Below are 107,404 nucleotides of genomic sequence, written 5' to 3' on the forward strand. Positions count from 1 at the left end.
TAAGATTATCCCATTCTGAGCACTAGATAAAGATCTTGCTCCTGCTACTTCAAGCTTCTCATGAAGTGAGGGTTCAAATATCCCATCATAACCATGTGGAGTAAGATCAGCTTGCAATGATGTTAACTTCCCCTGTGCGTGTACCTCACTCAGAGGGGGTAGTGTCACTGTTCCTATCAAAGATACATTACAATGTAGGGGAGCTTGATGTTGACGATAATCAGCAAGGGGTATCTGAAGTCCAGGCATACTGAAGGAGGAAGTTGCTACAGATACCGTTGCCTCATGTCGAAGGAAAAAGTCCCAGCCGAGAATAAGGGGATGTGAAACATTCCGGGCAATGTAGAACTTGTGTTGAAGAGCCTTGTTACCCAGATGCAGGGAGGAGCAAACAGAACCTGTTATGTCCAGTGAATTCTCTGTAACAGAAGTAGCAGAAATTACTCCTTTCTGAATAGGACTTCTGTGAGGTGGAGGAATTGAATTAAAGAAGTCAGTACTCATTAACGATATGAATGACCCTGTATCTAGGTAGGCTAGAATATATGTCTTGTCAACAAGGACAGGGATATAAGGAGATGGATGGTTGATTTTGGGGCCTGTTGTTGTAGTCTGAGCTGACGACTGACCCTCATCATCAGCTAATGAAAGTTTTCCGATTGCCGGGAGAAGTGGACTCGACGAGGACTCTCGTCATGACGATAGGAAGTACGTTGCCCTGGATGTGTCTGCTCATACTTGTACCTCGAGTCATCATATCTAGAACGCCTGCCACTCTGGTCTCGAGGGCGTGTCTCATCATACATATATCTCGAGTCATCATAGTCAGGATGCCTTCCATTCCGATTTTGAGGGTATGTTTCCTCGTATCGGTACCTCGATTCACCATATCTCGAAGTAGGACGCCTTCCTGGGCTCGGCGAGCGTCGGCCAAAATCCCTTCTTGAAGGACGATAAGAACTCCCAGGACTTGGAGAACGATGGGTATATGGGCTTGGAGAACGACGGGTATATGGGCTTGATGAACGATGGGGATATGGGCTTGAAGAACGATGGGGATATGGGCTTGAAGAACGACGTCCCCCAAAAGTAGATCTAGGCCTGTATCTATCTGGCATACCACCATCCCGACTATTCTTTAGTTCCTTGACCTGCAAATCTATCCTGTCTATCTTTTCCATTAATTTGTCCAATAAGGCATCATGGTCTACACTGGCGACTTGCGGTTTGAAAGGAGCTTCAGTCGATGGAGGATGCTGCATAGGGCTTTGGTGCAATGCTCTTTCCATCCTTACTGCAATCTGTAACGCCTCCTCTATTGTCTTTGCACCATGCTCTCGAACCTTCAACTGAAGAAATGGGTCAAGACCTGCAATGAAGCGTCTTAGATTCTCTCCATTTCTTGCTCTCTCTTCATAATCCGGAAACGCCTCTAATACAAGTTTCTGAACAATTGCAGCATAAACTTCTAAGGGCTCCTCAGTTGCTCTGGGTCTAGCTGCTGCATTTGTCCTAAAAATGTCTAGAAAACCTTTTCTGGAGAAGACTTGAGATAGTCTTGATTTTGCTGCATCATAGTTATTTTTCACATCTGTGGGCATACCATCCCACAATGAGAATGCTGCGCCACCTAAACGGGTTGGGAGAAACACTTCTTTCTTCAGGCCAGAAGTCGACCCCGACGCATCTAAAGCGACTTCAAATCTCTTTACCCACTGTTGAAAATCAGCTTCATGTTCTCCTGTAAAAACTTCAGGGAGCTGCAGGCGAAACATCATGAAATAGTAACAGCGAGATTATAAGTAAAAGTAAAAGTCTCACCAGAGTAGATGACAATTAGTGTGAAGACATAAATCCTATTCCTATCTCTGCAGAAAATACAATGTTCCAGAGTAGAGGGATCCAATAAGTTTTCACAATGATGGAGTAAATCTACTAATCACTGTAAAAGTATCCACTGAAGTATATGCACAGTCACGGAGTATCCAATGATGCACGAAGTAGAGTGATTCCACAAAGTATCCAAAGTGATGAAGGGAGACAGCTACTAAAACATCCAAAATAATCACGATGAAGGGAGAAAATTATAAATGACCAGCAAGAAAACACTGTAGAACACTGTAGAACACCGCTGCTACCAGATGTAGGGTGGCTACTGGAGTTATAGAGTTAGGGTTCACTACACAGGTGTTAATGTTATATAAAACACAGAGAAGTCTCTCTATTCAAGGCTAGGGTGGAACTGCCCAAGAGCACGTGGCTCACTTTATTTCTGTCTCCTCTCCAAAATCATAGACATCGAATTAACATAATAATTAACCAATCAGCAATCAGTGTGTAGGCCCTATACTGTATAGTCAATGTGTGTGTAACAGAACATACAGAGAATCAATGAATTGAAGCATGTACCGGTAATCCAGGTCAACTCCATGTCTTAACAAAGAAGTGAAATTCACAAAGACTGAGCAGATGCATCTAACATTCCAACTTGTTTATAAAGAAAGTTCTCTGACCTATAGAATACTGAACTGCATCTATAACCTGTACATGAAAATATAAAGTTCTCTGAACTATGGAAATAAGGCTCTACACAAAGCATTGATTAGACCTCACTTGGAGTATGCTCATGCAGTATGGAGTCCATACTTAAAGAAACATATTCAAGCAATAGAAAATGTACAAAGAAGGGCCACTAAGTTGGTACCTGAAGTAAAGAACCTTCCATACGAACAAAGATTGATTCAACTAAAACTTCCTACATTAGCATATCGCCGTGCGCGAGGAGATATGATCGAAACATACAAGTTATTTCACAGGTATGACCAAGAGGTAGTGCCAGATTTGGGCCAGGTGCATGGGCCTACCAGAGGTCATGATAAGAAATTGTACATTCCGAGGTCAGTAACTGAGAAACGTAAGAATTCTTTTTACATAAGAATGAGGAAACCTTGGAATAGCCTAAGTAATGAATTAGTAAATGCACCCAGTGTCCACAGCTTCGAGAATGGACTGGATAAGTATTGGAAATGTGAACCTGTGAAGTACAAGTTTGACGCTGACCCACCAGGACATGATCCGGCCAACCTAAAGAGGAGACAGAATTTGGAACTGAATATAGAGTCTAATTAGACTGCGTTCAGAAGCATCCATAAGTAAGTATCCATAAGTAGTAAGTATCAGTTTCAATATTTTTTAAGGAAAGAAAGATAAGAAAACATTTCTTCCCTCATCCCATGCCTGAACGTACATCTGTATTTACTGGCAAGAAAAATGAGATAGAGAAAGGGTATCAAAGACACCGATTTAAAAAAGGGGGTAGTTTTGAAAGACTGGTCAATGATCAATCGCAGGGTCAAACATATTTAGGGTATATTTTTTTTAAGACAAGCCAAACGTGTTTAGGGTTGGTTTTTTCCCCAAGCTTTTGGCGGGGTCATATATGGCGACAACTTGTTTATGGACCAAAATGTGTAAATAAAGCCCGCGAAAAACTTGTTCAGTTAGTTATTTTGCACACAGAGAAAAACTCATTTAGGGGTGTTTGGAAATAATTTGGCCACGCGTGTGTACAGCAATACATTTGACTGCCACCCCCCCCCCGGGGGGTGCGTGTCCGGTGCGTGAAGCCGAATTAACGGAGACTGCGAATGTCAAATTGAAGAAAATGACCCGGAAAAATAAAATCTGCCCTTTGCTTATCCTTTAACTTCTCTTTCCTTTCCATTTTTTGAGTGTTTTTTGGGGGGGCGATCGATTGTCAGTTTTGTCACTACCTCTCCAGCCCAGCACCCCGCCTCCCCCCCCCCCCCCATAATTCTTCGATCGCTAGCTCATTACGCATGCGTGGTTTGTTCCAGAAGTTGTTTTGAATTTACTGCTGCCGCTGTAAAATCCGTCATAATTTATTTATATTGTGGACTTGATTGCAGAATATATCCATTAGTTGACATGTAGAGCAATATGTAAGTGATACTAGTCTTAAATGAGTTCTTCAAATCATGTTTTACCCCGAATCAATCGTCAATTTCAGGGATTAATTTGTCCGAAATCGCCGAGCGAGTGTGAGGCCACTGGCATCGGACGAAAAGGTCCAAGTTCCCCGGCCCAGCCACCGGTCGGATCGTAGTCGGTAGGGTACCGGTAGCCAGGCGGCTTCTAGAGAGTAAAAATCATTTACTAACGTAAGGTTACTCTCATACGAAGCCAGGGCTTCTATCTCATAGACCCACACAAAGCCAAAGGAAGCCAAAACCTGAAACTTTCACCCCCGAGATTTCTACTTTCCTTCTAAAAGATCTAGACCTAATATTAATAAATCAATGATGTATGTAGGCCTACATCACATGGGATAAAAGTAAAACTTCATTTCCGACATTTCTACGTTCTCGTTGTTATTTTTAAACAGGAATTCATCAAAAAAAATTAAAAAATATTGTGAAAAGACGGAAGAGACTTGCCCGATGTTTACGCCGCCATCTTGTTTCTTATTGTACTTCCCCAACGTTACGCGACGCTCGCGTTGGCTCCACTCACCAATGTTGGCCCGTACTGGCCGTACATATATAGCCAACGAACGTATTAGCAGTAACGTTAGATCTAAGTACATTCGGCGGTTAATACAATGATTTTATTGTCAAATCCATCATAAGAATGCTTATTCCACATTGAAGCTCTGTGATCTAATGAACCCCTCTTTCATGTCTTTGTGACAAAATAACGCAGCATTGTCGCCATTTACATAATTTAAATTGACTGCCAAATTCGATATTGTAAGCATAATTCATTAATATAGAAAACAAAGAATAAATCATACTCCCCTGGGCTGGGGCAATGGTTTTAATTCTTCTTTTTTTCTGACAAAAATATATGTAAATATTTTTTCTTTACGATATCAGCTTCAAGTCGGAGTCTGTCGGACCCTTCTTCGCATGTGAAATATTTTGGTCACTTGCAAATGGTATCGTATTACCGAATGCGTTTTCTGTGGGAAAAGTTGGGGAAACATCTAAATCACTGACAAGCTATTTTTTACAATAGTTTTTTTTATTTTTAGAATATAAAGATTTTGAAAATGTATTTTTGGCAACTTTTATCATCTTTTTATTCAAGTTACTTTCGGAAGGATGTGGCAGATTTTGAGCATATGACATTATTTTCTGACGCAAAATAATGTGTGTGATCGGTAATGCAAGGCCGGTCAGGTATACAACCACTCACGATATGCATGCCTTGGTGTGTATGATGGGAACCGGCCTAGTCCGAGTTGACCTGTCAAATAAGTCCAATAATTATGATTAACAGTTACCTCCACCATTACTGTGCATCTTTGTACTTCATTGTATTTGTATGCAAACTTTATTAGTTGAATAAAGAAGACAGAACTCAGAAGCTCAATTTTGGTACATTCTGGGAGAGGGACCTTATAATCAAATTCAAATTATGCATGACGCCACCTCAAATCAATTCTCTACATCCTTAGACTCTACTTCATGCTCAGGGAGACTATTCTATATTTACAGATTATTCTTCTTCTTCTTCTTCTTCTCTATAAGTACAGGCCACCGTCTGGCGTATTGTCGTACTGTGCGTATTGTCGTACTGTTCTCAAAGTAAAATAGTTCTTACGTGTATTCTAATTAGCACTAATCTTGAAGAAGATCTTAAAGAAGAACAACTTAAAACTTAAAGCTATACACTTTTTAACTGTGCCAAAAGCATGCTTTTAGTTGGATTTTCTTTAGTTTACCCAATAAAATAAAAACAAAATTATGTACATAAATCTGCATAATCCATGGCTTTGTACATGGTACAATTAAAACCTCTTTCAAAAATATGGGCCTTTGAGTTCCTTAGAAAAAAACTCCAGGCATTGAAGTGAGATTTTATTTTGTTAACTAATTTAACCAAGCTTCTCCTACAAACTCTTATATTATAGCACCATGGCTTTCCCCGGAGGCTCCTCTTTTGGACTTGGCTTCACAGGTCCTTCTTCAAACGGACTTCCCCTTCTCACTTCCACCGAGACCATGGGACAGCCTACAACTAGCCTAGGCCTTGGCCTGGACCAGAGACCCATCACGAATCTCAATCAGGAAACAGAACTGCAGAAGATGTTGACCGATGAAAGGATGAGAGGAGAGATGCACAAGACAAATTACCAGATGCTCAAGGCTGAACACACAAAGTGAGAGAATTATAATACAATTATGGGCCCGTCTTACAAAGAGTTGCGATTGATCCGATCAATCCCAACTATGGACGGCCAGCAACTCCAACATCTAAAATGCACCAATGTTCAAAATGCTTTCTAGATGTGACGTAAATTACATGAATTCATTGTTTTCTTGACAATTTGGTGTGTTCGCCTTTGTTTACAAAGGACATTTTGCAAATTTCCTGTAGAAAAAATTATGACACTGATGGATTTCCATAGAGTTACAATTGATTGGATCAATTATAACTCTTTGTAAGACAGGACCCTGATCTCACTTGTCTAGTTACAATTCATACTGTAGTAAGATATGAATTCTTTGGGTCTTTGCGGAAAAAAATTGCAATTAAAGTAACTCTTTTTGCAGTGGTCGCCAGCAGCTCCCCTTTCTCATAGAGCATCTCTGAAAAATATATATTGCACATAATTTAATGAATAACAATAATAAGTAGTGACTACGTATTTTACGTACACACAGAAAATCCAAGGAGATATATATTTCACAACAGATAGACCCCTTGACCATATTAATTCTCCTAGAAATTATCTATCTGGCCATATCATTATATGTACAAATTGAAAGTCGTTTTGTGGCCAGATAATCAAGTTACGAGTGATATCACATTTTTATCTTTGAATTTGAATAATATCTTAATGTGAATTTCAAATACGTCAGATTACATGATGATAATAGCCGGTTACAGAGGGAACTTGATCAGTTTACATCAGATTGTCAGATCATGGAGGAGAGACTTCAGGATGCAGTGAACAGAACTAACAGGGAGCTGGCAATCAAATGCGCTGAACTGGATGAATTCAGGGCTCAGGTATGGTTTGAAAGAATCTATTGGCTCGCTTTGATGTCTTTTAAATCATGAAGTTGCTAATCTAAAAGAAATGTCATATTATGAGAATTAGTGTTGTCTTTTTCATAAAAGAATAAAATATTTTGTTATTTCCCACTTCTGTATTTAGGTTAAATTTATGACTAGCATTAATGAAAATCATATCTAGAATTGATGAAGCAAGGTTATTCATTTATAAAGTCTTGTATAGTCAGTATTTGCTACAGATTAATTTATTCAAATGCTAAATCTGCTCAATTCAATATTTGGGGAAAAATTTATTGTAAACTGTGGCATTTAATATGTTCAATATTGTGTGATAAAAAAACAGTTGAATATAATTAATTGCATCAGTTTATAAAGAATGTTACTTGTTAGTACTATTGCTGACTACCTTGGGTGATTTCAAGTATGATGTTGAAATCTGGTGTTTGTGTTGCAAAAACGAAAGCCACAACAGTATAATTGAAATGAGGCTGGTGTTGGGATTGACCTCAAAAGATATGACGTATTTCCAGCAGTTCTTGTTGAGCGCTGGTGTTGATGATCTACATGTGAATTTCCCAATCACCAACTCCAAAAACAGGTTCCAGATCGTGAAGACCGCCTCTCCTGCCCTATTTTTACATTTGATACTGACTTTAACCAGGCTAACCTGGTTAGGTGGTCTGGCATTTAAGAAATGCAAACTATATTCTGTTTTTGTATTTTTTCTCTCTCTTTTTACTATAGGCTCTTACACCAGACAAGTTGGAGCTGATCAAACTGAAAGTAGCCGAAGATCTTGAGCAACCGTTCCGAGAACGTTTCACCGAGCTGGAGCAAGATGTTGAGCATTACAGGAGTGAATTCAACAAGCTGCGTTATGAACATTCGTTCTTGAAGTCAGAGTATGAACATGAACAAGCAGAGCAAAAGAGAGTGGTAGAAGAAATTAAGATGCAGTATGAAACAGAGGTATGTTTGGATCAATGCAACAGTTCAAATTCAAAATTCAAATTCAAATTTATTTATTCAAATTCAAATTTATTTATTTCACTTCCATCAAACAAAAACAAATTGAATACCATATATAAACATAAATATTTGTATCCGTTGCAAACAAAATTAATGATACATATGTTGTGAAAAAACACTTAGACAATTTCGGCAACACATTGTAGGTTTTAAATATGTATACTAATTTTTCAATTAAATTAAGATGGAAATGGGGGGACCCACTAAAAAGCAATGCTTGTACAATGTGGGCCCCTCAAAAAATAGATAACACAACAAAAAACAAAATAACAAAGTATAAATACAGATAATCAAATGAGAAAAAAATAAATACATGAGGGAAATACAAAATAAATACAAAGTTATCAGAAATATATAGTTTGATAAAGGACAAAACAACCCATCCTATAAATATCCACCCTTCCCCACCCCACCCCCCCCCCAAAAAAAAAAAGAGAAGAGAAAAGGGGAGAATGCCCTGAGAAGATGGATGGGTGCTGCTGTACGTAGATAGAACACATGCCGTCGTGGACTCAAGCAAACTGGATTCAATGATGTGTATAAAAGGAGAAAAATATAAAATAACCTGAAAAGAATATAATGCACGAAGAATGTGATTGATGCCGAAAACAAATAACCGGTTGGAAGGCGGATAAGCGGACAGGAGAGGAGAGGAGAAAATAGAGAGGATAGACACAATGTATGAGGTTCAATAATGAGCACATCTGAGAAGGACTTGTGTCAGATTTTTATTTATTTTTTATAAAAAAAGGATAACAATTATTTTATGTTTTAATTGTATTCTTTAAAGTAATAATGATGACTTGACAGAGATGATGAATTAAACTTAACTTGGGAGTATATTATAAGGTTTTAATAGAGAAAATTTTAATTTAGTCTTAAAAGAGTTCAAAGATTTTGCATTTGTTATATCATTATGAAGTGAGTTCCATAACTTCGGTCCATCATATATAAATGTGTTCTGAGCCCGCAAAGTTCTTAAAAGTGGTAAATGAAATTCACCCAATCGCCTTGTTGGATAGTTGTGAATGGATTGATTTTTTGGAAACATTGAATTAAATACATTTGGGAGGTTGTTGTTGTTATAGTTATACATAACCTGACCGAGATTAAACAAATATAAGTCTTTAATTTTCAATATTTTATGTTTAAAAAATAATGGGTCAGTATGAGACAAATATGCCGTGTGACATATAATACGTAGAGACTTCTTTTGTAATAGGAGTAATTTGTCTAAGAGTGTTTGTTGTGTATTACCCCACGCTAAAATTCCATAATTTAAATAAGGCAATATAAGGGATGAATATAATGTAAGCAGGGACGATAATGGTAAACAAAATTTAAGCTTGTTAATTATACCAATGTTGTGTGAAATAGTTTTACATATGTTATCTATGTGAAATTTCCATGAGAGCTTATTATCGACTGTTATTCCAAGAAACTTAATATGGGATACATTTTCCAAGGGAGTTCCATCTAAAATAATATCAACAGGAAGTGTATTTATAGAGTTGCTAAACAACATATATTTTGTTTTTTGAAGATTTAGTGACAATTTATTTGCTCTTAGCCATTCAGTGCAGTTCCATTGCACAAGTGGATTGTGCTATGGGGATGGGGTAAATTGCCAGTGCATCTACTGTCAACTCGTCCACTCACCACATGGTCTACTTTCATTTAGTCTAATGCCAGTTTCGTCTAACAACCATTTGGTCCGATCATCATTTCATTTAATCACTATTTTGTCTGTGACCATTTCGTCTCATAACCAGTTGGTCTAATATCCATTTCATTTTCATTCATTTTGCACAATTAAACACTTAGTCCAATTAGACCAAATGGTATATGAATTTAACGGCTATTGGACCAACTGGTTATTAGATGGAATGGCATTAGACTAAATGAAGGTAGACCATGTGGTGAGTGGACAAACTGATGGTAGACCAAATGATAGTAGACGAGTTGGCAATTGGACGATTGGCATTAGACGAATTGGAAATAAACCTGGGGTGGTATATGGAAATATTACATTTTCCCTCATGGAAATAAGCTACTTTAGAAATTTGTACTGGAAAATTTTCTCAATGTAGCTCTGAAACGAGATCAAGGAAGTTTAATTCCAGGCATTTTTATGTGGTAATGGCAATTAATTCTAAAAGTATTCAAATTGCTTTAATGAAACAAGAGATTTAGAATAGGAGAAGGAAGTAATAGATATTGATATCACATTTTTTAATGTTAGCATATAGATTTTTTTTGCATTGTTTAGCCAAAGGTTTATGATATGTTAACATATATGAACATTCATCTCATAAGAACAAGTAGAGTATAAGAGACTAATAGATGAAATGAAAATGCAATTTGATACAGTTATGTTTGTATTTTTTCAATACAATATGAAAACATGTATTATAAATGTATATCGGAATATGCCATGTGGACTATGTATAGTGAACTAGCGTAATATCTTATCTTTCCCTAAATGAAATAAGAGGGGTTTATTTTTTGGGGGTAAATATTAATGTGGAGTCCTCCTAGTCTTGAAACTGAACAAGCAAGTTCAATCCCCACAGTTCAATAATAACAGTTAGAAATGAAAATTCATTATTCTTTGTAATCTTGTTTGTTCACAATTCTTTCATTACAACTTTGAGCTTGTTGACTGTTGAGCATGCATTTAGAAATTCAGAAGTGATACGATCGAGTGTTATTTTTCTCTTTTCTGTCTTGTGTTCATGTATCCCTGTGTTATCTATAGATAAAGAATCTTCATAGAGACAACGAAGCTATTGTAGCCAAGTACAGCCAGGAGAACTCGCATGACAGCGATAAGGTCAGAACTCTGTACAGGGACAATGCACAACTCAACCTCAAGGTCAAAGGTCAGTATAAACTCAACAATTGTTTTGTGAAACAATTCCTCTTCGATTTTTTATAGAGCTGTTTTAGCTATTTTATTTAATTCTCCTTTGTTGGAAAATTATGAAAATGTAATTTTCATTTCTGATCATCCTGAATTGTGACCAAAAAAAAAGTGGTTACTGAAAAGTGTTGTGGATGATTTTATGCAACAACTTGATCTTTACGATCTCACTTCCTGTGTTTGTTGTAGGTCTCCTCACAGAATTGGATGAGATAAGAGCTCAGAGGGAGCAGTCGGGTCTTCAGTCAGATCATGTATCAAGGTTACAAGCCAGACAACTATCAGAACATGCTACAACTATCAAGGCTCTTCAGGTGAGTGTATGGAGAGGGTATTTCTTAGTAAGGGTCCATTAGATGAGATAAGAGCTCAGGGAGAGCAGTCGGGTCTACAGTCAGATCATGTATCAAGGTTACAAGCCAGACAACTATCAGAACATGCTACAACTATCAAGGCTCTTCAGGTGGGTGTATGGAGAGGGTATTCTTAGTAAGGGTCCATTAGATGAGATAAGAGCTCAGAGAGAGCAGTCAGGTCTACAGTCAGACCATGTATCAAGGTTACAAGCTAGACAATTATCAGAACATGCTACAGCTATCAAGGCTCTTCAGGTGAGTGTATGGAGAGGGTATTCTTAGTAAGGGTCCATTAGATGAGATAAGAGCTCAGAGAGAGCAGTCAGGTCTACAGTCAGACCATGTATCAAGGTTACAAGCTAGACAATTATCAGAACATGCTACAGCTATCAAGGCTCTTCAGGTGAGTGTATGGAGAGGGTATTCTTAGTAAGGGTCCATTAGATGAGATAAGACCTCAGAGAGTGAGCAGTCAGGTCTACAGTCAGACCATGTATCAAGGTTACAAGCCAGACAACTATCAGAACATGCTACAACTATCAAGGCTCTTCAGGTGAGTGTATGGAGAGATTTCTTTCAGTAATGGTTTATGAGATTAGATAAGAGCTCAGAGAGAGCAGTCGGGTCTTCAGTCAGATCATGTATCAAGGTTACAAGGTAGACAACTATCAAGGCTCTTCAGGTGGGTATATGGAGAGATTTCTTTGAGTAATGGTTTATTAGATGAGATAAGAGCTCAGAGAGAGCAGTCAGGTCTACAGTCAGACCTTGTATCAAGGTTACAAGCTAGACAATTATCAGAACATGCTACAACTATCAAGGCTCTTCAGGTGAGTGTATTGAGAGGGTATTCTTAGTAAGGGTCCATTAGATGAGATAAGAGCTCAGAGAGAACAGTCAGGTCTTCAGTCAGATCATGTATCAAGGTTACAAGCCAGACAACTATCAGAACATGCTACAACTATCAAGGCTCTTCAGGTGAGTGTATGGAGAGGGTATTCTTAGTAAGGGTCCATTAGATGAGATAAGAGCTCAGAGAGAGCAGTCAGGTCTACAGTCAGACCATGTATCAAGGTTACAAGCTAGACAATTATCAGAACATGCTACAGCTATCAAGGCTCTTCAGGTGAGTGTATGGAGAGGGTATTCTTAGTAAGGGTCCATTAGATGAGATAAGAGCTCAGAGAGAGCAGTCAGGTCTACAGTCAGACCATGTATCAAGGTTACAAGCTAGACAATTATCAGAACATGCTACAACTATCAAGGCACTTCAGGTGAGTGTATTGAGAGGGTATTCTTAGTAAGGGTCCATTAGATGAGAAAAGAGCTCAGAGAGAGCAGTCGGGTCTTCAGTCAGACCATGTATCAAGGTTCCAAGCCAGACAACTATCAGAACATGCTATAACTATCAAGGCTCTTCAGGTGAGTGTATTGAGAGGGTACTTTTTAGTAAGGGTCCATTAGATGAGATAAGAGATAAGAGATAAGAACATGCTACAACTATCAAGTGTATGGAGAGGGTATTCTTTAATTCAGTGTGTAGTAGATTGGATGCAAACTCAGAAAGATTTGTCGTTATTGGTAGTATTAGTAGTATTATTATTATCTATTTATTCGGTCATAAAAACACATTGATTGTACAATATAAATACAAAAATACAATTTGAATTATTAAACTTATATAAGTAAAATGACAGAAAGAAAAAGAGGGTAAGAAAAGATAGTTTTCCATCGGCCAGGGCTAAAAAAAGTAAGATTCAATTCAGAGGGGGGTATCATTTTTTAATACTAAAAGTTTATTCTTGCTGAAACAAATGAAATTTGTGAATTTTAGTAAAAACAAAAATAAATTGTGCCTTGATATAGATTCACGTTAAACACCCAAGTTGTGTTGCTTGCATTCCAGAGTGAGAAGGAGTCGCTCCAGCTCCACATGGAGCAGCTGACCAAGGAGCTAGGGATCTCTCAGGACACACATCGGAGCCTTACCACCAAGACCCACGATCTGGAGAAACAGACCATGGAGCTGCGGAACCGCATGGAGGAGACCCTACACCGACACAAGATGGAGATGACAGATCTCAAGATGGCTGCCATGAAGACTAAGGGGGAGCTGGAGAGGGAAAAGGATGGACTTGTCAATGAACTGGAAGGCAAGCATCCACTTGCATACAATTTTATAGTTTTGATAAAAATTATTGAGGTCTTATATAAAAAAGTTTGGAATTTGTAGAAATTAGAAGATCTATTTTACTTCTCTTTGTTTTGTTTTTTAATGTGTTTGTCTCCTGAAGGCGGAGGTGCTATCACCTGTGATATGATATTAATCAAGAGGGCATTTCTTGACAGTGCTGTTCATTGTCATTGTATATACTTTCACTCATAGTGAATGATAATTTGAGTAAACTGGCTTGTATGTAACTTGTTTGCTAAAAATAGAATTGTGCACGTTAGTATCAGTTCAGAGGTCCGTTGCAGAAAGAGTTGCGTTTAAACGCAAGTCAGAAAATAAATCGCAAGTTCCAAATGGGCTCTGTTGATTGGTTGAAAATCAAGTTGCGCATAATTTTTAGAGTTGCGATTGATTGCAACTCCTTCTGCAACCGGCCCCAGATCAAAACACAGCATAATTATGGTTTTCTTGCATATAAATTTAGTGATCCATTCAGCTCGAAAAATGAAATTCAACAGTATTTCAAATTTTAACAAATATGAAAAGTTCCTAAGAAGTGTAGGACACTTGTTTATTTGTTTGATCCATTGTTTCACACGACGGGCGCCAGGTTATCAATTCCTAATAAACAAAGTCCAGGTTTTAAAAGGAAATGTATTCGTGTGGAATTTCAGACCTGAGGCAGAGGAAAAAATCCTCAAACATGTATTTAACATCATTGAATGTGTAAATCTCTTTCTGCTTCATTTTGAAGGTCTGAAAGGCAAACATGAGGTACTAGAGAAGTCGCTTGAGGTCCAGACTAACGCCATTGCTGACAAAGAGAGAGAGGTGGCTAGAAAAATACAATCAGTCAGGGAAGAAGAATGGGACAGGATTAACAAACTGGAAGAAGAAAAGTAAGCAACACTTACCAGCTACTCATATGAAACTATTGAAGAAAACATGTTATATTTCTTGTTTATATTGGTATAATTTCTTGTTTATATTGGTGTAATTTCACACGAGCAGCTGCAAGGAAGATTTTTATCAAGTAATTTCAAGACACCATAAGTATGAGAATGGATAAAAGAACAGAAAGTGCATTAAATGCTGTAATAAAGGATTAAGCTTTGATTTATTTTAAATACATTGTACATAATTCTGTTTAATTTATAACTGCCATGTACTTTTAAACAATCATGCCCATCATTGAAGTGAATGCCTTATAAATTAGGTTTGTTGATGTTCCTAATGGCCCATATTCTGAACTCTGGTTTAAAGTAGACCATGGTCTAATTCTGTGCTAAAATGATGGGAAGCCAAACATGTCAAAATTTGTTCACATGGTATGTTTCTTAAGTTTACTGTGCTCTTTCGTAATTCTTTAATGGTGAAGACAATATATCTTATTTAATCTTCCCAGACAATTAACAATAATTTGAGAGTCAAATGAGATGATACTATGACACTCTCTGTTAGAAATTTATGTCACAATTGGCTATCCAAACCACAACTTTAGACCAGAATACTGGCCAATGAAACTTAAAACATTCCTTTATGAATATGCCTTTCATTTCAGGTTAGAATTAGAAGGTCGACTACAGGAAGTTGAGAGATTAAAGATCGATGAAGAATCGCAGAGATATGCAGAGAGAGAAAATGGGCAAGAGAGAATCCGAGAAGCTGAGAAACGATGTGAACAAGCTGAACGAGAACTACAGCTTACAAAGTAAGTAGCCATAATTTTCATAGGCACATAATTCAATTTGGAGAAAAAAAATGTCATTAAATGACTTCTATCAATTTTGCATAAGTAAATCATGAAAACCCAATAAAAACTATAACAAAAAATTGCATAAGTTTCCATCATTTTACACAATTCTAAAAATGAAAGAATGTAAGCTATTGATTCAAATAGTTTGTTATGTAATGCCCTGGTTGACACATATCACTTATTATTGACATGACCTTTTTTTAGGTATTACTCCAATTTTTTATCTCATTTTCTCAATAATCATCATATGAAAACTTCCTTTAAATCAAAGAAAGAACATTGGAATGATATTGTTATTTATTTGTTCCACATTGAGTACGGGGATTGTTACTTGAAAAAAATGGTATTTACAGTCCAATCAATATCTTTAGATGTTGCCTATGACCAAGATAATATTAATTACAATGTAAAACGATTACCAACACAAAGTATAAAGCTCTATATAAATGTAACAATTATAACTATTATTATTAGAAAAAATGAAAATACTGATTCATTGTGTGTATAGTGTAATGAACAATTGCACAGTCACAATACATAATATGTGTGGAGAAAAAAAATTAAGTCGAAATAAAGTATATGAAATTTCACCAAAAAGCAGGGAAAAGAATATTCAATTATCTCGCTCTTTTGTTTGAATTGTAGAACCAAGTTAGAGCATCACAATACAATGATGAAGGACCTTGAGCACGAGCAAACCGTCAGCACACAGATGAGAGAGAAATGTGCAAGGTTAAAGGCTGAATTACAGGACACACAGGCAGCAGAGCAGGACCTCATGATGGAAAATGATAATATCAAAGGTATAAACCAGGGCCACGTCTTACAAAGAGTTGCGATTGATCCGATCAATCACAACTATGGACAGCCAGCAATGTCAACATCTATTATGCATGTTTGTTCAAAATATTTTCTAACTATGATGTATTTTCATGCATTCATTGTTTTCTTGAAAATTCACTGTGCTGCTCTTTGTTTACAAAGGAAATTGTGCAAATTTCCTGAAGAAAAAATTATGACACTGATGGATTTCCATAGAGTTACGATTGATTTGATCAATCGTAACTCTTTGTAAATGGAAATCCATCAGTGTCATAATTTTTTCTACAGGAAATTTGAACAATGTCCTTTGTAAACAAAGAGCAGCACAGTGAATTTTCAAGAAAACAATGAATGCATGAATATACATCATAGTTAGAAAATATTTTGAACAAACATGCATAATAGATGTTGACATTGCTGGCTGTCCATAGTTGTGATTGATTGGATCAATTGCAACTCTTTGTAAGACGGGACCCTGCTCTTTTGTTACATGGTATGAATTGTTAATTAAACAATATATTTTCTTGTTATCAAGCAGTCTGTATTGAAATCAGTATAAGCATGTGTGACTGCCTGTACAAACAATATACTGTTTTAAAAGCTAGTGCTTGTACCAGCTATCAGTGATTACACTTCAGAGCAAATTTTTTGGTATCAAACGTTTGTTTTGTGCACCAAGTAGTATCTTACATTTTTGCTTATAAATCCAAGCAAATTCCTCAGAAAAGTTTAGCTCAAGCAATCTCTTTACTAGTATTTGTATGCATTCAATCCAATATTACTTTGTATTGAGCTATAGCAGATACAGATTACCAAATTGAAAGTGAAAAATGAAAATCCATATTTGATTGTTTGAAATAGAAATATTCTGAAAATTCATTTTGCCCATTTGATCGTGGGCCCGGCAGCCATTTTGCAGTTCCAGATTGATGAGGCTCTATCCCTTAAATGTTGATCGCAAAAAAGGGGAGCAGCAACTCCCATCTTTTTACGTCTTTTAGTCTGACACGGCCGGGGTTTGAACTCCCGACCTCCCGGTTGTGAGACGGACGCTCTACCAACTGAGTCAACACACTGAATCAAAAATCAAGATATTTTGAGAGCCAGTGCTTGTTATTTTCATTTCAGACTTTTTGATATATGTATTCATCTTTTATTTCATAATATTTATGATTTACAGCATCTTTGGAGATGTATCAGAATGAGCTAGTCTTGGCCAAGGCCGCAATAGAAAAAGAGGCAGAGCTGTCCAATCAGAGGCTGTCCCAGCACAAGATGACGTGGCTAGATGAGAAGACACAGCTTGAACGAAGACTAGATGATCTGGAAGGTCAGGCCAGGCAAGCTCAGAAGCAGAGAGATGAAACCACCAATGCCCATGCAAAGGTACGTGAAAATCTCATCCAGAATCCAATGATTTATTTGACGTGATCTGTTTGGGTGATAAAACCTTGTTGATCTAAAAAATGTTGGGGTTTTTTTTGGTATGAGACAACATGTCAGCTGTAACACAGTATTCAATGGGTTATTCTTGAACAATATACAACCTGAGTCTGACATGACATTACTTGATAGATTGTGTAGTCCTTAAAAAAAGAGAATACCGTCCCAAAGATTGAGATACAAGGAAATTCTTTTCATACCAGGGACATATTTCCAGCGTGTTTCTTTTTTCTAGATGTTATATTTTATTTACATTACAACTTATGAAGGTAGTATTTTGAAGTTTACTATTTGAAGGGTAATTTCCTAGGAAGCATTTTTTTTTTTGACTGCCTGTTCTGAGTTTTTTTTTTTTTTTTTAAACAAATGCACACCTAGTTACCAATAATGCATATAGCATTTCCATTTATTTGAAAGCAGGATAAAAGAGCATTGTAGATTAAATGCCTTGCTCACGGGCATAGGTGCCGCGGCCGGGGATCAAACCCGGAACTTTCCATGTATAGCTAGGGGCCTTAGACTACTCGGCCACGGCACCTCTGAGTTACATAGTTGCCTCTTTTCTTTGAAATTCATTAAGACATGAAATTTAAATATACTTGTTAGAGGGGCATCATGCTACCAAGTCTAGAATGTATTATTTGTCCAGTGCAGTTCTGAGGAGTTTTTACATAATTTTATATAGTTGAAGATTAATTATTTGTTTAAATGTGCATGTAACTGGCATTTACTGATATTCGTTGCCAATTTTGTCATACATGCTTGAGAAAACAAACTCTTGGAAAATTTAACTTGTAGAATGCAACCATCAAATTAGATTCTTGTGGTCAAAGTTCACCTAAAAATTTTGAAATATAATGTTTGGCATATGTGTGTACTAGACTGTATAGATATACTGTGTACATTTTTTTAATTGCATGACACAATGATAAAAATGGCATCAAATTATCAACCACAATCAAACGGATTGAAATCTTACTTTTTTATTTGTTATTGCTTGGCAATATGAATCATTTGGAACTTTAAATAGAGGATTTTATGCTATTTAGGATTAATGTGCTTCATCTTTTTATACTATTCTTTTTTTCTTGTTTACTTATAATATATTTGTTACCTTATTATAATTCATTACCATGTAGAGAAAGCAGAAGTATCAGAAAGTCGTCAACAAGCTTCAAGATAAAATGCAACTTCTGGAGGCAAAAAATGAAGAACTGGAATTGGAGAAACAAGCCTTGAAGTAAGAATTTCACATTTCAATTCAGATATATTCCTCTTTGTAAAGTATAAAGACACAATTTTGAATGTCACAAGACAATGAAATCCATAACGATAGAAGCATACAACGTACATTTATATAATATTTATAAACTTTAACCTGATTTTCAAATAAAGAAAGAAAGGTATGTCATTGAATAAAAGCCCTCGTTGAATTAACAAAAGTTTGTTAGTATGCATAGGCCCCATTGCATAAAAGTTACTATCATAAACTGGGTTCCAAAAGAAACATATCAAACTTCACAAGCGCACTACACAAATTACACTCGAGGGCGTAACAGGGATCGGTGGCCAGGGGGGCAAGAGCCGAAATTTCCCGGTCATATCATGGTATGATAATGTAATGATATGGTAATGGCGTAATGAGGCAAAAATCTTGAGGGGGCGAGATTTGGCGTATCGGGCAGATTTTTTTTTTTTTTTAAGTTGCAAGCAAGAAATTTGACATTTTTATTGCAAAAATCAAATTTCTGGAACCAATTGATTTGAGGGGCTACAGCCTCTTTGTTGTTAAATCAATCTCTTAATTATTGACATGTGCTTAGTAAAGATTACTGGAGCTAGCCTATGTCAAAATTTTGTTAATTTTGACTGAGTAGAATTTGTGTAGTGCACTTGCAAAGTTTGATAAGTTTCTTTTGGAACCCAGTTTAGTAATTTTGCCATCCAATGGTGACTACCACTGAAGTAATGCTCAACAACCAATCAACATCAATGATTCCGCGAAAGATACCACCATTGGATGGCAAAATTACCATGATGGTATTCTTTATACAATGGGGCCCTGATTGCATGGTCTATAGTTTCAGTTAACAGCATGAACAATCATTTGTCCAGCTAGTTCGCAAGTATGAAAGGAAAATTTGTTTTCATGCTTCATGAGTTAAAAAATATATTCTAATTGATCCAATCAATCGTAACTCTATGGAAATCTATCAGTGTCATAATTTTTTCTCCAGGAAATTTGCAAAATGTCCTTTGTAAACAAAGGAGACCACACCAAATTGTCAAGAAATCAATTAATTTATGGACATACATTCATATCTAGAAATTTTTTTGAACAAACATGCATTTTATATATTGACTTTGCTGGCTTTCCATAGTTTCGATTGATCGGATCAATCGCAACTCTTTGTAAGACGGGCCCCTGATATCATATGGATCATTACTTTGCATGCCTTATGATGATTGTAATTGTTGATATCGATACAAGCATTCATTTTTTTTATAGAAACACAAAGTTCTATACATGCAAGATATTGCAAGCTCTGAGGTTATGATAAAAATGCAAGTTCCAAAACTGCCGAGACATGAAGCATGAAATACATTGCATTGTATCTCAATAAATTTTAATTGTCAACATGGTTGTCATAAAACTGTATTAGATTTTGGTTTTGTCTACAAAGGGAGAATTGATAAGCTTTTGTGTGGTGAATTATACATATTCCATAACTGAGATTGATTAAGATTAGAATTGCAGGGTGCTACATAAGCACTTGCCCAATTGCCCGGGGCAAGTAAAAGTTAGAGTCGGACAAGTGTTTTGAAGTAAAGACCAAAACTACTTGCCCGAATTGGGCAAGCAAAATTCACACAGAAGAAAGCAAAATTCTCACAGTAGAATGACCAAAAGTAGGGTCGACATGATATGATATTGACCCTAACTTTGGTCATGGCAGGCAAGATAAATCACTTTGGAAAAAGAAATGCAATAACATGGTAGATCAGTTCATGTCAAAAGAGAGAAAAAGGTCAATGGTTTATAAAACCGCCAAACTTTCTTTTGAAGAGGAAAAACTTTATTTTTTCAAGCTTTTTTTTTCGGGCAAGTGAAATAGAATTTTGGGCAAGTATATTCCAACTATTTAAAAATTTACTTGCCCAACCGGGCAAGCGCTTCTAAAAAGTTATGTAACACCCTGGAATTGTAACTCTTTATAGGCAAGAGACCTGGACACCTGGTTAGGTTAAACACATTATCACCCTGGCATCCTGTTGAAATGCATGTATTGGTATTGTTAAAAGCATTCTTTGATTAAATTAACTTGTGAAAGTGTCGAGTATTACGTGGAACACGACAGAATATTCATTCTTTGAGATTTGTTTCCTGTTATGGGTAGGTCAATACATGGTCATGTGTGAATAAAAGTGACATCCAGCCCTTTTAGGCCTTAAATTTACATATTATTAGAGCAAGACCACTTTTCTATAGGTCAGATTATATTACCAGTGTAAATCAGTTCAGTTCAATTCAATTAAATTCATTTATTTCCAATTAAAAATCACAATATAACATTTCATAAAAATACATAACAATTGAGCAAATATAAACCATAGACATGTATTATAAAAGTCTTTCACATAAAATATATATGTATATAATAAGTTTACCATTTTAAACAATAACGGTAATAGGGAAGTTATAAAATCCCAAAAATAGAGCTTGTGAAGATATAATAAAATAATCTAGGATTTGTATAGCGCACCTTGCTAGGTGCTCAAGGCGCTCCTATATTATCCCGGCTAAGCTAGTCTACCGATTCCGATGCGCACAGCTCTTTGAGGAATTACTTCCTGCCAGTACCCATTTACCTCACATGGGTTGAGTGCAGCACAATGTGGGTAAACTTCTTGCTGAAGGAAAACACGCCATGGCTAGGTATCAAACCCAAGTCCTTCAGATTTGAAAGACGAGAGTCTTAAGCACCAGACCACGACGCCCCACGTATATGTCTTCCCCAAAAGCAATTTAACAGAAATATGATAAATGTCAAACAATGAAAAGGACACAAACATATCAAAGGCCAATTGGATAGTCATTGAGGCTATAGACAGCAGGGTAGAGGATTATCCTTTGTTCATGGGGGAGGGGGACATCTATTGTTGTGCCCCCCCCCTCCCCATACAAAAGATAATCCTCCGCTCTGAAGCCCATGATTGAGGCCAATCAAAAGGACATCCAACAACATCCAGTAACATGGCCTTTCTTTGATAGTCTTGGATTGATAATAAGCCCTGCCCATTTTCAAACCATTCCCTTTGACAGTAGGTTATACACAAACTTTATATTCAAGAGTAGTGTGTTCTTGCTTGAAAGACTCTTTTGTTGAAGTATATATAGAAGATGATTCTGTTGATGGCGTTTCTTCCTGGGTGCATGAACATGTATGCGATGACTGGATGACATGGTGGTAGACCTTGAGAGTAATTCGAAATAGAAAGAGGAGAAAGATGAGTCCTAGTGGAATCCACATGTAATTTCTCAGAGGTGTAGGTTTTGTTGTTGGTGTCAAAGTCGGTGTAGATGCGTCCGATTCAGTTTCTAGAGATATGGTGCTCATCATCTGTAATATGAATGGAGAAGAAATAATGTATGTAAGATTGTAAGTGAAGGTTATGTTTAGTCAATATGAAATTTATTATAATAAATAACATTGGCAATAGTCTCTTTTTTTATTGATACAGGCATTTGTAGAATGAGCCAATGGCTTCTTTCATGAATTTATCATCAAGATTAAGTTTATCGACATCCCATACAAACTTACCGTAATTCTGAAACAAGTGGCCTCTTTCATGAAACCATGAGACTAAATTTGTCATTAACATCATGTACAAATAGGTTTCTGTTGGATGTGGAAAGACTTGAGACTAGTATTTTGTGGAACAGGCCCCATGATAATAATGTAATATTTCACTGTCTGTTTGCCAAAGGTTATCCAACCCTTCATTGCTTGTTCTCACTTACTTCAATACTCCAGTAACTGGAGTATTGAAGAGTCCAGTAAGGTACTATAACAGTTTACATACTAACACAGAAAAAAATCCATAATCTTTTACCTGGACTTATTTTCAAGCTCACAAGCCCGATTTTGCTACATTATATTACAGTTTATATGAAGGGAATTTCAGGGGCTCTTAGATTAGTTTTACCAGGGCCCTGTAGGGCATTTGGGGGTGAATTTGCCCCAAGCCCCTGTGTACATTGTTCCCCCCCCCCCCCCATACATATGGTAAGAATTTATATGGACATTAGTCATGTATTGAGATGGGGCAATGTGAATATCTGTAAAACTGGCATACTGGTGAAAGAAATACTTCATGGGAGAGCATATATATAGTCCGCAGCAGTGACACGAGAGGTGGTTAGACTGTGAGGAATATGGACATTGCCCGCAAACAACCCCTTGGTGTGGAAAGTACATTATGTTACAAAGTAAGGTGTTACCTGTCTTGATTGTGTAGTTGCTCCCTGATGATCAACACGAATCTCAGCATAGTCATGAAGAATCTCTACCGTCTGATCTCTAAGAAACACAGAGAGTTTGAATTTTTGATAATCCGCTAATCGAAGGTCATGAATCTTAATTCTTATTGACCCTGTGCCAGAGCTATGGCTAGTGAAGGAAATCTCAATACGCTTATCGATGTCTTCACTGTTCCTATGTCTGTAGGTGAACTTAGTGTCTTCAATGAATGGTATTTCCATGTCTGGGTGCCCAACTGTCCATAGAAACTTGTAATCCAGCATTGATTTGTTTGGAGGGAATACAAAAGATGCAGTTATCGCAGCAGTTTCATGTTCTTGATAAGTAGCTTTGTTGGTTGCGAGGCTTCGTAGTATGGTGCTGCCCTGATGGGTCAAGCATGAGCAGAGCTGTAGCACTGCAGCCGTGATGACGAGAGTGGATGTTGGGCCTACGTTGTGTAGATTCATGATTCATCAGCCCCACAGGCCCAGGGTCTCTGAATACACCTGTAATCCAAGCAAGAAATTAAACCCTGGGTGAAGTTGTTCGCCTCTAATGCTAAAATTGTTGGATTCCAAACATTTCAAGTACTGGTCACTACAGGATCTGTGAAGGGTATGATAGAAGACCAATAGTCTGGCTTTGAGGACTTATTCGTGAGATTATGCCGTTCAAAGGCACTTATCATTCTATTGACATTTTCTGATTTGCTTCAGTAGATACTTTTTGATAGGATTATCTATGGTGTTGTCACTTGGTAGACTCTTTAATCAAGGGGCAAGCCCACCCCCTCAAAAAGTTGATTTGAATGAAAAGAGATTAATCTAACAAGTACTGTGGTGCTTAAAAGTTAGTGAACCGTACCAGAATATGAACATACTGGGTATTCAAGTTCTGCCATGTTTTGAATATTTAATTGTGAAGTCAAGTGATCAAATTGTTTGTTACTCTGGGCTTGCCAAACATTGTATTGTTGTTGTCTACATTTATCACTCAGCGTGAAGGAGTTCATTTTGTGGTGGAGATTCATAACTTTTTAGCACAACTGTATAGCACTGAAAATTTTATCAAAATCAGATGTAAAATAAGAAATTTATGACATTTTAAAGATTTGCTTCATTTCACAAAATAAGTCATATCCACATCCTGGTCAATATGCAAATGAGGGGTCTGATGACATGATATCGCCAACTCACCATTTCTTTTGTATTTTTTATATAAATATGAAATATAAAATATTTTATTTTTCTCTCCATTGTCATTTGAAACAGAAGTTTTATTCTTCCCTGAACATGGGGATTACCATTGTTTTATAATTTTGTGGTTCAGTCAAGGGAAGGGAGTCCTTATTGTCAAATCTGTCAAAACTGAAATATTGTATAATTCAAACAATAAAACAAAAGGAATAGTGAATGAGTGATATTGACTCTCATGTGCATATCACTGAGTTTTGCATATAACTGTTCTGAGAAAAATAAGCAAAACTTTAAATGGTCATAACTTTCTTATTCTACATCCTATGTTGATAACATTTTCAGTGGTATGCTTGTTTGTTTTTTCTCTATTGATTCAAATCAACATTTTCCTGGGAACCTAAATTTTAAAAGCATATCCTGTTCATTTATAGTACTTGATGACATTTCTGGGAGGGTTTTTTTTCTCTCTTAAACCAACCTCAAAACTACAATCTAATCAATCTTACCAAGAGTATCTGAATTAGTCTCCTTACTCAGATGAGATTATCCTTTCACACAATACCTATTGAGGTCAGGGCTATACCAGCATGGCAGACACTTTGAAGTTCAAATTCACAGCTTACTAATTGCCAATAGTACTGCAGTAAGACCAATACATTGTAAAGTAATCAACAAAAGTAAACACCACCAATGTTAGCTTAAAACTCAAGTATTCAAAGATTGCTAATGAAGCTAATGAGTTGATAATAGTAACAAGGTCAGCTATTGAATCCAAACTGTCTTCACTGCTTTGACATGATTATTCATTGGGAGCTCAAAGTACGGAAGGTGACTGTCAAGGAAGGGGGTTTGGCAGAGAATATCGAGGGACTTGATAATTTGCTTTTCCTGTGTGAATCGTGTAAAGATCAGGAACATCTAGGGGCCCCGTTTCATAAAGAGTCAACAACCATGGTAACTTTGCCATTATGAAAACTACCATGGTAACAGGGCTCATCAGCCAATCACGATCAAGGATTACAATAAGGGCAAACTTACAATAGTTGTAAGTCGATATGAAACAGCCCCTTCAACTTGAGTCAGTCAGGATTTACATTTGCTCTTTGTATTCATTGCTCACTTTGAAGGCTGCATTTTAAGATAATAGTACTAAGGAAACTGCTGGACGTGAGGGGGTGGACTTCAGAGGGATATTAGAACTTCTGATATATTTTCTATCGAGGTCAAGTTTAATCTAACATTTTAAAGATTATTTGTGAGAGTACTTCACAAAATTGTCAGATGTGTTTTAGGGTTCTGACTCATTTATATGATTTTACCATCAACATTAAGACATTCTTTTATTGTGTAAATAATCTCACAGTTCAACTACATACCTTTGATTCTCAAATTTTCTTTTTATTTCTTTTTAATAGTTCTTAAAGTTGTCCTTGTGTAGGTAATTTTTGTTCATTTTGTGTCTTTAGTGACAGCACTCATGGTCATATTATGATGACATTGATAATACATATATGATATTATTATTACTATATGAGGATGATAATGGGAATTTATATCATCTAAACAAGATAATCAAGGCACGACAACAAAATCACAACTTGATTTGCTGACCAGTGGATTATAAAATCAGTATATTCATTCTTTGATTATGTTTTGGTTTATGGAATCCCTCTCCCTTCATTAACAAATCAGGGCCCCGTCTTACAAAGAGTTATGATTGATCCAATCAACCGTAACTCTATGGAAATCCATCAGGGTCATAATTTTTTATACAAGAAATTTGCAAAATGTCCTTTGTATACAAAGGAGAACACACCAAATTGTCAAGAAATCAATGAATTTATGGATATACATTCTAATCAGGAAATTTTTTTGAGCAAACATGCATTTTATATGTTGACTTTGCTGGCTTTCCATAGTTGCGATTGATCGGATCAATCGCAACTATTTGTAAGACGGGGGCCCTCATGTTATATTGGTCATTTGGAATTGTCTCAAATAGCCCCTAGGAAGTTACTTGAGGTACATTACATTTGTCAGAGACAACAATAACTGTAACCTTTTTTCCACTTTGTGATTCTATTTCTAATGAATCTTCCAGGAATCAGATACCCAAAGAGACGTACACCAAGGCAGTAAGGAAGTTAAGAGAACTCCAGCGCAGGCACAATGAATTCCGCACCATCCTGAGTTCAGCCAACGTGACTCAGGTACCCGGAGGCGGGATGTCTTTCATGACTGCATCTATGACCCAGCCACTGGATGCATCTAGTCCATATAAAACAACACAGGTTGGTTCTCCAAGCTTTCTCATCATTAGTTGGGTATATTTGAGCAAGAACTTAGCCTAATAGTTTAGATGAAGAAAAACATGAAATTTAATTTGTAAGGAAAAAAACAGCACATGAACAGCAGGACATGAAGAGAAGTGACTTATTATAATCTTTACCTCTACAAAATTAAAATGGGTTGTATTCAGAATTAAAAATCAAATGAGATTCAGTGCATGGAACATTCCGAGAAATACCCATAAGTTATATATTTTGTTTGAAAATTAGCTTGCGTCTCGGCAGTATGTATGTCTTACCCCCTATATGTGTGGCCTTCGTGAAATTATTTCTTTTCTGTTTTCTAGTTCATGTGAAAGATTTTGTTGCTCTGAAATAACCATGGCTTGATCAGTTTATGAAGTGAAGTAAAAATTGAGCAAAATGGTGGTTAGAGAGGTTGATGATATTTTGGAAATGCCCTTCTAGGGTATTTAGCTGCATTAAAAAAAAAGTGTTCTGCATTCAGACGTTAAGAGTTGCTCCTACTTGAGAGAAATATATTGTAAATTAAGGAATTGATGCAAATGACTTTTATGTGATCAACATCTTCTAGTGCTAGTAACCACTTTGTTGTCAGTTTACTATTTGGTCAAGATCATGAGTGATATTATATTGTTATGTTTAGCCGAACCGGTTTAAAATTCCACAAATCCAAATACATCATGCAGTATCAACAGACAAGAAGGGGGTAAAGATTATCATTTATATTTTTTGGGCACCCCTAACCAGTTTGATTGCATTCTGATTTGCATGTTAGAGGTGATGGTTGAATAATACCAATTAGCACAGGCAGGTGCTGTGTTAAAAAATGATGTAATTCCACCACGTTACATGACCATGTTTATTGAAAAGTATTCACCTTGTACACATACTCCTAAAAGTGGTTGTTTAATAATGAACTTACACACAGCATTTATACAAGTTTATTAATTTATACTTTTTCAAGGCATTAAGGCCCTGTCACATTGCTATGTGCAAGCCTTGCAGATATTAATTTTGCTATTTGCAGGTCGCAAGCATTGACAGTATCTCGCACGCATCTCACATGCATTTGCCCGCAGAAGCGCTCGCAAATCTGATTTGCACGCAAAAAAAACTTTTGAACATGCTAAAAACTTTTTTGCGGGTGAGTTGCTGCCAATCACCCGCATTTCATCCGCAAGGCTTGCACAGAAGGATGTGATGGGGTATTTAGGAACTTGTATTCTATATTTATCTTGGGACACTTGTGCATGTGGAACTCCCCCCTCATAACATTTATTCCCTCTCCAGTATTTATTTTTTGCTGTTAATTGCACCATTTAACATATTGCAGATTCCTTGATCGCACACTTTTTTTCCCAGAAATTTCATTCTATTCTTTTTGTGTGTATTCACCTCACTTGATTGCACACAGATGGTAACCTAGATTTACAGCTTTAAAAACTGTTTAACTACAGTTTGGCTTAACTTATTGGTATTTGCGGGTAGTAATGATAATGGATTGTGATAGCATGTATTTTGTATGAGTTTTAATGAAATGTAGAGAAGTACCGGGAAATTCCCAGTGCACATAAAATTCTTTTCATTTAAGATACTGATGTCATGCACTTTTATTTTGGTGTGATTTATGTATGAGATCAAGGTTGATGACTTAAGTAATGCTTGACATAATTTATTACCTCTCTCTCCATACACAAATTGTTATATTATTTCCTAATTCATTGACTCAAACAGAAATATTTTTTTTTTTTGTTCCTTTTTCTATCTGTTAAATGGAGATACAAATGAATAAATTATAAATGTATGAACTTATGGAGCACCAAACTTCAACTACAAGGGAAGGTATTTTCCGCGATATCAATAAGAGTGTTAAACAAAGTCACGTGATAAAAACCAGCTCATTTTTTCTTCAATCATGTCAACTGAAAAGGAGAATCTTTTTTTTTTTTTTTATTCAGTGCAATTTAAATAACCCACTTATTTGTATTTTATTCTATCTTCTTCCTCTGCTGATAGCATCATCAAGATTTAGCGGTGATCCGGAGTCGCCTTGAGGAGCTGAGTGACAACCAGAGGTTACAAATGGATGCCCTACTAGGGGGAGGGGGTGGTGGAGGGGTGGGGAGCGTACCCCTTACAGCTCGGTCAGAGATGGACAAAGAGAATGAAGACCATGTATTATCCCCGGAAGGGAGTGGAATGGACGTTCTGGATCTTTGAAAGCAATTTTGATGGCATCAAGGAGCTTATTGACAATCAGATGTTTTAGATGGATGGCCTGTTAGCGAGACGGGTGTTGGAAGGGTGGAAAGTGTACCCCTTGATATCGTCTGATCCAAGAGGGATAACAAAAATTAGGACCACTTCTTTTCTTCGGAAGGGAGTGGAATGGATGTTCTGGACCTTTAAAAATTATTGTTATATTATCGAGGAGCTTATTAACAATTAGTTGTTTCAAATGGATGGCATGTGAGGAAGACGGTGGTTAGAGAGATGGGAAGTGTATTCCTTACAGCCCGATCAGAGATGGATAACAAAAATGAGGACCATGTGTTATCACCACATGGGAGTGGCATAATTGTCCTTGACGTATAGAAGTATTGTTTGAGTATTGAGGAATTTAGTAACATTCGGGGGTTATGAATGCTTTCCCTGCTGGTGGTGGGAGGGGTTGGTGGAAGGGTGAGAAGTGTGCCCCTTTATACTTACAGCCCATTAGAGGTGGATAACGGAAATGAGGAAAATGGTTTATCACCACTCATGTGGTAATAAAACATTGTGTAGATGCCCTTGTTTGAGCATTGAGGAGCTTCATGTCAATGAGATTACGGGTCTAGTGGTTAGAGCATTGGACTCATAATCGCAAGGTTGTGAGTTCGAATCCCCACTCTGCCATTGTCTCCACTTTGATAAAAACACTCGAGGGTAATGTCTGTCGTCTACAACGTCAGCCACTATGACTGGTTAAACTAAACGTAAAATGGTTCCTAGGTAATTGGTTATATACCAGCTTGGCGTTTACCAGCAAAAAGCTGTCCTGCCAAGTTCCTACGGGAGTTACCATAAACTTACTAAAGGATGAAGGGGTGGGGAGTTGCCATTTACAGCTAAATCAAAGGTGGACAAGCAGAATGATTACCTTGCCTTGTCACAAGTAGCGAGTAGCATGGATGCTGTTGACTTTTAGAAACAATGGTTTGTGATCACAAGAATATGAATAAAATAAAGCAACTGCTGTTTGTGCAGCATTGGCTATCCATTGTTAGACCATTGCTTTAAATTATTGTTCAAAATAATGGTATTTCTACATTTGTTTGAATTTGGAAACTATGATGAAATTATGAAGAGCTTTTGTAAAAACTTCAATAATGCTCACAATTGATCTTGAAAGGGAAAGTTGACCCTGACATTGAGCCGGTTTTCAGGAGAGAAGAAACCAAATTGAAAAGCATATCAATGAAAGTTTGACGAAAATAAGTAGGAATGACAGAGATCTGAATTACAAAAATATACATTTTGTGATGTCACATGCACGTAGCAGTCCCATATGTCATGTTATATAGATTACATAAATTTTCATTCTGATATTTGTGTGTGAAAAAAATAACATCAAAGAAAAGTGAAAAAAATGTGTCTGATGATATATTAGATAGATTTTTTTTATTTTTGATGACATTTTATGGAATTTATATCACAGGACATATAGGAGAGCTGCTCGCATGTCAGGTCACAGAATTAAAAATCTTCAAAACTCCATAAATGTGTAATCCTTTGAATAATTTTTGCCAAAACCTTATTAAAATGCTTTTCATATTTTTGTTTCTGCTTTTATTAAACCAACTTTATCTCAAAGTGAACTTCCCTTTTTAATCCAATCACCTTGATTTATGAACTGAACTTGATTTACATTCCTGAAATTATTTATCTACTTACATGTACGATACATGCTTTGTTGTACTAAATTTATTTTATTGAACTGAATATTTGATAGATAGATATGACGTTTTTAATTTGTACCAAAAATAATCCCTAAATAATTCTACTTAATGCAATTTGTGATGATTCATGAAATCATATACTTTTGCAATGATGCATTTGTTATGAAAATAAGAGAGGACTTGTGGTGATTTACAATATACATGTACCTTATTATACCTTATTTGGCAAGAGATATTCGCAAAGTCTTTCTGATTGATTGATCGATAAAGAATATATTAGTACACATGTAGCCTGGAGAGTGTTGCCAATTTGCCATTCCTCTTGCCACTTGCCAGTGAGCTATAGATTGTGGTAGAATTTGCTCCAGTCTCACTCTGAGAGGTTTACACAAACAAATATATGTAACATCAATACTAGCTTGGTTTAGATTTTTTATATACTCAGATACATCCCCCCCCCCCCCCATTGATTGACAATGTTGAATCATTTAAGTTTTTCCTTCCTTCTTTGGTCTTTTTGTATACCATCGATAATTGCTAGTTTTGTGGTAAAAGTGATACTTACGCTATTCTCAATAAAAACCCAACATCAACATATATGACAAAGATGTTTGAAATGAGGTCCAGTGATTTATTTTTTTCCTTCATTATTTAAAACTTTCACTCCCAGAATTTGGGGTCTCAACAAATATACACCGCTGGTCGTTTTGATATTCATACTCCCCATATGTTTTAAAATAGTGGAGGTTATTTTTTACTACATCATAATTGCTTTACTGTTTGCTGCAGGTTTTACTCCATACAGTATGGAATGGTTCTTTTTAAAGCAGGCTCTTCCTCGGTGCTCTGAACAAACATGTAATGTAAATTGTGTTTTTCTGTTGTGTGTGTGAATTATTATTTATTCTGTATATGAAATGAAATTATATTTTGGAGTGGCAGATTACTACTCATTTTGATATAATTTGTATATAGTCGCAGTAAATAAAACATCGCTTGTGTCAAAAGGACAGTACTTATATGCAACTTTGCAACTAAGCATTTTAACAGTGCAGTTTCCACAAGTTGATCTTCCTTGTATGCATCACCCAAATTGAAGCAAGGTTTCAAATCAGATTTTGCAATGTACATCTCTATTAAGTCATATGTCTCCTCAGTTGAATAAACTTTTTTGGTGCTAAGATAATTCGACTTGGGGAGAGTACCTGGAATTTAAAAAATAAAGACACAGTATAACAAATAAACAAAAATCAGTAAGTAAATTGGTATTTAATTACCTCACATATAATCAACTGATGTTTTCCCTGAATTAATTCATTCATTCAAAGATATTTCTACATTTTGATATTGTTAGCTTTCCAAAGTAAGTAGAGGGTTTGTTTGAATGCATTATTGCTAAACTTCATTTTATCCAATTGAACATTGATAAATTGAATTGAATTGATCTATAACTGATGTGTTGCGTACAGTGCATGAATGAAGGGTCCCCATTCACTTGGTCTACTGGCAGATGGTCCAAGTCTCATTGTGTAACTCCACCATGGCTTAAACCCACTTGGTGCCCACTATCAATATGATCCAATTGCTACATGGTCCAACCATCACCTGGGCCCCATAACACAAATGTTAGCCATTAACCACTGATTTAAAAGAACAATTCTGATTGGTTCCTAGACAGTGTACTGAGCAAAATGCGCATGAAATGATGATCTCGATAGGCCATTTCATTTAGCCATGAATTGTTAACCTTCGTGTTACGGGCACCTGGTGTAACTTTGTCGAATGAAAATTTGGTTCATCTAATCACATAGGCCAAGTGGATATTTGATGACATGGGTATAGTCTAACTAGAAATTTGACAAAATGGTAAATGGACTATGTGGTAAAGAAAGGACAAGTTCACCCCAACAAAAAATTGATTTGAATAAAAAGATAAAAATCCAACAAGCATAACACTGAAAATTTCATGAAAATCGGATGTAAAATAAAAAAGTTGTGACATTTTCAAGTTTTGCTTTATTTTACAAAACAGCTATATGCATATCCTGGTCAATATGCAAGTGAGGAGACTGATGACGTCATCCACTCACTATTCCTTTTGTATTCTATTGTATGAAATATTCTAATTTTCTCCTCATTGTCAAGTGAAACAACTATTATTCCTCCCTGAACATGTGGAATTAGCATTGCTTAATACTATATGGTTCAGTCAAGATTGTCCTAATTGTCAAATGTGTAAAAAATGAAATATTGTATAATTCAAACAATAAAAAAAAGAAATAGTGAGTGAAGGACATCATCGACTCTCTCATTTGCATGTCACTGAAATGTGCATATCACTGTTTTGTTAAAAATAAATGTAACTTCAAAATGTCATAACTTTCTTATTCTACATCCAATTTTGATGAAATTTTCAGCGTTATGCTTATTTGATTTGTCTCTGTTCATTCCAATCAACATTTTTCTGGGGTGGACTTGACCTTTAAAAACTAAACGGTGAACAGACACACTGGTTGTAGGCAAACTAGAATTGGACCATGGGATGAGACCAAATGGAAAGTTGATTTTGGACCAAGTGGCTATTGATCGAATGGAGTATTACTTATGGAAAATGCAACAACAACAAAAAAAGGATTATGCTTGCAATGAATTTCACCTCTGTGATTAACTTTTTAATAATGTACATAGACCTGCAGGGCTTTTTTTATCAAATGTCACAAAGAAAATGTAATAATATTTTGTAATTTTTTTATCAACTGTCGAGAAAAAGCCAATATACCATATACCAAGAAGGAATTGGTTAGATCAGTTATATTTCATTGTTGTCTTTTATAGATGATATTAATTTATTCCTGTCAATATATGCATATTGCGAATGTGAATGGGAGATTGAAAAGGGGAGAGACAGAGGAAGACAGGGAGGGATGGAAGGAGAGAAACACAGAGACATAGAGGTATGGAAGAGAGAGAGAGAGATATATATATAGGGATGGAGGGGGAGGGAGAGAATGAATGCTAGTAATGGTAACAAGTGAGAAGCATTATTTCCTTCTTTTTTTCTTATGCATAGGGCCCTGGGATGGTGCCACAGAAGACAGGGGTGTCCGCCCCATCCTTTATGTTTTTTCAAGTAGTGATGACCCCAAAAACAATTATTTTTAAAAAATGAGAGAGAATAAGAACAAGAAACCTAATATTTCCCTTAAAAACTTGATTAAATATTGTTTTTCATTACCAAGATAGAAAATTTCCCTTACAACGAATTTTCATGCCCTATCTCTCTCCCCGCCATACGAACCAAAACTAAAACGAGGTAGGGAAAGGGGGAGAATTTAAAAGGAAGAAAAATATCAGAATGAGGGATATGGGTCATTGGTCTAATTTGGTACAATTGGTCTAAATTAAGTCGTGTTACCCCCACCCACCCCATACCAGGTGTGTCGCCGCCTCTTTTGCAACACTTTGCTCTCCGGTTGTCTTCTTCCCTATAATTCTTCGTAATTACATCGAATTGGGCTTGATCGAAGAATGCGTATTATGAGAGGGGGAAAAAAGAACGAAAAGGGAGGGGTAAAGAAAAATATCAAAACCTTTATCACAACCAGGGAAGCTACACATAAAAAAAAATGACGAAAGGGTGCGATTTAAACGCCCCGGGTCTGGGACTTTTTTTTCCCTACATACCCAAATGCTTTTTGGAGAAGGGCTCTGTTTTATTAAAATCACACCATCTTCAGATCAGCATGGAGCTATGAGGCGCCGAATGTACCAATATTATATAGAACAATTATTTGTTATATAATCATTATTTATTAAATAATAACTATTATTTATATATAATTTACATTTTATTTGTAAATAACTACTATTATATAAAATATCATTTCTAATTATTTATATATAATTCCAAGTAATACTTCATTATTTGTAAATAATAATAGTTCGACATTCCATTATTTATAAATAATGATTATTTGTTTTTCATTATTTATAAATAATGATTATTTGTTTTTTCATTATTTATAAATAATGATTATTTGTTTTTCATTATTTACAAATAATGATTATTTGTTTTTCATTATTTATAAATAATGATTATTTGTTTTTCATTATTTATAAATAATGATTATTTGTTTTTCATTATTTACAAATAATGATTATTAGTTTTTCATTATTTATAAATAATGATTATTTGTTTTTCATTATTTACAAATAATGATTATTAGTTTTTCATTATTTATAAATAATGATTATTTGTTTTTCATTATTTATAAATAATTTGTTGAGTTTTCCATTATTTATAAATAATGATTATTTGTTAAATAATGAAAACGTCTACTTCATTATTTATAAATAATTTTTTCGAGTGCACCATTATTCTCATTATTTATAAATAATCATTATTTAATGTTCGAGTTTTCCATTATTTATAAATAAAGATTATTTGTTAAATAATGAAATATCTACTTCATTATTTATAAATAATAATTTTGTTTCAATATCCCATTATTTATAAATAATCATTATTTATAAACAATTTTTACAGTTTGCCATTATATATAAATAATCATTATTTATATACATATAACCATTATTTATTAAATAATGCCATTATTTATTAAATAATGCCATTATTTATTAAATAATGGAAAACTCGCTATAACATGCAAATGTGGGACCGCCCATGATATGAATATTCATGATGCGATTTCCTTTTTCGTGATTTTTCTTCACGAATTTTTGTCCATTTCCTCTTCATAATGACATTTCTTGAAGCAATTTTCTAGGGATATGGTCTGATTGTAATATTCTTCATTTTCTATATAACTTCGTCTTCGTAGAAATATCAAAAAGTGTAATTTTATACGATTTTTCCTACAGTTCACAATCCCCATAGGCGCGCGTGTACGGTAGGGACAACCGGTGAATCGACGGAGTGCTCTTCATCGAAATACTACGTTGGTTGGTCCCCGGAAGTGGCGGGCGGAATTTAGCCCGAATCCATATCCTCGATGGAAGTCGATCAAGTGCATATGAGCTGAGAGAGTGAAATATCAGTGTACTTGTACAGGCCCTTTTACTTTTTATAAATATTTCTTGTTGCTTTTTTTGTTAAGTTAATTTTTCCTGGTGTAGAGATAAGTTTCAGTTCTAATAATGCACTTCAAATACATTTTGGAGTGTCTGTTTGAGGCGTTTGGGGCGATTTCACCCTGGCCCCAAAATGCTCGCAACGACAATACGGGGGCATGATGACCCCTACATTTTTAAAAACTTATTTTTCTATTGAAAATTATCACAAAATTCACCAAAAGTGTGCACGAAAGCCTTCGTATTTCACTTTTAAAACTCCAAAAAGTGCCCAAATGACAAGCTTGGTCGCTTCGCTGTCGCTTTCAACTTGAGAACGTTTACGCGTCTGCTTCGATATCCCCCCCCCTCCTTCGAAAGAAATTCTGTATACGGCCATGCTCTAAAGAGCCTGGCACATTGATTTATGTATACTTTCATTTTCATTATTTTTTATCTCATTATCAACATGGCCTTACGCAGAATTTTTTCCAGGGGGGGCGGGGCCGGAGCATGACGCGCGTAAACTTTCTCAAAAAAATCTTGAAAAAGCGAAGCGACCAAGCTTGTCATTTGAGCTTGGTCGCGTCGCTGTCTCGCTTTCAAGATTTTTTTGAGAAACTTTACGCGCGTCCTAGCTGCTCCCCCCCCCCCCCCGGTAAAAATTCTGTGTAAGGCCATGATGATAATGTGATAAAAATACTGAAAATGAAAAGTACAAATAAATCAATGTGCCATATATGCTCTTTTGAGCATGGCCGTTCACAGAATTTCTTTCGGGGGGTGGGGGCAGACGCGCGTAAACGTTCAAGTTGAAAGCGAGACAGCGAAGCGACCAAGCTTGTCATTTGGGCTTGGTCCCGTGGCTGTCTCGCTTTCAAGATTTTTTTGAGAAAGTTTACGCGCGTCATGCTCCGGCCCCGCCCCCCCTGGAAAAAATTCTGCGTAAGGCCATGTTGATAATGAGATAAAAAATAATGAAAATGAAAGTATACATAAATCAATGTGCCAGGCTCTTTAGAGCATGGCCGTATACAGAATTTCTTTCGGAGGAGGGGGGGGGGGGGGATATATCGAAGCAGACGCGTAAACGTTCTCAAGTTGAAAGCGACAGCGAAGCGACCAAGCTTGTCATTTGGGCACTTTTTGGAGTTTTAAAAGTGAAATACGAAGGCTTTCGTGCACACTTTTGGTGAATTTTGTGATAATTTTCAATAGAAAAATAAGTTTTTAAAAATTTAGGGGTCATCATGCCCCCGTATTGTCGTTGCGAGCATTTTGGGGTCAGGGTGAAATCGCCCCAAACGCCTCAAACAGACACTCCAAAATGTATTTGAAGTGCATTATTAGAACTGAAACTTATCTTTACACCAGGAAAAATTAACTTAACAAAAAAAGCAACAAGAAATATTTATAAAAAGTAGAAGGGCCTGTACAAGTACACTGATATTTCACTCTCTCAGCTCATATGCACTTGATCGACTTCCATCGAGGATATGGATTCGGGCTAAATTCCGCCCGCCACTTCCGGGGACCAACCAACGTAGTATTTCGATGAAGAGCACTCCGTCGATTCACCGGTTGTCCCTACCGTACACGCGCGCCTATGGGGATTGTGAACTGTAGGAAAAATCGTATAAAATTACACTTTTTGATATTTCTACGAAGACGAAGTTATATAGAAAATGTAGAATATTACAATCAGACCATATCCCTAGAAAATTGCTTCAAGAAATGTCATTATGAAGAGGAAATGGACAAAAATTCGTGAAGAAAAATCACGAAAAAGGAAATCGCATCATGAATATTCATATCATGGGCGGTCCCACATTTGCATGTTATAGCGAGTTTTCCATTATTTAATAAATAATGGCATTATTTAATAAATAATGGCATTATTTAATAAATAATGGTTATATGTATATAAATAATGATTATTTATATATAATGGCAAACTGTAAAAATTGTTTATAAATAATGATTATTTATAAATAATGGGATATTGAAACAAAATTATTATTTATAAATAATGAAGTAGATATTTCATTATTTAACAAATAATCTTTATTTATAAATAATGGAAAACTCGAACATTAAATAATGATTATTTATAAATAATGAGAATAATGGTGCACTCGAAAAAATTATTTATAAATAATGAAGTAAACGTTTTCATTATTTAACAAATAATCATTATTTATAAATAATGGAAAACTCAACAAATTATTTATAAATAATGAAAAACAAATAATCATTATTTATAAATAATGAAAAACTAATAATCATTATTTGTAAATAATGAAAAACAAATAATCATTATTTATAAATAATGAAAAACTAATAATCATTATTTGTAAATAATGAAAAACAAATAATCATTATTTATAAATAATGAAAAACAAATAATCATTATTTATAAATAATGAAAAACAAATAATCATTATTTGTAAATAATGAAAAACAAATAATCATTATTTATAAATAATGAAAAACAAATAATCATTATTTATAAATAATGAAAAACAAATAATCATTATTTATAAATAATGGAATGTCGAACTATTATTATTTACAAATAATGAAGTATTACTTGGAATTATATATAAATAATTAGAAATGATATTTTATATAATAGTAGTTATTTACAAATAAAATGTAAATTATATATAAATAATAGTTATTATTTAATAAATAATGATTATATAACAAATAATTGTTCTATATAATATTGGTACATTCGGCGCCTCATATGGAGCCAACATAATTATTTCCCATTTGCTGATCGAGTATAATAATACTCTTTACGTCGTTGTGGACTATACTCTTAAAATGTTGGTCAACATACTGTTCACACAACAAATAGTTTTAAAAATTATCCATCTCTGAGTAGTTTTCAAAAAATACTGTGTATTTTTCACCCGAAGCAAGTACACATTATTGGTTTAAAACTACCCAGAATTTGATTAAGTTGATTAACCAATTGTTGTGTGGACAGTATATTGCCCAACATTTTTAAGAGTGTACCTTTTCCCCTCCGTGAGATAAAGTCAGCGCTGATAAAGGTTCAATCATTTCAATTATTTTGATTTATGTTCTAACATCAGAATCTTACAAAATTACAGTAACTGTTACGTAATATTTCAATGATTCTCCGTGACCAAAAAAAAATATTTGAACGTTATTTCGATTTATTATCTCGGTAATAATACTTTTTTTTTTCAATTCAGGTTCTCTGAACAGATTATCTTCTAAATTAAATCATTCAAATCAATAAGTTATATGGGCTGACTGTATCATGAAAAGAATGATCCCATGCTATCTTTTAGGGGCGGTTCACACAAACAAGGGAAAATGCGCACGTAACACTGTCAGGAAACTTTTTAAACCAATCTAAAATGTCATAAAAGTAGGCCTATATTTTGAAGGGCCATTATGTGGGGTACGGTGTGGTAGATTTATATACAGAACTTCCTCTTGATATGCAGCAAGTCTTAAGTAAACTGTATACTAACACTTAATTTGTAACGTCTATCATGATCAGAACATGAGAGGCTTGTTGGTCTAGTGGCATGATTCTCGCTTTGGGTGCGAGAGGCCCCGGGTTCGATTCCCGGATAAGCCCCGCGAGTAATTTTTGTCTTATTCTATCTCGTAACTTGGATTGCTTTTTCTCGTATTTTGGATTTGCCATAAAGATAAAATCATCAATAACCGTATCTGCATAATCACAGTTTAAAGTTCATCGTGCTTTGTCATTATTATAATGAAATTATAGAAACCAACACTCCTTTTCTCGTAATAAGTTATATACATTTTTGTCATAGTTTTCTCGTAATCATTTTGTGTCAGTGATATATTTGAAGTGCCTTATATTTAAGTTTATATAGCTAGATTTAAAGTGTGACATGGTTTAGGGGACTTGTAAAGTCCTCCACTCGTAGGCTTATTCCCATTTTAATAACTTTCTGTTTGAAATTGTGAAGTGCAACCTCTAGAATGCGCAGATAACTCTACTGTGTTTGGATAATTGTGTACAGGACAAGTTCATGTCCAATTATATTATCATATTCATTCCTGTCGTTATATTATGTATAATACATTTATTATATCAAGGACGAGAAAATTGTGGAATTCAACTTATCCTACCCTTATTTGCATTGTATATATCATATTTTGTAATTTTATCCTGATCAAATCGATCAACTGGGGTACATTTAATAACGTGTTACAATTATAATAATTTTGCCATTATGGCAATTGCCATGGCAACATGGCTCAGCAGCCAATCACAATGAAGGGTTCCATGGAAGTTATATGGCAAATTTACAATATTTTATAAGACGGGCCCCATATCTATTATAATATCAGTTGATGGTTAGATCGATGGAAGAGGATGTCCGCAAGTCTTGTCCTAAGAAGCCTATTCGGTGAGGCTAAAAAGTTAGTGAACCCCACCAAAAATTAGCATCTTTAAAGTGTTCAAGTTCTGCCATTTATATAGATATATCATTGTGGAGTCAAGTGATAAAATATTACCTTCAACAAAGTTTGTTTCTCTGGGCTCGCTGAACATTGTATCATGGTATATTAGTGTTGTTTTCTACATTCAACACTCAGCATGAAGGAGTGCATTTTGTGGTGGGGTTCACTAACTTTTGAGCACAACTGTATATTATATGGTTTAAGTCAACCAATTAATGATTTTGTAAATGATCATTGCTTTGTTTTCGAAAACTTGATACAGTGGTGAAATAAAAAATCTTAACAATCCTATCTACTTACAAAAAAAATATCATGAAATCAATTACTTACCGACAGATAAAAAAATAATAATCCGAGATTGGTTAGTAAAGTTAGCGTGATTCTCGCTAGCACTGATGGTTTCGAATCCAAAACAAGTTCTCAGGAAAGTTTCCCTTTTTCCATTGTTTGTTATTACATTATATGTCGTTTGATTAATCAAAATTCACATTAGTTCACTTTCAAACAGAAGTTAATCGATTAATGGAGGAACTCTTATTCCAGATTATTTTGTTCCCCCTTTAATAGAGTCACACAATTTTTATTAACTTTTTTATGCAGTTATGAACTTCATGAAGAGTATTTTGTGACATGGTATCAATGAGAATTGTTCGCCCTGTTGCGAGGCATATCAACCAGAACGGAAAATAAATCAAGTGTACTATTACTTGATTTCACTTGATGACAATATTTTTAACAATGGCTTGTTGGTCTAGTGGCATGATTCTCGCTTAGGGTGCGAGAGGTCCTGGGTTCGACTCCCGGACAAGCCCCATCACTAATATGTAATTTTTTTTAATAGTCTTTATTGATCATTCAGTTAAAAACATATACATAATGCATAATCTGATAGAATATAAAAAAATAACATAACATAATTGCAATTGAGCAAAGGCATAAGTATGATTTACAAATGTTACAGAATATGACATTGAAATAATTTAGAACTAAACAACTTGTAACCTAGTCAAAAAATACAGAATATAACATAAAATAAATTTGCAGCGCTGAGCAATCGAATCAATTAAAACTGAATGAGTATTTTTTTTTTTAATATAGGCTACTTTTGTTTTTCTATTTCCGATCTCACTTGACTTTTTTTATTTGAATCGATCTAAAACATTTAAATTGAAATTCTATCTGCTGTAAAAACAAATACAGGTACATAGGCTGGCGCATTAACACATCTTTATATTCACGTATACTATTTCTCATAATTACGATTATTTTATCTCACATCATGAACATTTCTATTTAGGTATAATACAACACATGAACAACAAAAATCAATCAATAATCATCAAACGAACGAAAATAATATTGTCTTTTGATCACTGCTACAATGTAATCACGCTAATTAAATTTTCTACAACACTCTACTATTTTGAATCTTATCAAGAGTTGTCTTACAAATTAAACAAAAACATAATTCAATAAGAATTAAATATTAAAGACTAAAGAGTGTCGTTTAAGATTTTAAACACTTGTGTAAACTGTTTAAACAACTACTGTAAGGTTGGTAAACAGCTTTGTATAAAAATTTTAAACAATGTTTTTATTTAATGTGTAATCATAAGGACGTTTAGGCTTATATATCAATCGTGTTGACAGTCAATCCAATTTAGACTTGCTGACGTGGCCACATGCTGAATCCTTGTGCACCGTGCAGCGTTATGCGTTGCCAGGGAAATTTGTGTCGACTTCGCAAAATTGTTCGTGAACTCAATCGGATTAGGATGTAATATATCCTTCTCCGCACCAAGTGAGGCTTGTTGGTCTAGTGGCATGATTCTCGCTTTGGGTGCGAGAGGCCCCGGGTTCGATTCCCGGACAAGCCCCGTGGCATTTTTTTTCTTTGGCAGTCCAATCTATTGAGCTCTCTTGACAATTAAATTCATTGATATATTCAGGAATTCCACAACAACTGTAACAATTTCTGCATTTTTCTATTTTGGAAATAGAACTCGGAAATTTTAACTTTTAACATTATTATGGCCTATCATCATGGTTATACTAGGCCAAAATGCAACTTCGACTACCATGATCATCATGAAAAAGTATGAAGACTCTTTATCAATCAATTATCAGTAATAAGGTGTTCCTTTGTACAATCAGGCACAGAAGAAGTGAGAATATATTGGCCAAGTAATTCTTTTGACATAAAATTGGCTCAATAATATTGTAATTCTCCTTTATCTCATCTTTTTGAGCTGGAAAACTTCTTGTTACATGTTTAGAGGCTTTGCCATTCATTTTCTTGTCACAAATGTCTCTATTTTGCCTATTCTCTTATCTTTTATAGCGACGGGTTCTCTCAAGCATAATTAGCCTATTAGGCCTATACTATTTTTTAATGGCGATAACAAATCATAATGTATGTGTTTGTTTTTTTAACAATTATTTTGTTACTGTGGTTTGTTTTAAAATGAAATAAACAAAATTAACAGAGTTTTCTCCCTGAACACCACCTGTCAAAACCGATGCTGCAGCCCTTACCTTCGGAGCTGAGGCTTGTTGGTCTAGTGGCATGATTCTCGCTTAGGGTGCGAGAGGTCCCGGGTTCGACTCCCGGACAAGCCCAATTTCTTCTCGCTCTCTCTTACTTCTCATTTTTTTGTATCCTTTCCTTTGACATCAAGAATTGAATCCAAAGTTTGGATATATGAATTTATGTTCGGCCCACACTGCAGGGGCTTCGCCGCCAGGGTATTTCTTTACCCCTCGTCGGAAATTAGAGAGTTACATGACACAGGCTTCTCGATTTTGATACTCTTCTTTCTTTATTTTTCTTCCTGTTTTTTTTTTGTTGGCAATAATTGAAGATTCATAGGGACGGATCGCCCCTTCCCCCCCCCCTACTCTCGGCCCGTGTCACCGCCCCTGTTCATTATAAGTAGGGGCGCTGGAAGCGGGGCATTTTTTGGTCAGAACAAATAAGAAGGTAAACCATAGAGGTAGATAAAATTGATCCACCTCTCTGAGGTAAACTTAAAGGGGTACTCCGGGCTAAAAATGATTATATCTGATTAAAAAGAGTAAAATTCACTAAGCGAAATGCTGAGTATTTCATCAAAATTGGATAAAAAAATAACAAAGTTATTGAATTTGAAAGTTTAGCAATATTTTTTTAACAGTTATATGCACATCGTCATGAATATTCATTACAGTTGCGTTGGTGATGTCACATCCCCCACTTTCCCTTTTCTTATGTTATTGCATTAAACCATATTTATTTCAATTTTTCATATATGAGAGAATGATATGTCTCCTTTATAATAAAATAAGTTGCAGCAGTGAATATCTAAAATGCATTATATCAGTTGTCATACATTTTTTTAGTTCTTTGAAAAAAAATTGAATAAACATAATTTCATATAATAAAGTACAAAAGAACAAGGGGGATATGACATCCGTTTGCTCATTTAATATTCTTGAAGACATGCACAGAACTGTTTCACTGAAATAATGCAACTCTTTGAAATATCATAGCTTGGCCTTGTTCGAATTTGTTCAAATTTTCAGTACTTTATTCGTCTGATTTTTGTTTGTCTATTCAAATCATAATATTTTCAGCCTGGATTACCCCTTTAATGTCATTATTTTCGTTCTTTTTTTTCTTCAATTCGACACATAGTTCGTCATTTAAGTTTGTTTCAAGTATAACACTTATAATAATGATGACGATAATAACAATAAACATTATAAAAATGATAATCAAATAAAATAATAATGATAATGATTATAATATTAATAATGATAAGAAGAAGATCGAAAAAGAAAAAGAAGAAATATAAACAAGAATAATAACAATAAACAGAAATAATAATGATAATGATAATAATAATAATGGCAGAATTAATGATTTATATTTTAAGTCAAAAGATAAAATAGAACGTCAGATCATTGATAAAATAATTATATGATAGAGTGAATTAGGTTATGATATACACAGTTGTGAAAAAGCAGGACGTATTACTTGAATGTGTTGCGACATCCACAAGCACTGCCTGCATAGCTTGGGGTCTTTTGTTGACATTTGAATAGGATACAGCGCTATTAACACTCATCCGCGGACAGTTAAGGCTTGTTGGTCTAGTGGCATGATTCTCGCTTTGGGTGCGAGAGGCCCCGGGTTCGATTCCCGGACAAGCCCCGTGGAACATTTTTTACCAAATCCCAAATTTGGGATTGTGGTCACACGATTTAGTCAATTCAAATATAATGATGAAAAACATTTTTATTTTAGTGACTTTATTTCCCAAGACCAGAGTGTACATGACTCCTACTGAGTAACCTAGTAGTATATAACCACAGTTATTATTCTATTCATTTTAATACGTCTTTTTTTAAATATACTTAACCCCATGATTCATAAGTATTTGTACGTTATTGCCCTTATTTACAGAATTTCATGTAAATACGGAAGATTACAGGATTATAAGTGTGTACACTGTCTGGTCTTCATGGCTCTTCATTGCATCAAACTTGTGAAACCGGGATATCAATGTGATCAGTGGAGTATGACGTGGCACGTAGCTTTCAACATCCGCTAAAAAAAAAGCACAAACTCTCAATGAAAACATAAAGTTAATGTACCTAATTGAGGCTTGTTGGTCTAGTGGCATGATTCTCGCTTAGGGTGCGAGAGGTCCCGGGTTCGACTCCCGGACAAGCCCTCACATATAGTTTTAGTCGGCCCTACTCCATATTTTACTTTCAGCAACAAAAAAATGAAAGATAAAAATAAAATATCAGGTCACGCATGTATTTGCTTTGGGGGTAAAGGGGAGCGAAAATAATTACAGGTGATGAGGAAAACTTTTCGACGCAGCTGCATTAAAATGAAAATAGCTTTGTCTGGATGGAGACCAAAAAGTATTGAAAATTAATTGTAATCATTGTTTTGAGTAAAAATAAAGGGTATTTTTGTATTGTGTGGAATCGGCTTTTGTATGAGAAGAAAAAATAATTTCAATATTTTATTTGCCATCCGCCTTGCCCAAGTGTTTATTTTATGGAAAAGTGATATCAAACGTTGTTTGCTCTCAATATAGCGATTATGCTTTCTTGGTTTTGTATGCTTTTGATCATAGGTCATGGAAAATACATATTATTGGTCAAGAGTGGATGTAAACCCTTTCAGAATTGAACTAAGCGTGCGATCTTGTTGACGTGGCAACAGATCGGAATACCAGCTAACCCTGCCTACCATTCACAGCGTCGTGTTGCTAAGGAGACTTGTCAAAGTTGTCTACTCTGCAAATTTGTGCCTAGATCGAATGAAACTATCGCGTATAATGACTCTGTCTTTCAACCAAGGCTTGTTGGTCTAGTGGCATGATTCTCGCTTAGGGTGCGAGAGGTCCCGGGTTCGACTCCCGGACAAGCCCCACGTGAAGTTTTTTAAACTTCTTAACCTACTTTTAATCGTCTTCATGAAATTCTTAGTAAGATTAAAGGCATGATATAAGTCACATATCTCGTATAGAACTCTCGTACACCTACACTTTTTTATTTGCACGTTAATGAAAGAAGTAAATCAGAAAAATATAAGTAGGCATATAGAGAAAAAGAAAAATTGTATGTGAGAAAAAGAAAAATTTGTTGCCAGTTGGTCTAATCATCACCCCTTGGTTTCTATGGCCCGTATTCTGAACTTGAGTTTAATTTAAACCCCGGTTTAAAGTTGTAGTTTAACAATGGACAGCAAATTGGGGCACAAACAAATCTCTAGTACAAGTTCAATTTATTAACTCACATGACACTCAAATCATTCATAACTGCTGGGAATGATAACTGAAGTATTTTTTTTCATTATGCAAGCAAATGAAAACAAAATAGTAAACATAAGAAATATATACAATTAATGTAACCAGAATTTTTTACTTTTGGGTTCCCCATAATTGTAGCAGAGTTAGACTGGAGTCTAACCTAACTTAAGTTAAACCTAACTTCAGAATACGGGCCTATTGGGCTAATCATAATTATTGTCTTATCAACAATTGTTCTAAACCAGGCGCGGTAATAAAGTTGTTTTGGGGGAAGGGGCTTCTGCATGGGGCCTTGAAAATTTATGACGTTGGTCATTCCGTTGGTCATTTCTATATGCCGAAAATGGCATATCGTTGGCCACGTATAGGACTGTATAGGGATATTACTGACAGGCAGTCAGGATTTCGTACCAGAAAAAAAAATTGACAAGCAAAAAAAAAAGGTCTTCAAGCTCGTCAGAGGGGGCAATAAAGGTCTTCAAGCTCGTCAGGGGGACAAAAATGTCTTTCAAGCTAGTCAGGGGGGCAGGGATACGTCCTTTGCATGGGTTGTGTCTCGTCAGGGGGGCAGACTGCCCCCCTGCCCCCCCCCCCCCCCCCGTATAGGTACGCTATAGTGCTGACAGGGCATTTGGTATACCCACTCCCTCCCCGATCTGCCCAGGATTAAATCATTTTGACAAAAATATATAAGAACGCAAAGCAACCGAGCGGAAAATTGCATTTGCAAAAAAATGTTTAGGAATATATTCTAAAACAATATGATATAGCCTAGGATTTCATTGCGCAACAAGGGGAACCTTCTTCAAATAAGGGTTTCACATTTTTATACGCAAGAAAGCATATATCAAACAAATGAAATAACTTTCTATTTTCAAGACTGAAATTTAATATTTTCGAGAACTTTGAATATCATTTCAGTAAAAAGGTGTAGCAATTTTATAAGGCAGGTAATTTGAGATTTAACGTTAATAGACCAAACCCCTTCCCGTTAGAAAACTCACTCATTATTTCTTATGTACAAGAGGGAATGTGTTGACCGAGATCTCTAATTGCTCATTATCTTTATTTCCACCTTATTTTTTTTTAATCTGATATGCTATCTATTGAATTCTACTTCCAGTTTGTCTAATCAAAATAGAGATTGACGTAACTGACAACGTAGCAAACAATAGACACGTTAGTATTTAGACGATAATTGGTAATTATAGCGCGTATATAATAAACGCGCTATACTATATACGGTGTGTTGATAACAAAATTCCATCATGCTTTATTACCTTTGACCTCACATGCCATTATAGCTAGGCTGCTATAGTTGCAGGAAACCCCATATGGTATATGGTCCCCCCCCCAAAAAAAAAAAAAATATATATATAATGAATAAATGAATAAATAAATGAATAAATAAATCAATCATAATAATAATAGAGAAGGAGATAGTGACGGGAAAATCACAAATCTTAGGGGAATTATGAGATTTAGCAAGGGTGCTGCCTATACAATACACGCAGCACCCACTTCCCAGGGCCATATAGGATCACAATGTTACACATTTCTATGACCTTCTGCAAATGATCAAGGGTTATACTCAAGAACCAACAAAGACTCGAGTACTCAAATTGGATTACCATGGAGGTATAAATATAGAGCGTTTTGACTCTCATCAACATAAAATAAAAATCACTTAAGTGCACAATAATGAGTCCAAAAATCTTATTTTCAATTCAAAATGAATTCTTATAAATTAACTATTAAAGGCAAAGAAGGAAAATGGCCTTTATATCTATGCATATCAGATGATTTGTTTTGAATATATAAAATAATCTCAACCTTATGACGCTAATCTGGTATACAGATCAGTGGTTGGAGGTCTCACAGTTCCTTGAAGACTGTATAGCATATTAACGAAGATGGCGTTTTATAACCAAGGGAAATGGAACCATCAATTTTTAACTTCGCATAAATACTGTATTTCTTATTTTGTATAATATGGTTTTCTTTTCTAGAATGAAATAAATGCAAATCGAATTTAAATGATTTTTTTCAGTATATTATTTTCTTTTTTATTGAGTTCAGTAAAATGATTCTATGAATTCCCTGCTTATAGGACTGGTCCACATCGTTCACTGATATTACAAGATATAATGCCTATAGCAGTCATGCTACTTTATCATTTTTGTTTTATCCCAATATAATCATTGAGGTATAACAATTTAATACAAACTCTTTCCCCACTGGCTTGTTGCGGCTCTGCCACCCCCATCCCCCCCCAAAAAAAAAAATCCACGATCAAGAAAAAAAAGGAGGAAAAGAAAACAGAGTGATCTGTAATTTTGTTGAATCTAAATGAATGTAATAATCTATCACAAAAATAGGTTTTCACAAAAATGCCCCAAAATTGTGCTCAGACATGCATGCCATAAAAGGCGAATTTGGTATTTTAAAAAAGTTGCGAGAAAGCAAAGTGAACCAGCAAAATCTTGACCTTTTTAATACAAAAATCTTAATTTTGTGATAGATTTTGACATTACTTTATATATATTTTTTTGCACAATTTTTCTTTTACTTTTCTTTGTTTTTGTCTCTCCTTATTTCTTGGTCGTGAAAGCTTTATGTGTCCATGGCCCCCATCTGTACGCCAGTAGGGGATGGGGGTGGTCCTTACACTACCAAGACCATGCCGGCTTGGTTGAGGGGTGGGGCCGGTAAAAAAAATTACACAGAGATAACGCCTATGTAGAAAAACAAACTTGTTTTTTTACATGCTATTCTATTTCATCCTTGTTTTTTTTTCTCCAACCATTTGTTTCTAACCATCAGTTTCTGAAATAAATGATTTCATTCAATAAAAATAAACAAAAGGCAATCAAGAGAAAATAATTTGATGGTCATATAAGCGACAATCATTACTAGGTCTACCAACATCATGGTCAAGATCATCTTGCACTCCCTCATTGTCATCATGATCATACTTGTCATAATTATGATGTTCGACCTTAAATTATTGGGGGATGATACCACAGGCCACCCCCACCATAAATATTGGGGGTCTCTCCCAACATCACCCCCTCCCCCCCATTAACACCCATCATCATGATGGCCACTGGCGGATCTAGGGGAGGGTGGGGGGTGGCAAAGCCTTTTGAGAGGCACAATTGAAATTTTTAATGTAAAAATGCTGTAAAGATAGAAGTGTGCCCCCCCCCCCCTCCATTGGAAGTGAAGACCCTTTTTTTTTTGCTTGTCAAATTCTTTCGTGGACAGAATGTCCTTAATTTTTGGTTAAAAAAACCTTTTTTCTTTTTTTGGCTCGTCAAAATTTTCCTCGGAAAATGTGCATGCCCCCCCCTTTAGAAAATTCTGGATCCGCCCCAGGCCTGATGTGGGCCCTGATGATGGCAAATGGCAAATTTACTATTATAATTATATGCTTTCAAAAATAGTTTCTTCCCTCAAAAGTCAGGTGGTCCAAGGTTACTAGGTCACGAAGTCCAGGCACGAAGTTACAGTTGCACCATATTTTGCAAATTGGATCGTGGTGCTTTAAAAGAACTTTCTTAATCTCAAGATTAGGACCACGACCCCGGCACCACCACGGCACACGCACCACCACCACCATCATCACTACCACTTGACGAGCGTTCAACGGTTTCTTTTGCATTTGATTTTCCGTGACGCCAATTTGCGGTCGTACGTACCGTATACCGGTACCGGTACTGCTTGTACTATACTGTATCGTGCGGAGACTTGTTGCGAAGTTGTGGAGCCTTCTTTCACCGAATTTGGCGTAGAATTTCAATATATGTTGACCTGATGTTGACACACCAAACTAAATTGAAGAGTCTATCAAGAGAGTGAGAGAAATTATTGTCTGCTAACCAGTCTCTGCTGCCTTGCAGTGATCTGATGAAAAGGGGCAAGGCCAAGGTAAGGACAACTTGGCTTTAAAATATCACGAAATTGACCGAGGCCTGAAGAGTGCTTGGCCCGGGTCGATCGGGCGTGGATCCCCATCTGTATGGGTGTGTGCATGAAAATACGGTATATGGCGGCGCCACATTTCAAATTGCCCAGTTCGAAGTCTGCGGACTAACATTAAGTTAACGTAAAATTAACAATGATTTTTTTTTCACAAATATTATCAGTTGATAATGTTCCTCATATGAGTAAGTGTGCCAAAATCTCTCACAAAAATTTGAGAGAAATATACCATACCAGAACTACTGGCAGAACTACTGGCAGTACGATTTTCTTGGAAAAAAAACCGTGACTTGTCTGAGTTGTCATTTTCAGATTGTACTAAAAAATAGTGCCCCATGTCTGCGCACCCATTCCATTCATACACGATTCTGGGATTTTGTTGAAAATTAAGCCATCCCATGAAATGCTTGAAATTCAATATTTTCCCACCAGTTTGAGTAAGATTTTCTAACCAATATACCGGTATTGTCTATTACAGGTGTAAAGCTTTGTGGTCATTGCGTATCTTTAATATTCAATCGTGCAGAAACATGTACATTCGGGTTTGAGCATACTTTGGGTATACTAGTTTTCAGTAATTTCAGTAACCTGTAGCTTCATCAACCATTTATGGCCATGGTGACTGTTGGCAGATTGCGGTGGGCATAATTAACAAATTTGGCTGGTGTAAATACGATGAATGAGATTTTATTATGATTTGATATTTAATACACCTTCATAGCTCGACTTGAATCTTGAAAGTCCCCCATTAATGACCTGTTCTTTCAGAAACTGTGTTTTCTTCACTATGGTCCTATGTCCTTCATCCATATGAAGGACAAAATCTTTACTCAGAAGAAGAAGGTTGATTTTGCAAACTGCATGTATGTACTCTGTGGTAATTTCAGATTTTGTTACATACAGCTGTACGTTATAAGGACAGGATGCGACTTTGTGTAGTTTGCTATTTATATTTCATTACTTTGGTTTGAAATGCACTTGTGTATTTAAAGTGGTCAGTTTATATGTAGCTAGTGCATGTTCTTTTTCGCAAATGATACTATCAGAAAAAATACCTGGATCCCAATATTAATAATACTTGTGTAATTGGGTGATATACATGTAACTAGACTTGAATATGGGCCCTGACACAGTGAGCCAGACTGGTTTGGGTGATTCGCCGTTTTTTCGCCGTTTTTTCTCCCTTTTTTCTCCCTTTTTCCCAACAGGAAACGGCTAGAAAACGGCTAAAAAACGGCGACAAAAAAAGTGTACCGACTATGGAAAGCTAACTGTATGCAACAATGATTTTCATCAGAATAAAATAATGAATACCTCCCTTCGAGAAAACGGCTACAAAACGGCTAATAAAAGGGCGAATACCTCCATTGTGGGAAACGGCTACAAAACGGCTAATAAATGGCGAATACCTTCCTTGTGGAAAACGGCTACAAAACGGCTAATAAAGGGCGAATACCTCCCTTGTGGAAAACGGCTACAAAACGGCTAATATAAGGGTGAATACCCCCATCGGTAAAAAAGCCTTCAAAACTGCTAATAAATGACGAAAGGCACAAAAAAGTAATAAAACTAGTAATAAATAGGACTAAACAAGTACAAATCAGCAAATAATGTTCCCGGGGGGGGGGGGCACTCGACCAAAAAAGTGGTAGGGGTGTGCCGCGGGCGAGACAAAAAACGGGGGCCTTGGAGCGGGCTAAATGTAAAAAGGAGGGTCCTCGGAACGGGAATCGGAACTACAAATGTTTGTGAAAACGGGGGTCCTTGGAACGGGTCGCCTGTGTGCGAGTGCATATGCATCCCTCTGGAACGTACATGCGGCTAGCCCGGCGGCACGACTGACGTGCGCGCTAGCGCAGAGACGATGGTCGGACAGCGAGCTGCGGCCGCTTTTCACCAAAATTGCGACCGGAACGGCGTAACGGAAAATATGCGAAGCCCTGGAGTGGAATTTTTTCTTCTTTTTTTCTCGAGAAGAAGAAACTGCTATGCTCCGGAGCGGCTTTCTTTGTTCTTTTTCTCAATAAGACAAAAATGCTATGCCTCGGAACGGAAATTTGAGTGTAAAAATGGGGGTCCCCTCCGTGGCACATACCCACTATGCATTATATGTTGAGTGCCCCCCCCCCCCCGGGATAATGTTGTACCACACACAAGCGGGTGAGTGCATGTACTTGAGACAACTTGGAATAACATTCATACTACCGTAATGTAAGGTAGTGTATAATACCGAACAATCTTCATTTCTTTCAATCATATCAAACTTTTTCTTAAAATTCATCAAAATTCCACCATAAAGTAATCACAAATACCTACTAAAAATAAGAATTTTAAAATGGCTGAAATCAATCGGCCTCTATCTGAAAATAAAATTCTCAGCTTCCGATTTCGCCCCTCTTCGCGTGTGAAATCTTTTGTCACTTGTGGTTCGTATATTAAACATGTGTTTTCTGCTGTCATAAGAGAATTAACAAAAATCTATAATTAATTCATTTTCACCGTATTTTGTTATGTTTAAAAAATTGATACTTCATAAATATGATTTTTTTTCATCATTTTTCTTTTGGAAAGATGCTGCAATGTGCTAAATGTATTCAATTATACTGTACTGTATTATTTTCTTTATCTTGGGCTTTTTACGATCGTTTGCGTTTGCGAAGTGGGAATGGCCGCACCCTTTCGAGAAAATCAGGATAGCTTTTCTCGAAAGGGTGGGATGAGGGAAGGGAGTCAAATAAACACACCTTCTCGGGACAACCAGGGGAGCTTTTCACGAAAGGCTGTGTTTAATAGTTTTCTGAGCCAGTTGTTTCTATGAAAATTATTCATCAAATAATAACAACAACATAATATTAATATAGGCTATTGGTAGAAATGCACATATGGGGGGGGGGGCTGTTACACCCACAAATGTGATAATCGCTCACAAATGTAATAACACTTTACCCACAAATGTAATAACGCCCAAAAATGTAATAACACTTTACCCACAAATGTAATAATTAAACCCAGAAATGTAATAATGCACTTTACCCACAAATGTAATAAATTTGAAGGGATTTTAGGCGAATCCGTTCTAAACTAAAATCTATAGTAATACGTTGATAAAGCACAAAAGTGCAAAGTCTTTTTCCAGACCCGGTTGTTTCAAAAAGTACAATACAAGTCCAAAGTCTTTTTTCCAGACCCAGTTGTTTCAGAAATTATAATATAAGTCTAGTCTTTTTTCCAGAACCAGGTCTGGAAAAAAGAATTTGTCCTTTTTATATCATAATTCTTAAAAAGAAAATTTCATCCTTTTTTATAAATTTACACACATAATATGTTTATCAAGAAAAAAAATAATTATGTTATCGTCATCATCATCACCGCCATCAAAATCATTACCACCACCATCATTCTCGTCCTCTTCTTCCTCTTTATCCCCCTTCATTATCAACACTATCATTATTTAATTACATCAAAAATACACTATCATCCTCGATTATCATTCCGTTTTCACAAACGCTGACTATTGTAGTAGGTCCGTGATTGGACAATGTGGTTTGGGGGATTCATCCGGGTTGAAGAAACACAACGAGAGATCACAAGTGATCATTGCGTAACTTAAATTGAAACAGATTCTTCCTATTGTTAGGTGTTCACTGCAATCTTCACACCTTCATTCACACCTTCCATTGTTCACAAAACGTGCGAGACGGTGTAATTAATTGACCCCATTGAAGTCGCAACAGCTAGGGCATTCACTCCAAAGCTTCTGTTATACATTTTAAAAGTTAGCTTTCCTATAAAACGAAGTAGCTCAAGTGCATTGGGGTCTTTAACACTATAAAACACAGTTTTGACCAATATATCAACGAGATCGAACCAGCTCATGACATCATGGAGGCTGATGTATGCCTCCCCAAAAATTAAAGTATATCGAAGTGGTTTGTTGGATACTACTTACATGACCAATGGCCCAGTCACATTTCCCTTACGGCGGGTCAACAACATCCGTTAAGACTTTTTTGTACCATCTACACATTAATAAAACGGCTGTTTTCGACTAGCTATAGCCGCGGTAGTGGAAATGTGACTGCAGCATCAGGAACATGAAAAGTGCCTTTCGCATTATCATGCGAGAGTGAAAGCAAGAAAAGAATGAAAGAAAGGAAGAAATATGGAATGACAGAAAGAATGAAAAGAGAAGAGGAGAGGAAGGGAACCCAAAAAAAATAAGGAAAGAAAGAAGAAAGGAAATAAAAGGAAAGTAAGGAAGGAAGGGAAGAAAAAAAATGAACAGAGAGAAAGGATCAGGAAAGAAAGCTAGGAAAGATTTGAAATAAGATAGAACAAAAAAGCAAGCAGGAAGGATAGAAGAAAGGATGAAGAAAAAAGATAGAAAAGAAAGAAAATGAACGAAAGAAAGCAATAAAGAAAGAAATGAAGAAAGAATTAAAGAGGAAACAAAAATTTACCAAAGCTTCAAGCAAACAAAACAAATGTAATCATCATTTGTCTTTTTTATAATATATTTAAAAATTGTTAAAAAACTAAATTTTTTTAGAAACAAATAAAATTTGAGGGTGAAACATTGTCAAACTTTAATCAAATGAACATCGCGGCATCACACCATCTCTATTCCCATTGTCTTGTCTTCTTGTTATCGGTGCGAACACGAGAAGACTCATTTTCACTCAAAACAAAAGCTGAAACAACTAGATTGATCTAGTAATGAAAACTCGATAACTTGCTCCTACGACTCCATCACCAAATCATTAATCTGAGGATCCATATATACGTCATTATAAAAATGTCCTGCCGATTTTGTGATTATTTCGTTGGAAAAACTGTTAATCATGTGAGATTGTTCACTTTGATTCAGAGTTTGCAAATCTCCTCCGATCATGCAAGCCTGCCACACACCACACAGGCAGGCAGTCCAAGCCACGTGCGGCAGCTGGTACATGTACACTGTATGCTAACTTTGCGTGTGTGTGTGTCTGTGTGTAGATCCCAGAAAATCACGGAAAATGGCTTGCAGTTTGAATTGATCTGAGTTATTTTTTAACTTTTTTTTTTTTTCTCTCTCTCTCTTCTGTATTTTTGCTTGTGAAATATGGGAGAACTTTGTAAACTTTAATCTTACACTGAAGCTAGGGCATGACCAGTTTTGAAAAAAGGCACGTCGGCCAGGTAGAAAAAAACTTGATCACTTTTTGTAAAGGCATCACGGCCAGTAAAAGGGGCATCGACGGCCTGCATATTACACGATCGAAATTTTAAGAAAACGTATTTTACAAAGAAAAAAAGTAACGCCGTATTTTGGGTGAAAAAACGTAACAAATACGGCAAAAACGTAACGGCTGGCAGCTCTGTCAGAAGAGTCCCAAACAAATTTAATCGAAAAAATAATGAAAAACAAAAAGTAAAAAACAAAAGAAATACATACGGAATTGCAAAAAACAATAAGACAAAAGAAATTGATCTGATATCACAATTTTGTTCATGTAGACAAAGAGTTCTTATACCAAAAAAAAATAGAACATTCTAAACTTAATAAAGGGAGTTAGAGGAAAAAGTATGATTTAGCATACTAATTACGCATGAATTAGCATAATTACTTAATAGCGATTTGCATGAAACAAATTACGATGCAATTTTGTAGATTACTTCCCTGACAACCTGCGTGCCAATATTCGGCGTGAGAAATTTTGCATTTTTTAGTAAATAGGGCAAATTTAAGCTCTTTAACTACATTCGACTTTGAATGATTTATTGTTCTCCATCATAAAAGACCACAAATAGTAGAGGGGGAAGATATTATGCCCCCCTTTCCAAAAAGTGAGGGACGCGTCCCCCTCGGGTTCCCGCCCATGAAGAAGGGAAAATAAGAGTAAAGAATAAAGTATTCAAAGAAGTTTCAATCCAATTCAATTAAATTTTATTTTCATCTGATTGACATTTTATCAAATTCCACATGAAATATAAAAAATGTTGAAATAAAACAATTAATGTAGTAGGCCTATACAATATGTAAATAAGATTTATGAAAGAAGGCGTAACCCCCCCCCCCCCGAAAGTAAAATAAAAAATTGTTTACATGAATGAAATGAGAATTATTATTAAATATTACCCATGAAAACTAGAGCTTATTTCCAAAAGGAGTTCTTCAGAAAATCTTAAGTTGGCAGAAAAATTGCAAATATATATTCTACGTTTTATAGTCACCTTTTCTCAATGCATATCACACATTTTCACATTTCTTTTTGCCATTTTATGCAATGCACTTCGTACTACCCATTCGCCCTTTTCTTTTTTTTTCTGTTTCATGCTCTCACCTCTTACTACTCATCTGCCCTTTTCTCTCCGTTGTCCCGCCACTTTCTCTCACTTTCATGCAATGCACTCCTTGGGACCCATTCACAATTTTCTCTCCGTTTATGCACTGCACGCCTTATACCCATTCGCCCTTTTGTCTCCGTTTTCTCGCCCTTTTCTCTCCCTTTTATGCAACACACACCTTACTACCCATTCGCCCTTTTGTCTCCGTTTTCTAGCCCTTTTCTCTCCGTTTATTAGCCGTTTTCTCTCAGTATCTTCACTCCTCTAACAGGATCCTTGTCCTTAACATTCGCCGTTTTCTCGTCGTTTTTATGGGGAAATAAATAGCTCCGCTTATATTGAACAATGATGGCACTCCATAATAATTCAATGTTTACATAGGAAACCTAATGTAGCCGTTTTTTTGCCGTTTTTTCTCCAAAAATTCTCCCTTTCTTCGCCCTTTTCTAGCCGTTTTCAAAACGGCGAAAAAACTGCAACTTTGAATTTCCCATAGGTTATAACACACAAAACGGCGAAAAAAGGGCGAAAAAACTGCAGTGGCTCACTGTGTGATAAATATGACTGGTGTGAAGCAGTCCAATGTGTACGCTCTAATAAATTTGACAGAATTACAAAATTCATCACTCAACAAATGAATAAGCCTTCACATTGCAGGTCAATCTGGGCTGCAGGTATGTGAACTAGTGTGTCTATTCTCATTTATTGAAGGAACTGCTTTAATAGTTTTTCAGCTCTGACAGTCAAGCCCCCTTGCATAAAAATTATCATTATCGTAACATTGCCATTTAGTGGTTACTATATGTAACATGGTAATTAATCTTTCTCAACAATCACTTGAAATATGGAATTCCATGTAAATTACCTTTAGATGGCAATGGTGTTAACTTTTATGCTGGGCCAGAAGGCTTTTTGACCAACTGATCTCAATGAAGAATGTATTTAAAATGATCATATTGGGTTTAATACCAGCAGATTATAGTCTACTAGGAATGCAGCAAGAAATAAATAAAAAAGTCAACAATAATTCACGTTTTAAGTTTTGTACTGATTTTACCTTTGATATTATCTTGATTGTGTTGTTTGTGTTTTTCTTATGGGAAGAAGAATGATAAGTGTGCTCAAACAAGCCCCATTTCCTCCCGTTCATACAACACTAATAGATCTACATATATATTTTTCTTCTCTGTGTAAATGGACCTCTATCATTACACCTCTATCAGAGTCAGATTAAACTTTGCTTGTTCCAATATCGATGAAATTAACATTCGAGAATCAAGATAACATCTTACATGTACATGTATGGCCCCCAAACATTGATATGTTCATGTAGACTACACTGTAGCTACTTTTGACAAAGTAACAAATTATCATTTCTAATTTTCAGTTCTGAATTTTGAATAATCAGTTCAGATTGCCATTTGTACATAATATGAATGAGTCTGGATATATTTGATCAACAAGACTACCTACTAGGTACATTCCAATTAATGGGATCTTATCTGTAGACCCCATTCCCACTCCAAGCCCTGTTTATTCTCTTGCTTCAAAGTTTGCGATCTGGTACAGATTAAAGAAGGAAGACAAAGTACATGTACAGTTTACCGAGTGTAGGTACCTCTGGAGTGAGTTCGGTCTCATGGACCGATCCTTTGAGTAATGAGGGTCTTACAGTTCGAGACTTTAGGTACACATATCAATATCAGTTTGGGTGCTGATAAGGATAGGAGGATGATATGACCTCAACTCGGGTCACACTTGCTGCCTTTTTGCTGGGCTGCCTGTAAAGAAGAAGGCATGGAGTCTGTAGAGTTTGGTTGCATCCTGATGACATATTGGGAATGAATGAACTGTCTTTGGTGGCTGCATCATCTTTCATCATTGCCTTGAAAACAAGCGCCCTTGGCATTTTATCATGATGGGAGAGAGAATGATTTAGATCGAGACTAATAAGAGGATTTTTTTTCTCATGCAGGAGAGGATTCTAGAACCTAATGTGATGCTACAGTACATGTAGATATGACTATGAGTATGGAAAAATGTATCGGTTGTTATCTTACAAAGGATGATGTGGTCTATTAAAGTTTGGGTCAAATTTAACATATTTTAAAATAAAAAAAACAACCCAACTCTCATGCTGTAAGGAATCTCTTAATTTCAACCATTTTCAGCATTGAAATTGCCAAATTCCAGTACAGTACAAGAAGGCAAAATTGTGCAGTCTCGCAGGGACTCATGGTACTGCTGCATATATTTTAATCTTTTCCATAAAATGTAATAATCGGTTTCTAAGATATATAGACCTAGTGTGTCTTTTTAATTGTACACTTCTATACACAAAATCTTGTGAATAATATGAAAAGACGGATTGACTACCGGGTATGTCCTGTACATTCTCATATTATACAGGGCAAACAGGTACTCATATTTTCCTTGCTCCTTCAAAGTAGAAATGAAGTTTTAACCCCTCACAGTTACGAGTACTACTCTCTCCAGACTTGTGTAGCCATCCAATCAGTATGCTGTAAATCTGTACACACAAAGAAATGACGGCAATCAAGGGCTCAGCACGGCTGCCCCTCCCATCTGCCCTGTGTTTCTTCTTACTAATGCTCAGCATCAGGCATGCTTTGCATCAAGCTATCATCATCATCAATCGCTGGGAGCTACTTCGTTGCCTCATTGCCCATCACACATATCGTCTTAGCAATGTCAACTCCAGCACTTCATGGGTTATTAATTTTTAGGGAGAAACCTTGATTTTTTATAGAAATGACTAAGTCATCAGTCTACATCTGACTCAGGGTCCATTCATATATTTTCCATATTATTTATTCATACAGTGTTTTTAAGCATTGCTTATAAAAATAAAATAACTTGTGGATTGACTTCTTCTGCAAAACAATTCAGAAAACAATAATCTGATGATATTATAATTTTTGGAGAACTGGATTTCCTGACCAACAGTTTTAAATCAACCGTTTCCCATATGGCAAGCCATTCTTAATGGAAATTCAATTTATACTGTTCAATAAACATGCATAGCTTACTACCCATACTACACGTGCAGTGTATTAGAAAATTAACAAAAAAATCTTATTGTCCATTAAATAGTTGTTTTAAGCAGAAGTACATTTAGGATGCAAATGAGAAGTTTGACGGAATATATACAAATATTTTTATGAAAACTGCATTTGATACCTTTTATGTGATAGAATTCTAAATGACTGCGCACCCTTTTTCCTAGCCCCTGTAGTTATTAGTATGGCAATCACGAGCCTATAGTATCCATACCAGAGAGAGAAATTGAATTTTGCCTCGCTGTAGGCCTACTCGATCGAGTGTCAATTTATCTGCATTGAAAGACATGTATTTGAGGTCATCCGATATTCTGCTCATGATTTCTGAATAATTTTTAATCATTATTTGTGTGCAATTCTACATGCTACCTTGTAGCCTGTAGGTGATTCTGTATTGGACAAGTCCACCCCACCAAAAAGTTAATTTTAATAAAAGGAGAAAAATCCAACAAGCAAAACACTGAAAATTTAATCAAAATCGGATGTAAAATAAGAAAGTTATGACATTTTAAAATTTTGCTTAATTTCACAAAAACAGTTATATACACATCCTGGACGGTATGCAAATTGGCAGACTGATGACGTCACCCACTCCCTATTTCTTTTGTATTTTATTATATGAAATATGAACAATTCTAATTTTCTCCCCATTGTCTTGTGAAACAAGATTTTATTACTCCCTGAACATGTGGAATTACCATTATTTTAACAGTTTATGGTTAAGTCAAGTTGGTCCTTATTGTCAAATCTGTAAAAATTGAAATATTGTATAATTCAAACAATAAAAAACAAAAGAAATAGTGAGTGATGGACATCATCGACTCTCATTTGCATATCGCCGAGTTATGCGTTTAACTGTTTTATGAAAAATAAGCAAAACTTAAAAACGTCATAACTTTCTTATTTTACATCAGATTTTGATGAAATTTGTAGCGTTATGTTTGTTTTATTTTTCTCTATCGATTCAAATCAACAATTTTCTGGGGTGGACTTGGCCTTTAACAATAAACATTGCGACCCTCATGCTCATTTTAATACTTTAAAATGAGTATATGAATCTGAATAGTTGAGTCGGCAAAATGTCATTGAGAGACACATCCACACTAACTTACAATATAGTGAAGAGAGTAGCGCACCGGTGTGTGGAATGACTTTTATTGAAGTTGTTTTAGTTTTGATTTAAATGTCTCCAGGGAAGGGCAATTTACAATCGAGGAGGGAAGGTTAAGAGTACATGTATAAAATTCCATATTATAGTTCTATAGAAGATCTGAGCAATTTCCAATTTTCTGACCACCCTTTCACATGGTTAGAAAAAATCGTGATTTGAATGATGATTCCAGTTAAAAATAAGGCAAATGACGGATATTTAGCATGTGTGAAACCAAACTAGAACATGATTAGAATCATGAATGCTAATTACAGTCATGATTACAATAGCAATCATTACAATGATGATTCAAGATTCACGTGTGAAAAGGCCCTATATTTCCAAGTGTTTAGATTATTTACTAAATTTTATGGGAACATTTCTCTATGAGAGCTACAAGTAGCTTCAATGACAAGCACGTCAATAATGTGAACTACATGTAATGGCTTTATTGATTCCTGTATTACATGATTACATATTACATACAGTGCATGTACGTGTATGAAGGACATTTTAATGTGTATGTGGTCTTTGAGAGTTCATTGCTCTCAGAAGAGTGCTTCTCCTATTGATTTATTTAAAAGTCCCCATTATACAAAAAACAATAAAGCAATCAACGGAGCATTTAGAGGGTTGTTAGCTGTCATCCACCTTCTTCTATTACCCAAATCCCCTGATTTGCATTTTAGATCATGAATATTTAAACAGGCCGATCGAGCTTGACCACCACTCTGACGGAACGCTTTGTTGTATTGATCATATTTGAAAACATTTACATGTACATTGGGATGGATTTACCACGGGTGTTACTAATCAATATACTTAGGGGTTGATGTCAAGTAAGACTAAATACATTTTAAGTGAAACATTATTAGAGGTCACTGCACTCAAAATGACAAATTTGTCATTGGTCAGTATCACTGGGCTAGTATTCAAATATTACCCCCCCCCCACACACACACACATGCTCGCACACCCTATTACATGTATCTGAATTGCAAACAAAAGAAAGATTGACGAATGACTCTTTAGAAATCAAGTTTGAAGATACTTGTTTAAATTGCACTGCATGCAATTTTAAGAGGTTGAGAAATGAATGTCAAGAGTGAATGAGCATATGGCTTTTGTATTCCACACATTTCAGAAATGCAATATTTTGTTTTTGCCATGTCTCATATTGCCCAGCCGTGCATTGCTCGACCAAAAGTCATCCAAATTTGACACTTTGCAAATATTGTGACATGCATTTTGCAGGGCACAGTTGACACAAACTGTCACTAAAAGGGAAATGTTTATATTTGCCCACATGTCAGTTTTGTATGTTCTTCACAGTGCTTAGCAATTATTTTTTTCCCCCAAACCCCAAGAGGTATTCTCTCAATATGGATGGAGATAAATTTGCTTTGTCTGCTGCAATGTACATACATGCTGCTCAGATTTGAATAAATATGCTGAATGTTTCAATATAGGGAAACTTTCATTTTTCATCAAGTTAAAATCTCTTATTGAAAATGATACAAGTAAAGTCCAAGACTTTTGGTGATAGAGCTTTTGGGAAAATGGCACCAAAATTGTGGAACAATCTGCCTCTCAACGTAAGATCAATAACAGATTTCAACAGATTCAAATCTGTGTTAAACACCATATCTTTTTAACAAACACATGTATGTATTTAATAGCCCTATAGAAACAATAATTCCTCTACATGCATAGAGACAATTTATATGGTATTATGCGTCTCTAAGGCTGGGTTCACATATAAGTATACGGTATTCTCTATTCGCTATTCGCTATACGGGCATGGCGGGTCACATAAAGGTAGCACGCGTGTCCTACTTTAATATTCAAAATGGATACTGTAGTTATGTTTCCAAATTTATATTTTAAGATTTCAAACCTGTATCAGCCTAATTGATTTTATCAATCATTCCTATTTTTGCTTTGATGACGTCATTTTTAGGGGGGGGGAGCTTGATTCTACTCCCCCATTCCAGCTCTGTGAAATCATAGCAAAAGTGAAATAATAAATAAATCATTTCATAAACAATATTTTCTTGAATGAAATCTATTTCCACATTATTATCGACTTATTATAAGAATAATTGAGTAATTAATTAAACATGACTCAGCGATACACAACAACATAGCTCAAGTAGCCTTCGCTGTGGACCTTTTTGACCTTGTATCTTCAGTCATTTCAAGGTAAAAAAAAAAGACAGAACGAAAAATGCAGAGCCCACATAAATCATACAGCATGTGCATGAGATAAACTCTGAAGTGCTGGATAACTTAAATATGACGGCATGTGCTAAGAAATTCCAATAAAATGAGTACAGAGAAATCATTTCATTTGAACTTACCTCATTTAACCAACGCACACAGTAAATATTATAGGGAAATTCAGATCACCACATGCCACGTCTGTATACGCTGCACAAAAATCGAACAAGTACGATTCCCAATATACTATACTATACGCAGCTATACGGCATTTTCGTATAGTGCCCTCTCATGTGACCCGGTATTAGGAAATCATATTGTTCGATTCAAGCTATTCGCGTGCCCTCGAAAACGTGCACCGTATACCCGAATAGTATACTTCTATGTGAACCCAGCCTAAGATGCTGTTCTCACTACGTTCCTAAAACTAGTTTAGTGGAAACTAGTTTAACGCGTAGTGAGAACGGTTGAAGCGGTCTTGGAAGCAATCTTCCAAACCAGTTTGGAAAACCACCTCGCGATGTAGTTTTCAAGATCGCTTTGCCTCGTTAAACTGGTTTTAGCGTAAGTGAGGACACATCCGTTCTTCGGGCAGCAATCTTCACACATTTTGAGCGCGCTATTCCACACGACAGGTGTAGAATGCCTATGCTGTGGTTTTAAATTTCGCGCGAAACGTGTCACCCCACTGAGAGCGTTTCCATAGCAACAAGAGCGCTTTACATGAAGTGATTTTGAAAACCACTTTTGTGTGATCAAGTGGGAACGCTAGCACAGCAATCTTCCAAACTGGTTTCCTGAATCGGTTTCCAGTTTCTAGAAAGTTTTAGAAAGCGTAATGAGAACGGCCTCTTAGAACTGCTTACATGTATTATGATCTCAGTTGTTATTGTTAAAAGCATTGGATATCTTTGCAAACTGCCGATTTTAAAAATCGCAAGTGACATGTGCTACCTCTAAATTTTGAGCATTGCCCATTGAAAATACATTTTGATATACTACATGTAGTAGCCAAATCTAAGAAAATTGTAATCTGAGCCCCCCCCCCCCTTATTTACGATATGAAATTTGCTCTTTGTGCCCAGGCCCCCTCTATTTCAAAATCCTGGATCCACCATCGTTTTAAGGGTAGAAAGGGTCAGTGAAGTCCAGAAAAATATTTACCTTTGGCACATGGGACGTTGGAGAGTTGAGCAAACACAAGATGTCCTGGTTGAAAGGCAAGATACACAGAATAGCCATCCAAAACAAGCTTGACAAGATTTGAATCAACTAGAAGATGGAATACATTGTTTATATAGAGTGGCAGGTCCATTTGATAGGATATGCTATGCGCAAATAAAGTATGTTCTGTGCATTTTACACACTGCATGGAAAATTGGAAATCATATCATACTACTTTTGATGGTGTGTGTAAAAAGAATAGTTCAGTTGATTTTCTTGGCTGTTTTTTTTTCTTCTTCTTTTTTTTTGCTAGATGGCATAAGCAAAAAAGATACTGTATATATTCAATTTATCTTTCAATCTCAAACCTTGTGATGAAAAGATACACATGTTTAAATTGAAATATCTTTTGTTTAAAAATAATGGACATTGGATTTGAATTAATACCTTCTTTCATGTACAATCTAGAGAGGCTTGGCGTGTAGGTTATCTGTGACAGTTGCACGTATTGATTGTTTTTTTCTACATTGATTGCGTGACCTTTCTCATCATACACCAATTAAAACATTTGATGAATATTGTCTTTACCACTAAATGCATATTGAAATTTATATCATAATAAAGACTTTAAAGTGCATTGTTGAAAATGAACATTTGATAATCCAAATGATACTACCTAGTCTTATCAAAGTTGAATGAAATCACTTTTATGTATTCAAAACCTTGTGCTTCAGTGGATTTTTTCACCCTCATCCACTTTCTGTATTATGGACCGCATCGTCCTACCGGCATCACATCTTTATTTTGTTCATATCTCATATTGATGGAGAGGTGCTCAGCAGCTTCTCTGGAAGTTTCTGGGCCAGCAATGGTGTGAAAATGGGCCCTTGGGGCATAGCAGCCTGCGTCCTGCATGTGAGTGAATTTATCACAAAATTCAACGACACATCTATCCCTAGCGCTCACTTGGCCGCGCCGTGATGCATGGGTGTGCGTGTGTGCTTTACTGGTTTGATTATAATAATTAATGGTTGTACGCTGAATAGGGTGTGTGTGCTGAACTGACTAGCTAAGAATGGCAAGTCTTTGTTTGCTGATGTTGTTGGGAGTTTGGAGAAAATGATGGTTCTAGGCCTATTCATAATAATTGGATATGACGTGTGTCCGTACATGGTCATTTTGTATGATAAATTTTAGTGTGTTTTTATCAAGTTTCTTAGGCTAGAATTCGAAACAACAATCACAAATAAAAATGCAAGCACAAAACCTGGGTCCTATTGTCAAAGGTTTAATGGTACTATTAACTTTCTCGATTAATTATACATTGTAGTCAATGCAATCAATAGCAAAAAATGTGTTCTTTTGCTATTAAAGCTTTGTGTTACGGGCTCCTGGTTATTAATTAAAATGTTTCCTCATTGACATATGCCAACCCACCATGTACCTATTACAGACAGTGAGTTTGACATTGAAAGTTAGTATTCAGTTTATGAAGAAGGAATGAAAAGCTCAAGTTATCGCCCTCCCCCCCCCCACTCTGGTGATCATCTGTACACATGCACATTCCCAATTTTTCTGGGAATGGGGTATAGGGCTTTCAGTTCAGGGGGAGGGGAATCCTAAGAAATGTCTGATATAGGGGGTGTTTTTTAAGAAATATTTTAAATTGTGGGTAGTTTACATCGGTAGAAATTTTCCACAAACAATCTTGAAATAAGAGGGTAAGGTTTGCTACATTTAACTTTCCTCTGAAAATACCTTTGCAATGGAGTATGGTTTTGATGAGCCCTTCTTTTCCAAATGTCTGAAAATGGCGTTAAAAAAACTTACACTGTATCCACCTCTATTAAAAAGTGTTATCTCTCTATAAGAATCTAGAAAATGCATATAGGCCTATATGCATACGGTTGACCTTTTTTATACAAACTTGGACCATATATTGACCTAGATTTTTTAGATTTGTGGTGATGTGTATTTTGTAACTCATACATTTCAATAACATACATGTACTGTAGCCTACATATTGGTTTGATTGGTTGGGATTTTTTACCTGATTGCTAAGAAAGCATGAATGCTTGTAAGCAAGCAACCAGAGGACCGACGGCTTAAGGTCCTCTTCGAAGGACCTGGTAATAAGGATTAATGCCTTACCAAAGGGCAATAGCGCACCAAGTGTGAATCGAACCCGGGTCACCGGAATACGAATCCCCCGCTCTACCGACTGAGCTATCGCGCCTCATATTGTTATGAAATTGATCCACCCCTGTACTACCCTAAAGCACACTAGGGATGTGATGTGTAGCTATTTTATTCCTTGAACATTGCTATTGCATACAAGTTAGACGGAAATCTGATGTACTGTAAGCTCACTGTATGTATAATGTAATCATTTGATTGAGTTAGTATGCCATCCTCTTGCAGATGCCTGTATTTTTTTAAAATATAAATTGCAATTGTAATGAAATTACAGATAGCAATGAATATTGCCACAGGTACCAGCTTGATGCTCAGTACCATTTTGGTTAGGATAGCCTCAGCCCTCAGGTAATACTGGACTACCCTCATCTGAAGTAGACACAATAGAGCAAAAAACAAAAGTGCATATATTTCTCGTAGGTGGACTAGGAAGCATATCAAGCAAAATGTATAATTAATGTCATTAGTCTCATTAATTTATCCTTCCAATTTTAGTGCTTTCATTTTCTCATCCTTAGAAAGTGATAATTAGATTAGGCCGATGTAAAGGTAGTATCATATACACCGTTCTCACCATGCTCCTAAAACTATTTTTCTGGAAACTAGTTTAGTGGAAACTATTTTAACGCGTAGTGAGAACGGTCGAAGCGGTCTTGGAAGCGATCTTCCAAACCAGTTTGAAAACCACCTCGCTCGCTTTGCCTCGATAAACTGGTTTTAGCGTAAGTGAGGACACAACCGTTCTTCGGGAAACGATCTTCGCACATTTTGAGCGCGCTACTCCACAGTGACAGGTGTAGAATACCTACGCTGCGGTATCGAATTTCGCGCGAAACGTGTCACCCCACTGAGAGCGTTTCCATAGCAACAAGATCGCTTTACGTGAAGTGATTTTGAAAACCACTTTCATGTGATCAAGTGGGAACGCTAGCAAAGCGATCCTCCAAACTGGTTTCCTGAATCGCTTTCCAGTAAACTAGTTTAGAAAGCGTAATGAGAACGGCCTCATACATTAATGTGCAAAGGACGGGGAGTGTGGATGTGCCATCGGTGGTTTCAACTGGGAGGCCTATATATGGAATATATGCATTTGCCTTTTTTCCTCCACACAGACTTTATACTTCAAACTAGATATATGTATATTCAAATGTGTTTCTCAAACTTGCTTATACCCTTTTTACACAGGATTTTCTTAACCCTGGACTGTCGCTAACCCCGTACTATCCTTAACCCCGTACTATTTTTTTTCCTTTTCACACATGCCAAATTGTTATTGCTAACCCCGGATAAGGAATGCTTGCTTTTCACACACGAAACTCGCTAACCCCGGACTAGTGGTAGCTCATGAATATTCACGAGCGCACTGAGGGGTAATTCGGGTCATATCCAAAATCGCGCGCGCTTTAAATACATTTGTCGATCATTCTTTGTACAAGTACTTCACTCTGAATTTCTCATCGCCGTGTTCGCTGTTCATGAATATTCATTATGCTTTATTACCTCTGATTGGACGACAGGACCGGCTCTGTTGCGGGGCATGAATGGGAGCGCTTAGTCCACTTACGTTTTACACTAGCGATCTTAACCCCGTATTATCACTCTTAGCACCGCAATTGCTGGGATAACCCTGCTTTTTTGCAGGGCCAAATAATCCCGTACTAAAGGTGGGGTTAGCCCACTTTGCAAAAATGCTGTTTAAAAAGAAAGTGGGCTAAGCTTAACCCCGTACTATAGGTGGGGCTAAATAGCAATTTAGCCCCACCTATAGTATGGGGTTAAGGAAATTTTAGCGTGTGTAAAAAGGGTATTACACTGGCAGGTTACATCTATTTTGAATTTAAAACTTGGATCATTTTCGTTCATTAAATTCTATTGACTAATCTCAGCAGTATCCAAAAATGTTATTGCTGTATTTGACATAAAAGTTTTTTATAAGTGGTGTGAACAATAGTCACTGGGCATAAAAAATATATATTTTCCACTCATCAGTTCCATGGAAACTTAATTTGATTTGACTGGCTATTGAATGATATTGCCATGGTAATAACATGTCAGTATGTCTTACAAATTCAACATGATAAGTAAATTTCATGAAATGGGAACTGCCATCAAATTCCTTCAAAATATGGTGAAACAGGGTGATTATTTTTTTACTTTGATTTTCAGTATAAAACAAGTAGGTCTATAATTTTAAAGCGTCAGCTGTTCCTTAAATAATAATTGATAACGTGTAGACTGAGATGATATAAATCTATTGCTAAATGAAAGTGACAACTTTGTACAGCAACATGTTAAAACGAAGAACGAGTTTGATTGATTGGATAAACATATGTAGAAACTTGGTATGCTTAATCGCTGTTGGATATGCATTTTAATATCGTGCAGCCTACATACTTCTTCCAGACGATTTTGTTCATGCATTTACAGAAACTTCGCGAAGATTTTTCAATATGTTTTTGCGTATTTCCTGTGTCTGTTCTTTATTGATACATCTATGTTATTCAGGAAGAGTTCAAACAAAATGATGACATTGTTTTCGTTATTAATGACCAATAAAAAGATTGTTACCTTGATACCTTTTTTTTTAAAGAATCGCACCCTCAACTTCTCTGTAAAAATGTGTATGTTATATGTTGGAAACATTCAATGAAGATATTGGCCTTCATTGATGGTGCTTCTTTGTGATAGAGTAAAAATATTGTTTAAAGTGACAGTAGTCCCTGAAGTACTTTTACTTGTAGTGTAAATGTACATGTAGGAGTCCAAAGTTCAAACTCTTTGATGAGTAATAATTTTTTTCCCAGAAGTTACTTTAGACCAGTATGTCGCCAAAACCAAGTGAAGAACAAAGTCAGAGTAATAGTAATTGAAAATTTAGGATGAAAACTGAAAAACCAGCATGAATAAATAATTATTATTAACCTATACACATGCACAAGGCCTAATGCCAGCAAGTGTGAACACGATTAACTTTAGGAATATGTATTATCAAAGAGAATTCTGATTCCACCATGTGAACAAGCCTAATGGTTTTCCTACCAGTGGCACCCCCTTCGCTAATGATTACAAGTATATGAGGCTCTATATGCAGGAAGCTGATTGGAATTCCATGCCCTCATCAACCGGCCGCTCTTGAAATTACTGCTGCTCAGCGCCACGATTGCCAAACCTTCAGACGAATTTAACTGATGAAGAATCAGCAATTTGTCTTTTAATCAGTGGCCCTGCATCTGTGCTCCCACCAAATGGGCTCTCGATCAACTCATGCAAGTTGTGCTATAAATGTAGGCTAGTGTACACCGCAATGGAGAAATGTGTTTGGCTCACGTGGGCTAATTGCAGGGCCTATTGCCAAAAAATATCCAAAAAAAGATCTAGGGTAGTAGGTTTCATGGTACACCATGTATCTTTCTTGGGCAAGTGTTGGTCCTGAGAAGGACCACCCAATCTCGATGTTTTGACAAGTGTGTTCTTGTCGTCCTCAGGAGAATGACCAACACTTGCCCAAGAAAGATACATGGTGTACCGTGAAACCTACTACACTATTCTTCGCCATGGAAACCTTCAGAAGTTACAAAAAAGATTTAATTACTGTTAATCTACCTCCAGCTGTACATGGAGTTCTGTAATTTTCAATGACCCAATAGTCTAATAAAATTAGGATTTTATAATATCCATTCATGCCAGCAAAGTCACCATCAAAAAGCGTTATACAACAGGGCATCGTTGATCTGATAATACGCACCTTATTTTTAGGACAGTAGAAATTGTATGGGTAATCAAAATTATTTGTGTGGTTTATTTCTTATATTATATATTTTTTTCAATGCTTTTTTTCCACAAATAATTTTTTTTCCAACTTACCAATACAGCGTTTATGTACATGTAGCAGGCATAATATGAAAACTACAATGTACAATGTAGTACAAAAGAGGGACTGACAATAAACAATCCTTTGCCACAGACTTTTGCAAACATTAGAAGCATATTTAGTAATTACTCATGGCATGCCTAGAGGTATATGAATTTAGGTTTTAACTTCCTTGTACTCCTATGTAATGTATGTATCATTAATTCATTATTTCAGGTTAGTGCAAAATGTGCACATATTTATGGCATATTCTACAGATCTGCAAAGTTCTGGTTGCTATATCCCAATCCAATAGAAAATCTTTATTCAGTTTTTAACAATAACTGGTGATATTTAGTTACAACAAAATGGGGCTAGTTTCAACGATGGGTCCATTATCGTCAGCGCGGTCAAATTATCCCTCCATTCACACATGTACTGTTGCCTTGAGCAACAAAATTTCCGTGATATGCTACATGTAGCTGTAGAAATAGGAGGTAGATCAACAAGGACACATGACATTTTGTCCTATCTTCACAGAATGCTATGACTAACGCTTCTTCTTTCAGTCTTTATTTCGTAATGAATGCACGGTGACAGAAAGAGTGGTGCGATGGATTTCTACCTTTTTTTTCTGTCTTTCTACCTGAGTGAGTAGATGGTTGTCCATGTAAATACATGTACATGTGTATTGTACATCAGCTGAGTCTTTGTAGAGTCTGGCTGCGGTGTGAATACATGTGTTCAAAGGAATTTCACAGGTGAATGGTCAAATAGTTTCATCATTAGACAGGACCAATGTTGGCATAGAGAAATGTAGAGGCTACACATGTATTAACTCATGTCATGCCTCTGAAAAGAATGGAGTTCAGTAGTTAATCACATTTAGAATATGTGACAGAATTTATTTATTCAATCTTCCCATATAGCTAAATAAATATTTCTGTGAAATGTATGCGTTGATTTTTAATACTCTTAATGGCAAATATCTCTACTTAGGCATACAACGAGCCAAGAGTTAAAAACAAAAGAACATAAATAGTTGAAGTCCATTTCACTTGATTTCATTTCAATAATTTCCACAAAATTTAATGTACAAATATAAAAATATATAGATTTAGAATAGTGTGATGAAAAAAGCCAAAATAGGATGCAGGATAGGGGTTGTAATTTCATACTCAAATGTTTGGTGCATTTCAAACACATAAAAGAACATACATCTTTGGACAACATGTATACTTCAAATATGAAGACCTACATGGCTGCACATAAAGTAGCGTCCCTCGTTTATATCGCTCACAATAGCAGGGGATTATCATTCGCTTTTAGAGACTCCATCAGCTTTCCTAATGGATTCTAGTGGGTAAATTACAGGTCATTTCATTCAAACTTTATCCCTCAACAAGGAAGAAGATGCTTATGTACAACTGCCAGAAATGCACACCTATTGAATAGGTGGTTTCAGACCGCCCCGAAGTTCGTCAGTTCCAGGTATTTTCTGATCGGGAAATTTACCCCGATCAGAAAATACCAGGTAATATTGGCAATGTGAAAGCAAATTACGCGTAATCTCCCCGAAAGAAAATACCCACTATATTGTAGGTACTTGTCAAAGTTATGAGAACTTTCGCGGGGATTTTTCCAAGGTCGCAGGTATTTTGGCAATGTGAAAGCAATTTACAGGAACTTTTAGCCCAGCGTGTAGTTGGGCGCGGGCGCCCTGGGTGGCTGCTGAGCTAGTGGTTTTGAATCTCGCGCCTCGCCTGCTTATCAGACCATACTGCGCATGCTCGTAACTTCAGGAACTTATCCCAAAGGGTATGTTTCGGGGCGGTGTGAATGCAGGAATAATTAATGTGTATTTTTTAGCCTAAAAAGTTCTCGCATTTTAACAGGGATTCTCATGATCGAGGCGGTTTAAAACCACCTACTGAGTGGAGTTTATTTGACTCATATACATTCCAACAGATTTTATGAACCAGTTATTACAAAAGCGAACACTGAAAGGGGCTGCTCTTTTCCGTTGTAAGAAAGCAATGAACCAGAAACTTAACTATCTACAGGGGGGATCAATAACATCTTCTTGTCCTCAATTTAGTGTCCTCAACAGTACTGTATATCTCTTGGTAGTTTATGCAAAACAAATATGAAATGTTACATTTTTGCTGTATTTTCTACTGATTTAGCTTGGAATTCTGGTATGTTTCTTTCATGGACAACTAGAATAATAATAATATGCATTTATAGACATGTAGCGCCATCTATCTAGAAATAATCTATTCCGGGGCGCAGTGTTTTTTATTATTATTATTACCCCGGCTTTAGCTCGAGCTGCCTTTCAACGCTCAGTGCATTCAAGGAATTAATCCTGCTGGGTACCCATTCACCTCACCTGGGTTGAGTGCAGCACAATGTGGATAAATTTCTTGCTGAAGGAAATTACGCTGTGGCTGGGATTCGAACCCACGCCCTCTGTTTCAAAATCAGAAGACTAATCCACTGGGCCACAACGCTCCACAGAATCTACATGTATAAAAGAAGATTCCTTCGTGTACATGTATATGTTACATTTATTTTGTTTGGATATATAGGCCTACTGTATACATTATTATAAATTTGTGATCAGGTGCAAGTCATACCACTAGATTATCTGTTTCTCTCCTGTTCCTGAATCATGTAGAGATTGATTGGTGCAATTAAAATGTCAACTTCAAACGAACGTGAAGTATAGGTCTATATATGACTGCTTGGCAGGTGCATATATCTCTTTATATTATAGGCTAATAATACTAGTTTTTATGCCAATATTTAAACCAAGATGTATTTAAAAAATTTCTGCATTCAAATTTGAATTAGTTCTTTTTTTGAGCAATTGGGTTACTCTTTTAAGAAAATAAAAGCCCTCATGAGTTTTAGTCATAAGCGTGAAAATAACAAATTTAGCTGTAGGGGGGATTGAAAAGGTGCTAAGTTGTTTTCCAAAAGGACATATCTAATCCAGCAAAATTTTGTGACCTATAAATGCATACCGTATATAATAATAAAACTTGTCAAAACATTTATACTTCTACTTTTACCTGTGTTTTTCTTTGATTTTTCTACTTCCAAAGTAGGACACAACAATGGTTGCATTCTACCCCTCAGCAGTACTTAAAGTAATAGGATGTTGTGTTTTGTATCGTTGAGCCGTGCGTATGCCGTGTGTTCATATAACCAGCGAAGTCGGCCAGTAATATGTGCATTGGTAATGGCTCTTTGATATACATGGCCTCCGTCTTCTTCCTCTCAGCCGCTATGCATTTGAACTTAACCTGCATCCTGGCAGGACGCTGCGTGCCATCCTGCATAAATAACATACTGATGATGCTCCGATTTGCGAGCAGCAAGCGAATTGCATCTCTGGAAGCAAATGTAATAAAGATGCTTTCTGTGAGCACTGCGGTATGTGTCTTTTGGTGGGTATATCTGTGGGATAATGACAGTGACATTCGGGGTTCCTGGGGGGACCATATGCCTGTGTGCTCTGTGGGACCGGGTTACGCAGATGTTTACCGAGGCATAATCTGATAGAGATAGTGAATATCATGCTCATCCTGTACAGGTGGGGTCATGGAGTGTATAATCAGAGATATGTAGAGGATCTTTAGTTGAATAGGTAGTCTCTGCGATATATTGAGGAACGAGGATGATTTTATTTTCATCTCATTCAATTTCTCATCGTTACTTGTATTCCTTGGTGAAATTTGGCACTCAAGATATTAGTTGTAGAGATTATTGCATAAAAACTACATATTTAATTAATAAATTGAATTTAATTAATCCATATTGCCAGGGGTGTTTTATAAACTGTAAAATGATGCATCATTTTATGCATGACTCTTTCTTGAGTGGTTTTCAGAGTCTCAATCATCTTTATTCCATCAACTTGGTTGAAAATCCAATCTTTGTAGTTTAAAATTCTTGTTTTAACAAGTATTTTAATGCATGATTTATTCATCAAAATAAATTATTAGGATTACAATAAAACTCCTTCTTTTATTAAACACTTCAGTGAAATTTGTTCACCTCATAAGAACAATAAAAAAGATTACCAGTTGTGCCTAACATAATGTGTAATTTACACAAAGCTTTATGAAATACTCCTTAGAATTCATTAAAATGGATATCAAAACAGTGATTTGATTGTCTTAACAGGATCAATATGGTGTTACTTGTCAATGAATTTAATCTTATAGATTCAGTCCAGGTATTAGAGACCATCATCATCGTGGACTATATTTCATGTAGGAGTGTTTGTAGTTAGTAAATTCCTTTTTATTTATAGTGAAAATTCAGCTGCGGTATCAAAGGCAAGCTCTTTTGAGTCTTATACTCATTTTCTATTAGTTACAGACGAACACTTCTGGAATAATGAGCGTTGAGCAATCTGTGTCTGTGAATCTGTGGTATAGGCTTTTAATGATAAATCATACAGGCACCTTGCACAAGCTGTTAAATGCGTTGATTATTAAATCTCCAAAATCCAATATGTTGGAGTCTCTGGGGCGAAAAATAGTATATTCCATATGGAATATTTTCTCACGTTATGTGTTCATCCAAAATTTAATTTAGGGCCCCTTTGTGTCTCATCAATTTGTGAGCTGGTAATTAAATTATCTTCATGCTCCCATAGAACCACAGCATGTCTTGCAAGATTGGCCTTGAGGTACAAACTGTCTGCTGTTCTTTGGGTGGGATGATACAAGAAGATAAAGGGAAGAGAACAAGGAGAAAATTATATTTATTCATTATTAAAATGGGAACTATTTATAATTTTTTCTAGTTTCATTTTTTTAATTGATGTATAAATGAACTTAGAAATTTACAGGAGCTCTATAGCCTATTAAAGGCTATAAGAGCTCCTGTAAATTTCTAAGTTTATTTATACATCAATATATTAATATATTAATGGTCTTTAGTGCAATTATAGAAAGAGAGAGAGGGGGAGACATGAAAAAAATTGGAAACTGGAATACGTCTATAAAGCCTGTAAAGATAGAGGGAGAGCGAGAGTGTGGCGTAAATGTATTGTAGAGGGGTTTCAAACACATAAAAAAATGAAAATCCTGAATTTAATACATTTGAAAATTTCCCTAATTCATTGAAAATATAATAATAATGGAAAAATTCATGTGCAGTGTACTTCAAGAATGATGAAAATAAACAATATCCTGAACGGGAAACATATATTTGTTAAAAAGCTCAGTGTTAATGAACGGGCCGTCTAGTTTTATGATTGTGTTTTGGAAAATTCATATGGGACCTCCCCTTCATATATTTAATAAATAAATAACGGTATTGATGATTAGGAAGAATTTTGTAGGCTACAATGCATAGTGAAAAATTGTTAAGAATTTTTTTAATCAATGAGAGATCAGAAAGAACATGAAAATCAATACAATGAACCTACTTGAACATTAACAAACAATGCATTCATTAATGTTCATGTGCATGCATATTGAACAGGTGATAATTAGTTTTATCAATGTTTATTTAGAATGATTATGTAATACTTATCACACACACACCATGCACTAGAAAGGCATGATGTACATGTACATGTAATTTGAAGTGATGCAGTTGGCGTGCATCATTACCGATTAGTCACTTGTTAATATTATGAGTGATGCTATTTATCAAACCAAATGTGAGTCATCCTTTTTTACATGTAATTTTAGAGGATTTTTGAATAATTTAGTACCATTCTTCTGAAATGCAACTGATGCTGTTGGTTTTTAGATGTACCTCTCCTTTTGTGAAACATCAATCTGCATGCACTATTTGGGGTTCCCAGCCCATCAGGGGAAATTGTTTTACTTTTTTCCAGTCAGGGAAAAATCAGGGAATTTGATTTAAGAAAAAAACCTAAAATCAGGGGGAAATGCCTTAAATGAGGGAAACATCAGGGAATTCGATCAGCCCAAAAGTTGAAAGCACGGTAGTCAGTCAGACTCTCTTTTATTTTATTTTTGCATATCAAAACAACATCCATTGAATGACTGGTCGTGGTGGTTCTAATTAGTTTTACACTATTGTTTTTATACTGAAAATACATGTGTAATTCACTGCAACAACATAGAAAACATGCAAAACTGGGAATGGGTTTAGATAATTATCAGGGAATTTTCAAACTTCATCAGGGAAAAATCAGGGAATTTTGTTTTCTTGAAAAGCTGGGAACCCTGTCTTTTTCCTGTCATGTACAGGGATCTACATAATATTTCCAGAAGATAAACTGAAGAATTAGGCAATATTAAACCGAAATTGATTCTTATCTTCTCTCGAATCTACCACACCCACGACATGCTTAAAGTGATTTGTTATTTTAAAATGTTTTAGAATTAGAAGCTTGTTGAATAATTATTATTTGACAAATGTTGTTATCACACAGCTATTGTATCAAGGACCTATGAACGATGATCATGATGATTATGTACACTAATTTATGAAGTAACTAACTAGTGTAATCACGGATATCAACACAGAATGTATCCATGGAATGATACGGTTGAAATATTGCATCAGTTTCAACTTCAACTTGCCAAGTCCACCATTGCAAAAAACACCACTTTTGTGATTTATAGGCCTATAAATAATATGCCCCAAAAAACCACTTCTGTAATTTATAGGCCTAAATTGAAATAATACTCCTTTTGCTGCTCATGAAAGTAAAACCAAAGTCAATAAGGTATCTACAAGTAATTGTTCATTATGGGATTTGTGGCTTATGAAAGTGATTTTCTGTGATTTATCAATAATCTGGCTTTGAATTCACATGCATTTTAAATTTCTTTACATTTTTTTTGTTTCTATTTTTTTTTGCATACAGGTAGGCCTCTCACTGCATTTACTCTCTGGATCACATCTTGGATGAATATTCTGTAAGTGTAAAAAAAATTGAGTAATCCCATGAAGATGAATAAAATAGATTTGTAGATGTTATGAATTAACCAGTCCCAAACTGTTCAATTACTATACCTATGGTTTGAAATAAAGTTTACATTTTTTGGTGATATTATCTAAATTTTCATTGACCTCATTGACACTCGACATGCTGTTCATGATTTCACAATTTGTGCATTACTTCATGATAAACGTGGACCTACGAGTTTCCACACTGACACTGAAAAAATATATATACAGATGTCCTAACTTTGTCTTAGAGTAAATAGCATGCTGTGGCCAGTATTAAATATCTTTGAAGTTTATAATTTCTCTCATTGATGTGTCTGTGCACCAAGCTTTGTTTGAAGGCTCAATGTCAGGCCAGCCCTGGGAGAAAGGTTGGCAGAGCGCTATGTAATAAATCTTGAATGGTTTACACTTGAAATAAACATATACCTACTTACACAAACTGATACGACCAGGATAGTCTCCCTTTCCCATCTGCTTCAGACTTCATGATATATCTTCAGGGTACCATAATGTTCCTCGTGCACTAACCGTGCTCTGTCCCGTGGAATGAAAACTTACTGTTATGTTATCGTTGCTAATGTGGTAACTGGAAATCTTGATTTACAGAGTCATGTTACCATATTATAAAGGCAAAGTTTACCATTAGACAACATGGTTCGGGGGGGGGGGGGGCCGTTTCATAAAGCTGTAAGCCTTCATGCACAATATATGGATTTCTTCTTAAAAATTTTTGCCCAAATTTCTGCTTTAGAACTGGGCACCATCTCTTAAGCTTGTCAGCATTGACAGGTTGTCATGTCCTCAACAGTTACCATCATAAAAGTCAGATAACTGTGATTCTCACCCCATCAAAATCAAGGATTTCACCACCAACTTTGTCAGAGCTGATAACTTTGAACAAAACACCCCTCATTTTTATTACAATTTTCGTTATACCCTTCTCCAATCGTATCGCTGAGCGCCTAGCAAGAAGGCAGAAGGTCCCATTTTTATAACTCAGCCAGGGATAAAATCCTCGACCTTCCGTTCACGAGGCAGGTATCTAGTACCACTGAGCCGCCATGCCGTTTCAAAGTATAAGAACGACAATAAAAGACAGAAAGAGCAACAATTGAAAGAAACGAAAGAGCTAAAGCCTTTAATAATGTATTCCCTTGTATCTCCTCTCACCTGCTCAAAGGTCAGATACCTGACCGTCTCTGCTGCATGAAGTGCATGTATGCAGTGATCTGTGATTTATTTATTGAAATGTCTGGAGACTAATGTGATAAAAGCTACCTGTAGCATTGTAACCTTGAAGGATGAGTTGACTTGTGTGGTAGACATGGATGTGGTGACTCACACTGTCTCATCAATCTCACCAATTTATCTCTTCGGTTATGTTAGATTTGTACTTTTTGTTTTTAAAGTCATTAAACTTGTTGCCTGATGTGGAATTCGATTGAGGGTTTTATTCCATTCATCTGTCTCTGAATCTCTGTATTCATTCAAGAATCTTTGACACTTTTTTTGGAGGGGGGGTGGGCAGCATGTCAACACAAAGGAGTTCAACATTAACAAGACTAGTAATGAAGAGACATCGAAATTACAGTTTGATAGTTTGTATGTGATCCTACATGTGATAGGCAATATAACCGTTGATGGGCAATATCGAATTGATATCCAACCTTGCTATTTCTTTCATCCATTAGTTGATTATCAGTGACTAAATGTCCTTGATGGATTTTACGATAAACACCTATGATGCCAATAAAAGACTATAGATCCAGTGCCTGAGCTGAAGTATAATTCTTATACAATACAGTAATATTTGCTGTACATGTAGTTGACATGGTGAATGGCACATGCTTGTCATCTCTCTCCTACTTGCTGTAGATAGCTGATCAACTGTTACCGCATAATCACATTGTCAGACCATGTAATGATGTATCACCCTGAATATGGTAATGATGGCCAACCATTGAACAATTCCTGTGGACGTTAGGTGGGGGTAATTTTCCATGGATTAAAAAAATTGTCAGGGGAAAGAAATGAACATGGATTGCAATTCTAAAATATGAATGTACTGTAAATTGTATTGGAACAGCTGTTGAACATGTGGAGCTCTTCTGATGCCCTCCTGTGAGTGTGATGTTAATTGACAGGCTGGTTGCCAACTGGACCCCCCCCCCCCCCCCCGCTCGCTAACCCTTAGTACATAGGTCTACCCAGTATTGATAATTACTCTCTCGTTCCATATGCCATCAGAAACCTGTCGTCCCCACCCACACCACCTTTCCCTGCCAAACTGAACAAACTTTTTTCAAGGAATTTTTCTGTTGCCCTGTATCCCCCACCCCCTCCCCCACCCCTCATGTCTCCCCCCTGATGACAGACCGTCATTCCCATAATCTTCCATTCCATCCACGTCATGAGACCTATTTGTATGCACCTCATCCGTCTCGTCTCCCCATCCCCGACTCCGCCCCTCAAACAAATCCTTCGATCAATACCCCCTGCCCATCTCGAGCCCACTCAGCCAGGCTATTAGAGTTTACGGGATGCCTTTCCCCCAGATCAACGTGACTTTCTCCTCATTCATGGCAGGCTGTTTATAGCTCCAACTCAATGCTAATCAAGTTCATATAAACAATGCTGTCCTGCAAACGAAGAAAAGTCCAGCAGAAAAAGAAAAAACTGGGGCCCCTTCAAGGCAAACTTGTGGCTGAAGTTGTTATGAGTCCATCGCCGCCGAAGGCCGGTTAATAGGATGGTGTGTTGTGGAGAAATATCCATAAAGCAGTTGACTAATCAATGACCTGTGATTAAAAAGAATTGAAAGACTTCTTGTTTTTGCCCTCTAGCATTTTATGCATGCAGATATAGCATAGCGAAATACTTCATTTCTTACAGGTACCGTAGTAAATTCAAACAATTACCTGGCTTGCATCATAAAAATCAACAAGCAGAATAGGGAAGGTGAAAGTATATTATCCTTGTCATTAATGCATGGAATGAAATAAAGACTGCCATGGATGCAGAAAATAGGCGAAGCATTTCCCTGAAAATGAATTGATGATACATGAAAATGAATTGATGATAGATAAAAATGAATTGATGATGGATGAAAATGAATTGATGATAGATGAAAATGAATTGATGATAGTTGAAAATGAATTGATGAAAAATGATTTGATGAAAAATTGAAAGGAAGAGGACCAGAATGATTTTTTAATTATTATGCTGCTCCACACTGTACATTGGTGTACTGGGATCAGTTCTCGGAATTAATGCAATAGGTGACGGTCTCGTAAAAAAAAAGACTACGTGGACTATTTAGAAAATATGGAACACAATTTTATTGAGTTCAATGATCTCCATTATTCTGATGTGAATTATTTGGAGATAAATTAGTGAAAGCTGTTAAACTCTGAAATCTGAGTACATCAATGATGTATTGTAACACCCCTACCACTTCAAATTTCTTCTTTTTGTCATTATTTCAGGAACGTATTGTAGCTTTGTCAGAATGGCACAGGAGATTGCAATATTTACAGAAATAATGATTGTGTCTTGGTTTACATGTACATAAATATATATATATCATTTTAAAAACATGTTTTGCCAGAAAATCAAATCATATGCTTGATGCACAATGCATACAAGGGGTACTACATGTAGGTTGTCTTAAATTTTAAGATAAAGATGTCATTTTTTTAGAGCATAAATTTATAAAGACCCTCATTAATTCTTTGCATCAATTCTAGACGAGTAGTACAGCATAGGCTTTACATGTATGTCTATATGTGGGCTGTCTCCATTTAGATTTCTAATTATCGTGTCTGTTAATTATGCATTTAATATAACCATGTCTTATTGCTCAGGGCACACCTATTGTAGCCAGACCTTGGTCACTGTTGATTGAATTTAGTTTCAGAATTATCAGCCTTTGAAACCTAGGCTATCAAAGCACTCTACATGATTACTAGCACAGGATAGATGCAGATCTTGAAGAGTAGGCCTCTATACATTTAGATAGTTATGACTTGAGTGTTATTCATTTCATTATTTTGTAAAGTTATAACTGCTATAAAAGGTTGGAGGAAAAATATGTTTTGAATTTTTAATGTTTTTTATTTTTCAAATTGTATAGCTACATATATATTACAATAAGAGTATGAAACAAAAATGCTAGTAAAAGACCCTACCAAAAATCGACAAATGGCTCTTCAGTCTATATCATATTTTGTTAGATAATTATGAATCAGTGGCCTAGCTTAGCTGGGTAATAATAATAGTAGGGAGAACAGTTTTTGGAACTGAAGTGGCTACCCTGGGTAAATATATACCGTTATTCTTATTATTGATAAAAACACAAAAGTAAAATCCCTAGCTTTTATCTCTTTCTTTTTTAGTAACTCAAATATTTTATTCCAGTTTGATTGTACATCTGAATTTATCCCTTTTTAATTCATTTATTTAATAAAAAAATCCTGTAGAAGGCTATCTAAACTGAGTAGGAGTAAAAGTACAGTGCTACCAAAAAACAGACCTTTTTGTAGGGTCTTGTGACTTGGAGATGTTCCCACGCTCGGCCATATATTTTAGCATAGTAAATTTGTATGTAAAGTCATGATCCTCTGACCTGAACACCATTAGTTTTCCTAAGAACGATAACAACATGGGAGTTGTTGAAAGGATCTGGAAAGGATCTATATATCCCTCCATCCCCCTTCTCGAATTCTCTAGTCTAATAATGATTGTTGGGCCTCTTGCTCATAGGAAAGAATCCTTTTAATTGCTTCACTGGCCAAACCATTGTTCTGCTATTTACTCTTTGAAACTGACTTGTGCATATTGATGATAAAAACTAACCAAAAATGAAATAATAAAAACTTTTAATTTCTATATATTAATTAGAATTATGTTTTTTAATTAAATAGTCATTAAAACATACTCCAGCTCAGGTAATATCAAGGTTAATAGCAAAAAGGGTCCTTGATTACCTCAAGCATTTATAATAAATGGAACAATCATTTCTCACTGTCATAGCAAATGCTTCATTTCCAATGTTTATTTATTTGTTAGTTTATTCATTTGAGCATTTTGTATTATTTGTAATACTTGATTAATTTCATTTATTTATAAACAATTATATGTTATAAACACTCCGGGGGGTGTTTCACAAAGATTTAAGTATGACTTAAGTCGCACTTAAATGCCAATGCGTACATGACATGCAACGCGCGATCTTATTGATAGATACGCATTAGTGCGCGTCTTCATGAAAACGATCTGACCAATGCCGTCAAGCCTTTCATACCGTACGCAACTCAGTATTTAAGTGCGACTCTAAGTCATACTTAAATCTTTGTGAAACACCCCCCTGGATGATCCTTTCCAGTGTACTGTAGAGACTTCATTACTCTTTCCTACCCTACCTCCCAATGGGTTTTCCCCCTTTTTATCTGAAAATCTTTGCCCTCTGACTACTTTTGCATTCATACTGATGTCATTGCACCGAGCAGCCTGTTTTCTCCTGGTCTTTTGACATTTAGGCACATAGAATAATCATGCTCCCTGAGTGCCCATAATTCATGACCTTATCAAAACTTTCGGAAATAAAAAGAAATACCATGAATTTTGTATTCTGTGGCTGCTCCTCACTTATAAATGCTTTGAAAGGGACATACTGCTTGAGAATGCTGCTTTGGGTTTCAGAAGTTGTCTGTCAGATTATCACAAAATTTGCTATAGGCCTACTTAATTTATAACCACTTTATATTTTTATACATCACAATAGGATAAGAATGTAAACACAGCTATGATAGATGTAGAGTGCATTTACCACTGTAACATAAAAGTTTTGAGTGTGAACACATAAGGCGGTTTCAAACCGCCTCGATCACAAGAATCCCAGTTAAATTACGAGAACATTTTAGTCTAAAAAATACCCATTAATTATTCCTGCATTCACACCGCCCCGAAACATACTCTTCGGGATAAATTCCTGAAGTTAGGAGTATGCGCAGTATGGTCTAATAAGCAGGCAAGGCGCGAGATTCAAAACCACTAGCCCAGCAGCCACCCACGGCGCCCGCGCCCAACGACACGCTGGGCTAAAAGTTCCCGTAAATTGCTTTCACATTGCCAAAATACCTGCGACCTTGGAAAAATCCCAGCGAAAGTTCACGTAATTTCGCCAAGTACCTACTATTTAGCGCGTATTTTCTTTCGGGGATATTACGTGTAGTTTGCTTTCACATTACCAAAATACCTGGTATTTTCTGATCGGGGTAACTTTCCCTATCAGAGAATACCTGGAACTGACGAACTTCGAGGCGGTCTGAAACCACCTATAGTCTAATCTTATAAGATGGATACAGTATAGTTGAGTATTCCCCGGGGTTTGAGGCTCAGACATGCATCCAATGTTAGCAGAATATTACAAGGCTTTTATTAGAGTGCCCCAAGGAAGAGAGGATCCTGTTTTGCTTTCTCATCAAATTGATTTTAATTAAATAATCTTATGAGGGCTAAATTGGGGATTTATATCACACTGCATGTTACTGGTTGAATGCTGTCGCTGCTTCTATGAATCACCATTGAGTACTCTTCATTCATGTTATTTCGACATTTTTGAAGTATAGGCCTATGATTTATTCCTGATATTACTACTATTACATGTACTTGACTGAAAAAGGTAAGGAGACGTGTATGTATTTACATTTTTAGTCAGATGTGGAACACAAAGATTGGCCAACCAAGAAATCCCCAAGTTGTTCAGAAATAAATTGTATTTTTTGTGGTGCTTAGACATGTATCTTTTTCATTCTTGGCTCATGAGGAATATGAATTCATGTTGAAGTCTAAAGCCTATTGCTATATCCAGGGGCGGATCCAGGATTTTTCGAACGGGGGGCACAATTTCCTGATGAAAAATTTGACAAGCCCCCCCAAAAAGGGTTTTAACTAAAAATTAAGGGGATTTCGTGTGTTGTTACCTTTTTTTCTCACTTTTTAAGCGGTCAATCTTTCATCTTATCTGACAATAAATTCAAACTTTGAAAATAAACTATCTTGAGATTATCTAAACTTTAAAAAAAAAAGTACAATTTGTCATTGTTCAACTGTGCTGACAACATTTTATATCATCTGGATTATGCAAGTGTCAATAATGACTTGTAGAAAAGGAGGAAAAAGAATAGTTCATGTACTACCCAGGCCATCACAGCAGGATTGGTTGTTCAGAAAGTAAACCGGAAATTCACAGGTTATCACAATTGATTTGATTTCTTTGAGTCCTGCGCTGCTGATGACCTACCGCTATCTGTAAATGTTCCAAAGTCAAGTAGTAATATTGTGACACATTTGTAAAAAATGTGTGCACCTGTTCCTTGTCATGTGCATAGGCCCATTCACACTAGCTGATGAAACTGCAAATTTGCATTTATACTGTATGATGGGAATATATTGAATTATATTTTATTTGAAGTTGTGAACCCTCCCATGAATTTTTGCCAGATATGTTTAGACCTACATAAGCCGGGGCCCCCGTCTGACAAAGAGTTACAATTGATCTAATCAACCTCAAGTATATGAAAATCTGCCAATGTCATAATTTTCCTTCTTTAGGAAGTTTGCACGATGTCCTTTGAAAACAAAGAGAAGCATACTGAATTGTCAAGAAAACGATGAATGTATGAATATAGATCATATCTAGAAAATATTTTTATCAAATTGCATTTTAGATGTTGACGTTGCTGGCCGTCCATAGTTGTGGTTGATTGGATCAATCGTAACTCTTTGCGAGATGGAGCCCAGAATCGGGGGTTTTGCCAACATCACATATCTTTGTTAGGGTAGCAAGTGTCACACAGACTGCAATGAATAACAAATTAAGTCAGTGTATTTCACATGACCTTGGATCCCTCTGAATGATTAAAAACATTATTTGGATTTATAATGTGCTGTTTCGAGTTTTGTAATTACTTTTATTCCATTTTTTCGTGGGAACTTTGTGAATGTAAATGATCCATATGAAAAGTCATTGAACTTGGACCTACAGATTTATCAAGTATAAATGGGGCTCTTGTGTGAGTTTAGCATTTACATTAGCATCTTGAAAGTAAGAATAAGAACGTTCAGAAACAAGATTAAATATGAAAAAAACTAGGAAAGTGTTGATTTCAAGTCATTTTCACTGCTACTAGTCTATAATTCTGCAAGTTTATGTAGGCCTATAAGTTTTATGTTTTTCAATAATATATGTTGTATTATGTTTTGTTTATGTTGTCAAAAATTGTTTGAATTTACCTGAGGCATGACTCATACCAAAACTATATTTTATAGCCTTTTTATGGAGTCACCGTATGATTGATTTAACTTAGGTTGTAAAAGAATAGATGCATGATTTTTTTTTAAACCAAAGATGAAAAGTGCAAGTAATAAACGTGCAAATTCTCAACTTTTCCTCCTAGAATTGGTGTTTATGGAGGTTCTGGTAATCATAATTCTAAAACCATAGTTATTGGATGTGACAGTACAGAGTGAAACCCCCACAGGTTTTTGTGGTTGGAAATTTATGTGGTCATCCTCTCCATACATTTCTTTTTATATATACACAATTTTTCCTGAATAATGAAAGAATTCGTACTTCATCCTGAAAGAAAATTTGATGTCAGTTTGATTTTGAGAATTTGACTTTGTGACTCCAATAAGGATTGCGCAAATAAAGGAAGATTGTTTTGTTTTTCAAGTGAAGTGGAAGCTGTATTGGTTCTTTATCAAGAATTTAAGTATTTCATTCTGAAGTGGTACTTGACATCAACTATTGGATTGCTAAGCAAACATTGACATGAATGTGTATGTTGATTCTAATATAGCTCCGTTGTAGGTGGCTGATGTAAAGATAATTCTTCTGGAAGATGTATGTGATGCTTTTTTGTTTTGAATTGATCTTCATAATTTTGGACCTTATTTATTATCTTCTAGGCATTGGCTCTCATACACAACATCACTCCCTCCCCCTTGCATTTTATTTTCCATTATGTCTCCTGGCTGCTCCCCCCCCCTCTTGCTTTTTCCTCCTCCCCATTTCACCTTGCATGCATGCCCCCCCCCCCCCTCCACTGTCTCCCTCCTTTGTCTATGTATTGCATCCAGTATCACCAGTTGCCAGGTGGTTTCTTTAATTGGTGGTGAATACAAAGATTGACTAATGACTAATTAATGATAGATTTGTGTGCCCACAGCCCGATATGTATAGTATGTAGATGTAGCCTACACATGAATAATACAGAAAAGTCTAAAGGTTATGATGAAGGAGAAGAATGAAATTTAGACAAGCATTTCATCATTCAAAGCTTGAATTTGAGGGGTTTTTTTTAATGTGAAACTCTATAGAGTTTGGTGTTTTTGCTAGTCAGCAGCAAGGGAAAAGCAAATCAAGGTGAATATTATTTCAGCAAACGGGACACAAAATAGTCAAAATCCTGGTTATGAATTATTGCACAATTATTGTGTTAATTGAGGGACATTTTGTGAACAGGAACGTGGTAACCACACAAGTAGTTAATGGTTTGACGAGGGACCTATATATGCCTAAAATCTGTCAGAATTGTTTGTTTCGTACTACACTTTAGCATTTAAGTTAAATTTACCAAAATACGCCAATATTTACCCACAATTTCAGACTGAATCGGATAAAGAATAAGTTTCAGATCTTGGTTTTTACATTCCAAAACTGGAAAGAGGTTTAAACTGAACTATCATTTTTGTCTCACCTGCATAGCAGAGTGAGACTATAGGCGCCGCTTTTCCGACGGCGACGGCGGCGGCGGCGACGGCGACGGCGGCGGCGGCGTCAACACCAAATCTTAACCTGAGGTTAAGTTTTTGAAATGTCATCATAACTTAGAAAATATATGGACCTAGTTCATGAAACTTATACAAAAGGTTAATCAAGTATCACTGAACATCCTGCATGAGTTTCACGTCACATGACCAAGGTCAAAGGTCATTTAGGGTCAATGAACTTTGGCCGAATTGGGGGTATCTGTTGAATTACCATCATAACTTTGAAAGTTTATGGATCTGATTCATGAAACTTGGACATAATAGTAATCAAGTATTACTGAACATCCTGTGCAAGTTTCAGGTCACATGATCAAGGTCAAAGGTCATTTAGGGTCAATGAACTTTGGCCAAATTGGGGTATTTGTTGAATTACAGCCATAAATTTGAAAGTGTGTTGGTCTAGTTCATAAAACTTGGACATAATAGTAATCAAGTATCACTGAACATCCTGTGCGAGTTTCAGGTCACATGATCAAGGTCAAAGGTCATGTAAGGTCAAAGAACTTTGGCCACGTTGGGGGTATTTGTTGAATTGCCATCATATCTCTATAAGTGTATTGGTCTAGTTCATAAAACGTGGAAATAAGAGTAACCAAGTATCACTGAACATCTTGTGCGAGTTATAGTAGTTTTGAAAATCAGCACTGCTGCTATATTGAATCGCGTGATGCAGGTGAGACGGCCAGAGGCATTCCACTTGTTTTTTTATAAACATGGCAGGTTAATGACTTGTTCTATCAAAGCAGTCCCAACACAATGATTAAGAATCTTCCTAACCCTAAATCTTCAGAAGTCTTCTTATAACCAAGCTTATTGGGTAATTGATTTTTATCATACATCTGTAAGATGACTGCTAGAAATCAATTTTGAGTTGAAAGAGAACAATAAGTGATGTTTGCAGTCAAACGAGCTTGCTCTTCCATTTCAAATCCCTTGATTGTCCATGTAGGCCTATTAGCCTGGTAGTCTATTTTTAAAGTCCTTGGGACTCTGTTGGATGTAATATAATGATATATGGCATATTTTTTCTAAATGAACTATGCTAAAAATATGTTTATAATATGGAGGTATTAGATACATGTATAGTCTTTTCAAATTTTTTCCATTTCTCTCAAGAATGTTGATTTTTTTTCCTGAGGACTTGGTAATTAGGATTGGCTCTTAGTGTGGTATTCATATTCAAATATTGTGATAAATTACTGTGTATAATCCATACAGTATTTTTTTTGTAGGCCAAACCATGGTTATTCTTTAATTTTGACAATCACAACCTGAGTGTAAAAATTATGCATAAAATCGAATATCTTTATAAATATTGACCTTCTTTTAATTAGGCTATTTGCAATGCACAAGCATGGTTTCAGCAGAATATCACACCTATTTCTTAAAAAGCAAGATGATGTCAGCGTACATGTTTGTGCAATATGAACAGGTACCAGAATTTTCTATCGCAGGTGATACAATTGGCAGAATTATATGAAATATATTTGAGTCGACTGGTGGAACTAAAATAGTTGGAACAGGTGAAGTGGTATCTGACTCATTGACTCATTATGCTGAATAATTTAATATGTTGCCAATATCTATTTTTCAAGCATGCAAATTACAAAATCAAATTTATATATATATATAGAGGTGGTCATTTTAGTACCAGTGTGGCAGTTCGGGAAGGGGGGGGGGGCTTCTCCTGCTTCGCCCCCACCTTCTTGCTCTGTATGTACATACAATGACAATAATTTCATAGAAGGGATTGATAAATATATGTTATCCCTGTCATATGCAGAATGTTTGTGTTCTTCATTCCAGCTGATAAAGCAAGCATCACAGATATGAATGAATGAAAATAAATGATTATGAAATGTATGGTGATGTTACCTTGGCCAGTGAAACACAATCTGGAATGGAATGAGTATAATTCATATGTCTGGGTCATGACTTCACAAGTTGCTAGAAGGAACAAAATATCCTTTATGCATTTGCTGATTGATTTATTACCACTCCATTTTTTTGCTGCTGCTGCTGCTACCCTTTCTCTATCAAATATTTGCCCAGGGGTTGAGGTGAAGTTCAGACAGATAGAATAAACTCCTTTACATTTTATTACCCTTCTTTGCTTGCTTTTCTCTTTGGGTCTCATAAGGTGGTTTTAAGACCGCCTCAATGTTTGTCACTTCCAGGTAAATTTTTGATCAGGAAATTTGCTCTGATATATCCTGATCAGAAAATACCAGGTAATTTTGGCAGTGTGAAGGCAAATTGCGCATGATATCCCAGGAAGAAAATACTCGCTAAATAGTAGGTACTTGACAAGATTTTTCGAGGGGATTTTTCCAAGGTCACAAGTATTTTGGCAGTGTGAAAGCAAATTACGGGAACTATCTTAGCCTAGCGTGTAGTTGGGTACGGGCGCCGTGGGTGGCTACTGAGCTCGCGATTTTGTATCTCGCGCCTTGCCTGCTATTCAGACCATACTATACTGCGCATGTTCGTAACTTTGAGAACTTTCTCTGAAGGGTATATTTGAGGGTGGTGTGAATGCAGGAATAATAATCTGGTATGTTTGAGCCTGAAAACGTTCTCGTAATTGAACAGGGATTCTTGTGATCGAGGCGGTTTGAAACCACCTACATTGATGATGGAAATAAGGACACTCTTCTCTGAACATGAAAGATTTGTCTTTGATGAGAACAACTATTTCTTCATTTGTTAGGCTGTTCGGCCTTTCGAGATGGTTCACAAATTCAGGGCTCCGATTCTGGTGAGTTATGTTCCTTTGTGATTTACTACTGTATATATTTATGAGCAATTCACCATATTGTTGTACCTTCATGGAGAAGTATTTGGTCAACACTAAAAACATCTTGAACTTCAATGTACGTACATGTATCAATCAGATCACCCTTATAAAATATTTTTGTAATTTCAAAATTCCTTTTTAGCGATATTTCCAAAATAATTACTGTTCCAAAGACAAAGAAGGCATGTGCATTGCATCTATAAAAGAATCAATAACTATAATTGCTATTATTTCAGAATATTTCAATTAACAAAATGGCTCTATGCAGTGTTTCAAACCATTATTTTTTTCTGCATGAAACTTGTTTTGAAAAATAAAATGGAAACAAAGTAATGGGATATGGCATCCTGGAAGGACAAGCTAAATCAAGCGAGACTGATTAGTTTTATTGCCCATCAGTTTCACAGACTTGTGTATTATTCTCTCAGCTGGACCTTGCGTGATGGTTATAAAATGGTCTAGTTGCATCTGATTAGGGTATGGATTCCAATGTTTTTAGCTAATTGAAGTTCAGTCGATGAAACTTATTGATTGTCCATCTAGTTGGCTGTATGGATGAAAATCCATACCAGGGGTGACCACATGTTTGCCTGGCGTCGTGTAATTATGACATGTACCAAGTTTATACTTGTGGCTGTTTTCTTTGTCAACCTGCTTTGAAAATCAGTAGTAATGAGATAAATTTGAAATAAAACTCAGCGTTATTGGTTGAATTAAATAATAATGAGACTGTAAGGACAAGTGCATGATTGAACATCAATCTACCCTTTCAACATCTACTTTAGATATTCTTTTTTCCAGATAGAGGTCTCAAAAACAAAATATCATACTACCATGGAATTTAGCAATACAAATTTATACCCATATAGACTTGAAATGTACATTTTATTGACATACACTGTATGTAGCATTAATTTCTGATTGGTAAGTGTGACTAGATGGAGAGGGTGTTAATAACCACATGGCACCCCACATGGTTTGACATAGATGGGACTGTAAGTGGAACATGAAGATATAGTTTCTTGCTCTGTGAGATGCATGCAGAAGACAATAAGAAGACAGGTTGTTTCTCTGCAGGGAACGTCTGGCAGATGCACCGCTTCTAATTAGAGATTTATCTCCATTGTTTGGCGTCTTTGTCTCAAAATGGAGTATGGTGTTATCAGTCCATGGAACTGAGTGGTTGTATGAACACAGACCTTCTTTGTCACTGATTTATTTGGATTTCTGTGGGTTTTTTTTTTTTAGAAACGTAAAATCATGAAAAAAATATGGCCAAAGAGTATGAGAAGGATGGATTTAACCTTATACCAGAAGCCATACAAGAATTGATTTATAAATCCTAACATAGTACATGTCTATCTTTCAAGATTTTTGCAGGTAGTATTGTTGCAGCATGAGTGGCCATATGCCGTCTTATTCCCACTTAATAACTTAATTTGATAACGTGCTTGAGGAATTTTGACACTATGCTCTGATGTTCATAAAGCTAATTTTGTCTCCCCTTTTCCATTGACTTTATGATTCTTTTCACTTCCTTTCTCTTGAAAGTTAGAATATGATTTAACCTATTCTTTTGTTTATTGATAATTTAGGAGCAGAATTTGACAAAGAATGATTTTCCAGAGCATGGAACATCATGACATGACACTGAGAGTTTAGAAAGTGATCCATTTTCTTTTGCTTTATTGCCATATTGTCAGCCATGGAAGGAAAACGCTATTGACGGTAAATTTTTATAGATGCGGTAGCTCAAGGAAGCGATTGGATTTGAGCCAGGTGTTAGGCAGGTCTATCATTAAGTAGAGATGAACCTGATCAGGTGTTAAGTCCCTTTCACCTTGACTCTGATACAGCGAGAAGAGTGACACAGAAGGAGGTATCTGTTATCTGTTTTTGTCCAATTTTTTTTGGTTTTTGTCCAAAATTGAAGAGGAACCTTTACTTTTTTCTTCCCCTGTGCATTGAATAGTATTTTACATTTTCATTGTTTTCATTGTATTTGCATTTTTTCCCTGTCAGGATTTCATCTTGCGAATTCTACCACACTTTATAACAACTTCTACTCCTACTTGTGTAGTGAGAAGAAAAAAAAGAAGCATATTTTTTCTATTACATACATAAATCTATACCACTTATCACTTCTTTGAATCATTTCTGATGGAGTGCATTTTCCCGGATAGCCATTTGATGATTGGGTTTATTGAGTGTGTACTAGAAGATGCATGGGCACACAATAGGTGTCTTCATTTCAGATCATTTACCCCTTTTCTCCGAACGAACGACACTCTGCCACGCAAAGATGGAGATTCAGAGCTCAGCGTTGGTTTCCTGCGCACTCGGCTAATCAAGGACTAATGGTAGATTCACCCTATCAAATAATTCATTGCATTCATACCAGGATCACATTAGGCTTGCCACGTAATCCCAGATTGGTATTCATTCGGTTTCATTTCCGTGTGGCATTTGAAACAAAGTATTTTATTTCCCATCATGAAAGGTTTTATTTACCTCTGGATTTCTCTCTCTAGAGCTCTCTATCTTTCTCCCTCTATATATCTGTTGTTCTCTTTATACACAGCATAAAGATAACCAAAATGGATTATGATATATTGTACACTATTTGATATAGATGAGCTACATAATTGTATTAAATGTAGAAATATGAAAATCAATTAAATTTCAAGATATTAGATAGGTCTAATGTGAAATTGAGCATCACTATAGCTGTTATACCTTGGATAATACCTTGGATGTAGGCATTTAAAATTAATAACTTATTTGCCTCTCGACGACTTCTCGTAAAGAATTCCAGACACATTTAACGGTGCTGTTGAAGTTAGAATGTGTAGTAAAAATTTCTGACATATTTATTACAACCAACGTACATGCGGGCAATTAATAACCACATCGCCATCCTATTTTTTTGCTAGATTTGAATATTTTGATAATCAGTTAAATAACTACATGTAAATATGAAATGGATCAAGATAGCAATTCCTCATTGTCTACAGGAACCTACTTTGGAGAGCATTGGCTTTAGCCATCATGCCTCATCTATCAAAAGTGGGATGGGCAGATTTATTTTATATAATAAGCAGACAAACTAATATGCCGCTGCTAAAATAAGACAGTGGCCCCTGCATAATTGATCATTGACCGTTAAATGCGATGCGCTGGACGAATTTGCTAAATCTATTTCTCCCGCATTAGCACACAGGATCTAATAAGTATTGATTGATCTCAGCATTTTTACTCAGTTTTTTTGTACAGAAATTTGTAAATGCGATACTTTGAGGCAACATGGAGGTAATTTAGGAATCATTATTGTGAGAATTAAGGATTGAAATGATATATAAATTCAATTTGATTCTATTGAATATATTCATTCTGAATGCAGATTGAATCTATATCCATTTGTACCATTCATTGTAGGTGGAGTTCTATTTTCGTATGTTGTCCTTCCGTTCTTACACATATCCAGGCACTTGTTTGCATGAGCGGGTCGCCATTAACCATCTCGGGTTTGTCCTACCCTCCGAAAAGCTTGGGATGCTTTCTTCCTCACTTTCATGCATTCTCCTCCATTTTTCTCTACTCTCATTCACACACACACACACACCCACTCGTACCTATGCGTATTCATCAGTGGAGCAAGTGAAGCTCAGCGTGGCTTCTTTTCCATTTTCATTTTCAAATGCACATACACACCGGATACTCCCTTTGGTTTGACGAGTGTAAGAGATGGGGAGAGAGGCTGAGGAGTGGATGAGAGAGAAAGGGAGAAAGAAGAGGAGAAAGCAAGCTCGTGAGTAGAGTAAGCAAGGCTCTCGGGTTTCAGCGTTCTAACCGTGATGATATTGTGCTCGTGGGAAGATACATCTCGATGGTTCCTCCGTGGCGGCATGCATCAAGAACGAGGAGTCAGGCCCCCACTTTGTCAAGAGATGCTCTCTCTGCAAGACATCTCATCATATCACTAGCTCATTCTCTCTCCCTCTCGGCCTTTCACCTCGGGATTATTATTGGATAGCTGCTGGATATTCATTATTATAACTGAATTTCAGAATTACATTCGTTAGCATTGCACGGGTTGTGAACTCCTCTCGGTAACAGTTTGTAACGATTTACAACAGGTTTTGTGAATGGGACATGATTCTGTGAGCTCAGTTGCCAATCGACTGGAGAAGAAAGAGGACAGAGATTTTTGGAAATTATTCCCAGGAAAGCTTAGTGTGGTCTCAGTGATACAACTTGGTGTAAAGATATTATAAATGTACGAGTAAAGGTAAGACGGGAGATATTCACAGGAGTTTTATTAATTGTTTTATTTTTGGGGAGGTTAGACCCGTAAGATACATGTATATGTCGCCTGGTGCTGTGCATCGTGCACAATATTAATTCCAGAAGTACTGTCACACCTATGTACTATGAAGTAGAACCATGCCCATGGTAGAACCACATGGGTTAGATAAGCATGAGGTTCCACTTGTGATGGTTTCCTTTTCATTCTATAAAATTATTTTATTCCCCTTGTCTGCTGTAACCTGCCATCTCTCTCACTACATTCTCTTTCAGTTTGCCTTTTTATCTTCCTGTTTATAGCCTTCATCATTTTAGTGAACGTATTGATATTTATCATTTATTTGTCTCGTATCATGGGCGTAAATCAGTGATGTCGTACTATTCAAGTGGGGGCGGGTGTGAAACAATAGTTCATCCCCCCTAACAATTGGTTCTCTGCGTGGATTTATGTCAGTGTCTTGTCTATTCCAAGTCTGCAATTTTTTTTTTTTTTGGGGGGGGGGGTTTGAGAGTTAGCCATATTTCACTGGCTTTGAATTCTGAGGCCTGTACATTGTATATCATTCATGAAAACAGCCTGTATCATAAAAATGGAAATGTGTGCAGTGTGCACGTAAAAATAGTTTTTTTTTTCATGTTTCACTGGCTTTGAATGTTGAGGTACTCTTTTTAGTATAAAGCTGTACATTGTATATTATTTATGAAAACAGCCTAAATCATAAAAAATGGAAATGTGTGCGTGCAAAAATAGTTGTTTGTAGTACTGTTTTACCATCATCCCTGCTGAATCACCAATAAAACATGTCATGGAAGCCTGACATTGCCAAATGCAAGGACTTGTTGCTTCATCACACCTTTAATAATAAACATAGTCACTCTAGTTGATGAGAGATGAGTGGATGAAGATAATTCCCATTTGATGATCTACAGTATTCACCAAGTCAAGGTTGTTTGAGTATAAAGCATATCAATATTCAAGGTGACAGGGAGATTAATTGCCTAGAAACGTGCGACTGTTCTTAAAAACACATGCAGTTGCCATTTTTACTCCATATTTTATAGTGGATGCACTTGTGGGATTTAAGTGAGCTTTCAAGTTTTGAATACATTATGTAGGCCTTGATCTTTATCAGAATCAATGTATTTTTTTTTGAGGGAGCCCAAAATCAAGTGACTTCAGCTATATAGTAATATTGTTGGTCGTTTATTTTGGTGTTTTGTTTTAACTTGGCCAACAGGATTGATCGCACTCCAAGCCTTTCATGAAATTTATTTGTATCAGATACACCATTTTCCTCACCTGCGTTGGTGTGTTCAGCATATATCGTCACTACCTGACAAGAACATGTATTTCAAATTTTTATGCAAAATCACTTTCATGTTTTTAATGGCAAGATAATATTTTTACAAGTGATGTCTAGTCCAAATGCCAGCTCCCTGGCGAAAAAGATGAAGCTACTGTCTTGTCAAAGAAAAGGTTTGGCTGATATGTTTTTTGTACTTTCCTGAATATGAAGGCCTACCTATGTCTTGCCGAAAGACATAAATCTGGCAGAATTTGGACCCAACTTGTACTTTTTACATTTAATTCTGTGTGTGCCTTGATTCAGTATATTGACTGTTGCCCTTCGATAGAAATATGAACATCTACATGTATCCCCTTTTAAATTATTTTTTCTTATAATGAAGAAAACATTGCCCTTTTCCATCTTTTCATAATCAACTCTATTGTTGAACTCCATTTACCTCTAATTATTGTCAGAATTTAAGCCCTCATTTCAGTTGTGACAATAAACTTGACAAACCTTCGCTGACTCTCTCCCCCAACACATGCTCGATAGCATTTTTTTTAATGAGTCTTTGAATTGGTGCTAAAAGACAGGGTCAAAAAGTACGCCAGATCCGAATGTTAATGAAATGTTCAACATTCACGTTCGACACGTAAATTCCTCTGCGTGTGGCAGGAGTTCATTTCCCCATCTGTTGCTATGGTTGGCTTGCGCACATAATTCGCAATAAGCATGACCTACCAATTTTTCAAGCGTAATGCCTTTTGCACATGGTCGAATTGTACTTCATTGCCGTGCGTAAAAATTCCTCGCCGGGGCGCCGACAATACAGGATGTCGTAACTATCTAAAAAGTATCTTTATCAGTCTGCACCAAAACAGAATAGACATCTGGTCCAAATAGGAGCTTGGTACATATTTTAAGGTTATTTTTGAGGGTACAGAAAGTTCAGATATGATTGCAATTACAGATATGAATGCCTGTGAATTGAGAATCTAAAATTTGTTTTCAGAGTGGGGTTGACGCTTTGTCAAAATACAATCAGGACATGTTTTGTGACATTCGAGGGTACAGTAAGTTCGGATAGTTACAAATCAAGTTTGAGTGATTTTGAATAGTTTGTAGGTTGTGACCCGTATATACAAGTCATGAAGAGTTTAAAAGGCCAATGAAGAATATATAAATTATTGTGTTTTATCATCAATGTGAAGCAAAATTCTTTTCATCTACTTAATTCGTAATATCAAATTCTGTAGATTTGTTTATTGATTTGCGGGTTCTTCTTCATGATCATCTTTCTATCAGGGAATATATTATATTTGTTCATTAGTTATGGTGAACTTAATTGTGATACACTTTGTCCTGTCAATTATTGCCATTGTTTATTTCAATACTTTGTCACTGCTAAGCAAATGTTTTATCACAAAACTATGGAAGGTTCATTTGAAAAAACCTTTGTTTAGCTGTTTTGAAAAAAAAAGGTGTTGACTTCACCCACAAACATGAACTCTACCTTAAAATCTTTGGCTATCTTGTAACACCCAGCTGTACAACTGGTGAAAATGGCTTCTCACTTTGTGTATTAAAAGAGTCAATGCTTCCCTTTTCTATTGCCAGAGTGTACCTTATATTATAATGAAGACATCCCCCTTCTTTCAGTCAATTTTAGATTCATAACGACAATTTGAAAAGCAATATGTTGACTGTGCAATGTAGACTCTTATGATATGAATCTGGAACCAAGACAGTTGATGTACATATGTGAACATTGGCTCCTTGACATATTGAAAGGGATGAAGAGTCACTCTACATGTCATCGTATTACTTTAGTTTCATCAAACTTTAGGTGGTTTCAAACCGCCTCGATCACAAGAATCCCCGTTAAATTACGAGAACATTTTTAGGCTAAAAAATACCCATTAATTATTCCTGCATTTACACCGCCCCGAAACATACCCTTCGGGATAAATTCCTGAAGTTAGGAGCATGCGCAGTATGGTCTCATAAGCAGGCAAGGCGCGAGATTCAAAACCACTAGCCCAGCAGCCACCCACGGCGCCCGCGCCCAACGACACGCTGGGCTAAAAGTTCCCGTAAATTGCTTTCACATTGCCAAAATACCTGCGACCTTGGAAAAATCCCAGCGAAAGTTCTCGTAATTTCGCCAAGTACCTACTATTTAGCGGGTATTTTCTTTCGGGGAAATTACGCGTAGTTTGCTTTCACATTACCAAAATACCTGGTATTTTCTGATCGGGGTAAATTTCCCGATCAGAGAATACCTGGAACTGACGAACTTCGAGGCGGTCTGAAACCACCTATTGATGCGAATGAACTGTGACTAAAACATTGTGTGCAAATCTCACTCCTCACCAGCTCCTCACATTTACAGACATGTGTCATTCAATGTTGCTTAGCATCCCATTATTGTCAACCTCGGTGCATTTAAAGTAACTTTAAATGATTAGTAGAAAGCAATATCTTGTTCATGACTTTGATTTTTTGTCTTTCTTGTTCTTTCAGATTTCCTATTCGAATGGGAGTATTTTCGCTGAATTGAATCCAGATTTCAAGGTGAGTTTAAAAAAAAAGAATACCTGTACTGAACACATTTCTTTTAAAAATATAGCCTAATCATTGATTTGTAACTGTTTTAACCAACTAGTCCTTTCATATCATTTTGTCTGCAGTATTCATTATAATATAATTTCCCCAAATTATTGCATTTTGTTGTGCTTTTTAAAATCAGAGTTCATGTATCTGTTACTGTACTTAATGTTGCAAAAATAAAATAGTTTCATCTTATACCTCATACAATTTTCAATCTATCATATAAAAAAAAAAAAAACATTAAATAGTGTGTGAAAATTAAAACTGAAAATATATCATATTTACTATACTTTATTTGGCTCAAGGGGTAGATTGTGAAAGTGTAATGAATTACTGTCGTGTGACATGGCGGGGAAAAAAAGAAATGAAAAAGCTTTGTATGTTGTTCTGATGGAAATTGTTATCCTTGCGATGTGTCCTTTTCTTCATGCTCGAATGTGACATTATCTAAATATTGATTAAAAGAGGACCAGAGGGAGAAGGATCCATCTTGATGAATGTGTCATCAATTTCAAAACACTTACGACCATAACATAGCGGTGATTCTTACTCCCAACTCCACTCAACCATCTTCATAGCTGGGAGCAAATCAGGGGTCTGTTTCATAAAAACTTATTTACAATAACAGTTAAAAGCTACTGAAATTGTTCACTCTGATTGGCTAATAGCGAAATTGTTGTAGAAATCATTTATTTGTTATTAAAACAAGTATTTACGAAAAGGTAGCCAAAGGTCCGTTTCATAAAGACATGTTATAACAGGGTTCCCAGCCCATCAGGGAAAATTATTTCCAGTCAGGGAAAAATGCCCCAAACGAGGGAAAAATCAGGGAATTTTGATCGGCCCAAAAGTCGAAAGCACGGTAGTCAGTCAGACTCTTATATTTAGTTGCATATCAAAACAACATCCATTGAATGACTGGTTATGGTGGTAATGATTAGTTTCACTTAATTGTTTTTATACTTAAAATCCATGTAATTCACTGCAACAACTTAGAAAACATGCAAAACTAGGAATGGGTTGAAATAATTATCAGGGAATTTTAAAACTTCATCAGGGAAAAATCAGGGAATCTTGTTTTCTTGAAAAGCTGGGAACCCTGTATAACTAGTAAATTTGTCTTTATCATGGCAACTGCAATGGTAACAGAGCTCAGCAGCCGATCATGATCAAGATTTCCAAGGTACTTACAATAATGAGAAAGTTACGATAGTTGTAAGTCTTTATGAAACAGACCCCTTGGTCCTGTTTCGTGAAGACTTGTAATTTCAACAAATGCATGATTTCTATAACAAACGTATAGGTCTAATATTAGCCAATCAGATTGAAAGATTTCAGTAGCTTTTAACTGTGATTGTAAATTTGTTATTTAAGGACAATTAAACCCAAAATCTACTACAACATGATATCATTGATAAATACTGGACAATCAAAATTAATCTACTTATACCCCAATCTGATATCCTGGTATGGAGTACCACCTTTTCAAAGGTGGGGTTCTTCGTGTTCGAAGTCTCTGGATTGATGTCGCCATTTTGCAGGGTTAATTAAAAATTGTGATGTCAGCAATGAAAAGTAAATCTCTAATAAGTTTGCCTAATATAGATCTATGATTTCTAAATTTGCAAATTTGGTTTAATTTGCCAATTCATAAATCGTAGATATGGGTGTAAGTCTTTTACCAAGTCATATCCAGTTAAACTGTGGTTGTTTGATTATACATTTCAGATCGCATCCGTCTCACAGCATGTGTGCTCATGTTACAATTTTTTTTTTTCAATTTTATTTGAAATTTAATTCAAACTTTGAAAATAATATTTTTTAGATTTACAAAAAAAAAACCAACTATCTTTATAATGTATTTGAATAACCCAATGTTTTAAAACCAGCAATTTAGTTAACATATACGTGTAGTTGCCTATTTTACATGGAAGGAAATTGAAAGGGATAAAATGCCGCTCTTACGTACGTACGGATGTGAGATGTTACTCATCTACATGATTCACTTTTAATGGTATGCTGGGCAATATGGATGCCTTGAAGCAGAATAATTAGATAACTCACCCATGAAGTGTACATTGATTTATTCATCTATTCATCTCACTTTCCTTCCTTTCTCATTTCTCAGCACTCTCGAAATCTAACTTTTTATTTGTTATATTTTGGAACACTAATTGTGTGAACCGTGGAGTGATTATTTTTTAGTGCTTGTATCTTCTTCATATAGAAAAAAGTCTTTTTTATTCTTCTTTTGCATATTATACTTGTTCTCTATTGGGGAACAATTCTTCTAATATAAAACGAATGGAAACTTTTTGATGCTGTCAAACAGTGTTAATTGGATTATGAAATTTCTCAATATAAAAAAATCTATAAAACCAACTTTTGCTTTATGTGTAGAAATAGAAATTACACAAAGGACCAAATAACGCTTCATTTCATAGCAGTTATAGAAAGAATAGAAATTTGTTCTGTAAATATATTCTGTTGTAGTTATTCTTCTGTTACTTCTGGGTCTCATGTACAAGCTCAGGTTGCTCTCTATTTATAGTATAAGTAGAATTTGAATTTGTAGTCGACTTAAATGTTGCCAAAACAAAAAATTTAAATTGAGTTCATAATTGAATTTTACCCACTAATCACATAATTGTGCCAGGGGGGTGTTTCACAAATATTTAAGTATGACTCAAGGTGGTTTCAGACCGCCTCGAAGTTCGTCAGTTCCAGGTATTCTCTGATCGGGAAATTTACCCCGATCAGAAAATACCAGGTATTTTTGTAATGTGAAAGCAAACTACACGTAATTTCCCCGAAAGAAAATACCCGCTAAATAGTAGGTACTTGGCGAAATTACGAGAACTTTCGCTGGGATTTTTCCAAGGTCGCAGGTATTTTGGCAATGTGAAAGCAATTTACGGGAACTTTTAGCCCAGCATGTCTTTGGGCACGGGCGCCGTGGGTGGCTGCTGGGCTAGTGGTTTTGAATCTCGCGCCTTGCCTGCTTATTAGACCATACTGCGCATGCTCCTAACTTCAGGAATTTATCCCGAAGGGTATGTTTCGGGGCGGTGTGAATGCAGGAATAATTAATGGGTATTTTTTAGTCTAGAAATGTTCTCGTAATTTAACGGGGATTCTTGTGATCGAGGCGGTTTGAAACCACCTATTGCACTTAAATACTGAGTTGCATACGGTATGAAAGGCTTGACCGCATCGGTCAGATCGTGCACTACTGCGTATCTATCAATACGATCGCGCGTTGCAGGTCATGTACGCATCGGCATTTAAGTGCGACTTAAGTCATACTTAAATCTTTGTGAAAAACCCCCTGGTATCTTTCCTTGGTGATATCATTCCCTCATGTTTCATTCCATCATGTATCAACCAAATCAATGCCCCAGAAAGAACCCAGTGTGAAGACACATTCCTTCATGAGTTAAAGGAAAGAATTCAGGAAGTAATCAATTCTACCAATTGGCCCTTCGAGTGTTGCCTTCAATTCCTGCCGAGTTAGACATGGGAAAGTGACACTGATATTCTTTTATTGGATTTTGTTTATTTTTGTAATTTTTTTTTTCCAGTGCTTTCAGAGGGGGCGGTCTGTGTACATGAACTTCCTCTTGATATTAATACAGAAAAACAAAATCATGTTTCTAGAGCATTATTACTTCCCATATTACTTGTACGTGCTTAATACTTTGAATGTGAAGATCTAACACTACTCTTGATATTATGCACTATTTGCTTCATAATTGTCAAAGTATACAAAATGATATATAATAATTTTTGAAAAATAGCATGTATTTCTCGCCAGGCGCGGATCCAGGGGGGGCTGAAGGTGCGCTAGCCCCCATAGGATTTTTGAAAAAAGAGAGACGAATCGACCTTGTCAAATTTCCAACGGCTAAAATGTGCCACCCCTTTTTAAAAATCCTGGATCCTGTAGCACCCTGTATAATTTCAACTCTGGATCGGCACCTGTTTATTACAGGTCTGAAGAAACAAAATATATATCTGGTGTTTGGTGTAACGGACCATGCATCACAGTGACTCATCCCAGCCAGCAGTGAGCCTTCTCCATTCAAAACTATTTCTTCAAGCTCTTCTTGATCTTCTTGGCTGAATAAACACACCTGAAGTATACCTGAAGATGCAAGAGCATTTGAACTTGAACCCTTGGGGGCACATCAGGTATTCCCCAAGATATCTACCTTTGGGGTAGGGCATCAAGATGAATCCATCTCTCAAGATATATTTTTCTGACGTGGGTTGCAGAAGAAGATGAGTCAAGGAGGTGCAGAAGAGGGACGGTAAATTGAAAGAGAGAACTCGCCTTTTTATGAAAAAAAGTAATAATTCAGTTCAGAGTGATTTGGGATCATTTTGAAAATGTTCTGCAGATTGAAGTAATCTGAAACTTTTCCGTCGGGTCCCTTTAATTAGTAGTACTGTTGTAAATAGAACCTTTCTATTGATTGAATGAGTAGAGTCCTTTATCAGTACTGTATAGTGTCATCATATGAGTTATCATGATATTCTAAAAACCGTCAAGATAGTTAAAGGAGAATGAAACTCTTGGAGCAAGTTAGCTTTTGTGAAAGCAGAAAAATCAAAGAATAAGATCAACAAAAGTTTGAGTAAAATAGGACTAGCAATAGAAGATTTATGAGCATTTGAATGTCGAGATCACTAATGCTATGGAGATCCTCCCATTGGCAATGTGACCAAGATCTATGATGTCACAGATGAACAACTCTCCCCTTTTGGACACTGAAAATATACCCCAAAACATCTCTTTTTGCTCATTCTAATCATATGACAAACGATTCATCAATGATATAATGTTGTGAAACCTCTGTACTTGTCCTCTCATAAAGAGAACACCTCACCTTGTGATAGACTCTATAAAAATGAGAATATAAGTGAAATAAGTACTAAAGTAATGAGGGAGTTGTACATGTGTGACATCACAGATCTTGGTCGCATTGCCAATTGGAGGATCTACATGGCATTAGTGATCTCAATATTCAAATGCTCATAACTTTCTTATTATTCATTCAATCTTCCTCAAACTTTCAACAATATGTTTCCTTGATTTTTCTCTTTGATATGGATTCAGCTGGTTTTTAGGGTTTCATTCTCCTTTAATGGTTTTATCTCTTTTAATGAACTTTTTTTCACAATTCATCCTCAAGTTATGATTTGTTACTTGATTGTATCATCAGGTCCATGTTTCCGTTCATGCAAAGAGTTGCAACATATTCAAAACTTGACTGAAAATTTATATTTCATACCTACTAAATTCAATTTGAGTTTTAATAATTTAAAGCTATTGGCCCGTATTCTGAAGTCGGGCTTAATTTAAAGGAGAATGAAACCCTTGAAACCAGCTGAATCCATATCAAAGAGAAAAATCAAAGAAACATATTGTTGAAAGTTTGAGGAAGATTGAATGAATAATAAGAAAGTTATGAGCATTTGAATATTGAAATCACTAGTGCCATGTAGATCCTCCCATCGGCAATGCGACCAAGATCTGTGATATCACACACGTACAACTCCCTCATTACTTTAGTACTTATTTCACTTATATTCTCACTTTTATAGAGTCTATCACAAGGTGAGGTGTTCTCTTTATGAGATGACAAGTACAGAGGTTTCACAACATTATATCACTGATGAATCGTTTGTCATATGATTAGAATGAGCAAAAAGAGATGTTTTGGGGTATATTTTCAGTGTCCAAATGGGAGAGTTGTACGTGTGTGACATCACAGATCTTGGTCGCATTGCCAATAGGAGGATCTCCATAGCATTAGTGATCTCGACATTCAAATGCTCATAACTCTTTTATTGCTAGTCCTATTTTACTCAAAGTTTTGTTGATCTTATTCTTTGATTTTTCTGCTTTCACAAAAGCTAACTTGCTCCAAGAGTTTCATTCTCCTTTAAACTCAGGTTTAAAGTTGTGGTTTAAGTATGGGAAGCCAAAAGTATCAAAATTTTTAATTAAGTTTTATGTTTTTTATGTTTACTCTGCTCTTTCCTGATTCATTGATGGTGAAGACAATAATCTTTTTATACTTCCTAGAAAATTATGAATGATTTGAGAGCCAAATGAGCAGAAATATGATATCTCTACTGTTAGTGATTTATGTAGCAATTGGCTCTCCATACTTAAACCACAACTTTTAACCTGAGTTTAAGTTAAACCCGACTTCAGAATACGGGCCATTGCAATTAACTCTTCGTAAAATCATGGACCACAGGGTCCATGGTATAGGATTAGTCTCTGTATTCTCCTTATTTCCCTTGCCTCTCCAATATTTCAAAATTCATTTCAGTCTTCTGATGCGCATTGGTGAGCCACACTTGCCACAAGAAAAGTTGACAGTTCATGCCATCCTAGGTTTGCTGATAAGCATATGTCATCACCACTCTCCCTCATAATACTCGGTGCCAGCAGACGAGAAGACGCCCTAATGCGACTTTGATCACTATGAAATTGAAAGTGAAACTCCCAGGATTTCAGGATAACTTTTACAAATTTAGGTTTGAATAAATCAAGGAAAATATTTGTAGATTACGCATGGTAACCTCGCCACTTGCCGTAAAGCCTGCTTCGCTCAACACTGCGGACTGATGTGAGATTTAAGGTGTTGTAAAAGCTCTAAAGAGGTAGCAGCATTACATGGGTGTGCAAAGAAGACTTCATATCACCATGCTACACTTAAAATGTTACATATTTTCCAGGGAGGTTTTAAGCTCTGCTTATTGCATAAATTAGGTCATTTTCCCCCAAATAATATATCTGCTGATATAATTCAGAGAATGAAAAAAAAATTATTGCGATTGACGATCACTTGCATTTTGCCCCCACTTTCAAAATGAAGTCAAATAATTTTCTTGCAGATGTTGAAAGAATGTCCAAGTATAGAATTGAATGCATACTGCATTTGCAATCAATTGTTATCCCATTTTAACCCGTGGGTCTTTGTCAAGGATGCCCATTTTTAATGCAATCAAGCCACAGAATAGACTGTTTTGGTATACAAATAGCTCCTTGGTGATTTCAGGTCATCTGATCAATTCCAATTGGTATCCATGATGATATCGATATACCCGAAGCTCAACCGGTTAATGTACCTATCCATCATTGACCTTGCTTCTAAATACACGGGCGAAGTAGAGCTTGATCAAGCCGTCAGGAGGAAAGGTCAGATATAACATGGGGCAGGAAGAATGAATAGAGGAAGGGACGCTCTCCAAAACAGTGTCATGTCCCATTAATATACAAGGTGATTGGTATTACAGGTGACCACGACACGGTTTAATACTCTCTGCATGCAACTAGTAGGTATTTTTTCATGCAAAGTAGATTCCAACAGATTGTGGGTGTCTCATCGACATGTATCTTTCATAGATGGCCTTGGATGATGGTGTAACGAAGCAGTCCAAACGATGTTACCTGAAGCAACCTATACTCATAGCGGAAGCATGGTTCACCATTTTTGTTGTCAGATACCTCTAATGGGTTTTGTTAATCAAAATGTAATATGTCTACATGTATTGGCAGGTCTGGGCTCCCTAACACAAAGGTTAGCGATTAAACGTACACTTGATTTTCACGATTGATTGTACATTATAGTCAATGCAATCAATCATAGAGAAATGTTCTACGATCATTGCTAAGCTTTGTGTCATGGGCCCCAGGTCTTTTTCCCAGCCTGCCCCCAATTGTCATGGAAAACAAATTATCTGCTTACAGTCATGAAATTTATTGGAAATATAATTGATTTGGAGGGGGCGTACTGTAGACAAAATTGTTATCCCTATTTATTGCTAATTAATAATTTTCTTTATTAAGAGTAAGAATTATATATTTTTTTTAATATGCCTGACTGAATGCCTAATATTAAACAACAACAACAACATATCCATGCAATGTGGTGACTACATTGTGACCTTTGCTCTCGCCAGGTTCCTAAATCTGTTGTTTAACACTACAGAATTTCCACCAGTAACCTGGGTGGAGAGAGGCAAATCTGCCTATGAAATAGGCATGCCCTGTCATCATTATGTGACTGCTCACTGAGTAGCGACTTCAAAAGGGCTCAAGTATGATGTGATGTTATTTGTTTCTCTATTTCTTTTAGGGTCTTTCTTCAATATTTCATATGAGTAGTTTGTATAAAAGTAAATTATGCTCTTCATTCAGGTGTGTAGAGTGAAGACTTAATATTTTGGAATCTTCCTTTTGCAAAATGCAAAAATCTTTAGACTGATATTTTGAATCACCCGGATATATCATCTGTTATTGATCGAGTGCTTTGAATTGGATCCTGGTAATATTTCTAGTGACAATATATAAAGTGGATGCTGCTGTGAGAGCAAACCTTGAATGTGGCCTCAAGATTTCAAATTAAAGCCATTGCAATTAGGAGTTTGGAGCAGGAGTAGTAACAGAATGGACACCTTCAGGACAGATACCAGCCAGCACCAGTAATAAATCACCTTGTTTTTCCCCTCCAATATGAAGCAGGGAGATGATAGAGATATATATAGGTGGTTTCAGACCGCCTCGAAGTTCATCGGTTCCAGGTATTTTCTGATCAGGAAATTTTTCCCAATCAGAATATACCAGGTAATATTGGCAATGTGAAAGCAAATTGCGCGTAATCTCCTCGAAAGAAAATACCCACTAAATAGTAGGTACTTGTCAAAATTACGAGAACTCTAGCGGGGATTTTTCCAAGGTCGCAGGTATTTTGGCTATGTGAAAGCAATTTACGGGAACTTTTAGCTCAGCGTGTAGTTGGGCGCAGGCGCCGTCGGTGGCTGCTGAGCTAGTGATTTTGAATCTAGCGCCTTGCCTGCTTATTAGACCATACTGCGCATGCTCCTAACTTCAGGAATTTATCCCGAAGGGTATGTTTCGGGGCGGTGTGAATGCAGGTATAATTAATGGGTATTTTTTAGCCTAAAAAAGTTCTCGTAATTTAACAGGGATTCTTATGATCGAGGCGGTTTGAAACCACCTTATGAGAGTTGGAATAAAAAAAAGTGTACTAGAGAGGGAAGGGGATGAATGATTGATGATTTGGAATGGATGCAATCATGAGATAGGAAAGGAGATTGTGAGGGAAGGGATGAATTATGAATCATGAGATGAAAAAACATTGAATTTAGATTTAAGGCGGAGGTCATTTCTAAGAGGATTCCTTAAGTATTCTGATATCAAAAGTTGACAACAAGGATGAGATAAAATAACGGGGGGGGGGGGGTGAGAATTATGATTGGCACTGTATTGTTGACAGGTGCAAACGAGAACATCACCTTGTATACATGTATATGTATTTCATCTTCTCTCTGTCTACTGTTAATTTCCCAAGGGGAAACTCTTTTCGGTCACTCTTTGAATCAAGATCGTAATAGAGAGGCAGACTTTTATGTAATTTCATATTTAGTATTACCAAGGAGGTTACATTTTCACTCCTTAGTCATTCACACTCCCAACCATTCTTCGCATTCAGCGTGATACAAGTGCACTGATACACCTTCATGTGGAACCTTCCATCTTAAAGTATCATTCAAAGCTAATCAATATTGAGAATGGAGATTAGAGCTCTTTTAGAAATAATTTTCTGTAAGATTTAATCATTTCAATTTATTTGCATAGTTTACCAAGCAGTGTCATAACAATTAAAATGTGATTGAAAACATAGAAAGTCATTGTACACCTGCAACATAATACCTTACTCA

General features: G+C 36.0%; 2 protein-coding genes and 7 non-coding genes across 12 annotated transcripts; 8 read left to right on the forward strand and 1 right to left on the reverse strand.

Annotated features, from left to right (window-relative positions):
- Positions 1-2,770: 2,770 nt before the first annotated feature.
- On the forward strand, positions 2,771-33,325 carry LOC129257880 (centrosomal protein of 83 kDa-like). Of its 4 annotated transcripts, none has more exons than XM_064096294.1 (15): positions 2,771-3,152; positions 5,936-6,184; positions 6,888-7,038; positions 7,789-8,013; positions 10,832-10,955; positions 11,186-11,310; positions 13,259-13,505; positions 14,280-14,424; positions 15,087-15,236; positions 15,927-16,084; positions 17,284-17,489; positions 18,686-18,786; positions 26,369-26,558; positions 27,223-27,285; positions 28,596-33,325. In XM_064096294.1, exons 2-15 carry the CDS (start codon positions 5,940-5,942, stop codon positions 28,797-28,799), a joined length of 2,334 nt encoding a protein of 777 aa, XP_063952364.1. In that variant the 5' UTR covers positions 2,771-3,152; positions 5,936-5,939; the 3' UTR covers positions 28,800-33,325. The 4 variants fall into 4 exon arrangements, with proteins under 4 accessions (XP_063952364.1, XP_063952366.1, XP_063952363.1 ...); XM_064096293.1 differs by lacking the exon at positions 2,771-3,152 and adding an exon at positions 3,817-3,962; XM_064096296.1 differs by lacking the exon at positions 27,223-27,285.
- Positions 21,780-23,632, reverse strand: LOC129257879 (uncharacterized). Its single transcript, XM_054896310.2, has 2 exons — positions 23,050-23,632; positions 21,780-22,168 (listed from the first exon to the last, which is right to left on the reverse strand). The coding sequence occupies exons 1-2, from the start codon at positions 23,536-23,538 to the stop codon at positions 21,875-21,877; spliced, it is 783 nt and encodes a 260-aa protein (XP_054752285.1). The 5' UTR covers positions 23,539-23,632; the 3' UTR covers positions 21,780-21,874.
- A 5,812-nt stretch (positions 33,326-39,137) lies between the features above and the next one.
- Positions 39,138-39,209, forward strand: TRNAP-UGG (transfer RNA proline (anticodon UGG)). Its single transcript has one exon. It is a non-coding gene; the product is annotated as a tRNA-Pro (tRNA).
- Positions 39,210-40,809: 1,600 nt separating this feature from the next.
- TRNAP-AGG (transfer RNA proline (anticodon AGG)) lies at positions 40,810-40,881 on the forward strand. Its single transcript has one exon. It is a non-coding gene; the product is annotated as a tRNA-Pro (tRNA).
- Positions 40,882-41,874: 993 nt separating this feature from the next.
- TRNAP-UGG (transfer RNA proline (anticodon UGG)) lies at positions 41,875-41,946 on the forward strand. The gene has a single exon. It is a non-coding gene; the product is annotated as a tRNA-Pro (tRNA).
- Positions 41,947-42,616: 670 nt separating this feature from the next.
- Positions 42,617-42,688, forward strand: TRNAP-AGG (transfer RNA proline (anticodon AGG)). The gene has a single exon. It is a non-coding gene; the product is annotated as a tRNA-Pro (tRNA).
- A 1,501-nt stretch (positions 42,689-44,189) lies between these two features.
- On the forward strand, positions 44,190-44,261 carry TRNAP-UGG (transfer RNA proline (anticodon UGG)). The gene has a single exon. It is a non-coding gene; the product is annotated as a tRNA-Pro (tRNA).
- Positions 44,262-44,712: 451 nt separating this feature from the next.
- TRNAP-AGG (transfer RNA proline (anticodon AGG)) lies at positions 44,713-44,784 on the forward strand. The gene has a single exon. It is a non-coding gene; the product is annotated as a tRNA-Pro (tRNA).
- Positions 44,785-45,426: 642 nt separating this feature from the next.
- TRNAP-AGG (transfer RNA proline (anticodon AGG)) lies at positions 45,427-45,498 on the forward strand. Its single transcript has one exon. It is a non-coding gene; the product is annotated as a tRNA-Pro (tRNA).
- Positions 45,499-107,404: the final 61,906 nt, after the last annotated feature.

This window comes from Lytechinus pictus, chromosome 3, assembly GCF_037042905.1.
Source record: "Lytechinus pictus isolate F3 Inbred chromosome 3, Lp3.0, whole genome shotgun sequence".
NCBI classification, from domain to species: Eukaryota; Metazoa; Echinodermata; class Echinoidea; order Temnopleuroida; family Toxopneustidae; genus Lytechinus; species Lytechinus pictus.

Excerpts from the sequence above, each read along its gene's own strand:
- LOC129257880 (XM_064096294.1), top strand. The coding sequence starts at position 5,940 with ATGGCTTTCCCCGGAGGCTCCTCTTTTGGACTTGGCTTCACAGGTCCT. Across the intron at positions 8,014-10,831 it reads AGATGCAGTATGAAACAGAG|ATAAAGAATCTTCATAGAGA; the intron begins GTATGTTTGGAT and ends TGTTATCTATAG. Across the intron at positions 18,787-26,368 it reads TTGGAGAAACAAGCCTTGAA|GAATCAGATACCCAAAGAGA; the intron begins GTAAGAATTTCA and ends TGAATCTTCCAG.
- LOC129257879 (XM_054896310.2), bottom strand. The coding sequence starts at position 23,538 with ATGAATCTACACAACGTAGGCCCAACATCCACTCTCGTCATCACGGCT. Across the intron at positions 22,169-23,049 it reads CAACTACACAATCAAGACAG|ATGATGAGCACCATATCTCT; the intron begins GTAACACCTTAC and ends TTCATATTACAG.